General features: G+C 33.6%; 4 protein-coding genes across 5 annotated transcripts; 2 read left to right on the top strand and 2 right to left on the bottom strand.

Moving 5' to 3' along the window:
- Positions 1–656: 656 nt before the first annotated feature.
- On the top strand, positions 657–60375 carry LOC123658829 (endophilin-A). Its single transcript, XM_045594127.1, has 12 exons — positions 657–880; positions 42462–42538; positions 49074–49142; positions 49705–49921; positions 53244–53377; positions 53649–53715; positions 53836–53874; positions 54789–54874; positions 55120–55223; positions 55514–55830; positions 58959–59080; positions 60124–60375. Exons 2-12 carry the CDS (start codon positions 42494–42496, stop codon positions 60247–60249), a joined length of 1326 nt encoding a protein of 441 aa, XP_045450083.1. The 5' UTR covers positions 657–880; positions 42462–42493; the 3' UTR covers positions 60250–60375.
- Positions 60376–71204: 10829 nt separating this feature from the next.
- LOC123659011 (polyubiquitin-C) lies at positions 71205–74079 on the bottom strand. Its single transcript, XM_045594293.1, has one exon. It carries the CDS (start codon positions 74062–74064, stop codon positions 71314–71316), a length of 2751 nt encoding a protein of 916 aa, XP_045450249.1. The 5' UTR covers positions 74065–74079; the 3' UTR covers positions 71205–71313.
- A 4429-nt stretch (positions 74080–78508) lies between these two features.
- LOC123659105 (ras GTPase-activating protein 1) lies at positions 78509–112290 on the top strand. The gene is made up of 20 exons (XM_045594367.1): positions 78509–78665; positions 78750–78863; positions 81653–81725; positions 81979–82132; positions 82267–82391; positions 85719–85874; positions 90389–90575; positions 91961–92254; positions 92468–92638; positions 100433–100608; positions 101541–101613; positions 101807–101925; positions 102238–102368; positions 102620–102789; positions 103041–103169; positions 104555–104684; positions 108350–108504; positions 109005–109137; positions 110730–110903; positions 111248–112290. The coding sequence occupies exons 1-19, from the start codon at positions 78509–78511 to the stop codon at positions 110879–110881; spliced, it is 2799 nt and encodes a 932-aa protein (XP_045450323.1). The 3' UTR covers positions 110882–110903; positions 111248–112290.
- A 2386-nt stretch (positions 112291–114676) lies between these two features.
- Positions 114677–115542, bottom strand: LOC123659157 (protein kish-A). 2 transcript variants are annotated; one of them, XM_045594414.1, is made up of 4 exons: positions 115456–115542; positions 115219–115288; positions 115024–115133; positions 114677–114870 (listed from the first exon to the last, which is right to left on the bottom strand). In XM_045594414.1, the coding sequence occupies exons 2-4, from the start codon at positions 115219–115221 to the stop codon at positions 114765–114767; spliced, it is 219 nt and encodes a 72-aa protein (XP_045450370.1). In that variant the 5' UTR covers positions 115222–115288; positions 115456–115542; the 3' UTR covers positions 114677–114764. The 2 variants fall into 2 exon arrangements, with proteins under 2 accessions (XP_045450370.1, XP_045450369.1); XM_045594413.1 differs by having other exon boundaries at positions 115391–115540.
- Positions 115543–121896: the final 6354 nt, after the last annotated feature.

Genomic DNA, 121896 nt, shown 5'->3' with positions numbered 1-121896 from the left:
TTTACACTTTAATTAGTGTGAGTGCAGGTGTTTAGCAATTGCGAGTGCGAGTCCTTAGTACTCGTTGTGTCCAACACTGTTTAGCCCCTACGCTTAGTAAAATTCAATTGTTGGGCGTCGAATAGCAAGTACGGACGAACAAAAACAAGCGTGCTGGCTATTGCAAGAAAAACTTTAAAAAATATTAAACGTGTTAGTGTCTTAAATTGAAGAACTTTTTGAATCGTGGACATTTTTCATTTTTTTTAATAGTATTTCTTTCAAATAATGTTATAAAAATGCTAAAAAAAAACAACGAGTTTCGTCCACGACACAATACTAAACACTAATCCATAGACCAACTAATGTAATATAGGGTACTACACTACACTAAACACTAAACAAGCATGTCCAAACATGTTTATAAGCCAGACAAGCTGCGAGTCAAGGGGAAGGAAGGGCGCACGGGACAGGGCTACTCGCAAAAAAAATAGAACATGCTTCTATTCACTTGACTACGCTGATTACTAATCACTCGCACTAATCAGTTGTAGTCTACACGTGTTTTGTACTAATTATTAAGCACCTACGTCCTGCATTAAACACTTGCACTCGCACCAATAAAAATGTAAACTAGCCTTTAGGATAACTGTAGAACAACACTAATCGTAAGCTTATTGAGTATTACGAGTTGAGTAGTTACGAGATGAAAAGTTACGTTCATATTTTATCAGATATTACTGTTCCGTGTTGTTTTTGTGTATCAATGGGTTATTGATCTGAATTTTTCTAATGAAAATAATACTCTAAAATTAACGGTGCTAAAGTGATTTGGTTTATAAATACGCTTCAAAAGATCGAAAAAAATTGGAAACACTAAATACTGCAAGTGTTAAATCAGGTAAGATAAAAATTTAAAACTTCATGTTTTTCTTATATCACGATTATAGTTCTTTACTCTTTAAAATTTAGGATATTTACAATAATAGTACACTATTTATTTACTATTTTGTTTTTGCAAATACAATACATATATCGCATACATAATACATATATCTTATAGTCTTGTTTGATTTTTTTTATACCTCTTATTTGAAATTGCAACCTAACTGAAGATTTTAACTCTAGAAAACAAAATTAGTTTCAACCTTTTTAACTACTAACAAGATAATACACAAATTATTGATTTATTATTCAATAGAAATACAGTTTTGGACCACTTTGTAAAAACTTGAAATAAAACATAGTTATGATGAAAAAATATAAGAAGTGGATAAATTATACCCATAAAAAAATCGAAAATAAATCATGTTATAACAATGCAATGACTACAATAACTTTATTTGAAAACATAGTATTATTTTCTTATGACTGTGATATTTACTACTGTTCAAGAGTTTGTTAAATTAGTAGAAAACATACTACCTAGATCAAAATATTTTTTACTACCAGGGGTGGCAAAATTTCGCTACCATTGTTTGTTTTATTGTTTATAAAGTAAATGTAATGGGTGGTCTTCTTATATTTTTGTTTTGTAACAAACATTGTTACAAAACTTCAAGTGTCAAAAAAAGAACTTATTAATCATTATCATAACACTATAAATAATTAAGTTTTTATATTGTAAATTATTGTTTGTGATCATCTGAACAGCATAGAATATTTTCTAATATTATTGTTGTCTCATAACAACATTATTGATAAACAATACTAGTAGTAAAAATTTGTGGTAACAACAACAGTGTGTGGTTGCAAAAAAGAAGTAGGCAAAATTAATACTGAAATGTGAACTGCCATTATTGTTCTATTAAGTGACGGGCAAAAAAAAGTGATACTCTTAGCTTTAATTTGTTTTTGAAGGCTTGTTTTCATCAGATGATTATACAATATAAGGAAACTGGCACTGTTCAAAGTCATTCATGTTTTGAAATATCAAGAACCACTTATTCTTGTGAGGATTACATTATTGTTGTTTTTTTTTATGTAGGAGATATATCCATGGGCTTATAATACCCGTGCTTATGTTATTCCAATTTTTTTATTTTTTAAAACATGCATCCGTACTCCACTGCAATTTAAGATAACTTAAGAACTAGCCTTAGAATCTCTAAAAATCGACATGAGTCCTCTGACCAAGACTATTCTATAACTAAGAGTGCTAACTAGATTTTTTTTAATTATATATGTACACACCTATATATTATTTTTTTAAAGTATGTTCGGGGATTACTCGTCGTTTATGAACCAATTTTGATCATTCTTTTTTTTTGTTGGAAAGGAGATATCCTAAGTGTGGTAGGTACCATGATAAAGAAACCAGGATCTGATGATGGGATCCCAGAGAAATCGAAGAAACCCCTCGAAAATCCGCATAACTTTTTACTGGATGTACTGATTTTGATGATTTTTAATTTAATCGAAAACCGATGTATATTGTGTGGTCACATTTAAATTTCATCAAGATCTGATTACAACTTTTGGAGTAATCTTTGATAATGCGTATTTACTTGATTTTTTTTCATCTACTGACGTTGTATTACTAGTCAATGTAATTGAAGTCGGTTTTTTTTTTCGTTTGTCGGCAAACAATTATTATTATATTTACACTTACTTGCTAACTACAATATATGTACACTTATTTACTACTTACAATGTACACTTAACCTATGTTATTGTTAGTAGGCTCTCTCTTTTTTGTGTAAATTTTTTTATCCATTTTTCTGTTCTTTTTTTTAATGTATAATTAATTATTATTAAGCCTTATCATTACACTTACATTATTATATACCTATGCTACAATCTATTACATTTATCATTTATGTATTATACATTGTTTTTATAAGTAATGGAATGTATATTACATTGTTTTCAATTTGTTTAAACAAATTTATTTTAATTACTTGTAATTTTATATGTTTTAAAGACAATTCTGTATAGTCTTTAAAAATGATTGTACATAAAGAATGTTAAAAATACCTATGGATATTTGTCGAAACATTAACTATGGTTTGATAATAAAGATTCTTTCAATCAGAAAGAAAAAAAAAAATAGTCTTTTACCATTTCAGTGTAATCTTTTTTTTTTGTATAATAACTTACAATGTATCAACATCAGTATGCTACATTTACCAAAATGATTCATTATATACTACTATCTTACACAGATATGATAAAATTGGAATCACTGGCCTATACTTCCCGCCTGTGCTGTTGATGAATGAATTTTTTATTTTTGAACAGACACTTGTTCTCCTAATTGAGGTTAATAACTAGCTTACTGATATCACGGCATAAATGACTAAGAGACTGATATATGTATATAGACAATTCTGAACCTTATGATACAAATGGACAAGGTGTTTTTAAAAAAATTATGAATCGTGTACCATCTTCTAATATATAGTAATAAGCTATTTGTCGGCTAACAAAAGACGTGCTTAATCCCGTAGTTCCTTCAAAATCGTGTCGGGGTTGGTCATCGTATAGATTGTAGTGGCTAATACCACGTCGCCAGCAGTCTTGAGAAAATTTCCGCGGTCACTAAAAAGAAAAGTTTCTGATCTAATCTCGCCGTGTTCGACCACTGTCGCACAAGTTTACGAGTTTTCTGCTCAGTGGTATCCTTTATAACAGCACTGAAATTTCAGAACATTTCACTAACAAGCACAAATATTATTTATATATAGAGAAATCATGGCAAGAAATCTAATATGAGAGTAGGAGAGTACGAAAAAGGCAAAATTATTTTTTTATTTAAAAAATATGTTTTTAAAAACGAAATTGTATTAATTTTATTACGAATTTTGCTATACAACTTCTATGTCCGTCCATATTTAGTATACTTAACTTTGGGGCTTCGCCTCTCCCATGTTTTAAGAAACTCCTTTAATCGCCACACATTTCGGATTATCAACGACCTTAATAGGTACTAAATAAAAGTAAATTTATTGTGGATGCGGAGAAACGTTATCCTTCTAGGTGTTTACGGCTTACGCACTAAGGAATATTTCAAGCAATTGCTTGACATAGTATCACTGTCTCATTTTGGCCATTGCTCTCCTCACTGCTGAAATAAATTTTATCTTCTAGTAAATTTTATTTATTTCCGTATTCGTGCATTAAATTTCGTGAGATTTGTCCGAAGAAAATGTGAAGAAAAAACTACACTAATTAAACTATCCATATCAAAATTCGTCGTTCTTTTTGTACTTAATAGAAAAGTAGAATAAAGAGACAAATATGAACGAGGCTTTTTTTTTATAAAATGTACTTACGATATGCCTACGTTTTAAAATTAAATTTACGGTATCTACAATAAAAAAATACGTACGTACAGTGAGTTGAAGCGAGAGCACTCCCTACTCGGACGTGGGGGTTCTGTCTATTTATAGAAAGCTCTCCCGCTCTTCAATTAGCACGTTAAGTTGCGTCCTTCTTTATAATTTTATACACGTTGCCTGTAGTAATAAAAAAATCTAAAAACAGAAAAAATACTTAGTGATAGTTAAAGACTAAATATTATAACCATCTTTCACTGCAGTTATATGGACAGTCATGATTGTGGTATTATTTGTTGTTTATCAAAACAGAATCAACACAATTCTGGAGCGCGTGTGGGCCATCGTAAATAATAACTGATGTAATTAAAAGTTATTTCCTTAAAATTGTCGAGATGATTGGGTTCACACCAGCAGGCCTAGCATGCGTACAACGAGATATCTCTTGACGAGAGAGAGAGATAATGTCTACATCGAGTATTTTCTCGATTACCCTAACATGCGCACTACGAGAGACAAAATTCTCTTCCGAAGACTTCGCCTTGTCGAGTAGAGAAAATTGTGCTGCCCTTACAAAAAAATATACCATTTTTTTATAATGAAAAATATAAACACTAAATATTACTAACTAACAACACTAACTAACTATTAAACTAATTTAAAAAACAAGAAATATAAGAATCTTAAAATTTCGCCTATCACTTCCAAAATTCAAAACACTTTGTAATTCGTTCGATTATGAAATTTTAATAAAGAAGGAATTTCATTAATTTAACAATATTATTATCAACCATAATCACAACTGAATATCATTCTTATTTCTTATGTCGTAAAGTTGAATTTACAAGGTTATTGACCATCGTGCCGAACCGGGATGAGCCAACGTTTGGATTCACAGTATAATTTCAAACGAGTGACACATGTTTTATTTAACAATGTTCTCGGCCTTTTGGCTAAGATAAAAAGTGTATATCAAATTCAAAAAATCTAATATGGAAAATAAAACGGCGTAAGTAAATGAATTTAATTATATATGTAAAACAATATGCTCGTGTTGTGCTTAATATCTTGTCGCACATTAGATAATTGTAATTCTATCACGCATTGTTTTAGAATAAGAAGCAACAGGGCGCAAATACGTTTTTTGTGCCATTATATGGCACACTTCACTCGACTTTTCGCGCTTCCCGCTCTTCGTATACCGAAATTATACAATTATAATAGGGAAACGCCATGGTATACAAAAAATAGGCACCCGGTTTTATTTATTTTTTACTTATCGTCTTTCTCGTCGATAATATTGAAGACGAGAAGTTTCTCTTCCTAAAACGACAAAATTCGACAAAATTACGATGTCATGTTAGCTTCCGTAGAGATAAATATCACAGATCACTAAAATTTAATGATTATCTCTTCTATTGACGTAACGAGAAGAGTATCACGTGCACGCATGTTAGCTACTGTAGATATAGAGAGATAATACGAGAAAAGGGGTAGACAAAATTTTGTTGTGGCGCGCATGCTAGGCCTGCAGGATTGATTGATGCGACACATTTAAGATGAACAAAAAAAAAGTTAATTCTAAGATACAAAAATCCTTGTTCTAATAACTTAAAGAAATTAATAGACTTCCGCATGTGATCAACACCACCAGCTACGGTCACATAACTAGATAGGTGCATATTTGTGTTATTCTTATAATTAAACATGCATACAAACTGAGCATACAAATAAAAGTGTTGTTTTCACTTTTTCCTTGTGAGTTTTCCACAATAAATGACTAAAATAATTTAATATACCTAAGGCTTGGTCAATATTAAAGGCCTTTTGGCTTGTACCTTATAAATCTTTTACTAAGCAAACTTTAGTGCCCTCAACTTATCTAAAAAGATATTTAAAGGTCAACTAATGTATTGTCGGAATTCATGTGTTGTTTATTGTACTGTAACAAGTAACACAATTAAGGTCATTGCGCCTGTTCGCGTCCACCGCCCAATTCGCGTCCATTTTACGGATCTCACTTTGAAAAGTCTCGTAATTAAGAATACTAAGACACCAATAAGTCGAAAAGTAATTACCGGCAATACCTTAATGTATAAGAGGCATGCACGCATAGACAAAAGTTCCGGGCGTCCAAGCAATCCTGGGTAAAAAAATAATTAGTGAGGGCTGTTCAACAAGAGAGCGCGAAGGCACGGAATAATGAGAAGAAAATAGTGGGCAGCGGTTCGTTTGAAGGTAAGTCTTTTATTGTTTTATGTCTATTTTGGATACATAGCTGTTTCTAGGCCTTGGTTATGATAAAAGGAATTATAATAATTATGAATTTGCTTATTTTTGTTATAGTTAACAGTTAAAATAAGGTGGTCACGAACTACTACACCGAATTTATAAAACTTCCACTTTGCGTCCGCAATGGACGCAAAGTATACCTTAAGGGATTAATAATAAAACTAAATCGCGTCCATTTTTTAAATTAATTCTTTAAGTTTAATACATAAAACTAAAAGTTTAATATATTGTTTTCTAATGTTTACGCGAGTTTTACTCATTTAATGAAACAACTTTTTTCGGATTTTATCGCGGTTTATTGTTAACTTTTGATTCCTGACGTTTTGGATACTTTACAGCAACCATGGTCACGGGAGGACTGAGGTGTCAGACGTCCCAACGTTACAAAGTTATTCGAAACTACCCGACATACATCAATATCTTATATAGTCCTATCTACGCAGAATGTGCTAATTGAGTCTTTAATCTGTGGTGAATTATGCTTGGTTTTTGATTTAATTATATTAATAACGGGGTCCCAAGCAGGTGGTAATTGCCAGCCATCTTCTCTATTGAAATTTGGATGTTTTTTAATTTCAATAGCCTCACGGATCATCCTTGGTTGGAATCGGTGTTCTTTTGCGAGGATCTGTGGTTTATCGAATCTAATATAATGGCTAGCTGTGTCTAGACTGTGTTCACAGATTGCGGACTTAATATAGCGACGATGTTTTAAGTCTAATAAAAGTTTAATACCTATTCTACTTTGAATGCAATAAGTAATTTCTTTCTTATTTTTTTTCTGTTTAAGATGAGTTCTTTGCAGATAAGAAAGAAGAAGGTAAAAAGAACATACAAAGAGGAAGATTTAAGGGAAGTTTTGCATGACATTCAAGAGAAGAAGAAATCGGTAAGACAAGCACCTATGCAAAAAGTATGCTAGCCCGATATTGGACAAAATTAGTGGGTGCAGACCAAGAGGATACAAAACTTATCTACACAAATAAATAAAATTGGAGTGTCTGTTTGTAATATTAAAGTAACAGATTTTTACTAAATGCATATTGATTTATACACGGTACATATACCAAAATAACATTTTTAGAATTTTTGTCTGTCTGTCTGTCTGTCTGTTTGCTCCGGCTAATCACTGAAACGACTGGCCTGATTTTGACGGGACTTTCACTGGCAGATAGCTAATGTAATAAGGAGTAACTTAGGCTACTTTTATTTTAGAAATTTATTTATTTTGTAATTCTACGAACAGAACAAATTTTTTTTTTAATCCCACACGGATGAAGTCGCGAGCACAGCTAGTATCAAATAAAACCAAGTAACGAAGGAGAAAACATAACGCTATTATTAATATTTAATGCGAATTGAGATATGTGTCCACCTCGTATTTTGTTTCCATAATTATTATTAATCAAGGCTGATCTTTGTGGTGCTGTGTGCTCACGGCATCAAAGAATATAGCCACCCCCTCTCTTCCCATGGGTGTCGTAAGAGGCGACTAAGGGATAACACAGTTCCACTACTACCTCGGAACTTAAAAGGCCGACCGATGGCGGGATAACCATATAACTGCTGGCTTTGAAATACACAAGCCGAAGACACGACGTCGGTACGACAATGCCAGCCCTGCGGTCACCAACCCGTCTGCCCAGCGTGGTGACTATGGGCAAAACACAGGACTGAACTTGTCGAGGCCTATGTCCATTAGTGGATTGCGAATTTTAAAGGTGGAATTACTATTTACTTACATAGGTACCTAATTTGTTTTTTAATTTTAAGTTCTATCAATGTTTAAAAGAATAAATAGGTGTTTTATTTTCTTTATAGTGATTTATTAATGTTAATATGTTGATTTTGAAATAACTATAATTCTTCAATAAATAAATTATTAAAATCCAATCTCTCTTTACATTATCATAAAAATATCACATCTTTATTCCTTTTCTAAGCGAGTGGACGCGAAGTGGTCCAGCGGGTGGACGCAAATTGGATTTTATGGACGCAAACTGGGTAAATCGCCTAATTCTAAAGTTTGTCTTTAAATAAAATAATAACAAGATGTTTCGAACAAAACTGAAAATTAATCTTTAAATAGACTATATAATGAACACAGTAAATAAATTTTTCATAGAAATTAGTGCGGGGACATTTTTATTTTCTTCTTCAAACTTGCCAACTGCACTAAGTGGACGCGAACAGGCGTAATGACCCTATATATTAAGAACTTTGTTTTGTAAATCAAAATAAAACAATAAATGTAGATGAGGATGATTAAAATTGTTATTGTGTTAAAAAAAGGTAAGGTTTGACATCTATGAATGAAAAACTAAGTTTTTAATCACTTTTTGACAAAATGGTTATGACATTATGGGTTCCTTTAATCACTCCTTGAAATCGAGTGTCGAGACTGCAATCGATTCGATTGGCTCCGTATAGACTCTGTCTGTAATATAAACCCATAAAAAATAATCCAGCGTCACTTGATCGAGCTAGCCACTTAACAGCTGAATTTTGTGAAATTATTCGATCGGGAAATATGGTTTGCGATAAATTCATCATTTCGGTGCCTTATGTGATTTGTGGCAACGTCTTGTAGAAACCATATGTAAGTGTTAACCATATCATCAATAATAGGACAAAATTGATTGGTTAACATCTCTCGACAGCATAATCCATTAACCGTAACCGCATTTTAAGTAGAATTTTCGATAAAAAAATGCCCAATCACACCCTTACCACATAGCGCACCATACAGTGACACGTTCGATATCTTGTCTAAAATATACGTATAATAATAAATATTCTTAATTGTGTGTACACCAAAGACACATACAATATATTTAGACTCTCAACATAATCTTAGCTTTGTAAAATAGTCTTAGCTTTGTACACTTAGCGGCCTTATCGCTAAACAACGATCTCTACCAGGCAACCACGTTGCGGAGGACATTATGACCAGTAAATACAGACAGTCATAGGTGTACTTATAACAAATAGAATGATATTATTGTATATTTAGGTAATATATATGAGTAACTAGCAAATATCTATATTAATACACAGATACACTTAACCTTTTGACCGCCGTAGTCACCTATACTTGACAAGGGCTCGCGAGTCCTGTGCGCCAGCGACGTCTATAGGTGACAAAAAACCCGGACCACAAAAATATTAAATAAAATTATGAAAAAAATATTTCTAGTATTTTAATTCAACATGTATGAAAATAGAATATCCCCGCAACATTTGAGTATAAAAAACAAGTCTTTTAGAGCTACACGTACTGAGAAACATTCAGATAAAAACATGCATTTTTATTCCACGTAAATGATATTTCCAGAACGCCGAAGTCGTCTATAGTTGACCGCTAGGGATGTGACGCAAGAGGTATAAATAAATAATAAATAAATAAATATTTACAACATACACACCCGGTCATCTGTTCCGAAAGTAAGCAACTTAATGCTTGTGTTATAACTTGGTAACAGCTGACTGGTATAGCTATTTTTTTTTTTTTGATAAGCATACATATAAATATAAATAAATATATATTATACCCAGACTCGGGGTGGGAATCAAACCCATAACCTCCGGAGCAGAAAGCACCGCTGACCTGTAGTCACTACAAACTGCGCCAACGGGCTAGTCAAAATGGTATAGATGATTTATATATTCTTTATTGCACTTTAAAAAAATCATAATTACAAGTCATTTTTGCAATTAGCTATTCAAAATTCAACTCAAACGTGTTATATTTTCTATAAATAATTTAATATTTGAATAAAACAAAAGGTAAAAAACATAAAACTATCATCAGCTAACACATAAATAGCAAATGAATAAAAAATCAAATCAACTAAAATCAATCAAATCGCCATAATAAATCTGATATCTCAAATCTGGCGCATCTCTAGCGCGTAGTCATTAATCCGTTCTTTACACGCCGTTGTCAAGTATAGACGACACGCTAATGACGTCATAAGCGAATAGCGAGAAAACTAGTGAATTGCAAGACGAGCGATACCTTAGAACATCGTCGTATTTTGGAAGGCGTCGATGATTTTAATAATATACAATAAAAAAAATATATTTTTTTCATTTTTTTTATCTAGGGTAAGAGCGAAATTACGATTTTCTTTCTCATTCTCAAAATCATCTGGCAGCATCAATATCATCTCTAACCCCCACTCTCATAAAAGCTTTTTTTCTAAGACCCATGTCGTGTCGTGTGTCGTGAAATATTTGATTTGAAATATTGCTACTTACTCAGTACTGTTTTAGTACTATTTGCTACCTAAGCAAAAAAATATTTAACGCATGTAAATATTTCTTTTAAACTAAGGCTGGCATCGACCGCACCGATTATAATAATTTGCTTCATCGGATCATATTTTTTCGTCGATCTACGTTGTATTCGAGCAAACACAATTATTCTTGTTCAAAAGTTGAGATTTCTTTTCAAAGTACTTTCTTTTTAGTAAAAAAGTTTAAAGAATAGGTAAATGATATTTTTTTTCATTAATTTTAATCATTTGAGACAATTGTGTGGAAAGTTCAAAAAATAACCTAAGTTTTTATAAAACTCGTTTAAAACGTTGGCCTTATGGGGCACTATGGAACAGGGCACAGTGGAATACTGTTCTAATGAACCTTCAACCTTAAATAATAAACATTGTGTTTGCAGGCAAACGAAAAAACTAACTTCAATTATATCGACAAGTAATACAACGTAGGTAGACGAAAAAATAGTCAAGTAAATACGCATTATCAAAGATCAATCAAAAAGTTGTAATCGGGTTTGGATGAAATTTTAATGTGACAAACATCGGCTTTCGATTAAATTAAAAATCATCAAAATCGGTGCACCCAGTAAAAGTTATGCAGATTTTCGAGATCTCATTATAAAAACCTGGTTTCCTTAGCATGGTACTATACCGGGGTTATCTCCTTTCCAACAAAAAAAGAATTCTCAAAATCGTTTCATAAACGACAAAGTTATCCCCGAACATAAATAAAAAAAATATATAAAATATATATCGAATCGGTCGAATTGAGTAACCTCCTCCTTTTTTGAAGTCGATTAAAAAATTACAAATTTGAATTCGGTTAATTTTTTTCTAAATTACTTTTCATGTATATATCGATTCGATTCGAAATCGATATATAGCCTGCGGCTTCCTTGCGTGCGACACAGGACGTCTCTAAAGAGAGTTTCATAACCGTAGGTCAGCTGCGCCGTAGTCGTCCAGTCGTGACAATGACGTCATGGCGATAGAAAAGAGTGTTGTGCTTTACTACGATTATTTTTGTAATGTTTGTTTTTTATTTATGTTGTTGTAAGTATATATAACGAGTGCAAGATAACACAAGAAAAATATTAAAAAATAAACCTTCCTAGATTATATAAGTAGTCATTTATTGCATAAAAACCAACAAAAACAAGTCACTGTGTGGTACTCGATAACGACTCTTGGCAGCACTATTTTTTTCGTAGGTATTTTTGTTTATTTTATGCCTTGGCGTACAGGGCACGGGAATGGTTTTGAGGCGTGGCGGTCAAACGGTTAACGAAGGTAATGTAGGCCGTTATAAGTGTGACAAAACGATGGGTTGTTAAATTTATGATTAAATAAACTAGGATTTGAGTAGATTATGCTGATTAAGGATAGCTAAAAGAGGAAAGAATTGTGCATTCACTAGCCTTTCAAATGTTTGTATTGATTGAGCGCGTCTGATATGAAGCGGCAAGAGCTTCCAAAACCGAACAGCTTCTACGTAGAAGGACTTAAAATAGAAGGAAGTTTTGTGAGATGAAATTTTTAGGAAAAGGTTTTCATCAGATGGAGAGTGTAATTGTGAGTATCGCCAAGGAACTCAAATCGCTCTTTTAAATAAGGAGGACTGGCTGGATTGAAAAGAATAATATATAGTAGACTGAGAGTGTGAATACTATTAGCAGAGCGAAGGTGAATAGGAGGCCACTTGAGTATTTCGCAAAATTTGGAGACATGGTAATATTTACGAAGCCCAAATATGAACCGTATATCTAAATTTTGGATGCGCTCAAGTTTATTAAGCAAAATTAAAAAATATGAACATACGTGTATTTATTTATACGTATATTAATATATTTTAAATATATACGTATATACGTTACAATTTTTTTTAAATATATTTTAATGGTTTTAATTTTACATCTGAGGAACACAAGTTTTGATTTCGAAATGATTCATTCTTAAATCTTAATGAAAGTATAGTATTTTGAGGTTACAGAGAAAAGAATGTTAGTATAATGATTGTGTTTGCAGGCAAACGAAAAAAAACATACTTCAATTATATCGACAAGTACTACAACGTAGGTAGATAAAAAAAATAGTCAAGTAAATACGCATTATTAAACATTACTCCAAAAGTTGTGATCAGATCTCGATTAAATTTAAATGTGACCACATGATAAACATCGGCTTTCGATTAAATTAAAAATCATTAAAATCGGTACACCCAGTAAAAAATTATGCAGATTTTCAAGAGTTTCCCTCGATTTCTCTGGGATCCCGTCATCAGATCCTGGTTTCCTTATCATGGTGCCACATCGGGGATATCTTGTTTCCAACAAAAAAAGAATTATCAAAACCGGTTCATAAACGACGAAGTTATCCCCGAACATACATAATATATATATATATATATATATATATATATATATATATATACGGTCGAATTGAGTAACCTCCTCCTTTTTTTGTAGTCGGTTAAAAATGTAGGTCTTTGCTTAAGGCGCTACCCTGACCAAATAACCTTGAGCATTCGTTCCCTCTTTGCCGCACCCCACCTCTACAATACTTCGTAAAACACTACTAGCGCCATTTGGTAAACAACTTACAAATATGCGTAAAAAATATAGATCTTGGAATCCGTAGACATGGCATTCATTAAATTTTTTTTTTAATATATATATATATATATATAATATGTGTTATTTAATATTAGTATAATATATAATATATTGCTGTATACAATAAAAAGTAAATTAATTTTTTTTTTTTGGTGCGTAAATAATTTTAGTAATGAATTCAGTCACTACACTTACGTTCATAATGAATACTTTCAACTTTTTAACCGACTTCCAAAAAAGGAGGAGGTTCTTAATTCGACTGTATTTTTTTTTTATGTACGTTACATCAGAACTTTTGACCGGGTAGACCGATTCCGACAAATTTTATTTTAATCGAAAGGTGGTGTGTGCCAATTGGTCCCATTTAAATTTATTTGAGATCTAACAACTACTTTTCGAGTTATATCTAATATTGCGTTTTGACTTGACGCTTTTTTCGTCGACCTACGTTGTATTATACCGCATAACTTTCTACTGGATGTACCGCTTTTGATAATTCTTTTTTTGTTGGAAAGGGGATATCCCTAGTTTGGTACCGTGATAAGGAAACCAGGATCTGATGATGGGATCACAGAGAAATCGAGGGAAACTCTCGAAAATCCGTAATAACTTTTTACTGGGTGTACCGATTTTGATAATTTTTAATTTAATCGAAAGCTGATGTTTATCATGTGGTCACATATAAATTTTATCGAGATCTGATAACTAATTTTTGAGTGATCTTTCATAACGCGTAGTTGCTTGACTATTTTTTCGTCGATCTACTTTGTATTACTTGTCGATGTAATTGAAGTGGGTTTTTTTTTCGTTTGTGAGCAAACACAATTATATTCTAATACTAGCGACTCGTACCGGCGTCGCACGGGTGCAATGCTGATACTAAATATAAAATATATATATAGATGAAAAGATACTAATATATAAAAAATATATTGTATTTCATTATTATGTATATATTATATATTAGTACATTATTATATTACCGTTGCGTAGGTTTAAAGATCTTAGCATACAGACAGCGGAAAGCGACTTTGTTTTATACTATGTAGTGAAGTATAAGTATTCATGATACTCGTTTGGTGTTGACTTTTTGGATTGAAGGCGAGATCTATAATAATAATAATAATAATAATAATATACTTTATTGCACATGTAAATAAAGAACAAAATTTACATAACAAGCAATTATGGTAACAAATTGTTCAACTAGGCGATCTTATTGCTAATAATTGTATTTGCTCGCAAACGAAAATTCAATTACATCAACAAGTAATACAACGTAGATCGACGAAAAAATAGTCAAGTAACTACGCGTTATCAAAGATTACTCAAAAAGTAGTTATCAGATCTCGATAAAATTTAAATATGATGATATCAAATGTCATGATAAACATCAGGTTCGATTAAATAAAAAATTATCAAAATCGGTACACTCAGTAAAAAGTTATGCGGATTTTCGAGAGTTCCCCTTAATTTATCTGGGATCCCATCATCAAATCCTGGTTTCCTTATCATGGTACAAAACTAGGGATATCACCTTTCCAAAAAAAAAAAAGAATTATCAAAATCGGTACATCCAGTAAAAAGTTATAATACAACGTAGGTCAACGAAAAAAGCGTCAAGTAAAAACGCATTATTATCATCATTACAGCCTATACAGTCCACTGCTGGACATAGGCCTCCACAAGTTTATGCCAAAAATAACGTGAGCTCATGTGTTTTGCCCATAGTCACCACGCTGGGCAGGCGGGTTGGTGACCGCAGTACTGGCTTTGTCGCACCGAAGACGCTGCTGCCCGTCTTCAGCCTGTGTATTTCAAAGCCAGCAGTTGGATGGTTATCCCGCCATCGGTTGGCTTCTTAAGTTCCAAGGTGGTTGTGGAACCTTGTTATCCCTTAGTGCCGTAGTCACACAGCACACGCATTATTAGATATTACTCGAAAAGTAATTGTTAGATCTCAAATAAATTTAAATGAGACCAAATGACACACACCTCTTTTCGATTAAAATTTTTTTATCGAAATCGGTCCACCCAGTCAAAAGTTCTGATATCCACATACATAAAAAAATACAGTCGAATTGAGAACCTCCTCCTTTTTTGGAAGTCGGTTAAAACAAAATACAGTCGAATTGAGAACCTCATCCTTTTTTGGAAGTCAGTTAAAACAAAATACAGTCGAATTGAGAACCTCCTCCTTTTTTAGAAGTCGGTTAAAAAGCAATCTATCTTTATTATTCAGACAGTGTAAGTAGAGAAATAAAATAAAAACAAAGTAAATTTTATTATCATAGATAATCATCAAGATATCATAGATAAAAACTAATTAAAATAAACTTCAACAATAAATGCTAACAAGATGCTAATAAATTTATTATTGTTAATTGATATTGTGAATTGAGCGTGCGCTACCCGACACGGTGACAAACAACACAAGCTTCTCCCTCCAAACCTTGCGGCAGACTGAATTCCGATACCCTGTGCTTGAGTTACAGCAGTGAATACGCCCAGATTTTAGAAAAAAATCTATAAAAATTCAAATTTGGGTCTTTTGAAAAAAAAAATTCTTACGTATTGTTCAGTATTCAATTGTCTATCAATTGGTGTCGGTTGCAAAATAAAATAATGTTTACTTTACGAGGAGATGCATATTATCAATCACTATTTCTCATTTTTGTGGTATCGTTGTAAGGAGATTATTTAACATCTATTCCTTCAAAAAAAAAAAAAAAAATCTACCATTGTATAATCAAAATTATGCAGAATTTAACTGTGTTTTTATTAGTTTGATTCTTTTTTCCATTAACAAGTAGATAGCTCCAAAAAAGTGCACAAAAAACGGCTAGCGCGGCGTTTTGGTCGGGGAGGCGCCTTAACCTATTTGGCTGTGAAACACATTTCTGACAGAACAAGTCGGCAGACTGTCGGGCGCATTCGTATTATATGTCTCGCCTTCACGATTTCTTGTATCCTTTTTTTTTCTTTTAATTTTTATATTAACAATGTGTTTAAAATATATCAAGACTATAATTAGAACAGGTATAGGAACTGCTACGAATACTTCACATAACAAAATCATGTAACTGAATATCTCATCTTCCATTTACTGTTAGTTTCCAAAACATGGCCATTATAAAATTCTCGATTTTTTAATTTTTTTTTTATACAGTTTAGTCTGAATTTTTAAATTCCTGTTAATAACAATAGTTACGACAAAAAGAAAAGAGTAACTAGTAATACTCACTAGTAAGTTGTAATTTTATACATAAACGCCTGACGCCATTACCATGTTTGTCGTTGGTATTTTTTTTTTTTTGTCAATTTAAAACAATAAATTACTTTGGTGACTATGAAAGTAAAAAAAAAACTTAAGTGTGTTATTAACATTTGAATATATTTTATACAAGTTTTAGAATGTATTAACTTTTCTTTGACGCTAACAAAACCTCCGTTCAATGCGGCGTGGCGTTCCTATACAAAAGCGTTTTCGTTTTCGATTACCTAATTTGTTAAATCGATTTACTAATTACCTTTTAAATAATAAAAAGTCTATAAATAGATTTTTACGTAAAAAAAGAAATTTTAAGAGTTACAAAACAAAACCTAAAATAATAATAAATGAAAAATTTATAATTACTGGTATGTGTATATAGCTGTATTTTTTAAATCTATGTATATTTGATAGCCATTTTTATTCTACTTTAGAAATATTTTAATAATAAAATGAACATTATATACAACTAAAGGTACGTGTTTAACTGGTTATGTTACGACTACCATAAATCGTGTAAATAATATTTTCAAGTTAAATAATCTATAGAAATAAATAAAATTAAAGTGTATGTTTGTAATATTAAAATAACCGCTTTTTACTAAATACATATGGATGTATACACGGTACATATAACAAAATAACATTTTTTACAAAATTTGTCTGTCTGTTTTTTCCGACTAATCTCTGAAACGCCTGGACCGATTTTGACGGGACTTTAACTGACCGATAGCTGATGTAGTAAGGAGTAACTTAGGCTTCTTTTATTTCAGAAATTTATTTCTTTTACAACTCCGCGAACTGAACAATAATTTTTTTTTTGTTAAATTCCACGGGGACAAAGTCGCGGACACGTCTAGTATTAATAATAAAGATAATACAGCTATTTCTGGAACCTAATGATCGGTTATACTTCATGCAAAACATACTATAATACATATTATAAATGAAGGTAAAACCAATATATCGAAATCAAGAGCCTTATTTGATATTAATGCCACAAAATGAGATTGGGGTGAGGCTTAAGAAGGCGGAGGGGCGTTGGCTGGCGAGTTGGCGAAGTTCACAAAGTAGAAACTAGCTGTGATATCGACAAAATCGTTGATAAAAACTTCGATGCTTTAATCGTCTATTTTGTATTGTATAAGCAGTATCCGCTGTTTTAATACTAAACTCTACTAGGTTAGCAAAAATTATTTTAAAAAATTCGTAGACGACATATTTTTCTATTATAATGTATTAAAAATTACCTTGAAATTTTATTTTACGGGAAATTTCGTTAGAGTATGGTAAACAATTTCAAATGTAAGAACGTCTTCTCTATGTATTAATACGTGAAGCAAAAACTTTGTACCCCTTTTTACGAAAATTGGACAGAGTATGAAATTTCGCACACTTATAGTTTATATAGAGAAAAAATTCAGAATGCTAATTTTTTTTTAATTATGCATAAAAATACATTAAATCAATAAAAATAACATTACACCCACTACCATTCACTCACACTCACACACGCATTATCATAGAAGTATAGTCTTTGACACAGAACCTTAATAATGTCCAAACTTATAATTTAAATTAATTATGGTCGAATTTCGAACACTGGGCGACTACTAGTTCACTAAATTATTATTTAACATTAGAGTTATAATTATATATTGATTGTATCCACTTGTAAATTTTAGCTTATTGTGAACAAATTGTATATTATACCAACCGCGTCTTTCGACTTCAGAGCAGCGTTATGATAAAAAAAATCTCGTCATCATCATATGAGTTTAAGTAACAGGTACGATACCCAGGTCGACACACTGCTGACTTCCACAACGTTGCTAGTGAGAGTCTTGTGGACTAGAAAACCGACGCCGCCTTGGGTAAGCCCACCAGCTTCACGGAAGTAAAACAAGTGCCTGGAGTCCAGGATCACCGTGTCCTCGCCCTCTCTTCACGGGAGGAGGGTTGAGTCCATTGAGAGAGAAAATTCGAAAAAGATGTTTCTTTGTAGTGAGTGAAATTAGCGTAGACTTAGCTTTATTTCAATTTCGATGAGGTAATGTTCCAGCCGTAGAGTGTGTCCATTGAACGTTGCCGTTACAACAGTCTCGTACCACGGTGATTCCTAGCACTCTCCGCCTCACCGTTATCGCGACCGCTACTATAGCTGGGAATAGTGGGTCTGCCGGGAGCTGAGGGCCAAAATTTCTGCGAACTCATAGAGTTTTACCCATACTCACCACGGTGGGCAGGCGGGTTGGTGACCGCAGGACTGGCTTTATCGCACCGAAGATGCTGCTGCACGTCTTTGATCTGTGTGTTTAAAAGGCAGGGTTGGATAGTGGTATAGTGGAACTTTTTAATCCCTTAGTAACTTCTTACGAAAACCAACGGTAAGAGAGGATGTGGCTATATTCTATACTTCCGTGCCAACCGGCCATACACGTAAAACAGTAACATTCAAAATTATATAGTAAAGTCACGCTATAGTAAAGTAGCTACAACTTGTGTGCGTTTAAACAAAACCAAAACAAACAAAACAAAAAATAACTTACATTTGTTTATACGTATTTAAAAACTAATTGACCACATAAAATTGAATATATTCTGTTGAAATGAAAATTTAATTTTAAAAAGTTGACCACGCACCGTCAGCCATTTCTATGATTACAGAATGTGTCAGAAACCTCTGCTAAATCGTGTTACGTTTCTGTTATATTTCTAAAGTGATGCGATGCATATTACAAAATGTATGCAAAGTTCTCTCCGTCTTATACTACATTTTCTATGTGAAAGTACTGCAATATTCTTTGAGTCTCTCTGTCACTGGTTGAAGTAACCGATTGACAGGACACTGCGCAAGTCGTTGAACAAACTGCAGTTTCGCTCACAAGATCTTTATGTTACATAAAGTAACTGTATGTTATACCTGACTTGCTGTTGCTGAATAAAATTTTGGGCTATTACTTTGTTTTTACGAGTTTATGGCGTTACGAGGTTACGCGTTGGCGCAACGGACACAGTTCTGGTTTGTGGCTGTTGCGCTGGCGGTTGCGGTTTCGATCCCCGTACATGAAAAATACTTGTATTGGCTATACAAATGTTTGCTGTGGTCTGGGTGATTGTGCAATCCTTGTAGTTCTCCCCAACGTGCCTCGTAGAGTACATTAAGCCGTTCCCGGTTATTATCATGTACATCTAAAAGCGATCGTTATTCATAGTAGGGAATATATCCGCCAACATGCATTGGATTAGCGTGATGGATTAAGTCCTGATCCTGACATGGGGAAAGAGGCCTCTACCCAGAAGTGGGATATTACAGGCCACAGGGAAGTGTATCCTGTAATAAAAATAGCTACAGGTACACTTTAGTGTCGATGTATTATGTACAGTTTTGTCTTGACGTAAATATATATAAGTTACTCAAGTTTTAATCCGTACACCAAGTTTCAACACTGGAGGTTTCTTTAAATCCTCTTTGGTATTTTTGTAGATATCAAAAGGAAATTTAATGAGCTGATTTGTCGTAAACCCCTTTTAATTTTAATACTTTACGTTTACAATATAGGTATTAAAATAATTAAAAAAAAATCTTTACTTAAAACGATTTGGGCTAGAACTGATTTTATAATTATTGCGATTCAATTTCCTAGATAGATAAGACATCCACACAAAACAAATCATAATATGTGTGTAACCTTCATACCTCCTTCGTATTTCCGAAAAAGATTATGCGCCTTAAGTACATTGTGTAAAATGCACTTTAATGAGTATTATATAACATTGCAATTAAGTAAATTACTAGGGTATGTCTTCACGCAATTTCATTAGTAATTATATGTACTATTTGCACATCAAAATATTTACGGAGAATTTTATACGAATATTATATTTTAAAAATTCGAATTAATAATAACCGTACGAGACCCGCGTTGGCGCAAAGGTTACAGCCATGGATTGTACCTGTTGCGCTGGCGGTTGCGGGTTCGATCCCCGCACCTGACAAACATTTGTATTGGCCATACAGGTGTTTGCCGTGGTCTGAGTGTTTGTGCAGTCCTTGTGGGTTTCCCCACCGTGCCTCGGAGAGCACGTTAAGCCGTCGGTCCCGGTTGTTATCATGTATACCTGATAGCGATCGTTACTCATAGTAGGGAATATATCCGCCAACCCGCATTGGAGCAGCGTGGTGGATTAAGCTCTAATCCTTCTCCTACATGGGGAAAGAGGCCTATGCCCAGTAGTGGGATATTACAGGCTGAAGCGTACGAGACCCACACCCATTCTTCTTAAGGTGCCGTCTCCTTGCGAAGGTTAGCAATCATTAGGGCGATTTCAACTTTTGAGACCGCTGCTCTAAACAGTGATCTTGTACTCTTCCCGAACCACTGGCGCAAGATCTTTAGCCACGATATCCTTCTACGGCCAGGCCTCCTTCTGCCTGCTTCTTTCCCCTGAATGATAAGTTGAAGGAGTTCATATTTTTTGGTATTGCGCATCACGTGTCTAAAATATTCCAATTTCCTCCTCTTTATGGTTGTAAGTTTCTCTGTGGCCTTCCCTATTCTTTGTACAACGGTGGTGTTTCGTTCGCGGTCTCCAAGAAATTCTTAACATATGTCTGTACACCCACATCTCGAACGCCTCCAGTTTTTTAGACATGGCTTCTGTCAGCGCCCAAGCTTCCAAACCATATAGAAGTACAGAAAAGACATAGTACCGCGCCATGCGTGTTCGAAGAACTCTTTTCATTCTCGAAAAGGCGTTGCGGGCCTACTCTATTCTGCATCGTATTTCGAGGCTGTGATCTCCTGTTTCGTCAACCATTGTGCTCAGATATCTGAATTTGGTGACCCGTTCAAGACCCGGACCATTTAGGGATAAAGACGTGATAAGCTCAGGTGTTCGTTCGGCTTATTACCATGTACTTCGTCTTTTTGGTATTGATGTTTATACCGTATTCAACACTAACGCACCCACCCATTGCGTAATCTTAATTCGCTTGACATAAACATCAAAGGAATTCTTTTTTTGATCCACTTACTTTTCTTTCATTTTCTGACCAAAAGTTTTTATGAAGAGGACCAACTCCTCGGCAGACTTAGGGCTGATGTAGCAAAAACGAGAATGCGCGCGCACCACGCTTCGATCCGTGTTATTCATTTGAATGAACGACAGCCAAAATGCGAATCACATAGTAAAAAGCTCGCCATAAAGCCGTAATAAAGATTGAATGAGATCTGAATGGCGCTATTTTTATATTAGGCTATTATTTTATACTCATGTTTATTTTACATTTTAATTTTTATTTTCTTGTAACTAATGGGACAAAATGTAATAGGCTTTAGTCACCTTCACTTAAAGTGAACTAGCTAGGTTTACTATCGATGTAGATAAACGAGGACATGATCATCTTATTCATTTTTATAACTGAAAAACCTACTTTTTCATAAAAGGCACTTAACACTTATATGTATCATACCTACTACCTAACTAAGTACTATCTGCCGTAACTGGTATACATGATCTGTCATCATTAATCGAAACCAAAGGCTTGTCATTATCATTGTGTTAATTTTACACACAATCAAGTGAATAATATTTCTCGATGCTTTAAATACAAGCAGTGCGATACTAATCACCCTTCGGACGTAACATGTTCTGATGTGCCAGATAGTAAAAATTATATATCCGTCAATATGGATAAGCATAAGGTCAAGGATCTCGGGTGATTACTAAATTTACTTCATAAATAAACATTGTTTTAATTTTATATTAAAATATTGATTAAATATTTAATTTATTCTAGACTAGCCCGTTGGCGCAGTTTGTAGTGACCCTGCTTTCTGCTCCGAGGGTTGTGGGTTCGATTCCCACCCCGAGTCTGGGTGTAATATAAATATTTATTTATATATTTATATATGTATTATTTATAAGTAAGTTTATCGAAAAAAAAAAAAAATATGTTGATATATACCAGTCGTCTGTAACCTATAACACAAGCATTAAGTTGCTTACTTTAGGAACAGACGACCGTGTGTGTATTGTGTAAAATATTTATTTATTATTATTATTTATTAATATGTACGATTTTTTTTTTTTTATTCATCAAAAATTCGACAATTATCGTTAGTAAAAATTAAAGTGTTATGTAACAAAGATTAAATAATTCCGATAAGTTATACCAAATCATACACGGAAGTTGCACCTATACATTTTCATTACACTATTTTTAATCTTATAACTTTATACGCAATCAGAAAAAAATTTATTCAACAATCCATCAAGACAATTTTAAATCCACTATAAGATTATGCCTTACTTCATCACCTACAATCACGTCATCATTTATTTCCGACGCTTTCTCGTTTATGCCTAAGTTGGTAACCTTGATTATTTCTACGTGTAGGTAGATAATGCCCCTAATGTAAAAGCAATCTAGGGTTTTACTTTTCGCTTAGTACGAAATTATTTCACTAGCTAATTTAAGAATTTTACTAGTAATGATAGTAGGTACATAAACATAACTTATAGGATTATATTTTATTGCTACATCCTCTTCGCCAGGATTATGTACGTACCTATGTAGATTTAAGGAAAATATGGCTATTTGTTCATTTTTCAATATTCAAAGAATGTTATTGCAAAAATAACAATTTATTTACTTCATATTTTTGTTAAACTAAGTTTTACTTTGTTTCACTTTTTGATAAAATATATAATAATAATTGTGTTTGCGAGCAAACGATAAAAAAAAAACCGACTTCAATTACATCGACAAGCAATACAACGTAGGTAGACGAAGTCAAGTAAATATGCATTAACAGAGATTACTCCAAAAGTTCTAATCAGATCTCGATGAAATTTAAATGTGACCACACGATATACATCGGTATTTCGATTAAATTAAAAATCATCAAAATCGGTACACCCAGTAAAAAGTTATGCGGATTTTCGAGGGTTTCCCTCGATTTCTCTGGGATCCCATCATCAGATCCTGGTTTCCTTATCATGGTACCACACTTAGGATATCTCCTTTCCAACGAAACAAAATTTATCAAAATCAGTTCAAAAACGACGGAGTTATCCCCGAACATACATAAAAAAATATATATATGTATACGGTCGAATTGAGTAGCCTCCTCCTTTTTTTTGAAGTCGGTTAAAAAAGGCATTACAAATGCAGTTAGAATACTTTGATATTGAAGATATATTCATTTGAAATCGTCTATAGTTACGCAAGACTGCTTATTTCACACCTTCGAGGGTTCATGTCAAATCGAAAATTGAGTACCTATATAAAATTCATGTACTTTTTATTGGGTATAATATTATGTAATATTATATATAGTATTTTTCATTCTTTACATGGTTAAATAAATTCAAAATGCTATGTCTACGTAATATTTTAATACAATAATTAATATTATATTATAAAACACTGACCAGCAAATGTTAAAGCTTACTACATTTAAAAAAGTTAAAATTTTACAGCCTAAAGTATATAAACGTACTTTGTTTCATCCAAATGGGCACAGAACTTTCCTAGATCTGCTCGTTCTTACAAACAGTCAATACAGTTACTTCGTTTGAATCACTGAATCAGTTTTTAACCCGAACTTAGCAATAGGTTTTACAGAGTTTTAACTGTGTAAGACACAAATTCGCGTAAGTCAAGGAAAAGCATTGCATAAGTGTAAATTATCCTTCTATTCTAAATCCTTCACTGCTAAAGCTGTCTGCCTTTGGAATTCTCTTCCGCTCCCAATAAGACGTGCTCCTACCTCATCCTGTTTCAAGCAACATCTAAAATAGCATTATATGTCGCTTAACATATAATAATTGTCATATATATATATATATATATATTTTATATTTTATATCGGTATATACTTTACATTTATACACGTATATTATACTATTGTGTCTATTTAGGTATGGATATTTTTATGTATTTATGTGTATGCGTATGTATTATTGAATCCATTAAACACTATTATCATACATCCTTAGAATCTTCATATTGTACTCTTCCTATCCGTTGCTAGTATATCGTGTCCTGTGCCCAAAGGTTATCTGGAAGAAATCGCTCTTCAGTGATAAGATCGCATCGTACATCTGTTTTTAGTTAGTACTCTGTTTGTTTGTATTTTGGTGTACAATAAAGAATATTATCATTATTATTATGTGACTGGATGTCACTCCACTCGCTTAGTATATAATAGATACATATAATAAATGCTTATATAAATAATATAGTAAATTTACTTATACTTACACTAGCTGACCCCGCAAATGTTGTTTTGCCATAACACAAAATTTCAAATATTTTCCTCAATTTGATCGCAGCACCAACTGTCGAGACAAACTGAAATTAAAATAGAATAATATTTAATATTTGATGCTGCAATGGTAGCGCAGTCTACCGGATCCAATGTAAAATATTCCAAAATTAACAACTACTTATAAATGAAAAATTAGTTAAATAAACATTTTCCAGTGGACCAAATTATGAATCTAAACCATCCTCAAATCCCCTTGAACTTACACAAAAAATTTCATCAAAATCGGTCCAGCCGCCTAGAAGGAGTTCAGTGACATACACACGCACACAAGAAATATATATATATAAAGATATATAAACGGGTGGAGGAATACGCCCCGACAGGGAGATCAAACGGCCGGGGTTAGGGCTGTAGGCTTATATTATTATTAGCTTAAATTCAAAAACGCTGTAAGTGGGGGGGGGGGAATGGTAAAGTAGGGCGAATTTTTACTACAATATAAAAAATGTTCTTTTGGCCAAGCAACATGAATAGAATAATAAAAATTATCCTTTGGGAAAATTATTCTGTCTTCTTATACATTATAATAACGTAATCGCAACCTTAATGTTCACTTCAGCCTAATACAGTCCAATGCTGGACATAGGCCTCCACAAGTTCGCGCCAAAAATGGAGTGAACTCATGTGTTTTGCCCATAGTCACCACGCTGGGCAGGCGGGGTGGTGACTGCAGGGCTGGCTTTGTCGCAACGAAGACGCTGCTACCCGTCTTCGGTTTGTGTATGGTTATCTCGCCATCGGTCGGCTTTTTAACAGCCATTTCAGAATTTTTCGTTCTGCAAGTTTAGGTAAATTTGGACGCATCGCGCGAGTTGTCCGAGCCGCGCGATCTTTGTACTACTTGGTATAGTGTGATAACCAAAAAACCATCTTGATCTTTTTTTAATGTATAATAAAAATTAATAATTATGGTACATAATGTTTTTTACATAATTAATTTGTTCAAAGTTTCAAGTATTTATATAATAACAGTCAATAAATTTAAAATGAAAATAAAAAATAAATTTTATGAAACATTTTTTTTAACTGATTTAGTTTTTTAAGTTTACGAATGAATCTAATATTTACGATATAAATAAAATAGCATTTTATTATTCTCCAGAAAATCTGGAGCATTCAAACATATTTATTAACAAATAACAAGACAAACAGATTCAAATGCCTATTTGTACTGATAATATGAAAAAAAAAAATTAAATTATACATTTGTTTACTTGTTTTTGTTACTTTGTTTAATTGTCATTATATTATTTTACAGTAAATTTCGCATATTTTTTTTTATATTTATGAAAGTATCAAACGCGGTTTATCACACTATAACAACAGTCACTTGGCGCGTGTGAGCGAAAGAGACGGCTGCGCAGAATTTGGCGTGGACCTCATGTGGACCTTACCTCTAAGAGCGCTGGCGCTCGACTGCTTGACTGATTTACTGGGTTGATGCGTGGTATTATATACTATCTTTTTATATTTAATACAAAAGGTATTAAAAATAATTAAATATCTTAATAATTTTTTTATGTTCCTAAATGATGTAAGTTTACTTTGGTATAGATAGTTCCATAAAATTTCTCTGTTTTCTAAGAAAAATATCGCTTTTAAAATTGTACTTAGTTGGAAAATATTTGTAACTTTAAAATTTTATTACGGATTAACGGAGATAGAAATGGAAAAAAAAAATTCGCATTATGTATCAAAAAAAACATATTCCACATATTACCATATTTTTTATATAGTCTTAAGTTAAAGGTTAATAATAATAATAATAATAATAATACACTTTATTGTACACCAAAAACAGAAATAATACATATCAAAGAAAGAAAGAAAATATTGACAATATATTCATTAGGTACAAAGGGCGGCCTTATCGCTAAAAAGCGATCTCTTCCAGGCAACCTTAGGGCAAAGGAAATGGTCTAGCGTCAGCATAGGTGTACAAGTTACAACAAATTTGTTATAAATATTCAAATAATTAAACATATACATACATACATACATACCTACATACATACATACATAAATAGATACATAAATACATACATACATACTGACATATATACATATATACCCACGTACATGCAGACATACATGTAAATACATATATGTATACATTATAATTATGAATTACTTGTTTATTGTTGAGTTTGAAGAAAATGCTTCCAAACAGTCTTTTTAAAAAGTGCAGGTGTTTGTACACGTCTGATATTCAAGGGCAAGGTATTCCATAAGCGAGAGGCTTGAACTGTAAAAGATTTGTCATAAAAGGAAGAGGAGTGAGAAGGAATTTCAAGAAGAAAATTACTGTCAGAACGAAGACAGCGTTCGTGAGAATCACCAAGGAATTTGAAACGTTCTTTCAGATAGGAAGGGGTAAAGGGATTAAATAAAATGGAGTAAAGTAGGGTAAGAATATGAGTATTCCTGCGAAGGCGAATTGGGAGCCACTTGAGTTTTTTGCGAAATTCCGAAATATGGTCATATTTGCGTAGTCCAAAGATAAATCTTATACATACATTCTGAATGCGCTCAAGCTTATTAAGCTGCTCCTCTGTAATGTCAAGATAGCAAGTATCAGCATAATCAAGAATTGGTAATAAGAGACTATGTGCAAGAGCAATTTTAGTAGGAATGGGCAGAAGATTACGCAATCTGCGGAGAGACCCAACCGAAGCGAACAGTCTGCGACTAATTTCACATATTTGAGGACCCCAAGAGAGATGTTGGTCAAAGATAACACCTAAATTTCTCACGCTTTCGCTATATGGAATGGTGAATCCATTAAATGTAACAGGAGATAGCTCAGATTTATCAATGCGGCTGAGCAGTCTGGAGCTTCCTATAATAATAGCTTTCGTTTTATTTGGATTAATATTTAGGCCATAGGCTTTACTCCATTTACCAATGGCTAAAAGGTCATTGTTTATACGCGATACACACTGAGATAAGTTATGAACAGTGGAGTGAGAGTATATCTGGAGATCATCTGCATAGAGGTGGTAGAAAGAAGATATTACATTACAGATAGAATTTATAAATATTGAAAACAAAAGAGGGGAGAGCACGCCACCTTGCGGGACACCGGTATTGACCATTGACCAATTGGAGTATGAGTCATTCAATTTAACTCGCTGCCGGCGACCCTGCAAGTAACTAAGAAACCAATCAGCAACCTCAGGAGATATGTTAAGAGAACGTAAAATATCACATAGTATATCAAAGTCCACGGTATTAAAGGCGTTACTAAAATCGAGTAACGTTAATACCGTGACCTGTTGGTTTTCCATATTTGATCGTATATCATCCGTTATTTTTACAAGCGCAGTAGTCGTACTGTGACCTGGGCGAAAACCGGATTGCATAGGATTCAACAGACGGTGTTTTAAAAGGAAACTGCTGAGCTGTTGATGCACAAGCCGTTCGAGTGCTTTGGACAGAAAAGGGAGGATGGAAATAGGACGATATTCGGATAAGGACGACGGATTAGCTTTTTTTGGGAGAGGTACAATTTCAGCATCTTTCCACATTGATGGGAAAGTGCAGGTAGAGATGGAAGTATTAAAAATGGATGTAATTATCGGTGTTAGTATATCAAGGAGAGGAAGGATCATTTTCCGACTAATGCTATCAGAACCAACGGAATTTGAAGTTATTGCTAAAATATTCTTCTTAACATCACATTCAGAAAGCTGATCAAGAAAGAAAATGGGAGAATCAGGAACTGACAAAGCTGAAAGTTGATTTCTTGTATGGGCTTTAGTTGCACTATCTATGGCAACAGACGAAGAGAAGTGGAGATTTAACTCGTCAAGATTAAGATTTTGAGAACTGTTATCTAGACGCGCTTTGCCAATTCCAAGTGATTTAAGAAAATTCCAGACTTTGCTGGAATCTTCTTCTTCGATGACAGATTTGTGGATATGGCGACGATGTGCATCTCTACACACCCTATTACAGTGATTCCGAGCCTTTACGTATACCTCTCTATTAGCCTCACTGTTATTCAGTCTGTACCGCGACTTAGCACGAACTTTTTTTTCCTGCAATTTTTTAATTTCGGGTGTAATCCATGGGGCAGGTAGATGTTTTATTCTTACTGGTCGAATGGGTGCGTGAATATCGTAAAGTTGTGTAAGCAGAGAGCTGAAAACAGCTACCTGGCTGTCAATTGTACCTGCATCGTAAACCGCAGTCCAATCAATCTCAGCTGCATCCCTCCGCAGTTGTTCCACATCCATTCCACCAAAACTACGCTGCAGAAGAATTCTTGATTTAAGCTTAGGAGGTTTGATTTTGTAGGATAGATATAATAAATCGTGGTAAGAAAAAGCATCAGCAGCACATTGACCATGTTTTTCAACATGGTCAATGGAAGAAACAATAATTAGATCTAAAAGAGAAGGAATACAATTTGGTAAAGTATGAGTAGCAAGCAAAGGTAAGATATGAAGATTTGAACCATTAATTAGAGTTTTTAGCCGGGAAGACCGGTGATCGTTTTTGAGCAGACAGGTGTTAAAATCACCCATGATTACCGTATGACTATATAAAGGACTAAACTGTTGAAGTAACAATTCAAGCGAAGTGAAATAGTCTACAGTAAGACATGGGCTATAAAAAACACCGAGTAGGAGTTTTGTGTGTGACAGATTCACTTCAACAAAAAGATGCTCAGCTCCACCGGCCTGAGGTTGTGAAGTATCTATGATGGTAAAAGGAATATGAGAGCGAAGATATATGGCAACCCCTCCACCTGTCCGACCAATGCGGTCATTACGGATCAAGTGAAATCCCGGTATGGAAAAGGAAATAGAAGGCAAACAAGGTTTGAGCCAAGACTCGGAAACTAGGATAGCGTGTATATATTTATTACCAAAAGATGACAATAAATCTGGATAATGAGCAGGAATACTCTGTGCGTTTATGTGGACTAAATTAAAATTCTTGGGAGTGTTTTCAAAACAAGAGTTTAACGTGTCGCTCAAAGAGGGTATGCTATAATAACTGTCATTGTTACTTGAGTCTTCGGAAGCAGACGATAGCGATAAAAATGCGTCACTATCATCAAAGAAAGACATAAAAAAAGAAAAAAAAAATGATAAATAAATAAAAGAGAAAATATATATATAATAAATGTAGGTATATAAAAATAATAAAAAATAAATAATAAAACAATATATATAAATATAATACAATAACGTAAAAATAATAATAATAATAATAATAGCGGGAATAGATATTAAAAATATATATATATTATTAAGGTATAAATAGATAAAAATCAATTTCTATATAAATTAAACCTTTAAATCAATAATATAATAATGATGATAATAATAAAATAATATAAAAAATAAAAAAAAAATACTATAGAAAAATAAAATAATTATAACTATTATTATAATAATAAAATTACAAAATGAAATAAAGATGAAATATGTTAATACCATTTAACGTACCCACCAGTTGCAATGAAAGAAGTTAGAATTTACAAACTTCCAAGCGTACAAGCAAGGTATAAACAAAAATTATAAAATAGTTAATAAAGATGAAGAGATAACGTTAATGTACACAACACAGAATTAAATATAAAGTAGCATGGCAAATTATACACCACTACTGGCAACACAAACACCCAGAAAACAAAGTATCCATGTCGATCGTCAGCTGTAATACGTATCTATTAGATTACTTGTTAATCATCTGCAAATATCATGTGTGTCAAAATTATAGAATCTACCCTCCATAAATAAAATAATTGTGCATATTGGATGACATATAATAGTAAACAATAACAAAGTGTATTGAATCTTTATGAAATATAAATTAAACGTAAATGAAGAAAAATAAATAAATAAGTTAATGTACATAGGAAAAGAAGATAAGTGTTACAGCAACAATGAACAGACGAACTATTTCTTAACCGCCCGCTTGGAGCGTGTCGCAGCTGCTTTACATTCCGGTGCCTTTTGGATGGATTCAGTGCTTGTTAGCGGTGATTTTGCTTCTTCATTGGAGCTGGATCCAGTAATTTCATCAATGTCTGCCAGGCATTCAGCCCGATGTCGTGTTCCGTCTGAGGTTACAATGAAAATTATACCTTCACGTGTCCAACACCTGTTGATACCGAAACGCTCCCTAGCCGCCAGGAAAGCTTCATGTCGGGTCTTCGTTAGGAATTCAGACTGTGTGACGCCTGTTCCTTTCAGCTTGGTCTTGGCGTACCATACCTTGTCCCGCACAGCAGTCTCACTGAATCGGACTACGATTGGACGCGGCTTCTTGCTATCGGGGCGGCCCAACCGATGTGAAGATTTAATGCTGGTAGTGGAAAAATTAGCCAGGTTGAGATTTTCAGCAATAATGCTGGTGACACGCGCTGAAGTATCCTCACCCTTGCACTCAGTCACACCATGAAACAGCAGCATTTTACGTCGGGTCCTCATATCCTGCCGGTCAATCACTCTGCTCAAAAGTTCAATTTGTTGCTTAAGTGACGTGAGAGCCAATAGAATGAAACTTTTGAAGGATTTAAAATCAGCGGCTAATGAACTAGTGGTCGTCGGAGAAGAACTCTTGTGCAAATCTTGCTGGAACTCGTTCATCTTGGTGGTAAACAATTCCGTCATTGACATCAGGGTGTCTTTCAGCGAATCCATATTTTAAGAAGTGGGAAGTAGCAGGTGGAGCTATTAGCGGTTATAAAACTAATGAAACTGGCTTGAATTTAAAAAGGATTTGTTGGCTGGTGGGTGGTGTACTTTAAATTTTGAAAACAAACATTTATTGCACTATACTAAACAGAACTAATAAATTTTAAAGCAATATAATTTCTATTTATTATTGAAAAATAAAACTTCAAAGAATAGGTACATTTCGACCGTTTATCCAGGGAGGCGGCTGATGAAATGGTTAATAATTTTGTACATACAATATAAATAAAAATTCTGATTCATTATTTTACTACAACAAAGGTTGCTCTATTATATTTCAAAAATATAAATTACATTATTGCATCCAATACTGAGATTAACGACGTCAAAATATTACAATTTCGCGGATTGTTACCAATTTTTGTGATATTGCTCTTAATTTCAAGGTGGTAGTGGAACTGTGTTATCCCTTAGTCGCCTCTCACGACACCCACGGGAAGAGAGGGGGTGGCTATATTCTTAATGCCGTAACCACACAGCACAACCACAACCTTAATGTTATTAAAATGATTTTAGGTAAAGCTTGTGTCCTAATTCTAATTTTAACCTAATTGACATTTGTTGTTTGAATCTTAATCAATACATATATAAAAAAATGTAACGGATCGCTGTCTTTACATGGATGATATATGAGAAAAAACGATTCCTTGGACATTATATATTAACGAAAATAGCACCCAAAACAATGATATTGTTAGATTTTTGTCTGTTTGTCTGTGCGTTTGTGCACGCTAATCTCATAAACGGCTTATCCGACTTAGATGCGGTTTTCACTAATACCTATATATTGTGGTAAATGTTACTTAACATTTAGTGTTTCTTTCATGTCGATTGGTTTATAAATAAAAACATAATGCCAATTTAAAGAATCACCTTGAACATGTAAATATCCAAATGACGGTGTTTATAAACCAAAAGATAATTATATCCAAAAAGTGCTGTCCATAGTTACTATTTCACCCAGATTAAGTCGTGTATAGAGTATCAAGACGTTAGAATATAATTAATAAAAATTTAAAAACACAGATGATTAAAACGTTTTTTATTACTTGTGGACTGTGTTATGCAACGTCTCGAATATTTAAAGTCACTGGGCACAATGATCTACATTGGCTAGTGTCAGCAATAATATAAGGTTATAACATATACAACAACTCTTTTCAAATTAATACGGAATCGATACTAGAGATGGTAGTTATTACTCAGAGATATAATAGAAAAAAGTAGGTTTTTAGTAGATTTACGGTAAAACTAATTAAAAATAAAAATATTAAATGTATCGGATTATCGTAGTGTGAAAAAAAAAATCTCATAACTTTGTTTTATTAAAAATCGTGATAAGTCACACGAGGATGTTACGTAAACGTGACGAAACACGATGTCATACTTCAGCCTGTTATTTTAGGATCACGATTTTATATAAGGGTTTACCCACTAACTCACTCACTAAAGATTAAGAACATATAATATTAAGGATTACGGTATATGCGTTTTCTTCTTTAAAAGTACTCAATTAGAAACCACGGAATTAGATTAAATATATTATGACCCATTTGGGCTACGTGATAGCAAAATGGGCAACCTTTGTATATTTATGTATGTTGCTTTACCAATGTAAGCACTTTAAATAATTCTAAGACTCCTGCATTTTTAACTTTCTCTCAACATCACGTTTCTGACAAACAATACAAAGAATTTTCGTTTCTCTTTAGAATATATGATTAGAAGATCAATACAATTCACACGAGCTTGTACTGTTTCTAACTTCAGTAATATGAGCCTCATTTTATTTCTGTTGTTAAGCAAAGCGAGTTATTGGTATTACATAACTTCATTGAAAGTTATTTAAAAACGATACATATTATTTTTATCTATTTTATTCATGTGGTCAAGTAAGGAGAGTTATTTGTATTAAATAACGTAATTGAATTTCATATTAAAAGTATCAATTATATATTTTTATCTCTGACGTGAAGGTTTCTTTGTTGGCTTACAGGTATTTTTAGTTAAAGATGCGTAGGAAGCGTGTTGGCGTTCTCCAGAATAAAATAATAAATTAACATAATTTATTAAAAACTGAATTTGATTTGATTTACTTAAAAACTGAAGCATAATAGTCGTATAAATGTATAGTCAAATTTAGTTATTTTTAAACACATAGAAAGGATAAGTAAGATAGGCGTACGTGTGTCTGTGTGTGTGTGTGTGTGTCTATCTATGAATTCTTTTCTCCCAGAGTTATGAACCCCTTTTTCATCTATTTTTTTTTTTTATTATTATTATTTGTAAGTGAACATTATCGAAGCATCATTAGCTTGTCTCATAGCGTTTAAAAGCATTGTCATAACTAGTTCTTTTCTAAGTTACACCTTAATTATTATTATACACGGCACGTTGGGGCAAGGTTCGCAACACTGGTTTGTGGCTGTTGCACTGGCGGTTACGGTTTCGATCCCTGCACATGACAAACATTTGTATCGGCCATACAGACGTTTGCTGTGGTCAGGGGGTTTGTGCAGTCCTTATGGGTCTCCGCACCGTGCCTCGGAGAGCACGTTAAGCCGTCGGTCCCGGTTATTATCATCTACATTTCATAGCGATTGTTGCTCATAGTAGGGAACATATCCGCCAACCCGCATTGGAGCAGCCTGGTGGATTAAGCTCTGATCCTTCTCCTACATGGGGAAAGAGACCTATGCCCAGCTGTGGGATATTACAGGCTGGACTGTTATTATTATATATAATATGTTTGGGCTCTTTATTGAATTTTCCACAAAAGTAAATCCATTCTTGGTGAGAATTCATAATTATACTAAACAAAATTCGCCAAACCATTTTACTGCCAATACATAAATGTAAAGTTTTTGTTCTAGACTGTAGTAGCCAAACATTACACAGTACAAAATTGTATACATGATCATCACTTCAGCCTATCGCAGTCCACTGCTGGACATAGGCCTCCCCAAGCTCGCGCCACTCATCCCGGTCTTCCGCAACCCTCATCCAGCCTACACCGGCAATCTTACGTAGATCGTCGGTCCAACGGGCCGGAGGACGTCCCACACTGCGTTTGCCAAGACGCGGTCTCCACTCTAGGACCCGTCTACTCCAACGGCCATCGGTCCTGCGACACAGATGACCAGCCCACTGCCACAACAAAAATACATAAAATATGATAAATATGTGTAAATGATCATCATTACAGCCTATACAGTCCACTGCTGGACATAGGCCTCCACAAGTTTACGTCAAAAATAACGTGAACTCATGTGTTTTGCCCATAGTCACCACGCTGGGCAGGCGGGTTGGTGACCGCAGTACTGGCTTTGTCGCACCAAAGACGCTGCTGCCCGTCTTCGGCCTGTGTATTTCAAAGCCAGCAGTTGGATGGTTACCCCGCCATCGGTCGGCTTCTTAATTTCCAAGATGGTTATGGAACCTTGTTATCCCTTAGTCGCCTCTTACGACACCCACGGGAAGAGAGGGGGTGGCTAAATTCTTTAGTGCCGTAGCCACACAGCACAGTGTAAATGATAAAAATAATGATATGTGTGTATGATAAATATGTGTGTGTATACATGATAAATATGTGTAAATTTTGTACCACTATTTTTAACGCAAGCCTCATGACTAAAGTAAAACTATTGAATTGAATTAAAAGTGATTTTGAATTGCTTCAAAATAAATAATTTAAGTTGGTATGTTGGAGAAAAAGGTTTGGTAAAAGTTTACTTTCGGTCATGGTGTAATATTATATGTATGTCTATCCAATTTCATCATGTATCTAGTACAAGGTATAATATTATACCATGACTAAAAGAAAACTCACCAAACTTTTTTCTCTATCATACCAAATTAAATTATTACCTACATAGCGAAGTAGTTTAACAAAATTAAATGGAATAAATCAGTGAATGACAAACAAGATTTACAGTTTCATGCGCATGTGCGATCTTTACATTCACAATTTCTTCGTCCTACCTAAAAATTGGTCTTGTTTCTTTTTTATCTATGAATGTGATGAAGGACGTGGTAGTTTTTAAACGGAAGGCAGTTAGTAGAAAATGTCTTTTCTACAACAGTTGATCTTACATTAATAACAGTTAGGCTACACCTGGCGAACCCTGACACGATATGACCGTTGTTTACGGTCGATATTATTACACAGTATTTGTTACGATTTGGAGATTACCTACACACATACATTCAATACATTTAAAAAAAATACTCTTATTGTATGTAATAATAACGAATCTCTTTAAACTCTATTAAATCGTAGCAGTTAGCAATAATCTGTACATAACAGAATTTATTGCATTTATTTCAAAGTTATATTCAGAAGACATGAAAACCTAAAATGGAAAATTAAGTGTTAAGTAAAATGAACGTATTGACGGACTTTCTAATGTTATGATTTTTTTTTTAAATTGATTGGATTGGTAACTTCTGAGAAATATCTTTCAATCTTAAATTTTCGTTAACATTTTTCGTAATTTCCAAACCGAGTGATACGTGAAATTTTCTGTCTAACTTTTATTTCTGTTGTTCTAAGTATAAAATTCAACGAAACGTGTTTAACTTTTTGAGTATTATTGTTTTTTATTCATGGTAAAACTGGATTAAGTAGATAAAAATATGAGTTTTTTCAATTGGAAACTCTGCAAAAGTGTGTTTACTGTGACGTTTATTATTACCTATCTAATTTTAAATTAACCACATCCCATACGTGATTCTTTATGTAAGTAGTCAGTTGAACATTAGCTTTATAAACATATGTTGTTAAAACATTTTATCGTAATAAGTATAATATGTATAAAAATATCGTGTCGCGTTATTTAAGGTCGGACTCCTCCGAAACGGCTTGACCGAATTTTATGATTTTTTTATTTTGTATATTTATTAAGTGTGGGAATATGTCTTATTTTTTAGTATATTTAATATAATTTAGTGATTAGTGTGTCCTAGTCCATTTTTTTTTTTTAAATTAATCTTTACCTGATTGACAATTCGCAAAACGGGATGTCTGTCGTGTCAGTTAATATTTATAGTATCGTAAGAGATATTATAAATATGTATATGTAAATAAGTGATATATAAATACTACATTTTTTTATTTTAAAATTTTTTAAATAATAATATAAGTTTAAATAGTTAAGCAATTGCCTATTACGACTAACAAAAAAGTAAACAACGACCGTCAATTAAGCACAATTTGAAGTAAAATATAGGTAAGTTATTTGGAAATAGAATTGTGGATTGATATCGGGTCCATACAGTGAGGGGGCGAGGCTGCGCGCGCATTCGCATGACACTACGACCGCCTCAGTCGTCCCCAAGCTACGAGCTACGTGAACCGCTACGCTCTCGTAGCACTTATAATTTTAACCCCGTCAGCGTCAGTGTATTGTGACAAAAGAAGACCATAGCAAGGTACGGTCTATTAGCAAACACTAAGGTTATTTTATTTTTATAAATTTATTCATTAATATCATATAATTTTGTTTTGTATTTCAGTCGTTGGAGGTTTTCTCTCTTTATTAACCCTATAAATATTACAGTTAGGGATCATATAATCCCTTTGACGGATATGAATCATTAACCGTGTATACACAGATATCACAGAAAGTCTTTAGAAGATTTAAGTGCATAAATATTTGGCATAAATTTTCACAAAAAGCCACAAAGTTTATTTCGTATAAAAATTTAAATCGTTGTTTATTAAAATTCTACATATAGATGCCCTAGCGCTTTATAGCGGCGCCATATTTATTTTATTAAAAATCAGTTATGTTCAGAATTCACTTTCTTAGATTATTTTAGACTGACGACGTAGACGAAAGCGCTACGCGCATCATTGAATAGTTATTGACATTTTAAAGTGCTATTAAAATATCATTACATATTAAAAACGCTGTTGGGATTTAAATACTTATGTTAAAGAAACAATCAAAGCCTATTTTTAACTTTATTGTGTTCGTTTATATTGTGTCGTTATTTGTGTATACATAATATAAATATATTTTAATACATAAATCGTAACTATAAAAAATTAATTAAATTATAACTTTTAAAAGAGTACTGAAAGCAAAAGAGTGTGTGAAAGATTACGACATATTTTATTGATTTAAACTGTAGAAGTGCATTGTCGCCTAAGCATTTCAAGGATGTAAAGATTAGGTTGTTTAAAAACTCTTCGCGTTATTATTTTCAAGTTTTGCGACTGCTATTCTTTTTTTTGAACTAAAATGTTTTTTTGAGCAGCATTCTTTTTTTAAATTGTAATTATAATATAGTTGTACTTAACATAATAAAATTTTCTATTTCTTTTTCTAATATTTATTAGATACAGATTTGAAGCTATGTTAATCTATTTTTTATAAAAATTATTTTTTATAATTATATATTATAATTTTTTTTTTAAATATAACTAGGTCGTACAAGCGGTCGTACAAACAAGCGTACCGCTTACCTGCGTAAGCGATTACCGTAGCTTATAGACAACACCAGAAGCATCGCAAGCGCGTTGCAGACTCTATCCTGGACTATTGTTTAGCTGGAATCTTCTGTAAGGTCGAGGTAGTTCCCCGAGTTGAGCTGCTCCAGATTTTGAACAGGATATTTCCCTGTGCCCTACCACAATTACTTTAGATTAATTTAATAATAATGATTTATTTCTAATAGGGTAAAACCGGGATAGATGCCTCACTTTTTGAAATAGCCACCTAATTTTAAAAATATGATTTTATACGAATAATTTTTATTAATGTAGCTAGCTCAATCCTTTATGTTGAATTATGACTATTTTTTTTCAACCTAGCCAATGCAGATTAAGCAGAAATTAGCTTTTCGTGAACCCTTTTTTTTGAGGATAGATGCCTACCTATATGGATAGTTGCCCCACCATGAAAATAGTGAGTAGGAGAGATGCCCTTTAAACCGTGTAAACGAAAAACACAAACCAAATGTTAGGTTAGTTCTACTGCTAAAACATCGATTGTCTCCAAGAAACATGGGCCATAGCAATGAAAAAATTTTGTGTTTTTTTATATCTTTTAATTGTTATAATTAGAATATAATTTTTATAGCACACAGATTACTATACCTAATTAAATTTTTAGAGCTTTTGTTTTGCTAAAATATAAATTCTTAAGTTTCAACATGATATATATATATATATATATATATATATATATATATATATATAAATTTTACAAGCATTTATTCAACGAAAGTATAAATTCTTAATTGTTGGTCTAAAATATTCATATCAAGTGTCAACATGCACATTGCACAATCATACTTTCTCATCAAATGCTGACTGTAGGTTTTCTATAGTCCAAGAACATACTAGAGCTCGCATTTCTTCATTTCTTTTATATTTTCGTGGCATAGTTCTGCTAGAATCAGTAAAACATCCAAACATAAATATACGTAAATACATAAAAAATATAACAGACACAAAAAAAATTATACATATAAACATACTTTGTATATGGTGAATGAAGGGATAGATGCCCCTAACGCACTCCTAAGGGCACCTATACCTCAAAAAATCAGGGCAACTATCCTTTGTGATTGGGATAGATGCCCACGTATTTTTTAAATAAATTATAAACAAAATAGCATCTATTTACAACTATATGCAGACTCAATGACCCAGTATATAGACGTGATAAAAAATATAACGGAATTTATTACTATTTATAAAATTATACAACCTTAAATACTAACCTTTAAAACTTTGACGTGCTTGTAAATTTCACCACGGAGAAAATTACACACACGATCCAAACGCGTCCTTGCCACACGAATATCTGCGGATATCTGAGGTACGGGGTAACTTCGACTCCTACTTATGCGATTAATTTTTATTTGTGAGTTCGGGATGTTAGGTTTTTAGAACATGAGGCATCTATCCCACTGCGGCATCTCTCCCGGTTTTACCATATATTATTAAATTGTACAAAAGGCTAGTGTTTACGATATTCTATATTTTAAGACCGGCTCTATATTTAGCTAGTAGTATAATTTATACGGCAACCTATTTATGTTTAGTTGATCTTAAAAAGGTCGCATTGCGTCCTCGATCTCTGTATGCTCGTGTTCTGTTTAATTGGTGATGCTACTCAAAGATTGAAGTCTTTGATACTACTACCGTGGAGTCAACTGTTGTCTAACTTCAACGACCGTTTACGAACTATACCTAGTATGGCTTTACTAATTACTAAGATGAATTATTTACATAGACTATAGAAATATAAAATCTTTAAGCGTTTGTTTTTAAATTGTTTTTAATTGTATCTTTTATTTTTTAAAGTTTTATGCACTTTTTGTAATAAACTACCTTCTTTTTTTCTATTATTCCGTATTAAAGAATTTAAGAAGATTAAAAGTGACTATTTTCTTGTTGTTCTCTATAAATTATTTCTTGAAAGGTAATTTCCAGTTCTAATTACCGTCTTTGGTATAACAGATATTAGTATTAATTGCCTCAAAGGGCACGCAGTCGTGCCAGTCAACACGTTCTGAAACAGAATTAATTATATCTGTGTAGACAGTTTTCTCTGAAATAACTTTCAGTGGAATAAAGACAAAATAACAATACTTTGGTTAATGATGCTGCTTCTTAATAATTGTCCCTTATCGGATATTTAAATCAAATTATTATTTTAGTACCTACCTGGATAACCAACCTGTGTTCGGCATTTTTTTTTTTTTTTTTTGTAAATCGGACGGTCCTGAAACTAGAAGACCCGGTTGGAGTCCAGATGTCTCCAGTCTGATTATTATTTCCTTTTTTTTAAATATATAAGAATTAGATGCGTTGATAAAGGGCTCTCAATAATACTTTTTGTCACAAAAGAAGGAACCAAAAAACTTACATACTTACCCTATTTAAATATATATATATATATATATATATATATATATATATATATATATATATATATAACGTCATATAGTAGTTATTATAATAAGTCTAACATAAATTAAAAACCTTTATTACAAGTAAGCTTTTTTAATAAAAAGAAAACTAAAGTTTCTGCCGTATCGTGCTCTCAACTTTAACAGCTTTAATAACCGCGTATCTCACTAAGCAAAGATTATCGTGCAATAAGATTTCGATACCCAACGGTATTGACCGATAGCGTAACTTAAAGTGGCATTAAGCCATTGAAGCATCAGTTCACGAACGTTATTGTTGACCCGACACTATTACATAATGTTACTTACATCTCCGTATCGATCCGACGGCATGGCTCGCTGCCAATGACAAACTAGTCTACGCTCTGCTGTTCTAGAAGTTAAATTTTGCCAGTCTACAATTCTAGTATAGCATCATATTCTCTCTATTCGACATTTACCTATATCGTTTTTGGGTCAGTAGTGCGGCCTCGTTGGGCCATTCAATTTGAGTGAAAGGGTTGTAATCGTGGGTATCTGTCTCTATCTTGTAAATTGTTGTGTTTTTTTTCACTGTTGTACGTAAATTTTATTTGGTTTTTAAAAGGTTTAAACGTGTAGAAATGAATTGTAAAAATAGTAATAAAACAGCAAGTTGTACCATGCAGTACTTTTTGAGTTTATCCCAGACATACATACAGACAAACAGACAAAAATTCTAAAAACCATATTTTTGGCTTCGGTATCGATTGTAGATCACACCCCAAGTATTCTTTTAAAAAAATATTCAATGTACAGTTTTAACTTTCCTACCATTTTATTATATGTATAGATGACATGCAATTTGACAATAACTAGTCACTTCTGTTGTGTAGGCATATATCGCTCAATTAGTCTTCTTGTCATGCGGCTGTATGTATGTGAATAAGCGGTGTATTTGTAATATTTGTGAGTATTTGTAAATCAGCTGTTTTTATTTGTTCAGTGTTAACTAAGCAGTCGTTGTTCGACCATTTCATATTTTAGTTACTTTGAAGTAGAGATTTAAGACAGAAATAGCATATTTATAATAACATATGGCATAATGGCATATTTTTGTCTATAAAAACAGACTTGATTACGTGCTTGTTGACACGCACATGCAAAATTTTAATATTTAGCTATTATTATATTAGTATTGAATCTAAACAAGTTTAATATTTATTTACAAAACTAGGTAGTCTGGATTTTAGTAGAACTTAATCGTTAACTTAAGAGTCGTAACTCTAATAATTTTATATTGCAAATGAAAAATGGCAACTAGTGATCTGTTACTTTTTATTTAATTATTTTTAAATATTACTATCAAATAAAATATATTGAAAGAAATATTTTAACAGGTCTTTTTTTCACACTAGGTATTTCACAGTAGTTTATAATATTTTATCAACCCTTTCGATAATAAAGGTTTTTAAACTATCCATAATGTAGGCTATTTTTAATTTACATCTATACTGTTAATTTTAAACATTATCCATTATTTTGTAATTACATTCTATCCACATTATTGCAAACACAAAATATAAAGTTACGTAATTTAGTTTAATAATAATTTTATGAATACGGAAATATAATCAACGTTGGTTAATACGATTTACATTTAAAATCCTTTTGTACATGTCGGTACATAATTGGATTCATATCACAAAATTACAACTCACATTCAATACATCGTAACTGTTATCGATGTGAAAAATGGTTCGCGTTTAATTTATTGCCTTTTACGTCTTAATACTTATACTAAAAATTATTTTTCAGATTTTCCAAAAAAGTGATTAGAAGACAAAAACATGGCGTTCGCTGGACTCAAGAAACAAATCAACAAAGCTAACCAGGTATCGTTTGCTACATGGTTTTTATTTTCGAAGACTAGATTTTTGACTAGACTAAAACATGGTATTGTGTAAATGTGTAAATGTGTATATTATTGTAATATTGTGTAACATGGTTAAGTTTTATTTTGGTATTGGTAAAGCAATGTCACTGATTGGCTACTAGTGCTAGTAGGTCATTATCCAAGTTGAGTTTCAGAATTCCACTAACTATCGAACAATGTGATGCCACTGGATAATATTTTTAGCTTTTGTACCAAAAAAATAAACTAAGGGTAAATAAACCGAGACAGAATTCGTTTATTTAGTCAATAGGGTTGATCTCTGTTGTAATAATATTTTGAAATAAATTAATGTTGGAGAATTGATATTTGTTGGCTTGGAAAATATATATTTATCATTTTTAATATTGAAATAGGACTCGCCTACGTAAAAGAAGAACCCCAAGTCTTTTCGGTTCACTTGCATAAACAGTGTAACGTTTATATTACATTTAATCTAGTACAAACGAAATTATAATAGAAAGCCATTTTCACCTATCTTTCCGCAAAATTGTCCTTCTATCCGCAAAAGAACATATGCTTTTATCTTATTAGTAACAAATACTCCAAACGAAAAAGAATGTAAATTGAACTCCCTATCTCATTTATATTATTAGTTATGATAAAAATGTAGGCAAAAAAAATGGAAGTAAGTGTATACAAAGGTTTTCTTCTAATAACGAAATGGTTATTCGCAGTCCATTAAAGATAATGGTTATTTTGTCCCGATTCAAAAGCCAATATATCAGTGGCTGGCATTTTACCATAATACTAATGCTAAGTATCGAGTAGACTGGATTACTGGCTTACATATTTTATGTGCGTAAGAGGTTTTATTTGTGTGTTGTAGCACGCGTTCAAGGAATATATAGATTCACAATTTCCGTTACGTTGACACGGCTATATCGATAAATTTCAATAAAATTAAATGTCTGCTATTAATGATAGGATACATTAATAAAAACACTATTCTATTGTATATTGTTTTTGTTGAAATGTAGACATGTAACTAAAGTATTGTGAAATAGTAGTTGTCAAATAGGATTGCATGTCTCGTCGAGTCGTCAATGTAGTCTCGATATTGTAAGTTTTGTCTATTTTACATAATTGTGTTTACTCGAAAATTTATTTTAAAAAACATAACGCAAAAGTCACTCACGCAAAATAGTTCGTCTACTACTTAGTTGTGTCGCCTTTGCTCTCAATGACAGCTTTAATGCGAAGAGGCGTGGTTGCAACCAACGCTGCACACTCCTCAGGCGTAATTGACTCCCAGACAGGCAAGAGTTTAGCCTTTAAGTCGCTCTTCGATCTTGATGGATATTTATTTATTTATTTTACACTTTATTGTACACCAAACAAATAAAATAAACAAGCAACATTAGCAGCATTTACGGAGAACTTTTTTCATTTTCCACCATAGGGTTTCGATCGGCGACAAGTTCGGGCTGTTAGATGGCCATTCGATTGTAGGTTGCTTTTCGCCAGTAGCCACGTCTTTGTTGTCCTTGCAGTATGGCAGGAAGCACCATCCTGTTGAAAAATAAAGGAATCTTGATGCTTGAGTGACGGGGCAGTAAATATTTCTTCCAAAAGGTTTTGATACCTTACAGAATTGATAGAACCATCCACAAACTGCATACCACCAACACCTTGTGCAGACATGCAGCCCCATATCATAAGAGACGCCGGAAACTTCACTTTGCGTTTGAGACAATCAGTATGAAATGCCTCATTTTTGTTCCGAATCACTTTTTTTCTTTCATCGCCGACTGTCACTTCAAATTTGGACTCGTCACTCCAAATGATACTACGCCACTGATCGGAAGTCCAATTTAAATGATCACGAGCAAACTTCAACCTCTTTTTCTCTTGTAAAGCAGTTTCTCTTAGCGGTGTAAAATCCGTAACCCATTCTTTTTCTCTCCGTAACCCATTCTTGGACTCTTTTGCAAGTATCAATTGAGACGTCTTTTTGAATCATGTCCTTCCATTGCACCGCGAGTTCTCCAACTCGAACACGACGATTATTTTTGATAATTTTCTTCAGGATTCTGTTTTCTGCTGCACTTGTGATACGTGGTCGACCGGTTTTCTTCAAATAAGAAGTCGTTTTATTCTTTTTATAGTGCTGAATGAAATAATGAATAATTGTATAGATTGGACTACCTGGGTAGTATCGAGTCTTTAGATATTTGGTAACTTGATTTGCCAGCATCGACTCCACAAACGCTCGCTTTCGAAGCTCTTCACACTCGGGTTTGCTACGACCCATTGTTATTTGAAAACTAATGAAAAAAAAACTGAAATTTTCAGAATTTATACTGTTTCACTTGACAAATGACACAAAATTACTTTTACAAATTTAAATTATACAACATAATTGTACAAAGAAGGAATAATCGCCGATAAACGAACTCTTTTGCATCGATTAACAATTAGACGAACTATTTTGCTTATAACTTCTTCGAATTTAAAACAGGATATGTATAAATTTAAAAAGCTAAAATAGTTTATTGGTTCTTAATAAAAAAATGGCATAAGTAACGCGACATGCGATAGTAGAACAGCTTAATATTTTATATAGATATACAAAGAAAAAATCTCACAGAGTAATTCTTTTCAAAAATTACTAGATGTAGAAATATTACTTACGTTAGTAAAAATGTTTTATATATTAGAATTACCATTCATGGGAAACTTAAAGTAACATTGTTTTTTTAATATACTTACTCTATACAAACTATTTGTTTAATAAAAAATGTCCTCCAATCTTTCTGAAAATGGTGACCATTTACTGTCTGACTGCCTCAACTTGTATTTTAGCTAAAATCGGATAATTCTGAAATCATTTTAAGATATTATATTTCCTAGTTAGCAAATCAATAATGACTAATGCTTATTAAATCGGCAAACTATCGTACCACGTTCACGGTACCGGGTCACTTGATGGTAAACTGTTACCGTAGCTTTTATAGACGCCTGCAATATCAGAAGCAGCACAAGCGCTTTGCCGACCCTACCTCCAACCGTCCCCAGGGGCTCTGGTCAGGGGCACAAGAACACCACGCTGCTTGAAAGCTGTATTATTTAGCTGTAATCTTCTGTAAGATCAAGTTCCCCAGTCGGGCCGCTCCAGATTTTGAGCAAAATATTTGTGTTTCTTTTTTGTTACTCATTTTTTCTTATGATATTTTATCATGTCTTTTACCCTATACATATGTATAAAAAAACTCATAACTGGTATTTTTGTAACTTACCAGTTTATCAATTGCCGCGGGCTATATTCAAATATATTTCGTGCGGATCGGGACTTGATTGATAGCTCAATAATGAGGGAACTCAGTGCGCTGTCCAATTACTTTATTGATGACAAGCAACGATTATCATGGAGCGACAAGTTATTCAAATATGAATGAATCTTTTGTTAAAGAATACCTAATTGGATGTTATAAATAGATTAATTTTTTATTTAAAACAAATTGTCATATTATATAGTCCAGATGCTATGAGCAGATGTCAGCTTCAACGAGATAAAGCGATAACGTCGTTTAGGCTAAGCTATATTTTTTATAAATTATAATAGTGTTATATAATTTGAATTTTAAGACGGTTTATATGCAATCATCTCCTGAATTTGCTTGAAATGTATTTGAATAACATTGTCAATTTCGGTCCTGTCGTTTGATGAGCGGATTTAAGTGTTGCATAATTTCCTGAGGCTGCACGTGATCAGTTAGACAATGTTCAAACTTCAAATGACAGCGTTCAGGGAGGAGGGCAAGGCGACCGTGACCCACAGCCCCACCGTGTCCTATATTGACTATTTGCCCCAATTATGACGGCCTTCGTGGCTGGCAATTCGCTATCGAGTCCTGTAGCAATGTACGAACGTTAATTATTAACGCATGAAGAATCTTATTCGGATTTATAACAGACTGAATCTTCCGTTTTTTCAAATTTAATTACTTGATAATAATGTTCAGCGCTATGTAAATATAAGTATTTTAATGTCATTTCAAAGTTTTTTTTTAAATGTAAATAAAATGAGACACATTTATATTACTTATCTTCTACTTTTCTATTCATTATTTTATTCTTTTAATGGAACTGTCTACTATTATTTATTTATTTATGTAATATTATCTTTTAACAGTAGGGCACTTAATATGTCCCTTCTCATTGTAATCCTTCGAATAGTTGGAGTAATATAAAAGGTTAATTTTATTTATTTCTAAATAAAACCTTGGTAATGCTAACAACATTCTCATCTATTGAAATATAATTAATTAATTAATACAAGTGTTGTTAAATGTATTGTTTGATAAATTTGAAACCACTAAAGAAAAATAAATTATACGTGATATATTTGTTCTTTTTTTTATTTTTTGTATTAAAAATATCAGACTATTTATTCGTACAGACGAGTCTCACTCGTTGTAAGATACAGCAAGATTTTTAATTAAATCTTAAATAATATTTTACTCCTTAATACAATTTTTCATGCCGGGTTGATTACAGATGACGTCAGTATGCTTAGCAACTTAAAAAAACAAAAAAAACAAAAAAATATTTCATTGTTTTTACAATAATAACACGCCACGTAGATAATATAAATAGTAACTGATAAATGCTACTGACATAAATTAATATAAGTCACAAAATTGTATGAATCTCACATATTTTATTACATTTTATAAATATATATATAAGTATTGATACTCACGTAAGATTGGCCAGAAGGCCAAGTGCAATCAAAATGATACTATTTTTTTCTGAATTTTAATATCGAGATGGCAATACTAATTGGAAGTATTCAAGCTGCGGAATTTGCGAATGCAGAGCAGTTTAAATCTCCTATAGGTGCAAGTTTTAGCTGAACTCGGTCAAGGTCAGACTACGACCTGATCTTTTGTATTTAACTGAATTCGATAATGTACCTCTTTTGTATGTTCTATTGCTCGCAAATGCTTAATTTACGCAAAGCGACTCATATACGTTACGTTAATAAAACGTTACATCATATTAATCGGATAAACATATATGTATGTATATATATATATATATATATATATATATATATATATATATATACACATACATATACTATTTCATAAAGATTACCTACAACATTTTTAACCGACTTCCAAAAAAGGAGGAGGTTCTCAATTCGACTGTATTTTTTTTTTTATGTATGTTACATCAGAACTTTTGACCGTGTGGACCGATTTCGACAAATTTTTTTTAATCGAAAGGTGTTGTGTGCCAATTGGTCCCATTTAAATTTATTTGAGATCTAACAACTACTTTTCGAGTTATATCTAATAATGCGTTTTTACTTGACGCTTTTTTCGTCGACCTACGTTGTATTATACGACATAACTTTTTACTGGATGTACCGATTTTGATAAGTCTTTTTTTGTTGGAAAGAAGATATCCCTAGTTTAGTACCATGATAAGGAAACCAGGATCTGATGATGGGATCCCAGAGAAATCGAGGGAACTTCTTGAAAATCCGCAATAACTTTTTACTGGGTGTACCGATTTTAATAATTTTTAATTTAATCGAAAGCTGATGTTTGTCATGTGGTCACATATAAATTTTATTGAGATCTGATAACTACTTTTTGAGTAATCTTTGATAACGCGTAGTTACTTGACTATTTTTTCGTCGATCTACGTTGTATTACTCGTCGATGTAATTGAAGTTGGTTTTTTTTTTCGTTTGCGAGCAAACACAATTATCTTCCCAAATGTTGCACACGAATCAAAAAAGTGTTGAATAAGCAAATTTTAATATAATGAAAACGAAACTTAATATTTCATTTACCTTGCTCTTTCTGAAAAGAATTTTCATGAGTTTTCTGTAGACCTTCGTTTGCAATGTAAGCGGAAAAAATGTAATTATTTACAACATCACATTAGAAACCTCAAAAATAACAGTATTTCTCCACCATTTAATGGGTGTTATTATCTATTAAAAAAACCGCTCAAAATCCGTTGCGTAGTTTTAAAGATTTAAGCATACATAGGGACATAGGGACAGAGAAAGCGACTTTGTTTAATACTATGTAGTGATTATTCCCAATCGATGCGTTTAATACTAAGTACTAAATGTTTGTACACTACACACAACTACTAAAATAATGTCAATATTATCTTCATGTTTGAAACTAAATTTCAACATCTTAGTTTATTGGTAAAAAAAGATGATTGCTCTCTAAACTCAACTAGGATTTATATTTTTAAAACGTTTGAATAGTAGAGAAACGGTAGGTTTATTTAAATAATAAAAACCAATGTGATTCATAAAATCAATCAAAAAATATTTCACCGTTACAGAATTGTGTAAAATGTTTCGTGATTCCAATGTAACTGCCTTTTCTATTAAAAACACGCAAGTCGTAGTTTGCACGTATAAAATACGAACCTGTTTTCCAAGAACTTTAATTTATTAAGTAATAATTATGAATTAACATTTTTGTTATTTATTACAGTATGTTACAGAAAAAATGGGAGGTGCCGAGGGCACAAAACTTGATCTTGACTTTATGGATATGGAAAGAGTAAGTAATAATTGCAAATACCTACTCAATAATTAAAATTATAAAGATATCGATCAATATTATCATATTTGACGGTTTCAATCACGTGAACGAATTCAACTTTTGCAAAGTTATGAAGATTAACGATCCTACTATAATAGTTATTCCTAACGCTGTCTGAAAACTTTTCGAAAAATTAATACCGTCGGATGAACCGAAAGTGAATAATTTATTATGAACGAAATCGAGATCAAAGTATTGATTGATGTATACCGAAATAGATTTACGATGATACCTTTTAGCGTATGATTGTAATTGAGTAAGCGTCTGGAATCTAAGCGGTGTCTGCATTGCGACTGGCATATAAAGCCGCTAGTCTTACATACTTTCTTACTCTGCCAAATCGATACCATACAATGGCGCGTAATAAATAGACACAATAACAACTAAATTTGATTTTAACTTTTTTCCACTAACCGAAATAAAATACACACAATCTATATATCAAACAATCTACAGACTTATGTAAGAAATAATAAAATGTTATACACATTTAAAAATATTTTTCGTATTACCTCACCAGAAAACAGATGTTACATGCGAGCTGGTTGAAGAGTTACAAATAAAAACAAAAGAATTCCTACAACCAAACCCTACAGCTCGCGCAAAAATGGCCGCCGTGAAAGGCATTAGTAAATTAAGCGGTCAAGCCAAAAGTAACACCTACCCGCAGCCTGAAGGCGTGCTGGGTGATTGTATGCTGCTTTATGGAAAGAAACTTGGAGAAGATACCGTATTCTGTACGTATCGCATATATTGATATTGACATTTTTTGTTAATCATTTCTATTTTACTAATTTTTAGCCAATTTATATAATGATTATGTAAAATTGTAATGGCACGTACAACGTTTTTAGTAAAATCTCCTAAGATATTGAAAAGGTTGTAGCTGTTCCAGGTGTAGTGGAGAGAATTGAAACTCGATATTGACTAATAAATATTTAATTTAATTCTCATATTTATACAGTTTTCAAAGTGATTAGTAATTATATTTTTTACGTCAATTGAATATAGTGGACAGCGTGAATCCTATTATACAGGGTGTGTCGTAAATAGTGGATAATCCGTTAACTGGAGGTAGCCCTGATGTCGATCTTCAAGAAAATGTACTTTTTATATCAGGATTGCCAACACTGTGAAAATTATGAATATTTTTGTGTTTTTTCAAAAAATTCCTACCGCGACTGGTAATTTGGTCATAATTTTTACAAATTAAGGTATTTTAGTGTACTTTTTATTTTATTTTACTCGGGAATACTTGTACTATCTAATGAAATTACTATTTCTGGCATAATATTTTCTAAACTTATAAAAATTAGCGTTAGAAGTTATTTTTATTTTTCTTCGTTAATTTTTGTCAAAATTTAACCATTGATTGTGAAAAAAAAATGTACTGCACTAGAATTGCCCAGTATTTAAAAAAAATACTTAGTTTGTGTAGTTTCTAAAAAGGTATAACAATTAGTACTTGACAAGCAAAATTACTTTGTATGAGCGAAAGAGCTTATGACGGTCGGTAAGTTCGTTTTGTGTCATTAGCATTTGTGTTAGTTAAATGTGCAAAAAGAAAAAAAAAACAAAGGTTTTTATAATAAAAACGCATTTATTACATTACAATAAATGTTCGAAATGCCCTCCATTAGCAGCAATGCAGGCTCGGCATCGCCTTATAAATGATCTTTTGATACGGCGTGCATAGCCTGATGCTTCATTTCACGAGCGGCTAATTGCACACGTGTGCGCAATTCTTCGACTGTGGACACTGCTTTATTGTACACTTTTTCCTTAATGCATCCCCAATAAAAAAAGTCCAGAGGGTTCAAGTCAGGCGATCGTGGCGGCCATAAAATTGGACCCAAGCGCCTAATCCACCTATCTGGGTATGCTTCATTTAAATATTCCCGCACCCGAACAGCAAAATGCGCGGGGCACCCGTCATTTTGCAGCCACATTCCTTCTCTTGTCTCAAGTGATAAGTTTTGCAGCAGCTCAGGTAAATTATTTTGTAAAAAAATTAAATACCCTTCAGCATTTAATGTCGCTGGCAACTCATATGGGCCTATTATTTTCCCACCAACAATTCCCGTCCACAAATTTATTTTGAATTGTTGCTGTGCTCTGTCTGCACGTATCAGCTTCGAATTTTCAAGTTGCCAAATGTGTAAATTATGTAAATTTAAAAATCCATCTCGCCGGCACGTCGACTCATCTGTCCATAAAATTTTGTCGAAAAAATTTGGATCTTCTCTTATTTTTCGTAACATTATTTGACAAAATGTTACTCTGAATGGACCATCTTTTGGCATCAAAGTTTGAACCTTTTGGTAATGGTACGGATAAAGTTGGTGTCTTTTTAAAATCCTATGTACAGATTTCTTCGGTATACCGGTACGTCTTGCTATTTGACTTAAGGATGTAGAAGGGTCTTCTTCAACCAATTCTAGCACTTCGACTTCACTGTGTCGTTGAGGCCGTCCTTCGCTAGCTCTGCTTAAGCCAGTCCCGGAAAATATTCCTTCACAAAGTGAATTGTGCACTCGAATAAAGACACGGTAATCAGGATGCCGAACATTAGGATATCTTTCCCGGTAGAGTGCAGCAGCTCTACTGGCGTTGCCGTTGCATAAGCCGTAAATGAAATGCATGTTTGCATATTCAGTCGGTGTGTACCGAGACATGTTTCAGTTAAATTACAGAAAAAAGTTTCCAGCACAATTCACAAGTCTGTAAGAAAAGCCAAGTTGTCAAGATCACCGAATCCAATTCGTCCAAATCACAAAGCAAAACAGAGTCCAATATCAAAAAGTTGTAGGCGTTGAAAATACACAGTAAAGAAGAGCGCATGCGACGTATTAAATCACACTGACAAAGAGCAATATGAGCGTCGTATTAAACAAAGATCGCGGCTGTCTTTTTCACAATTGGTGAGTTTGATAGGGATGGAGCATTTTATTAGATGAACAATAGTCAAATAGTCTCTTGCGCACGCGGGGCGAGTGTGTATTGCTTTCTTTGTCCTTCTTTCACGTGTGTTTTAACCTTGAAATAACTGGTGTGAAGTTAGTCGCAAGTCTTTAATTAAAATTAATTTTATAATTTTGAACAATTCTATGAGCTAGATTACGTTACACAATATCATTTTTTATTGAATAAATGATATTAATAAGTTAAGGTGCCTAAATTCGGACATAGACGCATTACGTGGAAAATCAACTTTCTGACCGTCATAAGCTCTTTCGCTCATACAAAGTAATTTTGCTTGTCAAGTACTAATTGTTATACCTTTTTAGAAACTACACAAACTAAGTATTTTTTTTAAATACTGGGCAATTCTAGTGCAGAACATTTTTTTTTCACAATCAATGGTTAAATTTTGACAAAAAGTAACGAAGAAAAATAAAAATAACTTCTAACGCTAATTTTTATAAGTTTAGAAAATATTATGCCAGAAATAGTAATTTCATTCGATAGTACAAGTATTCCCGAGTAAAATAAAATAAAAAGTACACTAAAATACCTTAATTTGTAAAAATTATGACCAAATTACCAGTCGCGGTAGGAATTTTTTGAAAAAACACAAAAATATTCATAATTTTCACAGTGTTGGCAATCCTGATATAAAAAGTACATTTTCTTGAAGATCGACATCAGGGCTACCTCCAGTTAACGGATTATCCACTATTTACGACACACCCTGTATATATGAAACCTAAAACTAAAGTAGTTTTTGTATTTTAAGGATTAGAGCAGACCTTATCTTGAGCTAAATTTAAAATATTTGTTTGTTATTCAGCCTGGAAACTTGACTACGAAACTAACTTAGTATTTAAATAGAAAATAAATACATAACATTCAAAACAGACAACAAGTCCTTATAATGTTTTTGTATCGCACTTTAGAATCTCCTTTTCTACAAGATATTTTCATTAAAATAAAAAATACAGTTGTTTATACCCTTTAAACATTAATTTTATTATTCATACACTGCATTAACAAAAGCTATTCATAAAATGTTTTATACAAATTTCATTTTTTTTTTTACTTTTTTTTATCTGCGTACAGCACAATGTTTAATAGAGATGGGAGAAGCACTGAAACAAATGGCAGACGTAAAATACTCTCTGGACGACAACATCAAGCAAAACTTCCTTGAACCCCTTCACCATTTGCAGACCAAAGACTTAAAAGAAGTTATGGTAAGAATTTTGAGTCTTATTCGATCGATATATACCTCAAAGTGGTGGCAAAATATTGATAAACAAACTAAACGTTGACTTAGAAGTAGTTTTAGATTACATTAAAACATCTTAATTATATACTATTCTCATAAAATAATTAATGAAATGTCCTCATTAGCGTTAGTTGATATTTTCAATAACCCTACAGAAAAAAAATTGTAGTAATTGTAGTATAGTTAATGCCCTCTGCATTCTGCATTAAGGCTTAAATTTCATATAATTATTTCAGCATCACCGAAAGAAATTACAGGGACGTAGACTGGACTTCGACTGCAAGCGACGTAGGCAGGCAAAAGGTAATTGATAGTGTTTATTATTTCTTATTTTGCTTAACTGTTACATAACAATGTATTATTTATGTTTTATTTTGATTTTTATCGTTAATTTATTTTATAAATGTTAAGGCATCCTTAAAGGCCCTTACATGAGCCCAAGTCATGGTTCTCCAAGACACGGTACGTTTAGAGTAGAGTGTCATATTGGTTTAAAAGCCAATTTTTTAAGTTACGCCAAAAGTTTTGCTAGATTTAGTTTCCGAAAACTTAGAGAAAAATTGTAAATATTGTTTTTAAATATTTTGTAAATAAGAAATTCGAGGATGGGTTGAAATGTTCGCGGAATGACATTATCCTCATCATACGACACGAACGTAAGTTCATTTAAAAGATACTAACCTGTCAACTTAATAGTAAAAAGGTGTAAAAAGCTATTGTAATGAAAACAATACCTTCGAAATTCCAAAAAAGCTACCTTGCAATCGTACAGACTATTTGAACACTATGATTTGATTATCAAAATTGAACAGACAACATCGTATTGTCTAAATAGTTTACCAGAATATCTTTTTTGTTTAGTAAAGAACTTTGAACGTATAAACTTAGGTAATTTACGATTTTAGGTTAGATGGTAACAGTGATTACTTTTGTAAGGTTAATTTTTTTTAGTGACAAAAGTCGGACAAATGTATACCTATGTATTGAAGCATTCGTATTATCACCAAACCTGCCTTGTCTTTCTGCTAACCTTTTAACATCTTTACGTATTAGTACTAATTGGAAGCTAGTGAATTTTGTAGCGCTAAATAATTTAAGTTATTGTTATATTATAAGACCTGTAGATCTCAAAATTCTAGTTTTGTTATAATAAACGCTCGTTTCTTACATGATTTCCTGTCACTTCTGCAACGTTCCTGCGACGCTCCTTAACATCGCATAAATTCAACTCACTTTGTTCCAAATGTTTGGTCTGTATTTTTTCATTTTATTTTATATTTATTTCTTTTTTATTTTATTTTTTCTTGCTGTGTTTATTTTTATTTCGTATGATGTATCGCTTTATAACGTGCGTACATCAGGTGCTCATATTCCAGATGACGAGATCAGACAAGCAGAGGAGAAGTTTGCTGAGTCGTTGACCTTGGCTCAGATTGGCATGTTCAATCTTCTCGATAATGATGTAAGTGATCTAAATAAAAACAAAAAATTATTTAAATGGATATGACTAATTGAAATTTGTTTGAAATGTTGGTTAAATTATTGATTTAAAAGAAGACACCTATAAAAGAAAGAAAAACAGAGAGTTGGTTATTTGATGTAATCGTAAAAATGCGTATTTATTAAGTTATTTAGCCCTCATTTATGGTGTAACAAAGATTGTAGGCGTGAATAAATCTGCAAATGCAATGACCTGCAAATGCATAGGTCGAGCAAGTGGCACAACTGACTTTCTTCGCGGAGGGTCTGCTGGAGTACCACCAGCAGTGCACGGAGATACTCAAGGGATTGGTGTCTACGCTAATGGAGAAGTAAGGATCGCTTATTGAGATTGTACAACAATTACTATAAAAAAATCATTTTTGACTAAGAGAAAAATGATTTGATTTACCAATAATTTCAATACATATGTAACTCGCCGTACCTAACAACGTTTGACAAAAGATCTAGACTACTAGAGATAATAATATACTTGTAAGAAGTCTAAATACGTCAAAGTCATTTACGAATAGCAGTTTTTACAACAAAAGGAATCGTACAAATGTACCAAATTGGTTCTAAATCGTTTTGTTTGACCTAACATAGTAGTATATGGTTCTAGGAAAGAGGAAGCGGTGAACCGCCCAAAGATGGAATTTGTGCCCAAGACGCTCGCCGATCTCCACATCGAGGGTATCCACGATTTGAACCACGGTAGGCGCTATGGCTCGGCGCAGAGCCTGTCCCGGGCTCGTCTCCCCCCCACCTCCTCTCTGGGTGACATCCCTACCTCCGACCCTCTCCGCGCATGGGAGGAGCCCCGTGCCCCTCGCGCCCCTTCCGCCCCTCGAATCGCGCTCGCCCCAGCCGCCCCTCGTTTCAAGCCTCACCCAGCTCCACGGTCAGCACAAATACAAAACGGACGAGATCCGTGGGCAGGTGATTTTCTTTTTATTTGCTTTTTTATTTTTGATTACGTTTCATTCGATAGTTTCGATTGGTATTGCATTAAGGGACGCACGGTGGCGGTTTTATATTGTTTTGTGTTTTGGATTATTGTTATGTTAAATTTTTCTAAGGGAACTACATCATTTCATTTTTTGACTGTCTCCTAATATTTTTTTTTTTATCAAAATTAAATCAATGGACGGCGTATGTATGTATGCAAATGCTATAATGAGTAAAATTATTATTATTTCATCTAATTAATACTCAAAAGTAAATCCTTAGCATTCTTTGTTCCATATATTATATGTTCACTGTTTACACCACGCTGCACGTCGCACCGCGGGTTGTGTCACGAAGTCCGCATTGGTGGCAATTGTCTTGTACTAATATAACTATATGCTTATGTACTAAAATATATGGAAATTACATAATATACATACAAAATATTATATAAATAATTTAATAAAAATATAATGCTTATTAATTTTTTCCAATTTCGTCGATAGTAAATAAACACTGTATTTAGATTTAGGAGTATAGGTTTAGAAATTGCGTGTACCTATTCAAAGAAAATTTATTTAAAAAAAATTATACAGTAAAAACAAAAAGTAGAGCTTGATAAATTATGAATCATGTAAATATATTTGATGTTCTCCGTATCATTTGTAAATAAAAAATATATAAGTTACAAAATTTTCATACGTATTATACACATTACTATTTACACAATTTCTTATTTTTCTAACAAACATTTGTCTTTTTTTTTTTTGCAGTTTTTTTTTTTTTTTTAATTCTCACAAGTAACTGATTTTATTTCAAGATGGCGTTTTTAACTCGGGTAACACCGATTGAGGCAAGTAAGCATAATATATATGCGTACTTGCTTAGAACGTGCTAACTGTGTTGACTGTACATATGGGTGTGGCCAAACCTGTAAACAAAATCTAAACTTTTTTCAGATTTGACGAAATTATCCACCGCATTCCTATCTCTCCTCTTCCCCTATCCTCATCCTCCTTTTTAGTCTTTAAGAGTATAAATAATAAAACTAAATGCAATCAATTTAATATGTGACCACATTAATTCAGGAGTATTAATTACGTTTTGCATGTAGTTTTATTATATCTACCTATATGTTATTTACCAATTATATAATATTATCAATGTTCTCTCTTAATTTATATTTGGTACTCTGTACAAAGTTTTTCTTACATTACTCCTTTTAAAGAGTAGACATTTTGATGTTGTATTTCTTCCTTTCAAAATAAATGTGTATGTAGTTAATTGGGACTAAATTTTTTTACACACATACTATGAACAATAAATAACGTGTAATGCGTTTAGAATTTGATAGCTATCAACCAGCCAAATCGTTATTATTTAATCGGCTAGTCACAGACTGAAAAATCTATTCGTAAACTTAACATCAAAGCTGCAAAGACAGACTATTAAAATAATGATAATTAAGGGAATAGGATGCCTTGGTGGAGGCATATAAATGTATACAAAAAAGAAGGGGAAAAGGACTAGATGTGTGAGTAATGTGCGAGGTGAATTGAGGCTGGGTTTATTTTGCGTCGCGAAGAAGGAGGGTCGCGCGTGGGCTCCCCGGAGCACAAGCCGCCCGCCAACCTCGAGCTGTTCCCCGCCGGCAACACGCAGCGCTCGAACAACGGTAACACGCCACGGCCCACACCACGCTACACTACGCAACACTACGTAACTACACACCACTACACAGCACACGCACACTTACACAACCTACCATTCTTCCACACATAGAAACACAAACAAATAATAACACACACGCACACATATTATTAATTTAATATAGGTACAAACATAGCTTAAAACTGTTTTATTTGTATAATATTTTTACTAGCAGAAGTTAGACTGAAAGAGTTAAAATGAAAAGTCATTAAAAATTACTAGGAACTTTCTCTATTCTTACCTTATTTTTAAATACTGTGCAAATAATGGCATTATTAGGAAATCCAAATCAGTAAATTCGTTTCACATGAATTGATAACAAATTGCCACAATACAAACCTCGTAGCACCTTGTAGAGTGTACAAAACATTCTCGTATGTCATTGGGATTTACACAGGGACCGTTACTGTTCCCTACATACTGAACACAAACGTGCGTTGGCGTTTAAATTATCGTAGTATTGAAGTAGGCTTGGCTCACACTTTGAATTTAGAATTACAGTAGAGCGTTAACAGTGCTATAAAATTATAGAATAAAATAATTGATTGCTTGCGGAAATTACACAAGTATATAAGCTTTCGTTGTGTTTTTTTCGTTCAATTACTTTTTAAGGACTTTGTTTTGTAAATTATAAATTAATAGTTTTAATAACACGTGTATTAGATGACTTGTGGCAAAAGGATAATTAAAAGTTTCTCATTTTCATAAATTTGAACGCTACATCATAGACATATAGTTTTTAAAATACACATTAGAATTCCATCTAGATAATATAAGTATGTTTTTACACCACAATATGTTTTTATAATATTTAGTTTTTTCTATATACAATAGCAGGCATGCGTAAACGATCCAAACTGTCGTAATATGTGCTAACTACCGGCATGTCGCAATGGTTAACTCCAGCTTCTTCATTCATCGAATCATTATCCCATTTTGTCTTTAATAAAATAAATTTTAATTATAACGAAATACAATGCTATATTCATCAAACATTTATCATACGAGTAATTGTGTGATGTTTTCTGTAGAACTTTCTAGCTATGCTTTATCGATGTTTGTGCAGCTTATTTATCAAAACGTAGACCTGATTTTACAGTAATGTTCCTGACGATTCTTGGTACGTTACAAAACCGATTTCTGTGTAGATATTTAAAATTAACGCTTTAATTTTTCGGATGTTTATACAAATGCTGTGGTTAGTAAATGATATGTTAATGTTTCTTTTTTTATCTTCTTTTCTTTTTATATAGCGATGATAATGATGAACCCATCACAGTCGCTGCAGATTTTTTTTAAAGCTCGGTAGTGCATTATTACTAAATCAGTAAGCAAACCAAAGGAATGATGTAGTACATATTAAAGTGACTCGAGATATAGCAATATTTGTAACAATGACCTGACTATAGCATCGCCGCTGCCGTCGCCGGTTAAGTCGCCCGCACGAACACCCGTCGCACCCGCTAAAGGTCCATGTTGCACCGCCCTCTACGACTTCGAACCTAAAGATCAAGGCGAGCTCGGATTCAAGGTAAAAACTAAATTAATACTTTGTCTCATGAAAACAGAAAATACTATTTCTAACCAATTTCACAATTATTTTTATTTTTAACAGTAGATAATACAACGTGTTATTAAATTGGTGTACTTCCATTTAACTGCGATATAAAAAACGATATTATAACCCAAGTATGCAACTTACTTGCCCTAACGCTTTAATAAAAATAATTAATTTAAATATTAAATAATTATTATTCATAAAATTACCGTCATGTGTACGCTAGTGTCGTGTCAATGACTGATTCAAATGAGTTTTACAGTTAAGTCGATAATTATAGCCTCTTTACCCGTCTTGTCAATTTTTTTTTCAAATGTATCGATTTTAAAGTTACGTAGTAATAATGAGTTGTAGTTCCTACTGCTTCATTTGTTTTCACGTTCCTAACCAGAGGCTATCAGACTTTTTTATCCATTGCCTACTTTCCAAATTTGCTGGTTCCGGTATCTGGACCCCCTGCAGCTACATTGGGCCATTTTGATTTGCCGCCTCACGAAGTTTGGGAAAAGGGATAAAAAAATTTCGGCTGACCCTTTTTAGGCCAGCCATTCCATAATTCCATTAAAGAAATAATCTTGGGAAATATCCGGAATATATTTCCGCTGACCTTTTTTTAGGCCAGCCATCAAGTCCGCCAGTCAAGGGAAAATATGTTTCGGCTGAAGGATGTGGGCTTGGTTGATACGTTGTATTGCGATAAATTTTCGTGGATCCCCGGTTACGAATTGTAAATCCTCATTTTTGGTCATATCAACGTAGACCCCCGTCGAGTCCCTCATAAACCCCTGGGGTTGGATCCCCAGAGGCTTATGAGGGATTCGGACCAGCTTGGAATCAATGCCCTAAACGGAAGGACACCGGCTTAAGAACACGTACATCTCGTAAATTATTCTTAAAATTTATCACTTCATGATTTCGCAATCATGATGTTTCATGTCTCATGCAATTCTTGAATATATCTTTAAAATAACTAATTCTACTATCTTGTAAGAACATAATAATACTTTTTTTTTTAGGAAAATGACGTGATTACACTGATCAGTAAAGTGGACGAAAATTGGTTTGAGGGTTCACTCAACGGCAAAACGGGCTATTTCCCTATCAGCTACGTGCAGGTCACCGTGCCGCTGCCCAACATGTAATTCATGTAAACACTGGCAACTCTTGAATTCATTGGAATCCTGCTAGTTCTAGTTCAGTATTTTTTTATTTTTATTTTTTTATTGTAAATTATTATTTTTATTTAGTACACATACTCGATACTAATGAAATGAATTTATAAAATAATTTTTTTCTTGCCATATTATTTTGTATTGATTATATATTACTGACGTACTGTGATGCATTTAAATCAAGTATTAAAATTAAACTAATTAATAGTAAGTAGTGTATCTGCGCTTTTGACTATAATTTGATGAATGTAATTTGATAAATTTTTACTTAAAGTTGTATATAGATTATTTGCACAAAGAACTAGCAGTTTCCAAAATTGTATACGACCACATACCTAAATAAACAACTTCGATTTAATTTGATTCTACCTTACCAAATTTATTGTACAAAAGAAATTAAGGCCTAACACCTTTTATTTAATGCATATATACTCTACAGCATCTGTGGTGCGATAATATACCAAAGAGTAATTTATGTTTCTTTTTTATTTTATAAAAGTATGAATTTACTTGTTATTTGTGTAAAAATTAATACAATAGGATTTCGTTATTATTTAGTATTCCAACGTGTGTGGTCGGACAAGGTTGCAAATTTTTATTGTTATATCATGTCGCAGTATTACATATAGACGACTTATTCGATTTTGTAACTGTGTCAAAAGCTCAATGTTGTAGTTATGAAATATTTTATCCCTTTACAGATATGACATATAATAGTAAATAACCAGCATCGTTTGTTAATTTTATGTTTTCGATCAGGTCTTCCATTTCTTTGATAGTTTTTGTAACCATATTCCATAGGTCAAATATTTTATGACAAAAATATAATTAATAAAGCAAATGCAATACATTGTTACTGCTGAGCAATGTTGCCTCATTGAGCCTGTTTAATTGATTCGCTTTAATTTTTTTATTACTTTAAGAATAATTTGCATATTCAGTTGTGTCCATTCCATCTTTTTATTTTATATGCAACAGATGGTTTAACAGGTGGCTATGGCGTAGAAAATTAAAATAATTTTAACTTAGTATAATCAGTCGTTTAATTTATCGATTTATTACTGCTAGTAAAATAAAACATTATTTTAACATTGACAGTTTTATAATGATTTTCGTCTCGATTCAACCTTCAAATAAAGACAGAATTATTTACTAGTGACTTCACGTAAACTAGATAGTGATAATGAGATTAGATTATATAGTTCTAACAGTGGATTATTATTTATCTAAATGGAGAAATGTATACAATGTAAGGTATGTTATACACGAGATATGGTGAGAAAATGTAAGAATTGTTGAATCTTGCCAGATATTTGTGGCATTTTGATGTTCTATGTATTATTGGCGAAATTATAATTATACCACTATATTATAAAGTCATTGTGATAAAATTAGATATGTATTTGGTGCAACATCATTAAACATATTTTTCATTTAGTTTAGTTTTAAATTTGAGCATATAGTTAATTACGTATTTTTATTTAGAATTTTAATCATTTACATCGTAATTATGTTAATTGAATTGTATCCGAGTAGATATTATGTGGCCTCTAATGAATAGCGTCGTTTAATGTATTTCATAATAAATGCATGCACTTTTGGACTTAAAAAAATAAATTCTCATGTTTCACTTTATCGTATATCGGTGTTGCAGTAAAATTGTAAATGTATTTTTTTCTAATAATACCACTAGAGTCGATTAATGATACGGACCCCGATGTATAACTTTTCAGACATACAAAAGACAATACCTAGATCTAATGTTAGTTGTATGTAAGTTCATAAATAAATAATTGTTCTATCTTCAAGTGTCTCTTTAAATGTAAGTATTTTGAGCAAATAAATTCATCGGTGTTACGAGGGTGTCAGGTTTTGATGTATATTTCGCGGTGCTCGGTACTCCGCGACGTAGCGAGCGAAGTCTACATTCTTTATTCTTGAACATGCGACTCTCTAGGAAGTGAAACTTCGTCCTTCTTATATTGGCTAATCTATGAAACGTTAAAATTTGTTTATATTATATTAGGACTATAATAATTGAGATGGTTAAAACGTGAAAGTGTAAAATCGTTACAGTGTCTAATTATAGAGCAGATGTTTATCGTGCGTTGCTTTTTGTACGGAGAGATTCGTTAAGAGTCACTATTACTGCAACGCGGCGGCAGATTTAAGGGGGTTAAGGTCGAGAGACATCTTTACTTTAGATTTTTTTTTAAATAATTAATGCCGTATTAAGAAATCCTTTTGCATTTATTATAATTATTATTTAAATTACACATTTTTTACCTTAATTAAAAATATACATTAATAAAATTCACTTAAATATAATTAAATCTAGTGAAAATTTATATTCTGAACCTAGTCAAAATACCAAATAAGGTCGACCTTCACAAATCTAACATAATTTTCACCCGGTAAGCAGATAGGCCGATAAGTGAAGGTTACTAGGAAGTGATTGTGACGTGACAGTGGGTTTTTTTCTTAACTTAATTCCAATATTTCAAAGTTTAATTTAGGCCTTACATAAAATCAACCTTCCTTAGTCTGCTAGCTCCGCGACAACTTAAATTACTGTTATTTTATGGCTAAACTATTATGTGAATTAAATATAAATAGTTATAATTATACAATTAGAGAATGATATAAATTTGATGAAAACGGCACCTGCTTAAAGATATGTAACTGTTGACGCGAATCTATTTTGGTGTGATGTAATTACCAGGTAAATGTATTCTTGTTCATGTTACTGTAATTTTAATACATGTAATAGCTACTGTAATTTAATAGATAAATTGACGATTTTAAGGTGTGACAGATTCATTTGTATTTCTCCTGAACTTATTGCTCGTTTCGCCTCCTAATAAAATGTTACAATTAAGATGTGTTTTGATTTACATTGTTTTATCGTCATTGTACACTGAAAATTATTATATTCTGAAATAACTGATCTTCAAACGTGGAAGTAATCAGAGGCGACTCATAAAATCGTGGCATTTTTTAATAGGAGTTCACCAAAAACTTTACGAAAAACTTAGAGCTTAGGGTAAGGTGTGGGGTACAGTGTTACATGGGGTACAATGTTACAATGCACATATCTCCGTCCCTGTCCTTTACTTTTATGATGCTGGTATAGACGTTTGTCAAGCTCACAAACAGCCATCTTTAAACAATTGTCATCGCGGCAGTTTGTACCGTATTTAAAAAATAATAAACAAAAAAGGTTTTTATGTGATAAAACGACGAAAAAATAATTTCAAAGTTTTTAATTTCTTTCCGGGGGTATTGTATTTTTAGGTAAGTGATGGTAATTTTCTTTTATTTAATGTATATTTAGCTAAAAATTACTTGTAAGTAGTTTGTTGTAAACATAACCTAAAATACGCTACGATTTTTTTTATTTGGTTTACCTCTCTGGGGCACTGTGTTACGGGGAACTGTGTGACACTGTAACAATTAACATTTTTATACTATTTCAAGGTATTAAAAGAAAATGGTGCGAAATCGTAAGAGGAAGACGGATTACGGTCTTCATAGTGAAAAAGATATGGCAGAAGCGATTATGATGGTTGAAAGTGGTGTGAGTCTTCGAAAGTGGCGTGAGTCTTCGAAAAGCAGCAAATGCAAAGCATATCAGACAGACGTCTATAAGTTCCCAAAGTATATTTTAAAGAAATTTAATATTTATTAGAACTTTTTCTTTTATTGTTAGTTTTTCTATTACTTTTTTAAATGTTGTAACATTGAGCCCCTGACCCTGTAACAGACTACCCCAGATACGGGGCTAAGTGTTACAATCGACTGATTTAACTAATGTGCAATTTAAATTAAGTAGTTGCTAATAATGTTAATGTTTGAGTTATTTTAATTAAAGAGAGATTTAATAAAACACTTTTTTCGGATTTTATCGCGGTTTATTGTTAACTTTTGATTCCCGACGTTTCGGATACTTTACAGCAACCATGGTCACGGGAGGACTGAGTCAGGGGAGACTGGAGTCCTCCCGTGACCATGGTTGCTGTAAAGTATCCGAAACGTCGGGAATCAAAAGTTAACAATAAACCGCGATAAAATCCGAAAAAAGTGTTTTATTAAATGAGTAAAATTCGCGTAAACATTAGAAAACAATAAAGAGAGATTGTTAAAGTTTATTTCCTTGCCAAAAATATGCTGATTAATACAATATTTTTGACACTATATTCTAGTTTATTTTTTTTGTAACACTGTACCCCACCTTACCCTACTATTTATTTATTTTTTGTATAGAATATTCCGTTTATGGAGATTCACCACTACTGCCTTCGCTAGCTCCACAGACACAGTAAAACAAAATAGTTTATTGCTTACTTCACATCCACACAATCAAGGTGTTTTCAAATATTGTTTAGATTTAAAAACACGCGTAAAAGATTTAGTTTTCGTACTAAATTTATGATTAAGTGCAATTTCAGGACGTGGTGGCCCCTTAGCTTTCAGTTCGAGGTGCATTATTTCGAGTCTTTTCACACTGTTTAATAAAATAACAATACAACTGTATTGTTTCATTTTTAACACAAAATGTTAAATTGAATGTGACACAAACTTTTTTAAAATAAAAACTGCGAAATAACCAACGAAACCGACACGTTTATTTGTATACACTAGAACGGCAACAGCGTACAGGCTTCGCAGTTTCGCAAGGTCGCGCGTGAGCGGCGCTCCAGATTAAGCTAATTTTTCATACGAAATCTTGTATCACGCGTCGGCCTGCGTCGACGTTTCTTTGAATAGTGCTAGGAATCGTACTAAACTTTGTTTCATAGTAGCGCAATCGTCGGCGCTCCACTCGTTACAACTTGACGTCAAATGTACACGTAGATATAGGTAATATAATAGATTATTATATAGGCATAATAGAATAGAAAAAATGCAATGTAAAGAAATAAGGATTCAAGATTAACTGTGTAATTTTCGTGGGAGTGCACTGCAGCAGCGCTCTTTCGGACGAACCGCCTCTGGAATTAATCTTATAATAATCCTCGCAACTCACAATCATAAACGCGCCGCACGGACATGGAGCGCTGACCTTCAATCTACGCAGAAACGAATTTTAAGCCTTTTTTGTGGTACATGTTTGGGCAAAGAGCTAAATATTTTTGGAACGAAGTTCCTTCTGGCAGGCGTGATATTTGGCTGGGCGACAGAACTGAAAAAAATGTGATACTAAAACCGTAAGAAAAATATATAACCGAAGTGACGTAATATCAGTCACACGACTGTTTAATATGACGTTTGTAAAACTAAAATATTATTAGTAAACTTTATTTTAAATTATTTATGTAATTTTATACCGTCGACAAAAATAAATAAAGACATATGTTTTTTTATCTCACTTAATAGTTTGAATTATTATTATTATTTTGTTTGATTTATTTTATTTTACGGTATTTGTTATTTTCTAAAACACTAAATTTCCTAAATACTTTTATGTACTTAATTAAAAACCAATCAACAATTAAAAAAAAATCAAGAACTAGAAAATATATATAAAATTCAACTTTTTTTTTCAAATTGTGTTGCTTCTATACTATGCTTCTTCCTACTTTGTTCCTCCCTGGTGTCCCATGACACCACATATTTTTTAATATTTAACAGTATAATTATCTTCTAATAATATCAAACAAATTTAAAAAAATCGTATCGATATGCATCGTACTGCGTCACTACATGATTCACAAACTAAAGTTTTGCGCACAGCGATCAGACATCTTTATGTTGTCGCGTTTTCAAAAAAAAAAAAAAAAAGTGGTCGCTGTTATAAGTTATCGTATAAATACTGAGGAACTGTTTTCAAATTTCAGTCGACGATAAAAAAAGGTCGTCGCTAAATTATCGTACAAATTTCAGTCGACGATAAAAAAGGTTATAGTACCCATTTAAAACTTTCGATACGATACCTGAGTGCCTAAGTGCGAGTTTTGTTTAATCCGTCTCGCAATAACGGGCGTAAATTTTAACTTCAATTTGTATGGGAAATTCGGGATTTCAACCTAGTTCTCGCATTTGCCGCTAGATGACTCTGTATCGATTGTATCGTATACTATTCTTTATCGTCTAGGCTGCACTGTTTAAATTCCCATACAAAATAATCTACACGTATAAGCGCGTTTCTGTCATGTTTCTGTGAATAAAACTCGCACTAGGCACACTAATACCTGCCAAAAAGTACCATACGAGTAAAAGCATCGAATGCAAAGTATCGATATCGAATGGTGATGTACTCGATACCACACAGTATCGATACTTTTTTTTTGTGTCCCTAACTTCGGCGTTGTGGACATATCCACTTAATAGTATATATCTATGGACATATCATTTACGTGAATAAAAATGCATGTTTTTATTTTATTTCTTAGTATGTGTGTGTAAGACTTGTTTTTTATACTCAAATGTAGCTGGGATATTCTATTTTGCGAAACGCTTAATTAAAATACTAGAAATATTTTTTTAATAATTTTATTTAATAGACGTCGTTGGCACATAGGAGTCGCAAGTGTTAGTCAAGTATAGGACTTTAGCGTTCAAAGGGTTAAAACGAATAAACTATATGTATTAAAGAAAATAAATGTAAAAAAAATTGATATTGTGTCTGTTTAAGAAGCTCCCCCTTCTCAAGGACCTTGAGTATTTAGACTGCCACACCCCACCCACCCGCACTTCACCTGATCAGTGTTACGTAAAGGTTATTAACCCTTTCACCGCCTGAGTCGAATTTATCCGACAAACGATTTCGGGCTTATTCCACATGAGTCCGTGAGCAGTGTACCGATTCTGACGGGACTTTCACTGGCAGATAGCTGATATAGTAAGGAGTAACATTGGCTACTTTTATTTTAGAAACTTATTTATTTTATAACTGAGAACTGAACAACAAGTAACAACTAGTAATTAATATAATTTTAGAGCTTAAATGATCGACACGACAATAAGAAAATTAGATAATAATTATGGATGATCACAACTTTTACGCAAGCTCTTGGTCTAGGAAACGGATCGATCGCATGTCCTAGTAGTACAAGCTAGAGCCGGTAGATGGCCGAGTTTAACTCTTTAACCGCCATTTCATAATTCGCCTGAAGTGCCTGTAGTGCCAGCAACTAGGTGCAATTTTGCATAGTGTGGTAAAGTTTACTTATCGATAAACAAAGCGTAAAATAAATAAAAATTACAAAATTTTAATCAAAGGTTTAATTTCTTTATTATGTATAGTACCGCACATAAATTAATCTTCAAACATACGTTAATCAGTCTATAAACACACCTAATGAGTCTTGATTGTTATTTCTTCATAAAAAAAATTAATACTTTGGAGATGGACATGGGCTGAAAGTCTTTTGATTTTGTCTTAATTTGTGTCAAGTCTTTTGCACGAGCATTACGTATTAAAATGATGTTCATATACCTACACCTATGACAGACATGGAAAAAAACCTACCGATTCAATATCACTCTCCATTGAATTGCCACTACTACAAATAGCATTGTTTGATTTCTGAAATATATCTCATTTTAAGTGAATGTTAAGTTCTTTTCACCGCCTGAGTCGGATTTATCCGACAAACGATTTCGGGCTTATTCCGCCTGAGTCGGATTTATCCGACACAAAACCCTGTGTACTATATATTTAATTTCTAAACGTATTATGATGTTTTAGCCTAAAATACATTTTTTTTTTCGAAAGTTTATCTATTCAACCTTTTAATTAGTGTTACAATTCAGATTTACTATATCAAGAAACAAAATAAAATACTATTTCAAGTAAGGTAAATTTACTAATATTATCCCGGAGAAAGTGTATTGACTTCCAACGCCTATGTCGTATTTATCCGACAGTAGTGATGAGACATAATGTTAGAATTTATAAGATATGGAATATTCATAAACAAAAATATCATATTAAATGCCAAGTTATTGAATAATAAAATAATTTTTAACAAAAAAAGAAACCGACTTCAAAAAGGAAACTAAATAGTGAAAAATAAATTTAATTAGTACAAAGTAATTCGTATTTTGATTTAGTTAATCAGAAATGATTAAATAAATATTTTATAATTTTGAAGTCGGTGCCAAGTAAAACAATAACTACTCTAGTATCTACTCATAAGTTGTATTCAGTTTTCTTTCATAATTTGTTTCATTGACTATTAGGTTGAATACTGTTATTATTCTGTTATTGTTTTGACATATCTAATAATATTTTTTGTACTTGTTTGTTGTGTGTGTGTTGTTTGTATTTGTTTTTGTAGCCAGGTTGTTGTAGTATTTACTTGGCACCAACTTCAAAATTATAAAATATTTATTTAATCATTTCTGATTAACTAAATCAAAATACGAATTACTTTGTACTAATTAAATTTATTTTTCACTTTTTAGTTTCCTTTTTGAAGTCGGTTTCTTTTTTTGTTAAAAATTATTTTATTTTACAATTTTTAGTGATGGGTAGACCTAATAAGGATGCTTTTTCTCTTATGTCGGGGGTTCGGAAACATACACAATACACAAGCACAAACACCCAGATTATGACAAACATATGGCCAATACAAAAGTCTGTCGTGCGCGGGGATTGAACCCACTAACGCCAGCGCAACAGCCGGTGCTGTGACCGCTGCGCTAACGCGTCGAATTACTATGAGTAAAGTTCGCTATCAGGTGTACGTAATAACAACCGGGACTGACAGCCTAGCGTGTTCTCCGAGGCTAGGTTGGGGGAACCACAAGGATTAACAACTAGACCGAAAATAAATATTTGAATAAACATAAATATCCACTCCGAGCTGGAATAGAACCCGCGACCGTCGGTGTTTAGGCGCCGCCGACACGGCACATGCACCATTATATCAAAGCGGTCGTCAAACAGCAAAAGGTAACTGCTGTAAATTGTTGAAAAATTCACTCGAGTGTTTATGGGCTCCATCATCAAACCTGGTCCTGCGACACAGACGATCACACAGCAGGTAATTGCTATAAATCGTGGAAAAGGACTATCTTTCGTCTCCATCATCAGACTTTAATGGCACTTGTAACTCATATAGGTGCAAAGTTCTCATCAATAGAAACAAATTAAGTTCAAACAGCAGGTAATCGCTATAATTCGTTGAAGAGTACCCTCGACTAACTTTCGTCTCCATCATCAGACTGAAATGGCACTTATAACTCATATATATGCAAAGTTCTCATCAATAGAAACGAATTAAGGTCAAACAGCAGGTAATTGCTATAAATCGTTAAAGATTTCCCTCGAGTAACTTTTGTCTCCATCATCAGACTGTAATGGCACTTATAACTCATATAGGTGCAAAGTTCTCATCAATAGAAACGAATTAAGTTCAAACAGCAGGTAATTGCTATAAGTCGTTGAAGAGTACCCTCGACTATCTTTCGTCTCCATCATCAGACTGAAGTGGCATTTATAACTCATATATATGCAAAGTTCTCATCAATAGAAATGAATTAAGTTCAAACAGCAGGTAATTGCTATAAATCGTTAAAGAGTTCCCTCGACTAACTTTTGTCTCCATCATCAGACTGTAATGGCACTTATAACTCATACAGGTGCAAAGTTCTTATCAACGAAACGAATTAAGTTCAAACAGCAGGTAATTGCTATAAATTGTTGAAGAGTTCCCTCGACTATCTTTCTTCTCCATCATCAGATCGACTCCAGACCTTTATTAAATAGTAGTGCTTTATAGTACTTAATGAAAACATGATGAAATTTACTAGTCACCCTTACGATTTTTGAAAGTTTCCCTCGATTTCTCTGGGATTCCATCATCAGATCCTGGTTTCCTTATCATGGTACCAAACTATGAATATCTCCTTTCCAACAAAAAAAGAATTATCAAAATCGGTTCATAAACGAAGAAGTTATCTCCGAACATACATAAAAAAAAAAAAAAAAATATATATATATACGGTCGAATTGAGTAACCTCCTCCTTTTTTTGAAGTCGGTTAAAAAGAAGTACATTAATTGTTCTTATAACGTTAACGTGTTTTTTTGCTCTGTGTAAATCTATATTTTGTAAGAAATTAGCGATTTAGTTATTTTTCTACGGACAACTGCTTTCTACAACAACATAAATGGTAATGCACATCTCTAGACTGAGTCCTTTACGCCAGTATAGCCAGTACATAGCCAGCGCCTGTGTCGGATAAACACGACCGTTCATGACGTCACAACCGTATGGAATTTTCCTTAGAACGGCGACTGCATGTTATGTACGACGCTGCATTAAGTTTCGAAGGACTACCGTATTTATATATTTTAAATGTACAGCACAAAATGTTTGATATTGTTTCTATTTATTTCGCTGACTTTGTGTGCATATTGAATTTTTATCTTGTTCCAGCTTTTTCAGTTGATTTTCTATTAGTTGTTCTTCACGCAGGCGGGATTTTGTTTTTTTTTTAATTATTATTTTTTGTATATGTATCGTGTATACATCCATATGCATTTAGTGAAAAGCGGTTATTTTAATATTACAAACAGACACTCCAATTTTATTTGTATAGATATACTTAATTTATGTTTTATTCTATTATCGGCTCGGTGAAGATCGACTTTAGGTTCGGATCTTAGACCACAAACTAAGCAGCTTTATATTCGTACACAGCTCAAAATGAATAATGTAAATTATTTATTTTTTTATTTGAAGTAAATACAATTGCAAAATTTAAAAGTAAGTTTGTCTGTCTGTTACATTTTTATGCCTATCTTGGATTAAAAAAGTAAATAGATTTGCGCGTAAGCAAGAGCAGCGAGCGATAGTGGGCGACACAAGTTCACCGTACAGGCCTCTGGCCGTTAAGCAAAAACCTGTTTCAGTAGTCTATATATATCTCAAAAAGAGTTTAAATTTCTTTAAATGATAAATAAAATCACCTTTATAAAGCTGATTGTTTATTAAAATTGGAATGATTACACACCTCTATATTGAAACAAACTTTATATAATTTAATACTGCAAATTAAATAGGTTAAGGTTTACATGTCATATTTATTCCTGGTAATAACCACCACGAAGACGCAAAACTAAATGGAGAGTCGATTCTTTCTGAATATTGTAGTCAGATAAAGTACGGCCATCTTCCAGTTGTTTGCCAGCAAAGATCAAACGCTGTTGGTCTGGAGGGATACCTTCTTTGTCCTGGATTTTAGCCTTTACATTCTCGATAGTGTCAGAGGGCTCTACTTCTAGGGTGATGGTCTTGCCAGTAAGGGTCTTAACAAAGATTTGCATACCACCACGGAGACGGAGTACCAAGTGAAGTGTGGATTCTTTTTGGATATTGTAGTCAGATAAAGTACGGCCGTCTTCCAGTTGTTTGCCGGCAAAGATCAAACGCTGTTGGTCTGGGGGAATACCTTCTTTGTCTTGGATTTTAGCCTTTACATTCTCAATAGTGTCAGAAGGCTCCACTTCTAGTGTGATTGTCTTGCCAGTAAGGGTCTTAACAAAGATTTGCATACCACCACGGAGACGGAGTACCAAGTGAAGTGTGGATTCTTTCTGGATATTGTAGTCAGATAAAGTACGGCCATCTTCCAGTTGTTTGCCAGCAAAAATCAAACGCTGTTGGTCTGGAGGGATACCTTCTTTGTCCTGGATTTTAGCCTTTACATTCTCTATAGTGTCAGAGGGCTCCACTTCTAGAGTGATAGTCTTGCCAGTAAGAGTCTTAACAAAGATTTGCATACCACCACGGAGACGGAGTACCAAGTGAAGTGTGGATTCTTTTTGGATATTGTAGTCAGATAAAGTACGACCATCTTCCAGTTGTTTGCCGGCAAAGATCAAACGCTGTTGGTCTGGGGGAATACCTTCTTTGTCTTGGATTTTAGCCTTTACATTCTCAATAGTGTCAGAAGGCTCCACTTCTAGTGTGATTGTCTTGCCAGTAAGGGTCTTAACAAAGATTTGCATACCACCACGGAGACGGAGTACCAAGTGAAGTGTGGATTCTTTCTGGATATTGTAGTCAGATAAAGTACGGCCATCTTCCAGTTGTTTGCCAGCAAAAATCAAACGCTGTTGGTCTGGAGGGATACCTTCTTTGTCCTGGATTTTAGCCTTTACATTCTCGATAGTGTCTGAGGGCTCTACTTCTAGGGTGATGGTCTTGCCAGTAAGGGTCTTAACAAAGATTTGCATACCACCACGGAGACGGAGTACCAAGTGAAGTGTGGATTCTTTTTGGATATTGTAGTCAGATAAAGTACGGCCGTCTTCCAGTTGTTTGCCGGCAAAGATCAAACGCTGTTGGTCTGGGGGAATACCTTCTTTGTCTTGGATTTTAGCCTTTACATTCTCAATAGTGTCAGAAGGCTCCACTTCTAGTGTGATTGTCTTGCCAGTAAGGGTCTTAACAAAGATTTGCATACCACCACGGAGACGAAGTACCAAGTGAAGTGTAGACTCCTTTTGAATATTATAGTCTGATAGTGTACGGCCGTCTTCAAGTTGCTTGCCAGCAAAGATCAAACGCTGTTGATCTGGGGGAATACCTTCTTTGTCCTGGATTTTAGCCTTTACATTCTCGATAGTGTCAGAGGGCTCTACTTCTAGGGTGATGGTCTTGCCAGTAAGGGTCTTAACAAAGATTTGCATACCACCACGGAGACGGAGTACCAAGTGAAGTGTGGATTCTTTTTGGATATTGTAGTCAGATAAAGTACGGCCATCTTCCAGTTGTTTGCCGGCAAAGATCAAACGCTGTTGGTCTGGGGGAATACCTTCTTTGTCTTGGATTTTAGCCTTTACATTCTCAATAGTGTCAGAGGGCTCCACTTCTAGAGTGATAGTCTTGCCAGTAAGAGTCTTAACAAAGATTTGCATACCACCACGGAGACGGAGTACCAAGTGAAGTGTGGATTCTTTTTGGATATTGTAGTCAGATAAAGTACGGCCATCTTCCAGTTGTTTGCCGGCAAAGATCAAACGCTGTTGGTCTGGGGGAATACCTTCTTTGTCTTGGATTTTAGCCTTTACATTCTCAATAGTGTCAGAAGGCTCCACTTCTAGTGTGATGGTCTTGCCAGTAAGGGTCTTAACAAAGATTTGCATACCACCACGGAGACGGAGTACCAAGTGAAGTGTAGACTCCTTTTGAATATTATAGTCTGATAGTGTACGACCGTCTTCAAGTTGCTTGCCAGCAAAGATCAAACGCTGTTGATCTGGGGGAATGCCTTCTTTGTCCTGGATTTTAGCCTTTACATTCTCAATAGTGTCAGAGGGCTCCACTTCTAGTGTGATGGTCTTGCCAGTAAGGGTCTTAACAAAGATTTGCATACCACCACGGAGACGGAGTACCAAGTGAAGTGTAGACTCCTTTTGAATATTATAGTCTGATAGTGTACGACCGTCTTCAAGTTGCTTGCCAGCAAAGATCAAACGCTGTTGATCTGGGGGAATGCCTTCTTTGTCTTGAATCTTTGCTTTGACATTCTCGATAGTATCCGAAGGTTCAACTTCGAGCGTTATAGTTTTACCTGTAAGAGTTTTAACGAAAATCTGCATTCCACCACGAAGCCGGAGAACCAGATGTAAGGTAGATTCTTTTTGAATGTTATAATCGGATAAGGTTCGACCATCTTCAAGCTGCTTTCCAGCAAAAATCAAACGTTGCTGATCTGGGGGAATGCCTTCTTTGTCTTGAATCTTCGCTTTAACGTTTTCGATGGTATCGGATGGTTCAACTTCTAAAGTAATAGTCTTACCCGTGAGAGTCTTCACGAAAATCTGCATCTTGAAAACTGTAATAAAAAGTAGTTCGAAGTAAATAAAGGTGGTAAAAAACTGGTTATTTTGATGAAATACGGATGGCTAATTGTTAAGATAAAAATCGGAATTCAAATGATTCGAGACAAAGAAAAAAGAACGATCTCGATAACAAAATGGCGACTGCATTGTCATGAGTCATGAACTCATGACCCACTTTAGTACAATGCGCAATAGATTAAATCAATCACAGTATTAAAGAACTTACCGAAAACAAAACGATAATATTAGTCTTGAGATTATTTATAAGCAATAAAACTATAGTAATATCAATCAATCAACCAAATAAGTTTTAAAGAAAAAATTAAATACGCCTTCAAAATTCGAACGAACACTCTCAACTTGACACAACGTCGCAAAATATATTGGTGAATGGTGAATAACAATAGACACAAATTATCCTCCGCTTATATAGACAAATGTCTATGGTTTGTCTAGTCTTTACCCGTGGTCTTTACTCTTTAGGTTTAAAAGCTTAAAGTTAAACACTTTCAACTTTAAAGTTTAACTAAGCTTGGTATTTATTTTTAATTTTCACAGCAAATTACAAAAAATCTATCTATTACAAAAAAAATACTAATAAAAAATTATGTAATCAATAAAATAAATTAGAAACGAAAAGAAATTGTATGAGGGCGAGCGGCCTGTGTTGGTAAACAAATACGAAACAACACGACCGATAACGTTTGTAATTTTTAAGTTTAAAAAATGTTTAAAAGAAGTATACAGTAATAATGTGATTAAAAAATACTTATATATGAAAGTTAACGCCATGTTTTAGTAAATGTCTCGTGGCAGATCTCTTAATAACCTGTACATGGCTACTCCCCTCCGTGTTGCTCTTTGATTAAGACCGATAAAAATATATAACCTTTCAATATTTTAGTACTTTCACAATTCGTAGGAAAATACATAATTATTTTATAATAGTAATAATTTAGATTAAGAATAAATATTTCAACCAACCATAAATTTAGGAAACTAAGCCCAATTTCAATGGTGGGAGATTATTACGATAATGTCATAACTTTTCGTTCGCGTCAACGCAACTGTACGTTATAGCTATCGATGGTTGCGGTCACGTGGTACGGTGTACACTGCCCACGCCTGTTAGGTGACGCTTCGTTATAATTGGTTATATTTTAAAACATAAAAGCCTTATGTGTGATAGAAAAAGAGACAGAATGCTATTCTGTCTTTGTTGCACAGCACACCCAACGACCGTCATGTCTCTGGCGGCCGTAAACCATATTAAGATGACGTACCCTCATCGTCTCCCTGCCTAAGCTACGGAGGGCAGTTGCCCGCCTACCTAAGCGAAAGGCGCCAGGGTCCAACCGGATCTGTACTGCCGCGTTAATGCAGTTGCCTACGGGATAGCACGCAGTGCTCACGAGGACATTCAATGGGATAGGATTTGTTGTTAGTGGAAACTTAACTGGTATATGCACTATCTTGTTGCTGTTCTTTTTTACTTTGTGTTATATTTTACTGTTTGTTTCCCAAATAAAAATAAATAAATAAATAAATAAATACTCCAGATCAGACATTTCTCCAAGGCATGGAAGACTAGAAAGTTCATCGTCATTCCCAAACCGGGAAAGGATCGCCGACACTCAGAGAACTATCGGCCTATTACGCTACTCTAGGACATCGCCAGTTCAGCCAGTTCGAGCGTCTACTGCTGCGGAGACTTTCGCCACATTTGCCTATGCGCGAGGAGCAGTTTGGCTTTCGTAGCAGTCATTTCGACGACGCTCCAGCCGGTGAGAGTCATAGGACACTTGGCCAGTGAGTTAAATAACCGGCACTGCACCGTCGGGTCTTTCTCAATATGGAGAACGCCTTTGTATCTTGTATAGCATGCCGGCCTCCAGGCCAAGATTATCAAAACGACAGCACTGCCTGCGTATCTGTGGTGGCGTTATTCTTGGAAAGCCGAAGTTACTAAGTCTCGGTAAAAGGCGAGGACTCCGACCCTCGCCCAATCCGAGCTGGAGTACCCAAAGGCAGCTGTTTGTCACCTCGGCTATTCGCGGCGTACACGGATGACGTTCTCACCCTCCGAGGACACCTGCGGGAAAGGGAGGAGAACGAACTGTTGGTCATATATGCGGACGACATATGCGTTCTTTGCGTCGTCTTACAACCAAATCATCGTCATCAACAGGATGCAGCGTCCGCTGGACCTGCTCCCGGAGGGGATGGATAAGTAGAGGATGATCGTTAAAATCGGGAAGACGGCCACCCGGTGGCTCCAGGCCACTGCGCCAGCTCACACTTCGAGGACAAGTAATACAACGTAGGTAGACGAAAAAATAGTCAAGTTAATATGCATTATCAAAGATTACTCCAAAAGTTGTAATCAGATCTCGAAGAAAATTAAATGTGACCACATGATAAACAATAAACATGGGCTTTCGATTAAATTAAAAATCATCAAAATCGGTACACCCAGTAAAGAGTTATGCGGATTTTCGAGAGTTTCCCTCGATTTCTCTGGGATCCCATCATCAGATCCTGGTTTGTTTATCATGGTACCACACCAGCCGGCCTAGCATGCATACAACGAGATATCCCTTGACGAGAGAGAGAGATAATGTCTACATCGAGTATTTTCTCGATTACCCTAACATGCGCACTACGAGAGACAAAATTCTCTTCCGAAGACTTCGCCTTGTCGAGTAGAGAAACATTATCAACCATAATCACAACTGAATATCATTCTTATTTCTTATGTCGTAAAGTTGAATTTACAAGGTTATTGACCAATCGTGCCAAACCGGGATGAGCCAACGTTTGTATAATTTCAAACGAGTGACACATGTTTTATTTAACAATGTTCTCGGCCTTTTGGCTAAGATAAAAAGTGTATATCTAATTTAAAAAATCTAATATGGAAAATAAAACGGCGTAAGTAAATGAATTTAATCATATATGTAAAACAATATGCTCGTGTTGTGCTTTATATCTTGTCGCACATTAGATAATTGTAATTCTATCACGCATTGTTTATTTATTTTTTTTTAATTTTTAAAATTTTTTGAATTTTTGATTTTTTTTTTTTTTGATTATTGATTTTACTTTTATTCTATTTAATTTTATTTTTACTTATTGATTTTTTTAATATAATTTTGTTTTGTTTTTTATTCTGAATGTTGTCTTGTCTTGTTGTACTAACCCAATATGGACTTATACTTTGGTCTGAAATAAAGTATTATTATTATTATTTAGAATAAGAAGCAACAGGGCGCAAATACGCATACGCACTTTTCGCATTTCCCGCTCTTCGTATACCGAAATTATATAATTATAATAGGGAAACGCCATGGTATACAAAAAATAGGCACCCGGTTTTATTTATTTTTTATTTATCGTCTTTCTCGTCGATAATATTGAAAACGAGAAGTTTCTCTTCCTAAAACGACAAAATTCGACAAAATTACGATGTCATGTTAGTTTCCGTAGAGATAAATATCACAGATCACTAAAATTTAATGATTATCTCTTCTATTGACGTAACGAGAAGAGTATCGCGTGCACGCATGTTAGCTACTGTAGACATAGAGAGATAATACGAGAAAAGGGGTAGACAAAATTTTGTCGTGGCGCGCATGCTAGGCCTGCAGGGATATCCCCTTTCCAAAAAAAAAAGAATTATCAAAATCGGTTCACAAACGACGAAGTTATCCCCGAACATACATTAATATATATATATATATATATATATATATATATATATATATATTTGTTACAAGTATTGTTTCATTTTTAACTGAATTGAGAAACCTCCTCCTTTTTTAAGTCGGTTAAAAATGGAACAATACTTGTAACAAAACTTTTAAGGAGAGAGACAATTTCTTGAAATCCGCTTATGATATTGCATGATTATAATAACTCTTTGTTGGATGAGTCTAAGGTGGTAACTTTATTACTGTATTAATTTGTTATTAAGAGAGTTTTAGCCTATCTAGTTGGCTACTATACTAATGCTAACTAAAATTGACACAGGCAACGTAGCTTAGTAATGGCTACACTGTTATTAACAGAAGCTGTCAAAATTAATCTATTTGGTGAGTTTTGTGTGGTTTGATTATCGGACGGGCGTATCGATGTGTATTAGGAAAGATTTTATTTTACAATACATTATCTTTAGTCTTCTTGTACAATTGTTATTTGCAAAGAATTCGATTTTACTAGTTCAAAGAAATCAAAAAATATTCTATTGAATGTTATTATATAGAATACATCTTTAGTGGAAATCGGTACTTGATTTCATTTTATTTTGCTTCGATCATAAACACTTTAGGATAACTTACAATTATTGTGTTACTGATGTGTATAATCTATGAGTCATCTTATTCTAAATAATAACTAACTGTTAAAGTTTTTTGGGTGAAAACTTGTAAAAATGGCTGATCTTATTCGTGCTATGGGAGCGCCTATAGGACCCCCTATAAAGGATAAGTTGGGTTCGCCGTCGACGGAATCCGAGGACGGTGGTGCTGATATAGGAGAGTTAGCAGCGGATTTAGAGTTGGATGAAGCTGATGGACCTAGTACCAACGGTGTGTTATATTTATAATTTAGGCTTCATAATAAAAGTTAATTGAAAAACTATTCAATAGTAATTAATGAGTATTTATCTGTAGGTGAGCGTCAAGCTGTACTTGCACCACCAGAAACTGAATGGTATCATGGTCGTTTGGATCGATACACCTCTGAAGAAAGACTCTGGGCAGCAGGCAAGCATGGAAGTTATCTAGGTGAGAAATGAAAATATTTCATGCGTATTTGTTTTAATATGATTTTTTTTTCTTAAAAATACTCTGGTGTACGTAGACTATTCAATGTAAAATTAGTAAATGTATCTAATTAAAAATAAATACATAATTCTTTTGCCTATAATCAGCATGTTATAAATTGTAGCATTGTTTTATCATTTTGATATGTTTTACAATAGCAGTGTTTCCCACTATAATATTTATTGTTATGGTGTGTGTATAAGTGCAACTATTAACCTTAAAAAACATGCATTCTACTATTGTCATGGAAGTTTCTGTTTATTCAAATAACTAATGACAATGTCTGCATTTTCAATGAACCTTTAATATGAATTTATTGTTTGGCAAATAAGAACATGTGGGTCAGTATATATATATATATATATATATATATATATATATATATATATATATATATATATATATATATATTTTACTATTTTACTGATAATTCTCTTTCTTAAATCTTTATGTTCATGACGATTGTAGGTTTAAGTTGTGCTCATTGCAAAAAATATTTGTATATAAATATTAATTGGGATTCTATTTAATATGTGATAATAGATCTGAAAAAGCAGTGTAAACAAACTATATAATTATAGGAAATATATACAAATGTACAAAAATAAAATAGACAGTCAGTCACCTCAGCCTATTGCAGTCCAGACATCCCGGTTTTCCGCAATCGTCATCCAGCCTAAAATACTACTGCACAAAAACTTTTGTACATACAAAAAATTAATTTGTATACAAAAGAATATATTATTTCAAATTGTAATCATATTCAACAACAAAGATTTACTTAAGTTTTACTATGAATTGAGAAATTATTTTCTCTAAATAATTTTCACATACTAAGATGTCTTATATCTTTGTGGATTTTTCCACTGTGCCTCGGACAGCTTGTTCAGATTACAGAAAAAATTTATGTAGAGGAAAAAGCCTATTTTCACCAGTGGGATGTTACAGGCTCAACACTGAAGTTTTTCAAGACCCATTGCTCTCACTCACTGTTTATTCTGCGACGTTACGAGATGTTCCAAAGCAGCAATATTCTTTGCTATACTGGTGACAGTACAAGTGATGGCTTTTATAGTATCCGGTTAATATGTCCCGGGGGTAGTGGGGGACAGATTATAATTTATGTTTGAAATCGAGACCTCCTTGGAGTAGTACTCCGAATGAGGCAGACTAGTTTCGCCCAATTTAATCCCTCATAGACACCATTTGCGCGTTTCTCCCTAAGAAAGCCCCTATATTGTAGTGCCGAGTTTTCCGAATGTTTATTGAATATTAATAAAATTATTGGGATCCTTGAGGTAGATAACAAATGAAGTATAATTTCGAGATCACTTGGAGAACAAATCCAGTGGCTGCAAACATGGACTTACCCACGGTGGGAAGGTGGATTTGCCCCACCCTGACTGGAAGCTAATAATTGATATTTTAGATTTTAATAAGAGAAGACAGATTTAACTAAAATATCCGCAAGCTATTGTAGTAGTGTAGATAAGTGAAGTGAATTAAAAGTTGCAGTAAATAAAAATAATTGAATTCTCTACTAATTATCGAGTTTTACATTTGTTTTTTCCCCGACTACAAAATTCTGGGTTCGCCATGGCTGCCAAAAAACTAAGAATTCTGACCAGAGTGCGACCATACTTCACATCAGAACATTTCATTAGCCTCTGCATTAGCTTCTGCAAAGTTTAGGTCAGTCCCTGTGTGCTATTCGAAAATTTAGGCAGAAGCTCACCTATAACAACTCCAACAATTTGACTCCATTCAATGCCGGGCGATTCGCATTGTCGATGACCCAAAGCCTATGGATGGTGTAGAATCTTTAAGTATAATAAGAGATGTTGTCTGTCTGTGTTTATTATACCGACTATGGAGATAATGGGGAGTGTTTTTAATTACTCTTCGGTACGGAACTACCGTCACGTTTTTACAATCGTATCCTTTGCCACAGGACTAAATATCTTCCACATGAACTGGATCTTCTCGGTCAATTTTTCCGTGTACGTACAAACTGTGCAATGCTGAGTATTTAAATTAGATATATTATTCATTAAGGTAGGCATCACGCTTGCGCCTCTTCTAAATTTGCAGATAATCCATAAGCAACAGTAAACATTTACAATCAGTTGGTACCGGCCGCTTCGTTAAACCCCTCATTATCACAAAAATAGGTCATTCAACCTGTCTTGGCTCGATTATGTCTGGTTCAAACCTGACCCTTGACCTATACAAAATTTCATAACCTTAAGGCGGACTATTTGAAAAGTAAACATTCGCATTCACTACGAGTATCTCGAATGTTGAGTACCATTATTCGCACTCGCGAATGTGATAAATCCAAAATTTGTTGCATCACTAATACATATGTATTCTTCCTAATATCTAATGGAATAAATAATGGATGGATTTATCCAGTGTTTTTAGACATCATTTTTCCCCTTAATCTTTATACATATCTAACTTTTTTATCAATATGGAAGACTTAATCTACTGGCCGTGTTTGTTATTCTAAATTTTATGTGTAATGGTCAGCTTAAACTGTGAAGCTAAAGCCTTTTGGATAGTGATTAGCAGGAAATTAACAGTTAACAAAGGTTTAAAATGATACTTTATTGAGTATCAATTTATTCAATGGATAAAAAAGAATTAGTCTGTTTCAAAGTGAGAATGTACATAGTAAACGTTTCTTTACATAAATATAATTTTTAATTTTTTTTTAAGTAAATTCAATTATAAATATTTTTTTGCAGTGCGTGAAAGTGATCGCAAACCAGGGTCATATGTATTAAGTTACTTGGGTCGTACAGGAATTAATCATTTTAGGTAAATACTTTATAAGAACTAGTTTTGATTTGTACATACATATCGATAAAGAAAATATTTTACTTATACCTAAAGTTAACTGAAATGTTTGTATTGAAAAGTTTTCCTTATTTGATTATTTTTGATGTCCTAGCAGGACACATAAACAAAACAGTAAATATAAATTTATTGCTTTCAAAATTATCAACTATATTTTACGTATTAAAAATAAAGAATTATGTTTTCAACTATGAAACCTATTTTCTCTCAATAGAATAACTGCAGTATGTGGTGATTACTATATTGGAGGTCGTCAATTCGACTCCTTGACTGAGTTAGTGGGATTTTATAGTCACTGCTCTGATCTACTGAAACGCGAGCGTTTGGTAGAACCCATACCTCCACCTGAACCAGTTAATGACAAAAAGGTAAGCCTGTAATTCTATCAATTCAATATATAAAACGTAAATAAAATTGTGAATTGTCAAAAATATATCGTAATATTACAATTTTCGTTCATATTTTACACATACAGGATTCAATATAGTATTTGTTTTTGTAGCGTGTAGTGGCGATTTTACCTTACACTAAGATGCCCGACACAGACGAGTTGACCTTCCAGAAGGGCGACATATTCTTCGTACATAACGACATGGGCGATGGCTGGTTGTGGGTCACCGCACACAGGTTCGGCCTTCAATATTAATAGACTTGTTTTACTCTTAGTATTAACTGGATTCAGCGCTCACGACTCCACGCGGGTGAAACCTATTCACCCGCGTGGAGTCGTGATAACTTACATTGTATAAATGCACGTATTAAACATACAAATCTTCCTCTGGAATCACTCTATTTACTGAAGAAAACCGCACCGAAGTAAAACGCGTTAGTTTTTTCTAACAATTATCGTTATAACTAAAATAATGTAATTAATTTTGTTATTGTGATGTTTATTATGACTAGCCCATTGGCGCAGTTTGTAGTGACCCTGCTTTCTGCTCCGAGGGTTGTGGGTTCGATTCCCACCCCGAGTCTGGGTGTAATATAAATATTTATTTATATATTTATATATGTATTATTTATAAGTATGTTCATCGAAAAAAAAAAATGTAGCTATATACCAGTCGGCTGTTACCTATAACACAAGCATTAAGTTGCTTACTTTCGGAACAGACGACCGTGTGTTATTGTGTAAATATTTATTTATTTATTACTTATTATTATTATTTATTTATTTATTTATTTATTTATTTATATCTTCCACCTGTTTGTATCTGTTAAAGCGTAATTCCTTTAAAGGTAATGATTAATGAGAAAAATAAAACGTCTAGTTATAATAAAACCCTAAAAAGTTATTCGACAGTAAATATTGATCAATTTTTTAACCCCCGACGCAAAAAGAGGGGTGTTATAAGTTTAACGTGTCTGTCTGTCTATCTATCTGTCTGTCTGTCTGGTGAGTTACGGGCGAGTGTTTTTAGATATGGTTGATGAAAATCGATTGAGTCGTTTAAAAGTTGTGAGGGGTGAAAGTGGGGAAGAATAAACGAATGTCTGCAAATATAATCTAGTGGGGTCTCAAATGAAAACGTATCACGTGCACATTACAAAATAATGTGTTCAATGAAAATCGGTTGAGCCCTGAAAAAAACGCTCGGGGTAAAGGTGGGGAAAATATCCAATATCTGCAAATATATGTGGTGGGGAGAAAATAAGGATGGAAATCCGAATGTCAATAAATTTACTCAAGTACCAAATGAAATAGCATCACATGCACTTTACGAAATTAATAATAAAAATAAATGAAAAATATTTAAAAAAAATCGGTTGAGCCCCTTGAAGTTAATGGGACTAAATGTGGGGATGGAAAACAGAATGCCTGTGAATCTATCCTAATGTTATATCAACAACTTAATAAAATCTACATTATAATAAAAGTAAAAAGTATAAAATTAAATTAAAAATTAAAAAAAAAACTCCGACACAATAACCTGAGTTGCCTTTAAAAAGTAAAAATAATTAAAGAAACTCAAACTCAAAGTACCTAAGTATGTACGAGTATTATTAATTCTAAAAAAAAATACATCGCGTTGGGGGACCGCTCCAAATGTAACAAATTCAATGACAAATAGTCTAAACTAACCTAACTTAACTAAGCAACATAGATGAATTTAAAAATAAAATTAAGAAAAAAAAGCTTTTCTAAAATTACTTCAAAGGTAGGTTTAGACTATGAAAGTTATGCTACAATATACTGTAACATAGCTGTAGTCAAAAACTCAACCGAGTTCACTTCTACTAAATATGATATTGTAATTTTTCAACAAAAGCGAATGTCTTAAATAAAGTCTAAGGGCCTGTTTCACCAGTTGTGGATAACGTTATCTGACGGATGACGATACAAATGGACTTTGACTTTGAGATAGATTAGACCAGTAGTACCTGGTTCTCCTCAATTCATAAACTGCAATTAAGATTAATATATGCGAATAAAATATCTCATATATATAATACAATTCAATGGTAAAAAAGAATAATAATCAAAAACTTTTTAATGTCGGTTATTCTCATCCGTCAATTAGTGTTACCCACAACTGATGAAACAGACCATAAATATTACTATTCTTTACACGGCCATAAATGAGAGGAAGTGATGGGCAGTTTTAAGTAACCTTTGTTTTATTTACTATATGAGCTGCTTCATTATTATTTTATAAAAATTAAATAAAAAATAAAAAAAAACTCCGACACAATAACCTGAGTTTCCTTTAAAAATTAAAAAATAATTAAAGAAACTCAATCTTAAAGTACCTAAGTATGGGGACGCGTTGGGGGACCGCTCCTACTTATTTATTACCTAGATACGTGTCTACTCTCTAATGAACGTTAAAGTTTTATCCATTAGTTTTCTTTTCGCTTTGATACTTACACATTTTTTTATTATTATCAAAGACGTATATTTATACGTACAATATTTGAAACATTAGAAACTGCCAACGAAATATTAGAAACTGCCATCAACGTCTCTATACGACGAACTATATTCTTATAAAAGAACATATGTGACAGAAAGTTATAATGATGGATTAAAGTCATGAAAAGCTCTACGTCGTTAAGCTCATTTAAAAAAAAAGTATCCATTATTAATTTTCGCTAAAAGTAAAATCCTTTATAACTTTTTTTTTGTGTCGTGCAGTGTTCGTTAGTTATGACTTTCTAAAAATATGTTTACGTATTGTACATTTATGTTGTCAGAATACGTTTACGAATAGTTATATTCAAAATTTGGAACCAATGTATATAAATTATATTAAGTAGTAAAATTGTAAGAACCGTTTTTACTTATTTATTTTTATAAACACTACCTATAGAAATTACGATAATTACGATTATAGTAGCATACAAATTTCAATAAAAATATCATCGTGATTAGACTCTTAGTCCTTTTGTTTCTCATCTGTAAAGAAAAAAAAAATAACAAAGCTTTTTTTGGAAACGACATTCCATCTGACAAAAAGTAAGAAAAGTCGGTGTAATGATTACTTGCAAGTATATTTTTTCTCAGTCGGTTATGGGCATCCTTATAATTCATGAGGTCGTGGCAGGTCAAGTTGAACTGTCAAGGTAGAATGATTGCGTTGCGTTATAACTGATTCAAATGAAAAAAAAAAACAACTATGTGCATTGTCAAGATAGGGCAAGAAATTTGTATTGTTCTTGTTAGTTACTACCAAGTACCAGCCGACTCACCCAAATTAACTTTCAGAAATTGTCTTTTCAAATTTAATTAATATTTATTTATGTTACTATACAATTGTCATATTATTTTCGCTTTTTTAGAGTTCGGTAAGTCAAAAAAAAAAAATCTTGTACTTTAAATGTAGTATCAAATAAATAATTATTAGTTATGCTTACCTTAATCTCTATAGCTAGGAAGAAAAAAAATAGTGATATTTTCCTCACTCTAAAAGAGGACAATTTTAATAACATCGATATTGTTCAATTTCTCAACAGAACGGGTGAGCAAGGAATGATCTTTCGTGAGCTAGTCGAGGATCTAGATCCCTCTATCGACCCAAATACCGTGTTCTCTTGGTTTCATCCCAACTGCACCAAGAGCGAGGCTGTGGATATGCTCGTTAAAGCTGGACCTGGGAGCTTCTTAGTCAGGTATGGTTGTGCTGTGTGCTTCAGCGTGTACATTCCACTGCTGGGCATAGGCCTCTTCCTCCATGTAGGAGAAGAATCGATACTTAATCCTACACGCGTGTTGGCGGATATAGTCACTACTATTAGTAACAATCGCTATCAGGTGTATAACTATGATAACAACCGGGACCGACAGCTTAATGTGCTCTCAGAGGCACAGTGGGGAGACCCATGAGGAGAAACACTCAGACCGGAAATAAATATTTATAGAAATATTTACTCTGAGCGGGAATCGAACCCGCGACCACCGGTGTGTAGGCGCCAACACGGCACTCGCACCACTACACCAGAGCGGTCGTCAGGTATGATGTACATATATTCATGTATTTATATCATCACATCACAGCAGCCTTTCGCAGTCCACTACTGGACATAGGCCTCCACAAGTTCACGCCAAAAATGGCGTGAACTCATGTGTTTTGCCCATGGTCACCACGCTGGGCAGGCGGGTTGGTGACCGCAGGGCTGGTTTTGTCGCAGCGAAGACGCTGCTGCCCGTCTTCGGCCTGTGAATTTCAAAGCCAGCAGTTGGATGGTTATCCCGTCATCGGTCGGCTTTTTAAGTTCATAGTAAGCAAGATGATAGTGGAACTTTGTTATCCCTTAGTCGCCTCTTACGACACCCACGGGAAGAGATGGGGTGGCTATATTCTTTGATGTCGTAACCACACAGCATTATTTATATAAACTGGTCATCAAAAAAATCGGCCCACCTGCGTTTTTACCGATAATCACGTTTTTTTTAAACAAATCACAATAAAACTTTTTAGTACTGAATAATGTTTTATTGAACTTGTTTATTTACAACAATTTAATCACAATTAAAACATCAAAATGTTTTTTTTTTAAGATTTTGATTTAAAAATCAGAATCTTTAATTTTACACGATTTTTTGATTAATTTTTAATACGCTCTAGTTTTTTAGTCTTAAATGGTATGCATACAATTGTTGCAATTTAATATTGCGTATTCCCTCCTCTTGCTCGAATGACGGCCTGCATCCGCCGTTTTAATGACCTTATCAAGATTTTAATGGTCTCCTGAGGGATTCGGTTCCATTCTTCCCTAATGGCGGTTTCCAGGTCTCCTAATGTTGTAGGGACTGGATTACGGGCTCTAACCTTTTGTTTTAGGGTGTCCCACATATGCTCTATAGGATTGAGATCGGGGCTTCTTGCTGGCCAGGACATTACCCGAATGCCAACCTCTTGAAGGTAATCGGTGGTGATGCGCGCTACGTGTGGTCGTGCATTATCATGCATTAATTCAAAGTTTTCTCCAATATAGCCGGCATAAGGCATCACATGGTCTTCTAAGATCTCTGTGATATAGCGTGCAGCAGTTAAAGCACCTCTTCGTATGAAAACCAGCTCCGTCCGTCCAGTCAAAGATATTCCACCCCAAAACATTACAGAGCCCCCACCATAACTGACAGTTTCCCTTATGCAACACTGGGTATAACGTTCACCTGGCCGTCGCATGACATTACGGCGTCCATCAGAACCGTGTAAAGTCATTCGACTCTCATCACTAAAAAGAACTAACTCCCATTGGCCTATGGTCCAGTTGATATGATTACGTGCGAATTGAAGTCTGGCTTGTCGATGAGCTGTGGTCAATTGTGGTCCTGTTGCTGGCTTATGTGGTCTTAAATTCTGCTCACGAAGTCTCCTTCTTACAGTACTGTCACTTATAGCCACCCCCCGATCTTCGCGTAAGCGTCGCTGGAGATCAACACCAGATAGGTGTCGATTCCGTAGAGCTGATAACACTATAAAGCGGTCATCTCTTTGAGTTGTCACTCTATGTCTTCCAGATCCAGACCTTCTTCGATACTGCCGAGTCTCCAGAAACCTTTGGTAAACTCGCCGAACTGCAGAACAGCTCAGATTTAACCTCCTGGCCACGATACGTTGACTTATGCCTTGTTGCAGCAAAGCCACAACTTGGGCCGCCTCAGCTTCTGTAGTGTTCATTATTTTTAGTCAAAATGAATCAAAATACAGCCACAGTAAATAAACTTAACGTTATTAACAAGTAATCCCTACAAAGGGCTCTTCCGGACTCAAAGAACGATTCGAATTTGTTACGATGTAAAACCATCAAATCAGTACTCAACAGTGTTTCTGTATAAAAAATGGTTAAGTACCTTCAAGTTCAATAAGATTTACGACAAATAAGATGCCAAACATCGTAACCGACCCTCAAAATAAAAAACAAACGTGTGAAACAGCTTATCTGTGAAACAATCGATAAATATTAAACAAAAAGTGGGTGGGTCGATTTTTTTGATGACCTGTGTAGTTGCTAATATTTATATATTTATAGCAGCGATAATCTAATAAAATTATCGTGTCGCGGTGTTTGTAGTTAAAGTCCTCCAAAACGGCTTGACCGATTCTCATGAAATTTTGTGTGCATATCGAGTAGGTCTGAGAATCGAACAACATCTATTTTTCATTCCCCTAAGTGATGGGGGGGGAGGTTAAAAGAGTTAATAAAATATTGTGAAATGTTGGGTGCATATCAGGTAGGTCTGAGAATCGGCCAACATCTATTTTTAATTCCCCAAGTTATAGGGGGGGGGGGATTGAGAAGGTTAATAAAATATATGACAAAACAACGTTTGCGGGGTCAGCTAGTAATAATAATAATAATAATAACTTTATTGTACACCAAAAGTGAGCAAAATTACAAAAATAAAAACAGGAGATAAGTACAAAAGGCGGCCTTATCGCTAATGAGCCATCTCTTCCAGGCAACCTTTGGGTAGAGGAAATGGTATATATGTAGACGGTTTAGGTGTACAGTTTTACCTAAACATATACAATATATTTAGACAGATAAATAATGTAAAAAAAATTAAAATAAAGTATATGTACGTACATGGCATATATAAATGGAAAGTTGTAATAGACATACATAGACGTATATAAAGTTAACGAATAATAAGCGATAGTAATACATATGTTCAACATACACATTCCATTCGTAGACAACTTAATTACTGTTTCAGACATAAATATACACAATTTTTTATGTTCATACAATTATAATACGTATGTAAACAATAAACTAGACTCGGGGTGGAAATCGAATACACACAGCAGGCTCACTACCGATTGCATGTACCGGCTAGTCGGATAATATCCTCCATATGTAATGTGATGGAACAGTAGATTCTTCTTTGTAAAAGAATTCAGTCAATCCGGTGTCAAGTCGCGTTACAGGTGTTACATTTACAGCCCAATAATATGTCTTAACTGTCTAATAATAAAAAAAATAATAAAAATAAAAAGAGCCTTTATTCAGACTTGGTTTACACAATAACTCTTAAATAATTATACTATAACATAATAATAAACTTAAACCGTATTTCTACTGAACATATACAGATAACTTTAACACTTAATATTATAATATAGTGATTTCTTTAGTTTTATTATAACTGTCTAATAGTAATGTTAAATAAATATGTGTAATCTTAATTGAACGGTATAACAAAGTTACATTTTTTGTAGTTACGAGCTAATTTAATTAGTAATAAAACAATATGAATTATACAAATCGTGAATGATTAAAATATGCTATCGTAAAATATTTTTGAGGTTTAGAACTATATTTAACAGCTCTAGCATATTTTTTACTTTCATATGTAATCCAGCGTATACTCGATCCTAAAGTTATTTATTACTAAAATTTTACGACACATTTTACTTATTATTAATAGGCACTATGGCTGTAGACGAAACTTTACCCTTTTGGCTGTTGTTAAAATCGTATTACGTATTTTGATTTTTTTTTCCGTTCATTTACTTAAATTTTCGTCCTCGAGATCGTTGTCGTTATGTATAACTTTAACCCGTACATACGTAATTTGAAGATTTGTTCGGTGCAGTTGATAAATAAATAAAAATAATTTTTGTCCCCAAACTACTTCCGCATGACACATTACGTTAACCAGTAGTGATAAAGCTGTTTATTTTAAAACAATGACAAAGCAATGTGTTGCATGTGGTTTATCTTTATTCAAACAGAAGATAAATTTTTGTCGTGAATTACCAGTTGTCGAAAACCGTTCTCATTTCTATGTTTCGACTAGGCCGTTGGCGCAATGATTCTGCTTTATGATCCAGGGGTTTTGGTTTTCATTTCCACTCGCGAGATAGAGTGTAATATTTATCTATTAATTTATTAATACATCTATTGTTTTTAAGTACATTATAAAAAATATAAACCTATATCAGCCGTCTATAATCAAACCTAGGTATTATATATAGCTTCCTGACATTGGAACAGACGACCGTGTGTGTGTATGTAAACATATTCATTATTATATTTATCTAACAAATACTTATCCATTTAACTTTCCAAAATTTTTAAAAATTACATTCATTCGTTGTATGTATAGGTTTAAATGTATTTATATATTTATTTTGACTTGAATAAACAGTTTTTAATATTTTATTTTCTAGACCCTCTGACAATTCTCCTGGGGATTACTCCTTGTTCTTCCACATAAACAATCAGATTCAAAGATTCAGGATAGAAAAGAAGGGGGTGCGGTACTTGATGGGAGGGAGGACGTTCGAATGCTTGGATGCGGTCATTAACCGATACAGAAAAGAGCAAATTGTTGAAGGACACACTCTTGGACAACCTGTAAGTTATTTATAGTGTACATATACATCATCATCATCACAGCCTATACAGTCCACTGCTGGATATAGGCCTCCACAAGTTTACGCCAAAAAAAACGTGAACTCATGTGTTTTGCCCATAGTCACCACGCTGGGCAAGCGGGTTGGTGACCGCAGTACTGGCTTTGTCGCACCGAAGACGCTACACTACATGATACATACATATATAGAAATAATAATCATGTAATAATTGTGTTTGCTCGCAAACGAAAAAAAAACCGACTTCAATTACATCGAAGAGTAATACAACGTAGAACGACGAAAAAATAGTCAAGTAACAACGCATTATCAAAGATTACTCAAAAAGTCGTTATCAGATCTCGATGAAATTTAAATGTGACCACATGATAAACATCGGCTTTCGATTAAATTAAAAATCATTAAAATCGGTACACCTAATAAAAAGTTATTGCGGATTTTCAAGAAGTTCCCTCGATTTCTCTAAGATCCCATCATCAGATCCTGGTTTCCTTATCATGGTACTAAACTAAGGATATCTTCTTTCCAACAAAAAAAGAATTATCAAAATCGGTACACCCAGTAAAAAGTTATTGCGGATTTTCAAGAATTTCCATCAATTTCTCTGGGATCCCATCATCAGATCCTGGTTTCCTTATGATGGTACTAAACTTGGGATATCTCCTTTCCAACAAAAAAAGAATTATCAAAATCCGTACATCCAGTAGAAAGTTATGCGGTATAATACAACGCAGGTCGACGAAAAAAGCGTCAAGTAAAAACGCATTATTAGATATAACTCGAAAAGTAGTTGTTAGATCTCAAATAAATTTAAATGGGACCAATTGGCACACACCACCTTTCGATTAAAAGAAAATTTGTCGAAATCGCTCCACCCAGTCAAAAGTTCTGATGTAACATACATAAAAAAAAAAATACAGTCGAATTGAGAACCTCCTCCTTTTTTGGAAGTCGGTTAAAAAAACTTCAAAATGATTAAGGAAACTGCAAATAAGGACTAATTTCTTTACTATCGTTAACGTTTTTATAAGGTGCAGTTATAAGTACAACTTCTTCGAAATTCTAAATTAATAAATAAAACCGGCTGCTAGAAACGCTAAAGGTACTGATTATCTTAAACATCCGTTATGAGTAGAAGTCTTCAAAATGGCGTCTGCGCTTTGAAAACAAATTGTTTATTGTTTGATGCTTCGTTATTGAAATCAAACTTTCTGCACTGACAAATTAAATTGATCTTACTTCTTAAATATTAAAGTTTTTGCTCGCTTATTTCATCTAAAATTTAATATGTAACAAAACTAAAAATAATTAAACTAAAAACTCTAAAAGTAAAAATTTTAAAGATAAGATTTTTTTTATAATTTATAGTTAATCGCTGAAGGTCATCAAATAGAGCTCCAACAAAACGCAACTGGGGCTGCCGCTGAGAAAATATATGCGACACTAAGGGAATGTAGGGATCAAATTGGACTCAAAAAGATGAAGGGCATTAAACACCAAGGGTACTTGCATAAGAAGTCAGACAAAGGGGCCAAGAAGTGGAAGGCGCTTTATTTCGTTCTTCTGCAAGAAGGGACTGATACCCATCTCTATTTCTATGACTCTCCGAAGCGAACTAAGCCTAAGGGGCTGATTGATCTCTCCTGTGCATATTTATATCAGGTGAGTCCAGTTTTGGAGCTATTTATAAAATACGAAATAATAATATTGGCAGACCAGATTTTATTTGTAATAAATAATTGCACAGAGAGGTTCGTGATCGTTTCAAAAAATCTTTAAAAAAATAGTTGCTAAGTGAAAATTATTGATAAGCTTTCAGTTTGTCAGGTTCTAGTCGTGGTCCAAGTACCTATAAGTTTTTGTGTGGTGTCGCAGGTTCACGAGTCGCTGTGGGAGCGCGAGTTCTGCTTCCAGCTGGTGGAGCGCGCCCTGCCGTGCCTGTCCACGCACACGTTCCTGGCGGCGGGCGCGGCGCACGAGCTGCGCGCCTGGCTCGACGCGCTGCGCCCGCTCTGCGTGCCGCAGCAGGCGCGACACCACTGCAAGGTCTCTCTCTCTTTCTCCCACTCTCTCTCTCTCTCTTTCTCTCTCTATATATATATATATATATATATATATATATATATATATATATATATATATATATATATACGAGGGGCGGCTGAAAAGTTCTGAGCCTAGGGCATTAAGAGTCTAGATAAAAATCTAAATAAAATTTATTTTTCAATATAGTCCCCCTGGACTTCAATGCACCTTTGACGTCTTTTATAGAGGGCTTGTATCCCTGATAAAAAGTAACCCGCGTCTTTGGCTAGAAAATGTTCATTAACGGCCACCTTCATCTCTTCATCATCCCCAAATCTTCGTCCCCGTAAGTCTTTTTTCAAATTTTTAAATAAAAAATAATCGCTAGGGGCCAGATCTGGACTATAGGGAGGGTGATTTACTTCATCGAAGCCAGTTTCTCGCAAGGCTTGCTTCGCAATGCGCGCCGTGTGAACCGGCGCGTTGTCTTGCAAAAACAAAATTCTTTTGCTGATTTTACCTCTTCTTTTTTCGACAATGGCTTCGCGAACTTTTTTTAAAAGCCCAGCATAATACTCTGCATTCATTGTAGTTTTTTTTTGAAGGTAATCTATGAGCAAAACTCCTTCGCAATCCCAAAAAATGGTGGCCATGATTTTGGAAGCCTTTTTTTCCACCTTGAACTTCTTCGGCGGTCTTTCCCCCTTCTCTATCCACTGCATTGACTCCTGTTTTGATTCTGGGTCATATTGTCGGATCCACGTTTCATCAACGGTAACAATACGAGTGCAAACTTCTTCCAAATTATCCTTGCACAAGTCTAAAAACTCTTCAGAAGTTTCAACGCGCCGCTGCTTGTCAAGTGGGGTGAGCATTTTTGGCACCCAACGCGCACTGACTTTATTCATATGCAAATGATTGTGCATAATATCTCCAACTCGTTCCTTACTAAAGCCAAGCTCTTCTGCTATCTGCCACAATTTTATTCGGCGATCGTCCAGTACATTTTTTTTTACTTTTTCGATGTTTTCATCGGTGACTGTGGTGTTCGGCCGACCCGAGCGGGGGTCATCTTCCAGAGTCTCTCTGCCTTGTTATAATAGGCGTGTCCATCGTTTAACCGTGGCTGACGACGGTCCAGAATCTCCGTATACACTAGAAGTTTCTTCAAAAATTTCTTTTGCTGTTTTTCCCTTTTTAACGAGGAATTTGATGGCGGCGCGATGCTCAAACTTCGTTAAGTGCAGTGATGACTCAGACATGGTGATGTTTACGGTTCAATTACTCAAAGCGTAATGAAGCTAATGACGTGAAACTTCGCTTACATGGTGGGTAGATGTCGTTCAAATAGTGACCCACTGGATAAGTAAATAGTACGACTGCAAGTACCCTAGGCTCAGAACTTTTCAGCTGCCCCTCGTATATATATATATATATATATATATATATATCTTTCTCTATTTCATTCTCAAGTTCTTGACCAATGTCGCCGATCACTTTGTGTTCTAACTCGTGGTATAGGGACTGAGACTTCGCATTGTACTTTGCTTCAGCCTGTAATATCCCACTACTGGGCACTTTCCCCATGTATAAGAAGGATCAGAGCTTAATCCACCACGCATTATACTTGCAGATATGTAATTATGTGTGCGGCGCATTTAATTCTCTCCCTCTCTCTCTCGTTTTCAAACTCTTGTAGAACACGACTGAAAACACTTAATGTAACACTTATTAAATGTGGGTTATAACAAGTGAAACATGTTACCTGTTATATCTGTTACTGTTATGGAAAAATAACAGATATCAATACCTGTTATAAAATAACAGCCTGTTATTTAAGTTTATGCGGATAACGAATTTTGTTCTTGTTAACTGAATAATTCCCTTCATCAACCGACTTCCAAAAAAGGGGGTTCTTAATTCAATTGTACTTTTTTATATATGTTACCTCAGAACTTTTCACTGGGTAGATCGATTTCGATGATTCTTTTTTTAAATGAAAGCTTTTGCGTGCTAATTTGTCTCATTCGAATGTTATCGAGATCGGACGGGTATTTTTTGAGTTATATTTAATAATGCGTCTTTGCTTGACTATTTTTAGTCGAGTTACGTTATATTACACCTCATAACTTTTTACTGGGTTTACCGATTTCGATAATTCTTTTTTTTAATCGAGGGCTGATACTTGTCATGCAGTCTTATTTTAATTTTATCGAGATTGGCTGGCACTTTTTGAGTAAACTTTGATTATGCGTATTAACTTAAATATTTTTTCGTCTACTTACGTTGTATTACTTGTGTATGTATTTGAAGTCGGTTTTTTTTCGTTTGTGGGCAAACACAATAATGTTTTATTAAAGGCTTAGGAGTTTCAGTTAATATGTAATGAAATAATTATAGCTATATTTATTACTCCAACTGACGCATTTAGAAGTGTTCAATTCACTGTATTATGTACATTACTATTTATTTAAAAAAATAAAAACAAAAAAGTTACATTTAACTAATTTATATTTACACATTTCTTACATATTTTGTTGCAAAAAAATTAGTTGCTGTAACTTTCTAACACCTAAACGAGTTCGCCTTTCATTAAGAATATTCCCCGGAGCTGACAATACCCTTTCGCAGGGAACAGATGACGCCATCGCATTTAAATTTTTGGCGGCTAATTTGTACAATGTAGGGTTAACTGTTTTGTGATCTCTCCACCATTTTAAAGGACATTCCGTTCGTCCGATGATTTTGTCGTCATAGTATCGCTGTACTTCTACAATAGTACGGGATTGAGCTGTACCTTCCGGTTGTATCCGTCGCATTTTTTAATCAAAATCTTGCCATATGGATGTTGTGTGGCTAACTGATGTTGTAGGTTCCGCAGTAGTAAATACTTCGCCTTGTGGGGCCGTACTCCGGGAAATCTGTGCTGCTACCATAGAAACAATTCGCCATTTTGTTTCTTCTGCAATATTTGCCTCATCGAAGTAAAACTTAAACCGGGGATCTAGAAAGAAACAATTCCCAAAAGTTTTACTACGGTTTAAGTTTAAAAACCTTCTTTTAATGCTTCCAATTAAATCCTGCCGCAAACTTTCCATAAATGGCATTAAAGTTTGTTCTTCGGACATATTATCCAGGGCTTTAATGAGTCCTATAGTGATAGGAATCACTAGGCTGCCTGTTACGAACTTTTGTCCGCACAATTCCCGTGTCACTTACACGGACGTAAAATGGCACACAATTCTTGGATAATACACCACTCATATCCTGATATGGCGTCTATCTCAAGGTTGGCCATTGCACTGTTAAGTGGTTATTTGAGTTCCACACATCTTCCGAGCATATAATAAGTGGAATTCCACCTCGTTGGGACCTCTTGAACAAGCCGTTTCGGTGTGGTACCTGCTTGTTCTTGGTACTTTTTTAATTTTTCCCAAGCGACATTGCTGTGTTTGAAGTGCCGTACTATGCCTTTTATTTTTGAAAGTAGCTCTGCAACGACAGGGTTTTTGAAAAAGTCGTTGACGGCTAAATTTAGGGTGTGACTGTAGCAGGGAAAATGTTTCCACCCAAGTTCCCTTTCGATTGCACTTTAAATATTTGCACCGTTGTCCGATACGGCCAAGAGTATTTTATCTGCTACTCTCCAGTCCTCGCATATATGGTTTATGCTGTCAGCCAAATTTTTTGCTGTATGTGTGTTCATAAGAGGAATACACTCTAGAAAAAATGACTTCAGGACAAATTCTTCCTCCTCAATATAATGTCCAGTCACAGCCAACATGGAATCGTTTGCACAGGATATCCACATATCAACAGTGATACAAAGTGACTTCACTTGTGTATGGACACTTTCTCTTAACTGTGCCTTGCCAAAAGGTCAAGACCTTTTCATACACGGCCAGTAGCATGCCGTTTGAAAAAAAAATTCTGGTGGGGATGGTATAGTGAGGAAACGCGTAATTCAACTCGCGAAAACCGCGATCCTCAACAATTCTAAATGGTTGGAAATCCATTATAAATATATTCATAATTTTTTGTCTATATCCGTCTTCATATTTTAATTTCTCTTTTGGACATTTGTTATTGGCTGGTGGCCAAAAGTCCTCTTTGGTGGTAGTGGCTGTGACACCAGTTGTGGCGTTGCTAAGACTTGGAGAACCGTTTCAGGTGGCTGCTGCGAAGAGGGCTCGGGTATTTGGTTTGAAGAATGGGGGACTTCTAGGACGCTAGTGCTAGAACTACCGTGTATGTATCTGTTATTTAATGTTATTTTAGATAACAGTTATTTCAAATTCAGAACAACAGTTGTTATTTGTTACTTTCAAATACCTGTTATAATATAAAAATCTGTTCCAATAAATACGCCTCACGTGTGACACTTATTTCTTACTTTATATCTGTAGTTATTCATCCACAATACACACTTGTAACTATATTGAATTAGTTATCACACTAATCACTTATACGCCACTTATCAAGCAGCAATGTTAGCCGCGCAATAATTAAACAACAACTGCCTCTTTACTTAAAAATTATCATACTTATAGGTCAATAATCGCGCCAATAGATTACAAAATGGTGACTGACCAATCAAAAAATTAGTATTAAATAAATTAATATTAATTAATACAATAATTAAAGTATTTATTAAAATGTAAGATGGTACCACCATCTTTATGCTTTTCCGATACTTCAACAAATAACAATTACTGTAAGAACGGTACATTATAATGAAATCACAATCAATACAATCTTATAAAATTACTAGCTGTGCCCGCGGCTTCGCCCGCGTTGAAATCGGTGTGACACAAAGTTTTCCCGGCAAACTTCCAGTGAAACTCTCGGCTTAGCCGTTCTATAAGCCTTCCTCTTGAAGCCCTCTCTCCATTGATGAAACCGTATAAAAATCCGTTCCGCAGATTTTGAGGGAATCGATCACATACATTTTTGGCGACTTTGTTTTATAATACACTAACTGTTGCCCGCGACTACGTGCGCGTGAAGCGCGCGTCGCGTTTAACAAAATGGTTTGTTGAATTCGTCAGAATTGTGGTATGAAATAATGTAGTAATAATATAGTATTGTAGTGTAAATATGTTTAAATATACTGCATGCAATTTAGTTTTTAATATGGTTCTACGTAACTATATGCCACAGAATAGCGTAACGCACGCTCCTTCGTGACTCCGTGACGACAGGGGTAAATAAAAAGTATTCTAGTAACGTAAAGGATATTGTAAAAAATATATTTTTTTGTACTACTGCGTACGGCTCACCTGATGATAAGCGATTACCGTAGCTTATAGACACCTGCAACACCAGAAGCATCGCAAGCGCGTTGCCGACCCAATCCCCAATCCCCCAGGAGCTTTGATCACCTTACTCACCAACAGGAACACAATACTGCTTGAAAACAGTATTATTTTGCTGTGATCTTCTGTAAGGTCGAGGTACTACCCCAGTTGGGCAGCTCCATAGTTTGAGCAGACAATTCCTGCTGTGCCCTACCTCAGTTAAAAGTTATAAGTGATCAATATAAATGTTTCTTGAACACATAGGGTTGCAACGCGGTTATTTTGCTTTAAACCGATCCTGCTGTATATGTTTCATACAAACTATCAACCCCAATTAAACCCCTTAGCGGTGGAATATCGCAAAATCCGTTTTTAGCGGACGTTTACTAATTATAATCTACCTCCCTGCCAAATTTCATCTTTGTCCATCCTGGATGAATGGACCATCCAGCTGTTTTTGAGTTCTCATGATGAGTGAGTCAGTGATCTTTCTCTTTTATATATATAAATTATGATGCATTATTTGGACACCTCCTCACCATCTATAGAGCACACATTTAAATTTCAAGTTTCTTACTTCAAAAACATAGGACTTTCATAGAAACTTCCAACTCCCGTTTCATCCCCTTAGAGGTCGAGTTTCATAAAATTCATTCTTAGCGAATGTCTACGTCCTATAAGGAACCTACTTGCCTAATTTTAAGTTTGTAGCTGTTATAATTTCGGAGATTTCGTGATGAGTAGGTAAGTCAACCTACCATCCCCCGTTTTAACCCCAAAGAGAAATAGATTTCTAAAGATACATTATTTGGACACCTTCTCACCATCTAAACAGCATACATTTAAATTTAAAGTCTCTTACTTCAAAAACATAGGACTTTCATACAAACTTCCAACCCCCATTTTATCCCTTTAGGGGTCGAATTTCATAAAATCTGTTCTTAGCAAATGCCTACGTCTTATAAGGAGCCTACCTGCCAAATTTCAAGTTTGTAGGTGTTATAGTTTTGGAGATTTCGTGATGAGTGAGTCAACCTACCATACCCCGTTTTAACCCCAAAAAGAAATGGATTTCTAAAGATACACTATTTGGACACCTTCTCACCATCTATAGAGCATACATTTTAAATTTCAAGTCTCTTACTTCAAAAAACATAGGACTTTCATACAAACTTCCAACCCCCGTTTTACCCCCTTAGGGGTCGATTTTCGTAAAATCCGTTCTTAACGGATGCCTACGTTTTATAAGGAGCCTCCTTGCTAAATTTCAAGTTTGTAGGTGTTATAGTTTCGGAGATTTCGTGATCAGTGAGTCAACCTACGATCCCCCGTTTTAACCCCAAAAAGGAGTTGATTTCTAAAGATACATTGTTTGGACACCTTTTCACCATCTATAGAGCTTACATTTTAAATTTCAAGTCTCTTACTTCAAAAACATAGGACTTTCATACAAACTTCCAACCCCCGTTTTACCCCCTTAGGGGTCGAGTTTCGTAAAATCCGTTCTTAACGGATGCCTACGTCTTATAAGGAGCCTGCTTGCTAAATTTCAAGTTTGTAGGTGTTATAGTTTCGGAGATTTCGTGATCAGTGAGTCAACCTACGATCCCCCGTTTTAACCCCAAAAAGGAGTTGATTTCTTAAGATACATTATTTGGACACCTTTTCACCATCTATAGAGCTTACATTTTAAATTTCAAGTCTCTTACTTCAAAAACATAGGACTTTCATACAAACTTCCAACCCCCGTTTTACCCCCTTAGGGGTCGAGTTTTGTAAAATCCGTTCTTAGCGGATGCCTACGTCTTATAAGGAACCTACCTGCCAAATTTCAACTTTGTAGGTGTTATAGTTTCGGAGATTTCGTGATGAGTGAGTGACCTTTCGCTTTTATATATATAGAGATTAAAAGCATAAATTTTAATGATAAAAGTATTTACTGGGTAACTACCCTACAAAACAGATAATAAAGATGGCGACTGACTAATTGTAAATTTATATCCAAATTTTAATAATTTTTAGAATTACAAATTTAAATGCTAACACTCTCGACTACTGTTGTGACCGCTCTGTCTTTGAACTCCGGATATAGCGCATTCGGGACGGTGGACTGTTTCTTGATTGCAATGTTCTTCCTGATATAGTTTTCGAGTTCTCGACCACTGCCAGGACCGCTCTGTGTTCGAACTCACGGGATTGCGCACTCGGGACGTCGGACTGTTTTGCTTGCATTGTATATGTAATTTTATGCAATGCATTTAATTTGCGAATGTACTGATGCGAAATTAAGGATCGCATGGACCTTTTTCCTCAAAGTAGAGTTTTAATGCCATTAATTTAGTTCGAGTACGACCCGACGTAGAGTTTACATGGATAAAATTCACGAAGCAAAATTAACCGAGTATACAATTCGGGAAGTGGTCACAGATTTTCCACTATCTATACCTATCAGTTAACCGCTCCAGTCCCGCTGCGCTGTAGCAGCGAGCTAGAGACAGCAGCCGCGTGCGTGTGGCAGGTGGCGCGCGTGGTGTGGCTGCGAGCGCTGCGCGTGCGCTGCGTGACGGCGCACCGGCTGCCCGCGCGCCTGGCGCCGCGCCCGCACCTGCGCCTGGCGCTCGGCGCCGCGCCCGTGGCGCGCACCCGCCCCAAGCCCTCGCCCGACCCGCACTGGGACGACGAGTTCGTCTTCGAGTTCGTTGCACTCTATTCTAATCCATTTCATCATCATCATCATTACAGCCTATACAGTCCACTGCTGGACATAGGCCTCCACAAGTTGGTGACCGCAGTACTGGCTTTGTCGCACCGAAAATGCTGCTGCCCGTCTTCGGCCTGTGTATTTCAAAGCCAGCAGTTGGATGGTTATCCCGCCATCGGTCGGCTTCTTAAGTTCCAAGGTGGTTGTGGAACCTTGTTATCCCTTAGTCGCCTCTTTACGACACCCAAGGGAAGAGAGGGGGTGGCTAAATTCTTTAGTGCCGTAGCCACACAGCACAATACTACATCAACATACAACAAGCTAATCCATTTACCTACAGTTTTTTTTAGTTTTATCACAATTAATCACGTGAGGCTCGAACGGGATGGGGATTCAGATTTAATTAGATATCACATGGATTTACTTTTCGTTGACCGCGCGATTTTTAAACCAAAAATAACTAACAACAAATACCCAGCGACATTAATAAATGTCTAGAAATTTGTACGCGATGTTTAATTTTTCAAAATTTAATAAGAATATGTACCTGTAACTGTATTTAAAGAAAATATTCTGAAAATTTTAATATACTTTTCACAAAAAAGAAGGTTGAAAAGTTACTAAAAATCACCGGATTATTCGACGATCCCATAACACTGACATTTTTATTTATGAGACCCCACCTCAATTGCTTTTGTAATGTTACTATATTATTTACTTTATCGATATATTCTACTTCAATAACTGTACGTTTTAAAATACTAAGATATAAGGAAAATGTAAATGTGTTAGCGTCTTTATACACAATATAGTTTCGCGCTTAAAGACGACTTTGCCTGAGAATGACAATGCATTAAAAAATATGTTTTTTTTTATTTATTTATTTATATAACACGCAATTCAAAAACTTTTAATTTGTTTTTAGCGACGTACCTCCAGATGTAACATCGTTTACCATTACGGTACATAACACTGGCAAGAGAGGAAAAGAATCCGAAGTAAGTTATCTCGAATAGAATTCGAATTAAGTTATGTCATATAGTATATGGTTCAACAATAAGTTCTATTAATCGTGATAAAATTATATATATTTTTTCCAATATCTAGCATATGGAATCGAGACTGGGGTGGCTAAAACCGTATGATGATTATCATAAGCTAATGTTTTATTAACTTGCGTGCATCTTTTAGGTTGCAGAACTAACAATTGAATTAGCCAACTTAGCTAATGGCGAAGAAATCGAAGAATGGTATCCACTAGCGGGCATGACTCCCATTGGGGAATGGGGCTCTTTAAGACTTCGTATAAGGTAGAGCTTTCAAATATTGAAGTTACAAGTATTTTCCTAATTTTTAAGTCCTGTCGCTCACCTATGATAAAAAAAAAAAAAAACTAATTAAAAAAATAAGAATAAAAAGGAATGATCTGTTGACGTATGTGTTTACGTACTTATAAAACAATGTTTTTTATATTTTTAACTGATTTTGATTGACTACGTGTCTCTATTGAAATAATTGTATTCACAATTAACTTTTGGAATATTTGTCAAAAAAATTTCTTCAAGACAAATCTGGGCTTGGATAAAATATTAAAGTATGTTATGTTTTTATTTTCTCTACAGATATATGCAAGAATTGGTTATGCCTCGTGAAGAATACAACCCGCTACGACAGTTGTTACTGGAGCCGGGCTTACCGGCAGTGAAGGCGCTGGCTGACTTGTGCCGCACTGACAGACAACCTTTAGCAACATGTGAGTACTTCGAATTTCATTTACGATTTTACGATTTTAATCTTTATTTAAGGTAGTGCGCAAGTAAAAGCTTTTCAGTGAGTGCGTTTGCACGTTTGTATCCGTATGTGTCCGAGTGCGTGCGTCAGTGCGTGCGTGCGTGCGTGCGGGCGTGCGTGTGTGCGTGCGGGCGTGCGTGTGTGTGTGTGTGTACGTGTGTACTTGCGCGTATAATACATGTTTAATTAAACCTTGGTGAGTGTGTGTTGCAGCGGTGCTGCATGCGTTCTCGGAGTGTGGGCGCGGCGCAGAACTGGCTCGCGAACTGGCGGCGGCCGAGGTGACGCGCGAGCCCGACCACCGCGCGCTGTTCCGCGCCGCCTCGCTCGCCACCGCCGTGATCGACGAGTTCATGCACGCGCTCTGCAAGCCCTTTCTGCAGGTACTCTTACCGTTTTTACCGTATTTACCGTCTCTAGTGCTGCGCGCGAGCCCGACCACCTCTCTACCGTCTCTACTGTCTCTAGTGCTGCGCGCAACCTGTAAATAACATAATTATGGAACAAAATGTGATAAAAATTATAATTTTAAATCAACATGTCATCTATAAAATATTGAATATTGTAAACAGACAGTTTCCTTTTTATTGTTTAATTTCCATACAAATAGCTTACCTATGACCATTTTTTATAGGCAGCTATAGCAGAAACAGTTCAAAAACTGATCGACGCAAAACAGTCAGCTGAATTGAATCCAACAAAAATGGACTCTCCTGACGATGCCTGCAATAATGCTGAGTTTCTACTTATGATTCTTGATCAGGTTGGTTAAGTGTGTTAAGGCCAATACTATATATTTCCGCAGTTTAAAACTACAATTTAGTTGTAAAAAAAAAGTTTTCATCAAATTTTTTCATTAATAACAAACTCCACCAAAAGGAATTTATATAACATTTGATGCAAATGAACTTTTTTTATACACAAGTAAGGAGTCGTCCATTAACGCGTGATACTTTTAGCAACTTTTAAACCCCTCGAGAGAATTAAGCATCGTGCTACAAATGACATGGCCAATTTTTGTATGGACGTTCGAACTTAGCATACACCGATGACTTTTGGTGTTATAAACTCGTGATAATAGGCACATTAAATTGTTATAATCATCAAACTCACAGAACTTGTCATTACAATAGACTAGACGTTAACATATAAGAGTATAGGTTATGATTTAAAAAACTAGGCTCTTTCAAACAGTGAACAGTTTCGAATTATTAAAGACTACAGTAAACTGATATAGTTAATAATAGGCATTTAAACAAGGTAAAGGCCACCTACTCATTGGTCGTATCCCTTTTATTGCAAAGGTAAGGGAAACAAAATTAAAAAAAGAGTAAAAATTAATATTTATTTTATTTTTAATTTTCTTGAATTGTTATAAGTACGTTGTCTAAAAATCCTACTGGAGCTTGAATATTGTTTTGGTGCCTTTCCCAACCAATTTACTAGATTACAGTCATTACATGACAACAACAACCAACAGCCCTGTTACCTACAAGGGAATCACAATAATAGCCTAAAATAGCTTCCAGAATAGAATCACTATTATGTTCAGTGTCAAATAAAACATAGGCAAAAGCACGGGTCCAAAATATTAGAGTATAATCGCAGAAACAAACACAGTAGGTACAACGAACGCAAGCGCAGCGAAGAAACGAACGGGTATCCAATCAAATAACAATATCGTAACATTGACGGTTGACATAGACTATGATACATTGTCAAGCACGTAAACACGTTCCATTTTATGTATTATGTTGCAGAATGTGGGAATGAAATTAAATAATACTTATATTAACATTGTTATTTAAATACATTGATTCATTTAATGAATGAAAAATTATCACTAAAGACAGTTGTGATATGAATAAAATGATCCTAATAAAAGCATTTGCTATCCAAAAACGTGTCTACATTAGTAATACGCATGGTGAGGAACGTCCATTATTTTAAACGTATTTTCACCTTATTTTATATATATATATATATCGATATCCTATGATATTTATTTTTTTGCCGGACCTTCTTTCCTTTTCGAGCCTCGCGTACTCAATGGATAACCCCTTATCAATCAATTTTTAAATGATTAGGCCTTGACTGTTAACGCCTTTTCTGCGTAATACGTGCTTTTATAAATATTTTCGTCCGTAGATAACACTGTCAATATTCACATCTCCGGAGGCGTGTCCGCGACCCATCCGATACTTGTGCGGTTGCCTTCAGCGCGCTGCCGTCACTAAGTGGCCCAATGAGAGATTCGTGAGAACCAGAGTTGTATCAGGTAGGAGCTATTTCTAGAGATAGACTTACTACTCACTTAAATCTACTAACTATTCATATTAGTCCAATCATTTTAGGGATATCACCTCAGAATGATAGTATGAATTTTTTTTCAGGTAGGACAATAAAACTAGCAACCACATTTTTCAGAGTTTTTGTTAAATCTGCGCAATTGCAAAATAATATGCACATGTGATATATTGGTCCAGCCAGCAAGTTAATTCATCTTTAATTCTCTCTTATAAATATCTCTCTCTTTTACACATAAAAACATAAAACCGATATCTCCTAATCGTTTTAAAAAACAATTGAGTCAGTAAAAGAATCTCTGGTGGCAATTGCTGGGGTGTTACATGGTATGATGAATGAGTTCAACAGAAACTTCACAAATTTTCAACACTAGTCACCACAACCACCTGTCAACATATAATTTAAAAACTTTTCCCTTGACGGCGTTGAGTGGTCTTCAGCAACAAATATTGCTAGGGATATGGATCGTGCTGAAATGTTAAGACGTCGTTAAATACTTCTGTTCCACGGGGTGACTTAAATTCAACTAGGGTATGCTACTGATCACATAACCAACCTTGTCGCTGAGCACTTACACCTACCTAAAAAGAAAGAAACTGGACTTACTTAACTGGTCTATAATTTTTTTTCATTCCCGAATCCTCAAAAAACGCCCAAATTATACCACTTGCAAAAAAATCAAATCCCATATGGTATGCACGCGTGCTAACATTATTAGATTTTAGTAATGCGTTTAGCACAATTGACTTTTATGTCCTTCTCGCTGTTTTAAGCTCTCTCAAAATATCTCAAAATGGTGTTGACTGATTTCATTCTTACTTGCGCGGGTGTCGGCAACGTGTAAGAGTTCATAATAGGGTACTTTCGGTAGTGAAAAATAAATTATAAAATTTGATAAAAAATAAAATTTATGTAAAAATACACTTAAATATTCTGATTTGGAATCGTAAAAGCCCATTATTGTTTTATTATATTGAAATTGAAAGTCGTATATTTTAATCTGTATATCACGTGACCTAAAACACGACCCGCCATGATATGACGTCATACGAACAATAAAACAAAGTTCTGTCGGAGCTGTAAACAGCTAGATACATATCTATCAACTTTAACTTCAACGAGTAATACTTGTGCTCTTTCGTTAGTGCATTTCATTTGTAGCTATTTATTTATTAAAATGCAAAAAGGTTTTGTAAAAGCAGATAGTACGAATCTGCCAAAAATTGATTCAATGATGGTTGCAAAGTTTTTTGCATGTAACCCAGACTTCTGTTCTGCCGAATTTCGGAATGTTAAAACATCTTTGTAAGTATTACTTGTTATATTATACTGTTTTTTTTTTAATGTAAGTATACTTAATTTGAAAAATAATGTTAGAAAGGGTTAGGTTATGTTTTATTCCTTATGTTACTGCCAAATTAAGACTTGATTGTGTTTTTTAATGCTAGTATTTGTACAGCTAGACACTACACACCAATGATAGCTATTGTAATTCATTATTTTACACAAAAACACCAAGTATTTGTAACTGTTAACGTTGAACGACAAAGAGTATATGTATAAGGTATTGAACTTTTGAAATATTGAACGAGTTCGGTTTTACATACGACATACACGACTTTTGTTGCTAACAATATTACGTCACCAAATGGTTGATATCGTTTTCGCGGAAATAAAAAAGGTTTAAAATGTAATTTAATTTTATGGCATGAAAGCGTGTTTATTTTGCCGAAATATATTTTTTGTGGTTTTTTAATAAAAAAAAAAAAAAAACATTTTAAAGTACTTTTTCGAACATAGTGGAATACCCTGTTCTTTTTCTGATTGATCTCCTTTAGTTGCCGGTGTTCCTCAAGGTAGCGTCTTGTCACCCCTCTTATTTACCATATATTTAGTAATTCAATTTTTTCCCATATAACTAGCTAGGATGACTAGCACTTGTATGCGGACGACCTCCAAATCTACACAAAAACTAAAATTGACGATCTAGTATAGTAAAGCGGTAAAAATCTTTCAGCTTGCTAATTATCCTAGCAAAATACAAATTTTATAGGAAGTCCTAAATTAATTTCACGAATTTCCTTCATTGAAGTACCCACTGTACGCTTCGATGGCGTCGACACTATAAACTGTTAAAGCTGGGAACTTAGGAATTATACACAGGTAAGTGAGCTGTGAGGTAAGAGAATGTTTTCAGCTGTTAGTTTCCTTCGAAGATTGTGTAATTTTTAGCCGACTTCAAAAAAGGAGGAGGTTACTCAATTCGAACGTATGTATATTTTATGTATGTTCGCGGATTACTTTGTCGTTTTGATAATTCTTTTTTTTGTTGAAAAGAAGATATCCCCGGTGTGGTACCAGGATCTGATGAAGGGATCCCAGAGAAATCGAGGGAAACTCGAAAATCTGCATAACTTTTTACTGGGTTTACTGATTTTAATGATTTTTAGTTTAATCGAAAGCCGATGTTTATCGTGTGGTCGCATGTAAACTTCATCGAGATCTGATTAAAAATTTTGAAGTAATCTTTGATAATGCGTATATATTACGTATATTGTATTACTTGTCGATGTAATTAAAGTCAGTTTTTTTCGTTTGCCTGCAAACACAATTTTTACCCATTCCTACTAAGATTATTTTAATACTATCACTTTACAACTAATTCTAGATTACGTCGCAGCATGTTATCTTGATTTAAAAGGGGAGCAACTTAACAAATTTGAGCGTCTTCAATATCTTTGCATTCGATTCATATTTGGTTTTCGTAATTGTCTCATTTCCGAATTTCGAAAAAACTCAAGTGGCTTACCGTTTATCGGTTTTCGTAGGGATACTCGTGTTCTTTCATATTCTATGTTGTGTTATCTTCAATCCATCAGTTCCACTGTATTTGAAAGAATGTTTTCACTTTTTAGAACCTTCACATACCATACTCTTCGATCAAAAGAAAGTCTAATTTTAAAAATACTGTCCCATTCGACATCAATTTATAAAGTCATTTACCATCCACTCCATTTGATTATGGAATTCACTAGCTCTTGAAACGAGATGTGCCAAATCTCTTGCATCATTTAAAAATATAATAAAAAGATTTTATCTCGCTCGATAGATTTGTTTCAAAATATATATAGGTGTGTGAATGTTATACATACACATATCTAAACATAAACATACAATGTTTATGTATATATATATATATATATATATATATATAAGTATGTATGTAATATTTATAACTTATAATTATATATGTGTTGTGGCATGTGTGTATATGTATTAAATTTGTGTGTTGCGAACATCCCTACCATTTTGTTATTTCCTCTACCTAAGGTTGCCTGAAAGATTTTCAGGGGATGACCTGACTGACCTATGTGTTTTTACATGGTTTTCATTATGTTTATCGGTTTTTATTTCACAATTTTATTAATGCCTATAAAAAAACCGCATACATCTTTGCCAGAAATATGGGTGTATACTGTATATGGTTTCTTGTCTCATTTTTGTTTTAAATCATATTACACGATTTTACACGTACTTATTTTTTGACAGTACTCTGTCCGTAACCTTCTCACAAAAATGGAAGCATCAACGAAGTCGGTAAGCACGCTAAGGAGTGAATGGTTCGCATTGGCCCAGGGTTCATCTTCCTGCGGCTCATCTGCCCGGCGCTGGTGGAGCCGCGCGCGTGGGGGCTGACGGCCGGCGCGCCGCCGCCGCACGCCCAGCGCTCGCTGCTCATGGTGGCCAAGTGCCTGCAGAACCTCGCCAACCTCGTCGAGTTTGGAGCCAAGGTAGAACTAACACTACAGACTACCCCTCCTTTGTGGTGCCGTGCTCGCGCTCCTGTACCTTACCCCGAATAGTCATTTTGTAGGAATTAATAGTTACAGGAGAGTCAAATTCTAAGCTTACAATTTGTGCTTTTAGATGGGTACCATATTTGTAGCTCCACTGGTGCTTTCTGTGTTACAAAAAGTTAAATTTGGTACGAAGCAACGGCTTATAGCAAGAATAAAGGAAAAATTGCGAAAAGCATGCATTTTTAGTTACATCATATAATAAAAAATATTTTTAATAATTTTGTTTGTACCCTCGGTGCGCGAGTCCGACTCACACTTGGCCGGTTTTTTTAAAAGTATTTCTACTGATTCTTTTACTTAAAAAATTATAAACTATAAAATACCACTGTGGTACTTATATGGAAAGAACAGTAATTTTAAAGGCGGTTCTTATTAAATAAAGACGAATCGCCTAATATTAATTCTAACATTTTTTTTTAATTTTATTTTAGGAACCTTATATGGAAGTCGTTAATCCTTTTATTCTTAAGAACAAGGAACGAATGGTTGTGTTTTTGGACCAATTAAGTTCGGTGCAAGATCCCGGGAACGCTCCGACAAACTCCAGCAACAATTTTGATATTGGTAAGATATAAATACTGATATTATAATTGGTAGGGAAAGTACCTATACTAAGCGACCCGTTCAGGGGGAGGGGGTCTTTAAAAATACCACTCTCTGTCACAGGTGTGGTCTTAGGTTTTCGTCGCTTCAGCCTGTAATATCCCACTTCTGGGCATAGGCCTCATTCTCCATGTAAGAAAAGGATCAGAGATTAATCTACCACTCTGCTCCAATTGGGTTTTGCGGATATATTCCTTACTATGAGTAACGATCGCTTCCAGGTGTACATGATAACAACCGGGACCGACGACTTAACGTGCTCTCCGAGATACGGTGGGAAGACTCAAAAGGATTCCACAATCACCTTAGACCATGGCAAAAATATGGCCAAAAAACAAAAAACTGTATGGCCGATACAAATGTTTGTCATGTGCGGGGATCGAACCCGCAACCGCGAGCGCAACAGCCACAAACCTGTGCTGTGACCGTTGCGCTGATAGGTTTTCATCACGTAGTCAATAACCTCTAGAAATTTTCACGCTTTTTCAAGCTATATTCAACTATAGTTCTTTTTAAACTCACAAGTGGCAACACTGACTCACATATGCCAGAACGTCAGCTGATTAAAAACTGGTAGTATACCGAGCAGTGAAGTATGGTAAAAAAAAATATTTAAACCACACTTCTTTATTATTACGTGAAAACTCGAGGAGGAGTGGGGGATCTAATACTTAGGGTGGTCACCAAGGGAGTGGGGGAGTGGATTAAAAATTTGTAAAAACGGGTCACGTAGTATGGGTAAGTTTCCTTATATTGATCATCCGTGGTTTTAGGGTTCTGTACCTCAAAAGGAAAAAACGGAACCCTTATAGGATCTCTTTGTTGTCCACCTGTCTGTCAAGACCCATTTTCTCAGGAACGCTTGGAGGTATCAAACTGAAATTTATATCGAATACTCGGGTCTATTGTCCCTTAGAGCTGTGAAAAAATCAAACTTCTGAACCAACCCAATCAAAAGATACAGTTGTTTATGCTCCAAATTTTCGACACTCGCAAGGGAATCAAAACCTATAGGGTACTTCCCGTTAACTCCGAATCTTGAAATTTGGTACGAAGCAACGTCTTATAGCACAGATAAAAGAAAAATTGCGAAAAGCATAAATTTTTTGTTACATCATATAATAAAAATATTTTTAATAATTTTGTTTGTACGGAACCCTCGGTGAGTGAGTCCGACTCGCACTTTTCGGTTTTTTTTAATATTAATCATAAATATTTCCAGAGCCAAGGAAGAATGTAGGCTAACTGAATCTGGCCTTCAAAATATATTCATATTTAGTTCGTAGACTTAGAAATAGTATAAAAATTTTTGTTTAAACTAAAGGATTTGGTTTTATTTTAAAAACAAATCTCATGGTAAACTTAACAACATGATAAAACCTATGCCTAGAACCGTCATCAGATGTTACATTAGAAAATCGTAACAAGAAAACACTGCAAATAGACAAGTATTATTTACAAAATTAATTCCAATATGCAAGAGGCCTATAGAATCCTACCTAACAGACGACGTTATCTTCATATTTTATCATCATAATTTTATTTATTTTCAGCAAAAGAGCTAGCTACTATCCACCACATTTGCGTCTCGCATTTGACTGAACTTCAGAACTTGGCTAAGACTCAGTCGGCTATCAGGAAGTTGGTGACGGTGACTGAAATGCTTACTAAACACAAGCACAAGTATCTCGAAATGATCAGATAGAATAAATCTTAATTGATAACAGGTAAGAGTTGAAGATATTTAAAATATTATATAACAGATTTATGAACTTGTCATAGGTGATGTTTATAAATTTAAGAATCTTCTAAAATAGTTTTGATATCTCTGTAAATGTTTCATTTCAAAATATTGGAAGTATGAAAAACAATTGCAATTCAATTTATTATCTATCTCTATGTAAATACTTTTTCGGATTGCAGCTTAATTCGTCACCATGTCACCAGAATTTCTTTTTAGACTTATTTTTAAATAAAATTAAGCACATTTAAACCTAATGCCCAGGACCCTAAGTCTTATTCAAAACCTCAGTTATTGTGACTCACAATTTATTGTTTGTAATTGTTTCAGGGTAAAACAATAACAGGACAGCGATAGCATTAGTTCGTGATTCTCCGCGCGGGACTGAATTCTTAGTCGTACTTGTGTAGTCATTCTTAGCTTTAGCTTCGTCTTAGTTTATTTAATAATTTTAATACACAAAACATCATACCCGAGCTTTCTCGTGCCAAACACGTCTTTTCAGTTTGTTATTTTAACTTTTTGTTTAACAAATCTTAATTTCACTGTTCATTTAGAATATTTTAGGTGGAGTTGAACAAAATAGCTCTCTAGTATATAAGAAGTATTTATTTTTGTTATCGATTACAATATTCATTTGCTTATAATTTTAATGAAGTATACACCTGGCTCAATCATGTTAACACTAGCTGTAACTTAATTCATTAACCGAACACGTGATATACATTTGAACGATTTGTGGGTAGTCCACAATAGAATCAGACTCTTGTAGTATCCAATTAGTCTAGGAGGTTAGAGAGGAGAGAGTAAAACGTAATATATAGAAATCGAGTATAAAAATTATGCAATAAATAAACGTAAATGGTAATTTTGCTAAAATTTTTGTACGTGATCCTTTTTATACCAATTACCTCGCCTCGGTACGAGTGAATGTATTAAGATCACTCGGAATTAAGTCTGGGAGTAATATACTTGTTACATCTTGTGAGTATTACATTAGATTTATATATTTTACTATATCCATGCTCGAAATTCATTAAGTCTAGGTATAATTATGTAGTAATAAGATGATTCGACCGTCAATCGCGAAACACCAAAAACATTTTAGTATGAAGAATTGAATGTGATAGATCTTTGTCTGAGTAGAAATTAGATAAACGTGTATGCGAGTCCTTTTTTTTCTTGCGAAATTACTGCACAATTCTACGATTTATTCTCTGTGATAAAAATTAAAGCAAATCAATATTTCAAAATTTGATTTACTGTTACTTACATTCTTCTTGCATTTATGAGTTTATAACGGTTGTATTATTACGTGTAACACGATATTGGTTCTTTGTTTAAAGAAAAAAATATACTGTTTATCTGTTGTATTTTTCGTGCTCAAAAAAAGAAATTATTATAGTGCCATATTTAATGCGTAAGCGGCCGAATTGGTTCGCTTAAATTTCCCGATTTTACACCTATATATTATTATTTGTATTCCTAAGTTTTATTTCATTTACATAAGTATTTCTGTTTGTTTTATTCAAATTGAATGACATTACTTTATTCTTTTTTTATAATTTTTAATACTTTAGAAAAACGTTTATTTACAATAACTAAATATTATATGTGCTATATTTACATTATAATTCTGAATTGCTTATCGAAGTTGTCATATGATCATTAATATTATAGTAATGTACCCTTTTAAAAAAATACTACCGAGGCCAATACTAATGATTTTTTAAAACAATATACCTTGTTGTGCAAAAACAACTGAACTGAAATGAAATAAAAAATATTTATTTCGCTTTAACGAATGTCACAAAATTATCTGCATTCTAAAAAAAAAGTCTAGTTAGTAAACATTTTAGTGCACACTAAATCCTAGTGTCTCAGTAGACATCACCCTCCTGTCCTGTCCCATTATATCTGTTAGATACAGTAAATTAATTAATGTCCCCAGCGAGAGGAAAAAAACCGGGGAGAAAAAACTTAGTAGGTACTCTTTTAAAATTTAAAGTCTTATACGTGGCAAACAACGCAACAGTATGATCCGTAAAATGATCAGAACAAACATTTGTCGAGCTTAATTCAATCCCATGTCTTTTCATCATTAACATATTCATGGATATTGTAATAAGCTTTATTACATAAACTTCAATAGAACTAGATATTGATGAACTTACAATAAAAACAAAGTTTACATGTACAGCTTATACATGAAACATAGAGTAACAATTAACGCTAACCAGCTAATTTTGGGAATATGTGATTATTCTATATTTTTTAGACCACATGAAAACAACTAATCATATAATGTCTCTTATCTAAATAAATTGTCATATGATTTTCTGTAGCTGTCGAATATCTGACTTAACAATTAATCTGATTTGTCGTTTATTTCAGTAATTGACTTATTAAAGTCTTAGACGCGTTTAAAAAATAAAATATAAGAAACTTTTATTTTTTAAGATCAATATAATTTATTAAAATATTAAATAATAATAAAAAAATACATGTCTCATTTGTTCATATTTTTTCAATATTAATTTGGATAAAATTATAATTTCTGGGATTGAAAAAAAAAGATAAATGTAAGTTAAGTATTACTTTTTAAACTTTATAGATCACATTATTAAGTGTCATTATAAATCAAAGCTTTAATCGATTATATCTTATTATTTTTATGTATAATTTTGGAACATTGTTATATCTGTTATAAATCTAGAAAAGGTTCATTGGTCAAAAAATTAATTTACTGCCATATATATCACTGCAAAGTCAGTATTATTTATTACTATGTTAAAATAAATTTTCTTTCAATACAGTAGGATTCCAAGTTCAATATTACACATTAATTATTTAAGTGTTCTTTTTTTGTAGTTACTTTTATCTGCAACTACAAACTTATGTGTTTCAACTTTTGTTTAAGCAGTTATTATTAAATTTGCCTTTGATGAGTGAATTTCTTATATGATTATTTATGTATTATTTTCAATATAAATAGGTACACATATATTTTAAAAACCTGGTAAAACAAGCATTACGAATTATTAATAGATTTCCATTTTTACTAATAAATCTTCTAAATAAACAATATTTTTATGTAAAAAAGTAACCTTATATTTCCGAAATAGTATGTGACTCAATGCATCGAAGTTAATTACATATTTTTTTAGCAATAGCTTGTAGTTGTACGTGTGTCGCTGTATTAAACTCTGTTAGTTACTATAGAGGACAATGTCTAGACTGATTTATGCTCTATTTATTAAATATGTTAGAGTATACATTTTAATGTTTTCAACACAATTGTAATAATAGTATTATTGTATGACTAAAATGGCTCTTAAGAATTTTGTACAAGTTTCGAAAATTAAATTATTATTTTAAAAAGTTTTCATTTAAAAGGAAAAAGTTTGTTATCTGAATGTTTTTGTTTTGTAGGACAGTTATTGCAGTCTTTTTCAACTTTATTTATACTGAAATAAAATAATTTTTGAAGATAATTTAAATGAAAGCTTTTATGGTATATGAAACACTTGTTAACATCTGCATGTGGGACTTGCTATTTTGATAAATTTTTATTTAAAATTTATTACTTTTGATTGATTTTTAATTGAAGGAAGCAAAGCATTATGTTTTAAAAATGTAACATTGATTACTGTTGGATTTTGTGACTGTTTTATAATCTCTTTATACTCTACTAGTATGTACTGTTTTTCATTAAATTTTTATCTGTGCTAGAATTGATTCATACAATAAAAGAAAAAATATATAAATCCTCTTTTATTTGAAAAAACATACATCACTCCTATTTATATACCTGACAATTGGACACTAAATTAACATTAAAAAGGCCTCATGTTAGAAAAAGTATTGTAAAAGCCATTATCACACAGCATGTAGCAACGTAAGGAGATTTTCTTTCCCCAATTCTTGCACATTTCCAGAAGGTTCCAAGAAGTCTAAAACATAAAAAACAAAATTAGACTACATATAGTTTGTCCTTTATCTATTTTAATAGAATAGGTTAGTATTCCACCACATCCTTTTATTTTATATACTTATACTATAAAACTTTGTCTATTACAAGTATTTTAATTTGTAAAATGACTTACCCTGTTTTATTCCGGTCTAAGATGCTAGGAAAAAATGACCTTAAATAAGCACAAGTGCATATTAAGAGTAATATTACTGATAATAAACTTTGAAAATTGAATATTGCACTCTGTAACAAAAGTAAAGGTTATTTCAAGAGTCATTTCCTACCACTTGATATATTCATTTAAAATTGATGCCCGATTATAACTTACCATGATAGATATGTACACAGAAATTGAATACGTAATATTTCTTAAGATATTGTATTTGATATTTCAGTGACTAAAACATGAAATTTTGTTAGTAATTGTCTATTACGACTGTGTAAATAATAAATCATATAAACATAAACTACTAAATTAAACACGTATAGATATCAATTACCCTTTTTGTATAACTATTTCTTGACAAAGCTTTAAGCTAGAAAAGATTGTAAAATAATACTTAACACAAATTTTTCATGGCATAAACGAAGCATAAACTATTTCTGACACATCGACATTTGACAACGGCTGTTGACACTTGGTTGACACCATGGAGCACCGTAAAATGGGGTGAATAGACACAACTTTCAACTTCAACACTGATTTTCTTACATATTTTGTATAGAAGCTTATTAATAAAACATTGTGAAATCGTGAGTCGTGTTGTAATATACCAAATATGAATCCCAAAAATTAGCTAAATCATGTTTATTATTTGTAAATTGAAAAAAAGTAGGTGGTTTCTATTTACCCGGAAACTGGGGTCAAAAGACACGAGGGAAGGGGTGAATAGAGAAAAAACACTAGGGCTGTCAAATTCAACTTTAATTTATTTATTGAAATAATAAGTAAGAACAAAGACAACATAAATGTATGTATATATTTTATAAATCAATATATATATAATTATTAAGTATTTTCAGGAACAATTAATTAAATAATTTAGGAATACAAAAATGAGCAGTAGTTTTTACAAGCAAACAAGCTTAAAAAAATAACAAAAATATAAGAATGTTTAATTCTAACAAACTATAAAATTCTAAAAAAAAAAAAACTATATTTGGTAAATAATCTAAGGTTTTCTATAAAATGCGATCAATAATCACAATTGAAAATAAAATTGGGAACATTGTGATTATAGTAGCAATATAATTCACTTTTGGGGTTTAGTTTTGGAAATTAAATTGGTAACTTGTTATACTACCTACTTAATCTGAATCCATCAGAGCATTTATACATATATCATCATCACACCTATAATAAGTGGGTCGCCTAGAAATGGTTTTCGTTGATGCTGTCTCAACAAATGTATTTGACAATGTTTTCATTAATTTTGCATCGCTCAGAAGAACAATTCTTTAGAATACCTTTTATACTTCTTGCCACGAGGATCTGGTTTATAAATCCTTGGCATGGCGAACGCAATACGATGTAGTGTACCTGTTTCAAATAAATATCAATTATTTAGACTGATATCATTATTATTTACTGAACAGCAAATACAGATAATTATTTAATTTATTTTAATGTTTAAATTTATATTAAAAAAAAAACAGATAACTACTTAAAATGGTTTTCTAATAATTAATTGATACTTATAATATTTTTAAAGCACGTAGGTAGCCAAGTATAATGAACTAGTCTACGATAGACAACCCTAAAAAACGTGTTTCTATTAACCCCTTTCTCGTTTCTATTAACCTCTCATTCGTATCTATTCACCTCTTTCTTCGTGTCTATTGACCCTAAAGGCGTTTCTATTTACCCCTTTCTCGTATCTATTCACCTCGAAATTGCAGAAAAATGCCTGCATCCTGATTTCACAAGAAATAAGAAAGAAATAATTGAATATTAACAACTTACCTTTGTATTCCTAAAAGATTAGAAATGTATCTTTCCAAATAAATCAATTCGCTAGGTGAAATCTTCAAAGAACTCAATATTGAGCAAAACTTTTCGCAAGGTCTAAAATCACTATTCACACACGTTCACTTTAACGGCTTTTTTCTTTAAACCATTAAACTTTACGTAAATTTGTGTGTTATCAGCATAAAGGGAAAATATTGCTGTGTAATTAATAGAAGAAATAAATCTTCAATAATAAGCTATAGATAATCTAGAGATAAAATAATGAAACTTCCAGTTTTGTTTCTATTCACCCCGCGATTTCTATTCACCCCATTTTACGGCATATTTCTCTATGCTCCATACTTGACATGACACCAACACACATTTTACGTCAACGTTTAAAAAATGTAAGCTTTAATGCCAGGTCTACACGATATAGTCTACGGTCTTACGGTTGTTGATAAATGATAATATTTGTGTTGAACTAAATTTATAAGAAATATATAAAGAAAGAAAGAGAAAGGAACAGCAGCAATTATAGATGCAGTTAAACAACAATGAATAAATAAAAAATATAGAAAATGATTAAGCTAAAAGATTTTGTTTATGCTAAAATTATTTCCATGTACTTCTTTAATTAATCTATGTAGCTTTTGGCAAAGAGTACCTATACAGGATGTGGCGTAAATAGTGGTCCACCGCAGGGCTTGTTACCGTTACCAATTACCATTATAAAGTACCGGTAAATAGCGTTAATTTTAACAGATACCTGTTTTACCGTTAAAACTTTTAACGGTAATTCGGTAACGAAAACGTTTTTTAACGTTAAATTTTACCGTTAAACAGAATTTTAACGATACTGATAACGTTACCTCTAATATCAAGAATTAACGAAATTTTTATCGATACTTCTACGACGTTGCCGCTCCGTGCAAGTGACCTTCAACTCGACGCGCTAGGATTGATAAAAGCGGCAACAGCGCGTGTCATTGGATTATAACACTGTAGGTACGAACATCAATGTACTTCAACCGTTTACGTACTCTTAATTCGAACATTAGGTAGGTATAATGTATTCCGAAATTATAATGGCGAACTCAAAAGAGTAGAGTACTGTCCGAGTGACCGATTTATATCTCTCTCATTTTATTATTTAATTTTATTTCATTATTGTTGAAATTCATAAAATAATATTTTAGTATGTTATACATATAAGAAATAAAATAATATATGCGCCTATATATCAAACAAAATTTATGTTTCGCATATTATATGTGTTTCTAGATATTCATTTTGTATTTAGGTACATAATGATTCGTGGTTTTCTTTTTCAGAACTTGCAATTGTTTTTATTTTTAAATTAAACTGTATGAGACTACATAAACTAAAACAAAATTTTGTTTTATTACCTAATTATATAGTAGGTACCTGGATGAGCGAGGTTTGCTCGATATGTTAGATAAAAGTAAGAAATAAAAAGTAATCTGACTGGACACATCTGAACTCGAACCTTGGTCATTTAAATTCTGGATAGCCCGATTTCCCACCTGAGCTATTATAACCTTTTAAGGGATGGCAAAATTTACCTTAGTATTGTAATGATATTATAGCAGTTTTTCATTGCAAGAAAACAATGTTAAAACGACATTTTCTAAAAATGAATCCTAGCTAACTAGTTGGAGCCGTCAGCCAAGATTGATATTATATATATACAAAAATTGCTTGTTTAAAGATATTATTTTCTCGTTTAAAGGATTTATTTTGTATATATTTTTTAATCATTCATTAATACATTGTATCGGATGTTACTATTTGTTAGAACACGTATAAAATATATTTACTGCCAACACTACAAACACCACGAAGACCAACTAGCTTATTTCTTCACAATCCCGCTGGAATAATTATTCTGCGATATATCAAATTACATTGCAAATAATTAATCCGGGCTAGCGAATCAGTTTCTAAAAGTAATAATTATTATCTTATACTGTGTATGAATGGATTAATTTATTTTTAACCGACTTCAAAAAAAGGAGGAGGTTACTCAATTCGACCGTATATATATATATATATATATATATATATATTTTTTTTTTTATGTATGTTCGGAGATAACTTCTTTGTTTATGAACCGATTTTGATAATTCTTTTTTTGTTGGAAAGGAGATATTCATAGTTTGGTACCATGATAAGGAAACCAGGATCTGATGATGGAATCCCAGAGAAATCGAGGGAAACTTTCAAAAATCGTAAGGGTGACTAGTAAATTTAATCATGTTTTCATTAGGTACTATAAATCACTACTATTTAATAAAGGTCTGGAGTCGATCTGATGATGGAGAAGAGAAATAGTCGAGGGAACTCTTCAACTATTTATAGCAATTACCTGCTTTTTGAACTTAATTCGTTTCTATTGATGAGAAATTTGCACCTGTATGAGTTATAAGTGCCATTACGGTCTGATGATGAAGACAAAAGTTAGTCGAGGGAACTCTTTAACGATTTATAGCAATTACCTGCTGTTTGAACTTAATTCGTTTCTATTGATGAGAACTTTGCATATATATGAGTTATAAATGCCATTTCAGTCTGATGATGGAGACGAAAGATAGTCGAGGGTACTCTTCAACGACTTATAGCAATTACCTGCTGTTTGAACTTAATTCGTTTCTATTGATGAGAACTTTGCACCTATATGAGTTACAAGTGCCATTAAAGTCTGATGATGGAGACGAAAGATAGTCGAGGGAACTCTTTAACAATTTATAGCAATTACCTGCTTTTTGAACTTATTTCGTTTCTATTGATGAGAACTTTGCACCTGTATGAGTTATAAGTGCCATTACAGTCTGATGATGGAGACAAAAGATAGTCGAGGGAACTCTTTAACGATTTATAGCAATTACCTGCTGTTTGAACTTAATTCGTTTCTATTGATGAGAACTTTGCATATATATGAGTTATAAGTGCCATTTCAGTCTGATGATGGATACGAAAGATAGTCGAGGGAACTTTTCAACGATTTATAGCAATTACCTGCTGTGTGATCATCTGTGTCGCAGGACCAGGTTTGATGATGGAGCCCATAAACACTCGAGGGAATTTCTCAACAATTTACAGCAGTTACCTTTTGCTGTTTGACGACCGCTTTGATATAATGGTGCATGTGCCGTGGCGGCGGCGCCTAAACACCGACGGTCGCGGGGTCTATTCCAGCTCGCATTGGATATTTATGTTTATATAAATATTTATTTTTGGTCTAGTTGTTAATCCTTGTGGTTCCCCCAACCTAGCCTCGGAGAACACGCTAGGCTGTCAGTCCCGGTTGTTATTACGTACACCTGATAGCGAACTTTACTCATAGTATGTCGACGCATTAGCGCAGCGGTCACAGCACCGGCTGTTGCGCTGGCGTTAGTGGGTTCAATCCCCGCGCACGACAGACATTTGTATTGGTCATATAGATGTTTGTCATGATCTGGGTGTTTGTGCCTGTGTATTGTGTATGTTTCCGAACCCCCGACATAAGAGAAAAAGCATTCTTGTTAGGTGTACCCATCACTAAAAATTGTAAAATAAAATAATTTTTAACAAAAAAAAAAACCGACTTCAAAAAGGAAACTAAAAAGTGAAAAATAAATTTACTTAGTACAAAGTAATTCGTATTTTGATGTAGTTAATCAGAAATGATTAAATAAATATTTTATAATTTTGAAGTTGGTGCCAAGTAAATACTACAACAACCTGGCTACAATAACAAATACAAACAGCACACACACAACAAACAAGTACAAAAAATATTATTAGATATGTCAAAACAATAACAGAATAATAACAGTATTCAACCTAATAGTCAATGAAACAAATTATGAAAGAAAACTGAATACAACTTATGAGTAGATACTAGAGTAGTTATGGTTTTACTTGGCACCGACTTCAATATTATAAAATATTTATTTAATCATTTCTGATTAACTAAATCAAAATACGAATTACTTTGTACTAAGTAAATTTATTTTTCACTTTTTAGTTTCCTTTTTGAAGTCGGTTTTTTTTTGTTAAAAATTATTTTTATACGGGAAATATTGTGTTATCCATGTACCGTTTCATATTTTTGTGTACAGTACACAATAAATAACACAATATTTCTCCACAGAGCTTTGAATTTTTTATAATACAATTATTGAATAAGTTTTTGTTTATTTCATTTATTCAAAATACATATATTATGTTTTATAATTTTTTACCTAAGGAATGAGGATACCTATATTACAATTATAATTTAACTGGAGTTATTTGCTGTGTCCTACCTCAATTTAGCTGTTTGTGCATAATAGAGGTACCTACTATTTTTTTAATGTGACATATTACACACATAGACATCTTTCTATTTCATACCTTAGCTTTAAGTTTCCATTAAACAATATTTATTTCGTGTTAAGAAATAAGATAAAAAGGTAACAAAATTTATTGAAAAATTACCTTTCGAATCATTACTCAAAAAAATATTCTAATAAACTTGTAAGTCATCGAAAAATAGTCCGAACTTAGCCGAACGTACATAAAATTACATTCACATTTGTATTAATTAGCACGTAGATATATAATAATAGATACGTATACGTCAGCGTAATGTGTGTATAGCAGCTTGTCTTGTTTTTTTTTCTGTCAGGAAATTGTGGTACTACCTAAAAGCAATGTTTTCAATAAATTATCACTCCAATTATAAATTTCAATTATAGTAAATTTGTCATTAATTGCTAAGTATTTTTCCAATGATTAATATTTTTGTAAAAATTCATTCTTTTTCTGTTCTTGTTAGTGTATGTCTTGTTGGTGTTAACGTTAAATAAATAAATGTTTAATTAATACATAATTTTAATAAAAATGTAATCGCTGGACTGTGGATCGCTGTCTGAACATTTAATATATAAGAGAAAAAAATATTATTTGGATCTTCATCGACGCAAATAGCACCCAAAACAATCATTGTCAGAACTTTTGTCTGTTTGTCTATGCGTTTGTGCACGCTAATCTCAGAAACGGCTTATCCGA

Source organism: Melitaea cinxia, chromosome 13, assembly GCF_905220565.1.
Source record: "Melitaea cinxia chromosome 13, ilMelCinx1.1, whole genome shotgun sequence".
NCBI classification, from domain to species: Eukaryota; Metazoa; Arthropoda; class Insecta; order Lepidoptera; family Nymphalidae; genus Melitaea; species Melitaea cinxia.
The sequence above is the reverse complement of the archived record's forward strand: the minus strand, read 5'-3'. Positions and strand labels throughout refer to the sequence as shown.

Coding starts and splice junctions, on each gene's coding strand:
- LOC123659011 (XM_045594293.1), bottom strand. CDS start 74,064: ATGCAGATTTTCGTGAAGACTCTCACGGGTAAGACTATTACTTTAGAA.
- LOC123659157 (XM_045594414.1), bottom strand. Junction 114,871..115,023: donor TTAGACCGGAATAAAACAGG/GTAAGTCATTTT, acceptor TTTATGTTTTAG/ACTTCTTGGAACCTTCTGGA.
- LOC123658829 (XM_045594127.1), top strand. CDS start 42,494: ATGGCGTTCGCTGGACTCAAGAAACAAATCAACAAAGCTAACCAG. Junction 49,143..49,704: donor ACTTTATGGATATGGAAAGA/GTAAGTAATAAT, acceptor TTACCTCACCAG/AAAACAGATGTTACATGCGA. Junction 55,224..55,513: donor GTGTCTACGCTAATGGAGAA/GTAAGGATCGCT, acceptor ATATGGTTCTAG/GAAAGAGGAAGCGGTGAACC.
- LOC123659105 (XM_045594367.1), top strand. CDS start 78,509: ATGGCTGATCTTATTCGTGCTATGGGAGCGCCTATAGGACCCCCTATA. Junction 78,666..78,749: donor TGATGGACCTAGTACCAACG/GTGTGTTATATT, acceptor ATTTATCTGTAG/GTGAGCGTCAAGCTGTACTT. Junction 101,614..101,806: donor AGAGAGGAAAAGAATCCGAA/GTAAGTTATCTC, acceptor TGCATCTTTTAG/GTTGCAGAACTAACAATTGA.